Source organism: Scyliorhinus torazame, chromosome 4 (assembly GCF_047496885.1).
Source record: "Scyliorhinus torazame isolate Kashiwa2021f chromosome 4, sScyTor2.1, whole genome shotgun sequence".
NCBI classification, from domain to species: Eukaryota; Metazoa; Chordata; class Chondrichthyes; order Carcharhiniformes; family Scyliorhinidae; genus Scyliorhinus; species Scyliorhinus torazame.
In genome coordinates, this window is record NC_092710.1 from 369,992,723 (window position 1) to 370,136,901 (window position 144,179).

Consider the following 144,179-nt stretch of genomic DNA (forward strand, 5'->3'; position numbering starts at 1 on the left):
TCAACCAGCCCCTCCAACCTGCTCCATCGTTCCATTAGATCATGTCTGATCAAACTGTGGCCTTAACTCCACTTTGCTGCCTGTCCCCAAAACCCTCGACTTACTTTCCCACCAGAAACCTGTCTAACTCAGGCAGGGGGGTCAATGCTGAGTGTGTGAACTGGAATCAATAGTGAAATATCTGCCCCGGGCGGTTCACATTTCCTGTCTAACTCAGGCAGGGGGGTCAATGCTGAGTGTGTGAACTGGAATCAATAGTGAAATATCTGCCCCGGGCGGTTCACATTTCCTGTCTAACTCAGGCAGGGGGGGACAATGCTGAGTGTGTGAACTGGAATCAATAGTGAAATATCTGCCCCGGGCGGTTCACATTTCCTGTCTAACTCAGGCAGGGGGTCAATGCTGAGTGTGTGAACTGGAATCAATAGTGAAATATCTGCCCCGGGCGGTTCACATTTCCTGTCTAACTCAGGCAGGGGGTCAATGCAGAGTGTGTGAACTGGAATCAATAGTGAAATATCTGCCCCGGGCGGTTCACATTTCCTGTCTAACTCAGGCAGCGGGGACAATGCTGAGTGTGTGAACTGGAATCAATAGTGAAATATCTGCCCCGGGCGGTTCACATTTCCTGTCTGACTCAGGCAGGGGAACGATGCTGAGTGTGTGAACTGGAATCAATATTGAAATTTCTGCGCCGGGCGGTTCACATTTCCTGTCTAACTCAGGCAGGGGGGTCAATGCTGAGTGTGTGAACTGGAATCAATAGTGAAATATCTGCCCCGGGCGAGTCACATTTCCTGTCTAACTCAGGCAGAGGGGTCAATGCTGAGTGTGTGAACTGGAATCAATAGTGAAATATCTGCCCCGGGCGGTTCACATTTCCTGTCTCACTCAGGCAGGCGGGGTCAATGCTGAGTGTGTGAACTGGATTCAATAGTGAAATATCTGCCCCGGGCGGTTCACATTTCCTGTCCAACTCAGGCAGGGGGGTTAATGCTGAGTGTGTGAACTGTAATCAATAGTGAAATATCTGTCCCTGGCGGTTCACATTACCTGTCTAACTCAGGCAGGGGGGGACAATGCTGAGTGTGTGAACTGGAATCAAGAGTGAAATATCTGCCCCGGACGGTTCACATTTCCTGTCTAACTCAGGCAGGGTGATCAATGCTGAGTGCGTGAACTGGAATCAATAGTGAAATATCTGCCCCGGGCGGTTCACATTTCCTGTCTAACTCAGGCAGGGGGGTCAATGCTGAGTGTGTGAACTGGATTCAATAGTGAAATATCTGCCCCGGGCGGTTCACATTTCCTGTCTAACTCAGGCAGGGGGGTCAATGCTGAGTGTGTGTACTGGAATCAATAGTGAAATATCTGCCCCGGGCGGTTCACATTTCCTGTCTAACTCAGGCAGGGGGGTCAATGCTGAGTGTGTGAACTGGAATCAACAGTGAAATATCTACCCCGGGCGGTTCAATTTCCTGTCTAACTCAGACAGGGTGATCAATGCTGAGTGTGTGAACTGGAATCAATAGTGAAATATCTGCCCCGGGCGGTTCACATTTCCTGTCTAACTCAGACAGGGTGATCAATGCTGAGTGTGTGAACTGGAATGAATAGTGAAATATCTGCCCCGGGCGGTTCACATTTCCTGTCTAACTCAGGCAGGGGGGTCAATGCTGAGTGTGTGAACTGGAATCAATAGTGAAATATCTGCCCCGGGCGGTTCACATTTCCTGTCTAACTCAGGCAGGGGGATCAATGCTGAGTGTATGAACTGGAATCAATAGTGAAATATCTGCCCCGGGCGGTTCACATTTCCTGTCTAACTCAGGCAGGGGGGTCAATGCTGAGTGTGTGAACTGGAATCAATAGTGAAATATCTGCCCCGGGCGGTTCACATTTCCTGTCTAACTCAGGCAGGGGGGTCAATGCTGAGTGTGTGAACTGGAATCAATAGTGAAATATCTGCCCCGTGCGGTTCACATTTCCTGTCTAACTCAGGCAGGGGGGTCAATGCTGAGTGTGTGAACTGGAATCAATAGTGAAATATCTGCCCCGTGCGGTTCACATTTCCTGTCTAACTCAGGCAGGGGGGTCAATGCTGAGTGTGTGAACTGGAATCAATAGTGAAATATCTGCCCCGGGCGGTTCACATTTCCTGTCTAACTCAGGCAGGTGGGTCAATGCTGAGTGTGTGAACAGGAATCAATAGTGAAATATCTGCCCCGGGCGGTTCACATTTTCTGTCCAACTCAGGCAGGGGGGTCAATGCTGAGTGTGTGAACTGGATTCAATAGTGAAATATCTGCCCGGGCGGTTCACATTTCCAGTCTAACTCAGGCAGGGGGGTCAATGCTGAGTGTGTGAACTGGAATCAATAGTGAAATATCTGCCCCGGGAGGTTCACATTTCCTGTCTAACTCAGGCAGGCGGGTCAATGCTGAGTGTGTGAACTGGAATCAATAGTGAAATATCTGCCCCGGGCGGTTCACATTTCCTGTCTAACTCAGGCAGGGGTGTCAATGCTGAGTGTGTGAACTGGAATCAATACTGAAATATCTGCCCCGGGCGGTTCACATTTCCTGTCTAACTCAGGCAGCGGGGACAATGCTGAGTGTGTGAACTGGAATTAATCGTGAAATATCTGCCCCGGGCGGTTCACATTACCTGTCTCACTCAGGCAGTGGGGGTCAATGCTGAGTGTGTGAACTGGATTCAATAGTGAAATATCTGCCCCGGGCGGTTCACATTTCCTGTCCAACTCAGGCAGGGGGGTTAATGCTGAGTGTGTGAACTGGAATCAATAGTGAAATATCTGTCCCTGGCGGTTCACATTACCTGTCTAACTCAGGCAGGGGGGGACAATGCTGAGTGTGTGAACAGGAATCAATAGTGAAATATCTGCCCCGGACGGTTCACATTTCCTGTCTAACTCAGGCAGGGGGGTCAATGCAGAGTGTGTGAACTGGAATCAATAGTGAAATATCTGCCCCGGGCGGTTCACATTTCCTGTCTGACTCAGGCAGGGGGAACGATGCTGCGTGTGTGAACTGGAATCAATAGTGAAATATCTGCTCCGGGCGGTTCACATTTCCTGTCTAACTCAGGCAGGGGGGTCAATGCTGAGTGTGTGAACTGGATTCAATAGTGAAATATCTGCCCCGGGCGGTTCACATTTCCTGTCTAACTCAGGCAGGGGGGTCAATGCTGAGTGTGTGAACTGGAATCAATAGTGAAATATCTGAACCGGGCGGTTCACATTTCCTGTCGTACTGAGGCAGGGGGGTCAATGCTGAGTGTGTGAACTGGAATCAATAGTGAAATATCTGCCCCGGGCGGTTCACATTTCCTGTCTAACTCAGACAGGGTGATCAATGCTGAGTGTGTGAACTGGAATCAATAGTGAAATATCTGCCCCGGGCGGTTCACATTTCCTGTCTAAATCAGGCATGGGGGTCAATGCTGAGTGTGTGAACTGAAATCAATAGTGAAATATCTGCCCCGTGCGGTTCACATTTCCTGTCTAACTCAGGCAGGGGGGTCAATGCTGAGTGTGTGAACTGGAATCAATAGTGAAATATCTGCCCCGGGCGGTTCACATTTCCTGTCTAACTCAGGCAGCGGGGACAATGCTGAGTGTGTGAACTGGAATTAATAGTGAAATATCTGCCCCGGGCGGTTCACATTTCCTGTCTGACGCAGGCAGGGGGAACGATGCTGAGTGTGTGAACTGGAATCAATATTGAAATTTCTGCCCCGGGAGGTTCACATTTCCTGCCTAACTCAGGCAGGTGGGTCAAAGAACAAAGAACAAAGAACAAAGAAATGTACAGCACAGGAACAGGCCCTTCGGCCCTCCAAGCCCGTGCCGACCATACTGCCCGACTAAACTACAATCTTCTACACTTCCTGGGTCCGTATCCTTCTATTCCCATCCTATTCATATATTTGTCAAGATGCCCCTTAAATGTCCCTATCGTCCCTGCTTCCACTACCTCCTCCGGTAGCGAGTTCCAGGCACCCACTACCCTCTGCGTAAAAAACTTGCCTCGTACATCTACTCTAAACCTTGCCCCTCTCACCTTAAACCTATGCCCCCTAGTAATTGACCCCTCTACCCTGGGGAAAAGCCGCTGACTATCCACTCTGTCTATGCCCATCATAATTTTGTAGACCTCTATCAGGTCGCCCCTCAACCTCCTTCGTTCCAGAGAGAACAAACCGAGTTTATTCAATCGCTCCTCATAGCTTATGCCCTCCATACCAGGCAACATTCTGGTAAATCTCTTCTGCACCCTCTCTAAAGCCTCCACATCCTTCTGGTAGTGTGGCGACCAGAATTGAACACTATACTCCAAGTGTGGCCTAACTAAGGTTCTATACAGCTGCAACATGACTTGCCAATTCTTATACTCAATGCCCCGGCCAATGAAGGCAAGCATGCCGTATGCCTTCTTGACTACCTTCTCCACCTGTGTTGCCCCTTTCAATGACCTGTGGACCTGTACTCCTAGATCTCTTTGACTTTCAATACTCTTGAGGGTTCTACCATTCACTGTATATTCCCTACCTGCATTAGCCCTTCCAAAATGCATTACCTCACATTTGTCCGGATTAAACTCCATCTGCCATCTCTCCGCCCAAGTCTCCAGACAATCTAAATCCTGCTGTATCCTCAGACAGTCCTCATCGCTATCCGCAATTCCACCAACCTTTGTGTCGTCTGCAAACTTACTAATCAGACCAGTTACATTTTCCTCCAAATCATTTATATATACTACAAAGAGCAAAGGTCCCAGCACTGATCCCTGTGGAACACCACTGGTCACAGCCCTCCAATTAGAAAAGCATCCCTCCATTGCTACCCTCTGCCTTCTATGGCCTAGCCAGTTCTGTATCCACCTTGCCAGTTCACCCCTGATCCCGTGTGACTTCACTTTTTGTACTAGTCTACCATGAGGGACCTTGTCAAAGGCCTTACTGAAGTCCATATAGACAACATCTACTGCCCTACCTGCATCAATCATCTTAGTGACCTCCTCGAAAAACCCGATCAAGTTAGTGAGACACGACCTCCCCTTCACAAAACCGTGCTGCCTCTCACTAATACGTCCATTTGCTTCCAAATGGGAGTAGATCCTGTCTCGAAGAATTCTCTCCAGTAATTTCCCTACCACTGAAGTAAGGCTCACCGGCCTGTAGTTCCCGGGATTATCCTTGCTACCCTTCTTAAACAGAGGAACAACATTGGCTATTCTCCAGTCCTCCGGGACATCCCCTGAAGACAGCGAGGATCCAAAGATTTCTGTCAAGGCCTCAGCAATTTCCTCTCCAGCCTCCTTCAGTATTCTGGGGTAGATCCCATCAGGCCCTGGGGACTTATCTACCTTAATATTTTTTAAGACACCCAACACCTCGTCTTTTTGGATCACAATGTGACCCAGGCTATCTACACCCCCTTCTCCAGACTCAACATCTACCAATTCCTTCTCTTTGGTGAATACTGATGCAAAGTATTCATTTAGTACCTCGCCCATTTCCTCTGGCTCCACACATAGATTCCCTTGCCTATCCTTCAGTGGGCCAACCCTTTCCCTGGCTACCCTCTTGCTTTTTATGTACGTGTAAAAAGCCTTGGGATTTTCCTTAACCCTATTTGCCAATGACTTTTCATGACCCCTTCTAGCCCTCCTGACTCCTTGCTTAAGTTCCTTCCTACTTTCCTTATATGCCACACAGGCTTCGTCTGTTCCCAGCCTTTTAGCCCTGACAAATGCCTCCTTTTTCTTTTTGACGAGGCCTACAATATCACTCGTCATCCAAGGTTCCCGAAAATTGCCGTATTTATCTTTCTTCCTCACAGGAACATGCCTGTCCTGTATTCCCTTCAACTGACACTTGAAAGCCTCCCACATGTCAGATGTTGATTTGCCCTCAAACATCCGCCCCCAATCTATGCTCTTCAGTTCCCGCCTAATATTGTCATAATTAGCCTTCCCCCAATTTAGCACATTCATCCTCGGACCACTCTTATCCTTGTCCACCAGTACTTTAAAACTTACTGAATTGTGGTCACTGTTACCGAAATGCTCCCCTACTGAAACATCTACCACCTGGCCGGGCTCATTCCCCAATACCAGGTCCAGTACTGCCCCATCCCTAGTTGGACTGTTTACATATTGTTTTAAGAAGCCCTCCTGGATGCTCCTTACAAACTCCGCCCCGTCTAAGCCCCTGGCACTAAGTGAGTCCCAGTCAATATTGGGGAAGTTGAAGTCTCCCATCACCACAACCCTGTTGTTTTTACTCTTTTCCAAAATCTGTCTACCTATCTGCTCCTCTATCTCCCGCTGGCTGTTGGGAGGCCTGTAGTATACCCGCAACATTGTGACTGCACCCTTCTTATTCCTGATCTCTACCCATATAGCCTCACTGCCCTCTGAGGTGTCCTCTCGCAGTATAGCTGTGATATTCTCAATGCTGAGTGTGTGAACTGGAATCAATAGTGAAATATCTGCCCCGGGCGGTTCACATTTCCTGTCTCACTCAGGCAGGGGGGGTCAATGCTGAGTGTGTGAACTGGATTCAATAGTGAAATATCTGCCCCGGGCGGTTCACATTTCCTGTCCAACTCAGGCAGGGGGGTTAATGCTGAGTGTGTGAACTGGAATCAATAGTGAAATATCTGTCCCTGGCGGTTCACATTACCTGTCTAACTCAGGCAGGGGGGGACAATGCTGAGTGTGTGAACTGGAATCAATAGTGAAATATCTGCCCCGGACGGTTCACATTTCCTGTCTAACTCAGGAAGGGGGATCAATGCTGAGTGTGTGAACTGGAATCAATAGTGAAATATCTGCCCCGGGCGGTTCACATTTCCTGTCTCACTCAGGCAGGGGGGTCAATGCAGAGTGTTTGAACTGGAATCAATAGTGAAATATCTGCCCCGGGCGGTTCACATTTCCTGTCTGACTCAGGCAGGGGGAACGATGCTGAGTGTGTGATCTGGAATCAATATTGAAATATCTGCCCTGGGCGGTTCACATTTCCTATCTAACTCAGGCAGGGGGGTCAATGCTGAGTGTGTGAACTGGAATAAATAGTGAAATAACTGCCCCGGGCGGTTCACATTTCCTGTCTAACTCAGGCAAGGGGATCAATGCTGAGTGTGTGAACTAGAATCAATAGTGAAATATCTGCCCCGGGCGGTTCACATTTCCTGTCTAACTCTGGCAGGGGGGTCAATGCTGAGTGTGTGAACTGGAATAAATAGTGAAATATCTGCCCCGGGCGGTTCACATTTCCTGTCTTACTCAGGCAGGGGGGACAATGCTGAGTGTGTGAACTGGATTCAATAGTGAAATATCTGCCCCGGGCGGTTCACATTTCCTGTCTAACTCAGGCAGGGGGGTCAATGCTGAGTGTGTGAACTGGAATCAATACTGAAATATCTGCCCCGGGCGGTTCACATTTCCTGTCTAACTCAGGCAGGGAGATCAATGCTGAGTGTGTGAACTGGAATCAATATTGAAATATCTGCCCCGGGCGGTTCACATTTCCTGTCTAACTCAGGCAGGGGGATCAATGCTGAGTGTGTGAACTGGAATCAATAGTGAAATATCTGCCCCGGGCGGTTCACATTTCCTGTCTAACTCAGGCAGGGGGGTCAATGCTGAGTGTGTGAACTGGATTCAATAGTGAAATATCTGCCCCGGGCGGTTCACATTTCCTGTCTAACTCAGGCAGGGGGATCAATGCTGAGTGTGTGAACTGGAATCAATAGTGAAATATCTGCCCCGGGCGGTTCACATTTCCTGTCTAACTCAGGCAGGGGGGTCAATGCTGAGTGTGTGAACTGGATTCAATAGTGAAATATCTGCCCCGGGCGGTTCACATTTCCTGTCTAACTCAGGCAGGGGGTCAATGCTGAGTGTGTGAACTGGAATCAATAGTGAAATATCTGAACCGGGCGGTTCACATTTCCTGTCGAACTCAGGCAGGGGGGTCAATGCTGAGTGTGTGAACTGGAATCAATAGTGAAATATCTGCCCCGGGCGGTTCACATTTCCTGTCTAACTCAGACAGGGTGATCAATGCTGAGTGTGTGAACTGGAATCAATAGTGAAATATCTGCCCTGGGAGGTTCACATTTCCTGTCTAACTCAGGCATGGGGGTCAATGCTGAGTGTGTGAACTGGAATCAATAGTGAAATATCTGCCCCGTGCGGTTCACATTTCCTGTCTAACTCAGGCAGGGGGGTCAATGCTGAGTGTGTGAACTGGAATCAATAGTGAAATATCTGCCCCGTGCGGTTCACATTTCCTGTCTAACTCAGGCAGGGAGATCAATGCTGAGTGTGTGAACTGGAATCAATATTGAAATATCTGCCCCGGGCGGTTCACATTTCCTGTCTAACTCAGGCAGGGGGGTCAATGCTGAGTGTGTGAACTGGAATCAATAGTGAAATATCTGCCCCGTGCGGTTCACATTTCCTGTCTAACTCAGGCAGGGAGATCAATGCTGAGTGTGTGAACTGGAATCAATATTGAAATATCTGCCCCGGGCGGTTCACATTTCCTGTCGAACTCAGGCAGGGGGTCAATGCTGAGTGTGTGAACTGGATTCAATAGTGAAATATCTGCCCCGGGCGGTTCACATTTCCTGCCTAACTCAGGCAGGGGGGTCAATGCTGAGTGTGTGAACTGGAATCAATAGTGAAATATCTGCCCCGGGCGGTTCACATTTCCTGTCTAACTCAGGCAGGCGGGTCAATGCTGAGTGTGTGAACTGGAATCAATAGTGAAATATCTGCCCCGGGCGGTTCACATTTCCTGTCTAACTCAGGCATGGGGGTCTATGCTGAGTGTGTGAACTGGATTCAATAGTGAAATATCTGCCCCGGGCCGTTCACATTTCCTGTCCAACTCAGGCAGGGGGGTTAATGCTGAGTGTGTGAACTGGAATCAATAGTGAAATATCTGTCCCTGGCGGTTCACATTACCTGTCTAACTCAGGCAGGGGGGGACAATGCTGAGTGTGTGAACTGGAATCAATAGTGAAATATCTGCCCCGGACGGTTCACATTTCCTGTCTAACTCAGGAAGGGGGATCAATGCTGAGTGTGTGAACTGGAATCAATAGTGAAATATCTGCCCCGGGCGGTTCACATTTCCTGTCTCACTCAGGCAGGGGGGTCAATGCAGAGTGTTTGAACTGGAATCAATAGTGAAATATCTGCCCCGGGCGGTTCACATTTCCTGTCTGACTCAGGCAGGGGGAACGATGCTGAGTGTGTGATCTGGAATCAATATTGAAATATCTGCCCTGGGCGGTTCACATTTCCTATCTAACTCAGGCAGGGGGGTCAATGCTGAGTGTGTGAACTGGAATAAATAGTGAAATAACTGCCCCGGGCGGTTCACATTTCCTGTCTAACTCAGGCAAGGGGATCAATGCTGAGTGTGTGAACTAGAATCAATAGTGAAATATCTGCCCCGGGCGGTTCACATTTCCTGTCTAACTCTGGCAGGGGGGTCAATGCTGAGTGTGTGAACTGGAATAAATAGTGAAATATCTGCCCCGGGCGGTTCACATTTCCTGTCTTACTCAGGCAGGGGGGACAATGCTGAGTGTGTGAACTGGATTCAATAGTGAAATATCTGCCCCGGGCGGTTCACATTTCCTGTCTAACTCAGGCAGGGGGGTCAATGCTGAGTGTGTGAACTGGAATCAATACTGAAATATCTGCCCCGGGCGGTTCACATTTCCTGTCTAACTCAGGCAGGGAGATCAATGCTGAGTGTGTGAACTGGAATCAATATTGAAATATCTGCCCCGGGCGGTTCACATTTCCTGTCTAACTCAGGCAGGGGGATCAATGCTGAGTGTGTGAACTGGAATCAATAGTGAAATATCTGCCCCGGGCGGTTCACATTTCCTGTCTAACTCAGGCAGGGGGGTCAATGCTGAGTGTGTGAACTGGATTCAATAGTGAAATATCTGCCCCGGGCGGTTCACATTTCCTGTCTAACTCAGGCAGGGGGATCAATGCTGAGTGTGTGAACTGGAATCAATAGTGAAATATCTGCCCCGGGCGGTTCACATTTCCTGTCTAACTCAGGCAGGGGGGTCAATGCTGAGTGTGTGAACTGGATTCAATAGTGAAATATCTGCCCCGGGCGGTTCACATTTCCTGTCTAACTCAGGCAGGGGGTCAATGCTGAGTGTGTGAACTGGAATCAATAGTGAAATATCTGAACCGGGCGGTTCACATTTCCTGTCGAACTCAGGCAGGGGGGTCAATGCTGAGTGTGTGAACTGGAATCAATAGTGAAATATCTGCCCCGGGCGGTTCACATTTCCTGTCTAACTCAGACAGGGTGATCAATGCTGAGTGTGTGAACTGGAATCAATAGTGAAATATCTGCCCTGGGAGGTTCACATTTCCTGTCTAACTCAGGCATGGGGGTCAATGCTGAGTGTGTGAACTGGAATCAATAGTGAAATATCTGCCCCGTGCGGTTCACATTTCCTGTCTAACTCAGGCAGGGGGGTCAATGCTGAGTGTGTGAACTGGAATCAATAGTGAAATATCTGCCCCGTGCGGTTCACATTTCCTGTCTAACTCAGGCAGGGAGATCAATGCTGAGTGTGTGAACTGGAATCAATATTGAAATATCTGCCCCGGGCGGTTCACATTTCCTGTCTAACTCAGGCAGGGGGGTCAATGCTGAGTGTGTGAACTGGAATCAATAGTGAAATATCTGCCCCGTGCGGTTCACATTTCCTGTCTAACTCAGGCAGGGAGATCAATGCTGAGTGTGTGAACTGGAATCAATATTGAAATATCTGCCCCGGGCGGTTCACATTTCCTGTCGAACTCAGGCAGGGGGTCAATGCTGAGTGTGTGAACTGGATTCAATAGTGAAATATCTGCCCCGGGCGGTTCACATTTCCTGCCTAACTCAGGCAGGGGGGTCAATGCTGAGTGTGTGAACTGGAATCAATAGTGAAATATCTGCCCCGGGCGGTTCACATTTCCTGTCTAACTCAGGCAGGCGGGTCAATGCTGAGTGTGTGAACTGGAATCAATAGTGAAATATCTGCCCCGGGCGGTTCACATTTCCTGTCTAACTCAGGCATGGGGGTCTATGCTGAGTGTGTGAACTGGATTCAATAGTGAAATATCTGCCCCGGGCGGTTCACACTTCCTGTCTAACTCAGGCAGGTGGATCAATGCTGAGTGTGTGAACTGGAATCAATAGTGAAATATCTGCCCCGGGCGGTTCACATATCCTGTCTAACTCAGGCAGGGGGTCAATGCTGAGTGTGTGACCTGGAATCAATAGTGAAATATCTGCCCCGGGCGGTTCACATTTCCTGTCTAACTCAGGCAGGGGGGGGTCAATGCTGAGTGTGTGAACTGGAATCAATAGTGAAATATCTGCCCCGGGCGGTTCACATTTCCTGTCTAACTCAGGCAAGGGGGTCAATGCTGAGTGTGTGAACTGGAATCAATAGTGAAATATCTGCCCCGGGCGGTTCACATTTCCTGTCTAACTCAGGCAGCGGGGACAATGCTGAGTGTGTGAACTAGAATCAATAGTGAAATATCTGCCCCGGGTGGTTCACATTTCCTGTCTAACTCAGGCAGGCGGGTCAATGCTGAGTGTGTGAACTGGAATCAATAGTGAAATATCTGCCGCGTGCGGTTCACATTTCCTGTCTAACTCAGGCAAGGGGGTCAATGCTGAGTGTGTGAACTGGAATCAATAGTGAAATATCTGCCCCGGGCGGTTCACATTTCCTGTCTAACTCAGGCAGCGGGGACAATGCTGAGTGTGTGAACTAGAATCAATAGTGAAATATCTGCCCCGGGCGGTTCACATTTCCTGTCTAACTCAGGCAGGGGGGTCAATGCTGAGTGTGTGAACTGGAATCAATAGTGAAATATCTGCCCCGGGCGGTTCACATTTCCTGTCTAACTCAGGCAGGGGGATCAATGCTTAGTGTGTGAACTGGAATCAAGAGTGAAATATCTGCCCCGGGCGGTTCACATTTCCTGTCTAACTCAGGCATGGGGGTCTATGCTGAGTGTGTGAACTGGATTCAAGAGTGAAATATCTGCCCCGGGCGGTTCACATTTCCTGTCTAACTCAGGCATGGGGGTCTATGCTGAGTGTGTGAACTGGATTCAATAGTGAAATATCTGCCCCGGGCGGTTCACACTTCCTGTCTATCTCAGGCAGGGGGATCAATGCTGAGTGTGTGAACTGGAATCAATAGTGAAATATCTGCCCCGGGCGGTTCACATTTCCTGTCTAACTCAGGCATGGGGGTCTATGCTGAGTGTGTGAACTGGATTCAATAGTGAAATATCTGCCGCGTGCGGTTCACATTTCCTGTCCAACTCAGGCAGGGGGGTCAATGCTGAGTGTGTGAACTAGAATCAATAGTGAAATATCTGCCCCGGGCGGTTCACATTTCCTGTCGAACTCAGGCAGGGGGTCAATGCTGAGTGTGTGAACTGGATTCAATAGTGAAATATCTGCCCCGGGCGGTTCACATTTCCTGCCTAACTCAGGCAGGGGGGTCAATGCTGAGTGTGTGAACTGGAATCAATAGTGAAATATCTGCCCCGGGCGGTTCACATTTCCTGTCTAACTCAGGCAGGCGGGTCAATACTGAGTGTGTGAACTGGAATCAATAGTGAAATATCTGCCCCGGGCGGTTCACATTTCCTGTCTAACTCAGGCATGGGGGTCTATGCTGAGTGTGTGAACTGGATTCAATAGTGAAATATCTGCCCCGGGCGGTTCACACTTCCTGTCTAACTCAGGCAGGGGGATCAATGCTGAGTGTGTGAACTGGAATCAATAGTGAAATATCTGCCCCGGGCGGTTCACATTTCCTGTCTAACTCAGGCAGGGGGGTTAATGCTGAGTGTGTGAACTGGAATCAATAGTGAAATATCTGTCCCGAGCGGTTCACATTACCTGTCTAACTCAGGCAGGGGGGGACAATGCTGAGTTTGTGAACTGGAATCAATAGTGAAATATCTGCTCCGGACGGTACACATTTCCTGTCTAACTCAGGCAGGGGGATCAATGCTGAGTGTGTGAACTGGAATCAATATTGAAATATTTGCCCCGGGCGGTTCACATTTCCTGTCTAACTCAGGCAGGGGGGTCAATGCTGAGTGTGTGAACTGGAATCAATAGTGAAATATCTGCCCCGGGCGGTTCACATTTCCTGTCTAACTCAGGCAGTGGGGTCAATGCTGAGTGTGTGAACTGGAATCAATAGTGAAATATCTGCCCCGGGCGGTTCACATTTCCTGTCTAACTCAGGCAGGGGGGTCAATGCAGAGTGTGTGAACTGGAATCAATAGTGAAATATCTGAACCGGGCGGTTCACATATCCTGTCGAACTCAGGCAGGGGGGTCAATGCTGAGTGTGTGAACTGGAATCAATAGTGAAATATCTGCCCCGGGCGGTTCAATTTCCTGTCTAACTCAGACAGGGTGATCAATGCTGAGTGTGTGAACTGGAATCAATAGTGAAATATCTGCCACGGGCGGTTCACATTTCCTGTCTAACTCAGGCAGGGGGGTCAATGCTGAGTGTGTGAACTGGAATCAATAGTGAAATATCTGCCCCGGGCGGTTCACATTTCCTGTATAACTCAGGCAGGGGGGTCAATGCTGAGTGTGTGAACTGGAATCAATAGTGAAATATCTGCCCAGGGCGGTTCACAATTCCTGTCTAACTCAGGCAGGGGGGTCAATGCTGAGTGTGTGAACTGGAATCAATATTGAAATATCTGCCCCGGGCGGTTCACATTTCCTGTCTAACTCAGGCAGGGGGGTCAATGCTGAGTGTGTGAACAGGAATCAATAGTGAAATATCTGCCCCGGGCGGTTCACATTTCCTGTCTAACTCATGCAGGGGGGTCAATGCTGAGTGTGTGAACTGGATTCAATAGTGAAATATCTGCCCCGGGCGGTTCACATTTCCAGTCTAACTCAGGCAGGGGGGTCAATGCTGAGTGTGTGAACTGGAATCAATAGTGAAATATCTGTCCCGGGCGTTTCACATTTCCTGTCTAACTCAGGCAGGGGGTCAATGCTGAGTGTGTGAACTGGAATCAATAGTGAAATATCTGCCCCGGGCGGTTCACAATTCCAGTCTAACTCAGGCAGGCGGGTCAATGCTGAGTGTGTGAACTGGAATCAATAGTGAAATATCTGCCCCGGGCGGTTCACATTTCCTGTCTAACTCAGGCAGGGGGGTCAATGCTGAGTGTGTGAACTGGAATCAATAGTGAAATATCTGCCCCGGGCGGTTCACATTTCCTGTCTAATGCAGGCAGGGGGGACAATGCTGAGTGTGTGAACTGGAATCAAAAGTGAAATATCTGCCCCGGGCGGTTCACATTTCCTGTCTGACTCAGGCAGTGGGAACGATGCTGAGTGTGTGAACTGGAATCAATATTGAAATTTCTGCCCCGGGCGGTTCACATTTCCTGTCTAACTCAGGCAGGGGGGTCAATGCTGAGTGTGTGAACTGGAATCAATAGTGAAATATCTGCCCCGGGCTGTTCACATTTCCTGTCTAACTCAGGCAGGGGGGGGTCAATGCTGAGTGTGTGAACTGGATTCAATAGTGAAATATCTGTCCCTGGCGGTTCACATTACCTGTCTAAAACAGGCAGCGGGGGACAATGCTGAGTGTGTGAACTGGAATCAATAGTGAAATATCTGCCCCGGACGGTTCACATTTCCTGTCTAACTCAGGCAGGGGGATCAATGCTGAGTGTGTGAACTGGAATCAATAGTGAAATATCTGCCCCGGGCGGTTCACATTTCCTGTCTAACTCAGGCAGGGGGGGTCAATGCAGAGTGTGTGAACTGGAATCAATAGTGAAATATCTGCCCCGGGCGGTTCACATTTCCTGTCTGACTCAGGCAGGGGGAACGATGCTGAGTGTGTGAACTGGAATCAATATTGAAATATCTGCCCTGGGCGGTTCACATTTCCTGTCTAACTCAGGCAGGGGGGTCAATGCTGAGTGTGTGAACTGGAATCAATAGTGAAATATCTGCCCCGGGCGGTTCACATTTCCTGTCTAACTCAGGCAGGGGGGTCAATGCTGAGTGTGTGAACTGGATTCAATAGTGAAATATCTGCCCCGGGCGGTTCACATTTCCTGTCTAACTCAGGCAGGGGGTCAATGCTGAGTGTGTGAACTGGAATCAATAGTGAAATATCTGAACCGGGCGGTTCACATTTCCTGTCGAACTCAGGCAGGGGGGTCAATGCTGAGTGTGTGAACTGGAATCAAGAGTGAAATATCTGCCCCGGGCGGTTCACATTTCCTGTCTAACTCAGGCAGGGGGGGGTCAATGCTGAGTGTGTGAACTGGATTCAATTGTGAAATATCTGCCCCGGGCGGTTCACATTTCCTGTCTAACTCAGGCAGGGGGGTCAATGCTGAGTGTGTGAACAGGAATCAATAGTGAAATATCTGCCCCGGGCGGTTCACATTTCCTGTCTAACTCAGGCAGGGGGGGTCAATGCTGAGTGTGTGAACTGGAATCAATAGTGAAATATCTGCCCCGGGCGGTTCACATTTCCTGTCTAACTCAGGCAGCGGGGACAATGCTGAGTGTGTGAACTGGAATTAATAGTGGAATATCTGTCCCTGGCGGTTCACATTACCTGTCTAAAACAGGCAGCGGGGGACAATGCTGAGTGTGTGAACTGGAATCAATAGTGAAATATCTGCCCCGGGCGGTTCACATTTCCTGTCTAACTCAGGCAGGGGGATCAATGCTGAGTGTGTGAACTGGAATCAATAGTGAAATATCTGCCCCGGGCGGTTCACATTTCCTGTCTAACTCAGGCAGGGGGGCTCAATGCAGAGTGTGTGAACTGGAATCAATAGTGAAATATCTGCCCCGGGCGGTTCACATTTCCTGTCTAACTCAGGCAGGGGGGTCAATGCTGAGTGTGTGAACTGGAATCAATAGTGAAATATCTGCCCCGGGCGGTTCACATTTCCTGTCTGACTCAGGCAGGCGGGTCAATGCTGAGTGTGTGAACTGGAATCAATAGTGAAATATCTGCCCCGGGCGGTTCACATTTCCTGTCTAACTCAGGCAGGGTGATCAATGCTGAGTGTGTGAACTGGAATCAATAGTGAAATATCTGCCCCGGGCGGTTCACATTTCCTGTCTATCTCAGGCAGGGTGATCAATGCTGAGTGTGTGAACTGGAATCAATAGTGAAATATCTGCCCCGGGCGGTTCACATTTCCTGTCTAACTCAGGCAGGGGGAACGATGCTGAGTGTGTGAACTGGAATCAATATTGAAATATCTGCCCCGGGCGGTTCACATTTCCTGTCTAACTCAGGCAGGGGGATCAATGCTGAGTGTGTGAACTGGAATCAATAGTGAAATATCTGCCCCGGGCGGTTCACATTTCCTGTCTGACTCAGGCAGGCGGGTCAATGCTGAGTGTGTGAACTGGAATCAATAGTGAAATATCTGCCCCGGGCGGTTCACATTTCCTGTCTAACTCAGGCAGGGGGGTCAATGCTGAGTGTGTGAACTGGATTCAATAGTGAAATATCTGCCCCGGGCGTTTCACATTTCCTGTATAACTCAGGCAGGGGGGTCAATGCTGAGTGTGTGAACTGGATTCAATCGTGAAATATCTGCCCCGGGCGGTTCACATTTCCTGTCTAACTCAGGCAGGAGGGGGTCAATGCTGAGTGTGTGAACTGGATTCAATTGTGAAATATCTGCCCCGGGCGGTTCACATTTCCTGTCTAACTCAGGCAGGGGGGTCAATGCTGAGTGTGTGAACAGGAATCAATAGTGAAATATCTGCCCCGGGCGGTTCACATTTCCTGTCTAACTCAGGCAGGGGGGGTCAATGCTGAGTGTGTGAACTGGAATCAATAGTGAAATATCTGCCCCGGGCGGTTCACATTTCCTGTCTAACTCAGGCAGCGGGGACAATGCTGAGTGTGTGAACTGGAATTAATAGTGAAATATCTGTCCCTGGCGGTTCACATTACCTGTCTAAAACAGGCAGCGGGGGACAATGCTGAGTGTGTGAACTGGAATCAATAGTGAAATATCTGCCCCGGGCGGTTCACATTTCCTGTCTAACTCAGGCAGGGGGGTCAATGCTGAGTGTGTGAACTGGAATCAATAGTGAAATATCTGCCCCGGGCGGTTCACATTTCCTGTCTGACTCAGGCAGGCGGGTCAATGCTGAGTGTGTGAACTGGAATCAATTGTGAAATATCTGCCCCGGGCGGTTCACATTTCCTGTCTAACTCAGGCAGGGGGGTCAATGCTGAGTGTGTGAACTGGATTCAATAGTGAAATATCTGCCCCGGGCGTTTCACATTTCCTGTATAACTCAGGCAGGGGGGTCAATGCTGAGTGTGTGAACTGGATTCAATAGTGAAATATCTGCCCCGGGCGGTTCACATTTCCTGTCTAACTCAGGCAGGAGGGGGTCAATGCTGAGTGTGTGAACTGGATTCAATTGTGAAATATCTGCCCCGGGCGGTTCACATTTCCTGTCTAACTCAGGCAGGGGGGTCAATGCTGAGTGTGTGAACAGGAATCAATAGTGAAATATCTGCCCCGGGCGGTTCACATTTCCTGTCTAACTCAGGCAGGGGGGGTCAATGCTGAGTGTGTGAACTGGAATCAATAGTGAAATATCTGCCCCGGGCGGTTCACATTTCCTGTCTAACTCAGGCAGCGGGGACAATGCTGAGTGTGTGAACTGGAATTAATAGTGAAATATCTGTCCCTGGCGGTTCACATTACCTGTCTAAAACAGGCAGCGGGGGACAATGCTGAGTGTGTGAACTGGAATCAATAGTGAAATATCTGCCCCGGGCGGTTCACATTTCCTGTCTAACTCAGGCAGGGGGATCAATGCTGAGTGTGTGAACTGGAATCAATAGTGAAATATCTGCCCCGGGCGGTTCACATTTCCTGTCTAACTCAGGCAGGGGGGCTCAATGCAGAGTGTGTGAACTGGAATCAATAGTGAAATATCTGCCCCGGGCGGTTCACATTTCCTGTCTAACTCAGGCAGGGGGGTCAATGCTGAGTGTGTGAACTGGAATCAATAGTGAAATATCTGCCCCGGGCGGTTCACATTTCCTGTCTGACTCAGGCAGGGGGGTCAATGCTGAGTGTGTGAACTGGAATCAATCGTGAAATATCTGCCCCGGGCGGTTCACATTTCCTGTCTAACTCAGGCAGGGTGATCAATGCTGAGTGTGTGAACTGGAATCAATAGTGAAATATCTGCCCCGGGCGGTTCACATTTCCTGTCTATCTCAGGCAGGGTGATCAGTGCTGAGTGTGTGAACTGGAATCAATAGTGAAATATCTGCCCCGGGCGGTTCACATTTCCTGTCTAACTCAGGCAGGGGGAACGATGCTGAGTGTGTGAACTGGAATCAATATTGAAATATCTGCCCCGGGCGGTTCACATTTCCTGTCTAACTCAGGCAGGGGGATCAATGCTGAGTGTGTGAACTGGAATCAATAGTGAAATATCTGCCCCGGGCGGTTCACATTTCCTGTCTGACTCAGGCAGGCGGGTCAATGCTGAGTGTGTGAACTGGAATCAATAGTGAAATATCTGCCCCGGGCGGTTCACATTTACTGTCTAACTCAGGCAGGGGGGTCAATGCTGAGTGTGTGAACTGGATTCAATAGTGAAATATCTGCCCCGGGCGTTTCACATTTCCTGTATAACTCAGGCAGGGGGGTCAATGCTGAGTGTGTGAACTGGATTCAATAGTGAAATATCTGCCCCGGGCGGTTCACATTTCCTGTCTAACTCAGGCAGGGGGTTCAATGCTGAGTGTGTGAACTGGAATCAATAGTGAAATATCTGAACCGGGCGGTTCACATTTCCTGTCGAACTCAGGCAGGGGGGTCAATGCTGAGTGTGTGAACTGGAATCAATAGTGAAATATCTGCCCCGGGCGGTTCACATTTCCTGTCTAACTCAGACAGGGTGATCAATGCTGAGTGTGTGAACTGGAATCAATAGTGAAATATCTGCCCCGGGCGGTTCACATTTCCTGTCTAACTCAGGCATGGGGGTCAATGCTGAGTGTGTGAACTGGAATCAATAGTGAAATATCTGCCCCGGGCGGTTCACATTTCCTGTCTAACTCAGGCAGGGGGGTCAATGCTGAGTGTGTGAACTGGAATCAATCCTGAAACATCTGCCCCGGGCGGTTCACATTTCCTGTCTAACTCAGGCAGGGGGATCTATGCTGAGTGTGTGAACTGGATTCAATAGTGAAATATCTGCCCCGGGCGGTTCACATTTCCTGTCTAACTCAGGCAGGGGGATCAATGCTGAGTGTGTGAACTGGAATCAATAGTGAAATATCTGCCCCGGGCGGTTCACATTTCCTGTCTAACTCAGGCAGGGGGTCAATGCTGAATGTGTGAACTGGAATCAATAGTGAAATATCTGCCCCGGGCGGTTCACATTTCCTGCCTAACTCAGGCAGGGGGGTCAATGCTGAGTGTGTGAACTGGAATCAATAATGAAATATCTGCCCCGGGCGGTTCACATTTCCTGTCTAACTCAGGCAGGCGGGTCAATGCTGAGTGTGTGAACTGGAATCAATAGTGAAATATCTGTCCCGGGCGGTTCACATTACCTGTCTAACTCAGGCAGGGGGGTCAATGCTGAGTGTGTGAACTGGAATCAGTAGTGAAATATCTGCCCCGGGCGGTTCACATTTCCTGTCTAACTCAGGCAGGGGGGTCAATGCTGAGTGTGTGAACTGGAATCAATAGTGAAATATCTGCCCCGGGCGGTTCACATTTCCTGTCTAACTCAGGCAGGGGGATCAATGCTGAGTGTGTGAACTGGAATCAATAGTGAAATATCTGCCCCGGGAGGTTCACATTTCCTGTCTAACTCAGGCAGGGGGGTCAATGCTGAGTGTGTGAACTGGAATCAATAGTGAAATATCTGCCCCGGGCGGTTCACATTTCCTGTCTAACTCAGGCAGGGGGGTCAATGCTGAGTGTGTGAACTGGAATCAATCGTGAAATATCTGCCCCGGGCGGTTCACATTTCCCGGTAAACGGCATCACAGAGATAATAATAACCTTTATTATTGTTACATACAGGCGAACATTAACACTGCAATGAAGTTACTGTGAAAAGCCCCTGGTCGCCACATTCCTGCGCCTGTTTAGGTACACAGAGGGAGAATTCAGAATGTCCAATTCACCAACTGCACATGTTTCTGGACTTGTGGGAGGAAACCGGAGCACCCGGAGGAAACCCACGCAGACACGGGGAGAACGTGCAGACTCCACACAGACAGTGACCCAAGCCGGGAATCGAACCATTGACCCTGGAGCAATGAAGCAACAGTGCCAACCATTGTGCTACCGTGCTGCCCGTGATTTCTAAATGGTTTCTAAATTCCAGGCTGTGATCAAAACACCAAAAAACATTTCCATAGTTAATCAGCTGGGGCGTTTCTTCAACATCTGATGTTCCCGTAGCTGAACTTTATTCAAAATCGTCCCCTTAAAACTGTATAAAAATCCTTGAGCTCTCTGCTCAAACTGCAGATCGAGCTGAAGGTGCTGAGGGTCATTCAGTGAATTCACCAGTGACCTGTACCGACACCAAGATGCTGAGAATCTTCTTAACCGTGTCTGTCCTCTTCTGGAACCAACTCGCTGCACAGGATGCGGTAGCCGAGGGGCTCGGCCTCTGTGAAAAAGATGACTGCCTTACACCCGCAGTAATCATTGAGGACAAGGTAAGTATAATTAGAAAAAGAATAATCTTTATTGTTGTCACAAGTAGGCTTACATTAACACTGCAATGATGTTCCTGTGAAAAGCCCCTAGTCGCCACATTCCGGCGCCTGTTTGGGTCACAGAGGGAGAATTCAGAATGGCCAGTTCATCTAACAGCATGTCTTTCGGGACTTGTGGGAGGTAACCGGAGCACCCGGAGACCCAAGCCGGGAATTGAACCCAGGACCCTGGAGCAGTAAAGCCACAGTGCTAACCACTGTGATACCGTGCTGCCCTTCAGAGTTTACTGCATTGTGTAACGTTCGTACCAGTGGAAATTATTTAATGCCTGTGTTTTTGGGTCGAGTCCCCTTTACTCTCTTTACTGTCAAACATCTGTCTCACTCAGGCAGGGAGGCTTGTCAATGCTGAGTGTGTGAACTGGAATAAACAGTGAAATATCTGCCCCGGGCGGTTCACACATCCCGGGACCCGGCACTCACACAGTTAATGATTTCTAAATTCAAGGCTGGGATCAGGAAAGTATTCTGAGGAGCAGAAACTATCTGTACTTTAGACACGGATTAATCAGGGATAGTCAGCGTGGAAGGTCTTTCTTGACAAACATATTTGAATTATTTGAGGCGGTGAGCAGGAGTGTTGATGAGGGGAATGCGTTTGGAGTGGTCGATATGGGCTTTAGCCAGGCTTTTGATAGGGTCCCTTGTGGCAGACTGATCCAGTCAGGGCCCATGGCACCCAAGGCAAAGAGACACATTGGACCCACAATTGGCTGAGAGGCAGGAAGCTGAGGGTGGTGGAGGGATGATTCTGTGACTGGAAGGGCTGGATTCTGCGGCCCGGGATATCCGGGATGTGTTCCCCAATGGGACGGAGAATTGGGGTAACATTGGGATTGGTGACAACGGGAACGCGATGCTCTGACCCCTCAGTGACGGCGGGAACGGGTTCCATGTCGCACGCCAGCGGGAGTATAAATAAATGGGAATGGATGGGAATGACCCCTTTGCTCTGCACTCCCGGGATTCTCTCTCCCCGGGAGTCACATCGGAGTGTTTGCCCCATTGGTGAGGCCCACCACACCTGGGCCGAGATAGTAGTGACCAGCTGAGCCCATCCACAGCCCAACCCACCCCCCAGACCACACGTCAGCCCTTACCCCTCCCTCCCCACCATACCACACAGCCCCCACCCCCATCCTCGCCCACCCCCCCCGGACCACAAATCAGCCCTGACCACTCCCTCCCCACCATACCACACAGCCCCCACCCCCATCCTCGCCCACCCCCCCGGACCACAAATCAGCCCTGACCCCTCCCTCCCGACCACACCACACAGCCCCCACCCCCATTCCCGCCCACCCCCCAGACCACAAATCAGCCCTGACCCCTCCCTCCCCACCACACCACACAGCCCCCACCCCCATTCCCGCCCACCCCCCGGACCGCAAATCAGCCCTGACCCCCTCCCTCCCCACCACACCACACAGCCCCCACCCCCATTCCCGCCCACCCCCCGGACCGCAAATCAGCCCTGACCCCTCCCTCCCCACCACACCACACAGCCCCCACCCCCATTCCCACCCACCCCCCGGACCGCAAATCAGCCCTGACCCCTCTCAACCACCACACCACACAGCCCCCACCCCCATTCCCGCCCACCCCCCGGACCGCAAATCAGCACTGACCCCTCTCAACCACCACACCGCACAGCAGCCCCCAACCACCTGGGTTGAATCCGGACTCTCCTGACCCACACGTACAGGGTTGACCCAATCCTTGGACACTTGTAATAGGAGGAATCCCCAACAGGGGGCAAAGTAATACGGGAACCACCCACAGAGACCCGTGTGATAGGGACCCCCCCCCCCCCCACAGCGACCCCTGTGATAGGGAGACCCCCACAGAGACCCCTGTGATAGTGAGACCTTCCCCACAGCGACCCCTGTGATAGGGAGCCCCCCTCCCCCCCACAGAGACCCCTGTGATAGTGAGACTCTCCCCACAGAGATTCCTGTGATAGGGAGACCCCCACAGTGACCCTGTGTGATAGGGAGATCCTTCCCCACAGAGACCCCTGTGATAGGGAGACCCCGCCCCACAGAGGCCCCTGTGAAAGAGAGACCCCCCACAGAGACCCCTGTGTTAGGGAGACCCCTCCCAGAGAGACCCCTGTGATAGGGAGACCCCCCCCCCCATAGAGACCCCTGTGATAGGGAGACCCCCCCACAGAGACCACTCTGATAAGGAGACCCCTCCCCATAGAGACCCCTGTGATAGGGAGACCCACCCCCCCACAGAGACACCTGTGATAGGGAGATCCCCCCACCCACAGAGACCCATCTGATAGCACCCCCCCTGCACAGAGACCCCTGGGTTAGGGAGACCCCTCCCCACAGAGACCCTGTGATAGGAAACCCCTCCCCACAGGGACCCGTGTGATAGGGAGACCCCCCCCCCCCCACAGAGGGCCCCCTGATAGCTCCGCCCCGCACAGAGACCCCTGTGATACGGAACCCCTCCCCACAGGGACCCCTGTAATAGGTGGCACTAACTGACCCTGTCTGGACTGCTCTAAGCTTCCAGGTAGGGGTGGTTCATCTTCTGGGAAGGCTCTGTGTTTGTATGTGGGGGGGGCCTTTGTGTGGGCAGTCGCCTGTGGAGGGGGTTCCTGCAGGAAGGGGGTCGTTCGGGGGGTTCACCTATCACAGGGGTCTCTGTGGGGGGGGTGTCCCTATCACAGGGGTCTCTGTGGGGGGGGTGTCCCTATCACAGGGGTTTCTGTGGGGGTTCACCTATCACAGGGGTCTCTGTGGGGGTCTCCCTATCACTGGGGTCACTGTGGGGGTCTCCCTATCACAGGGGTCTCCGTGGGGGTCTCCCTATCACAGGGGTCTCTGTGGGGGTCTCCCTATCACAGGGGTCTCTGTGGGGGTCTCCCTATCACAGGGGTCTCTGTGAGGGGGGGTCTCCCTGTCACAGGGGTCTCTGTGGGGGTCTCCCTGTCACAGGGGTCTCTGTGAGGGGGGGTCTCCCTATCACAGGACATGAATACTGCTCCCACACCTGGGAACCGAGGACAGTCCCCTCAACACTGATGTGTTTTGGTGCGAGTTCAGTTGTGCCACATGGTGATGGATTTTATTTTCTTGTTTTAGAATTACCTTGAGGCACAATTCAAAGAACGCCGGAGGATTGAAACTGACGTTGATGCCGTGGATATTAAAAGTGCGCTGGCGATCGGTCTGGACAAACTATTCAGTTATGCACGTTGTGGGAATGTTGCAGGTATGTCAGATGTTCCTTCAAAGTAACAACAGATTCTAAAACAGCCACTCACTCTTTAACCTGTCACGTTTGAAACTTTCTGTACAGACTGACACACTGAGCAAAGAATTGTCAATCCCAGAGCGTTCCGCGGTCACATGTGACCAGTGGGTTGAGGCGCTGTTTGGGCTACTTACACACATAGAAACAAACCGAGAAAATAGAAGCAGGAGGAGGCCATTCGGCCCTTCGAGCCTGCCCCGCCATTCATTGTGATCATGGCTGATCATCAAGTTCCCACCTTCCCCCATCTCCCTCGATCCCTTTCACCCCAAGATCAAATCTAATTCCTTCTTCAAATTCCACAGACTCCCCCCTCTCTGGGGCGAGGGTGAGACCCTCTCTTGTCGGAGATGGCCATTGCCGGGCACTTGTGTGGCGCGAATGTAACATCTTTGGAAAACCCTCTCCAAATCCAACTCTGGGGAGGCCGGAAGTCACGGGAATGAACTGGAAACAAATGCAAGGCTAAAATTCAACAGAGAAATGTTTAACGAATGGGGAAAGTGAAGAGAGGGTCCGTGCAATTAAATGGATCAGTCCAATAGAGCAATGAGACCGACCTCACTCACAGCTCTGTTAAACCAGGGACCCCATTCTCCCAATTCTCTTAGTGCCGGCTGGATGCGGTGAATCTGGTGGGAGCCAGACCGTCGAATACCCGCTGGTGTAAAATTCCGTTACAAGTCTCCCAATGGCGGGTTAATGGCGATGAAGGCTGGCGTGAACAGGGGGCTCTCGGTTCACCCGATATTTGAGGTGAATGCAACACTGCCACAGTGCTGCGCCGCTCCTGATGCATCGTTCACCACACTTCCTGCCCTCCGTCTCCATGCCCAGCTAGTCTTCATGGGCAGCACCGTGCTGCTGGACCCATGGACACGCCTGTGCCACCGTTTCCCGTTCAGTATTGTGCCAGGGCTGCGAGTACAGGAGTCTCCGTCTCCCCCTCCAGCAGCGACACACACCAGTGTCTAGCTGGACAGCTCTGTGCTGTCTGTCCCTTCCAGCAGCGACACACACCAGTATCTATCTGGACAGCTCTGTGCTGTCTGTCCCTGCCAGCAGTGACACACACCAGTGCCTATCTGGACAGCTCTGTGCTGCCTGTCCCTTCCAGCAGTGACACACACCAGTGTCTATCTGGACAGCTCTGTGCTGTCTGCCCCTTCCAGCAGTGACACACACCAGTGTCTATCTGGACAGCTCTGTGCTGTCTCCCCCTCCAGCAGTGACACACACCAGTGTCTATCTGGACAGCTCTGTGCTGTCTGTCCCTTCCAGCAGTGACACACACCAGTGTCTATCTGGACAGCTCTGTGCTGTCTGTCCCTTCCAGCAGTGACACACACCAATGTCTATCTGGACAGCTCTGTGCTGTCTGCCCCTTCCAGCAGTGACACACACCAGTGTCTATCTGGACAGCTCTGTGCTGTCTGTCCCTTCCAGCAGTGACACACACCAGTGTCTATCTGGACAGCTCTGTGCTGTCTGTCCCTTCCAGCAGTGACACACACCAATGTCTATCTGGACAGCTCTGTGCTGTCTGCCCCTTCCAGCAGTGACACACACCAGTGTCTATCTGGACAGCTCTGTGCTGTCTGTCCCTTCCAGCAGTGACACACACCAGTGTCTATCTGGACAGCTCTGTGCTGTCTGCCCCTTCCAGCAGTGACACACACCAGTGCCTATCTGGACAGCTCTGTGCTGCCTGTCCCTTCCAGCAGTGACACACACCAGTGTCTATCTGGACAGCTCTGTGCTGTCTCCCCCTTCCAGCAGTGACACACACCAGTGTCTATCTGGACAGCTCTGTGCTGTCTCCCCCTTCCAGCAGTGACACACACCAGTGTCTATCTGGACAGCTCTGTGCTGTCTGTCCCTTCCAGCAGTGACACACACCAGTGCCTATCTGGACAGCTCTGTGCTGTCTGTCCCTTCCAGCAGTGACACACACCAGTGTCTATCTGGACAGCTTGTGCTGTCTGTCACTTCCAGCAGTGACACACACCAGTGTCTATCTGGACAGCTCTGTGCTGTCTGTCCCTTCCAGCAGTGACACACACCAGTGTCTATCTGGACAGCTCTGTGCTGTCAGTCCCTTCCAGCAGTGACACACACCAGTTTCTATCTGGACAGCTCTGTGCTGTGTCCCCCTTCCAGCAGCGACACACACCAGTGTCTATCTGGACAGCTCTGTGCTGTCTGTCCCTTCCAGCAGTGACACACACCAGTGTCTATCTGGACAGCTTGTGCTGTCTGTCACTTCCAGCAGTGACACACACCAGTGTCTATCTGGACAGCTCTGTGCTGTCTGTCCCTTCCAGCAGTGACACACACCAGTGTCTATCTGGACAGCTCTGTGCTGTCAGTCCCTTCCAGCAGTGACACACACCAGTGTCTATCTGGACAGCTCTGTGCTGTCTGTCACTTCCAGCAGTGACACACACCAGTGTCTATCTGGACAGCTCTGTGCTGTCTGTCCCTTCCAGCAGTGACACACACCAGTGTCTATCTGGACAGCTCTGTGCTGTCAGTCCCTTCCAGCAGTGACACACACCAGTGTCTATCTGGACAGCTCTGTGCTGTCTGTCCCTTCCAGCAGTGACACACACCAGTGTCTATCTGGACAGCTCTGTGCTGTCTGTCCCTTCCAGCAGTGACACACACCAGTGTCTATCTGGACAGCTCTGTGCTGTCTCTCCCTTCCAGCAGTGACACACACCAGTGTCTATCTGGACAGCTCTGTGCTGTCTCTCCCTTCCAGCAGTGACACACACCAGTGTCTATCTGGACAGCTCTGTGCTGTCTCTCCCTTCCAGCAGTGACACACACCAGTGACTATCTGGACAGCTCTGTGCTGTCTGTCACTTCCAGCAGTGACACACACCAGTGTCTATCTGGACAGCTCTGTGCTGTCTGTCCCTTCCAGCAGTGACACACACCAGTGTCTATATGGACAGCTCTGTGCTGTCTCTCCCTTCCAGCAGTGACACACACCAGTGTCTATCTGGACAGCTCTGTGCTGTCTGTCCCTTCCAGCAGTGACACACACCAGTGTCTATCTGGACAGCTCTGTGCTGTCTCCCCCTTCCAGCAGTGACACACTCCAGTGCCTATCTGGACAGCTCTGTGCTGTCTCTCCCTTCCAGCAGCGACACACACCAGTGCCTATCTGGACAGCTCTGTGATCTCTGTCCCTTCCAGCAGTGACACACACCAGTGTCTATCTGGACAGCTCTGTGCTGTCTCTCCCTTCCAGCAGTGACACACACCAGTGTCTATCTGGACAGCTCTGTGCTGTCTCTCCCTTCCAGCAGCGACACACACCAGTGCCTATCTGGACAGCTCTGTGATCTCTGTCCCTTCCAGCAGTGACACACACCAGTGTCTATCTGGACAGCTCTGTGCTGTCTGTCCCTTCCAGCAGTGACACACACCAGTGTCTATCTGGACAGCTCTGTGCTGTCTGTCCCTTCCAGCAGTGACACACACCAGTGTCCATCTGGACAGCTCTGTGCTGTCTGTCCCTTCCAGCAGTGTCACACACCAGTGTCTATCTGGACAGCTCTGAGCTGTCTGTCCCTTCCAGCAGTGACACACACCAGTGTCTATCTGGACAGCTCTGTGCTCTGTCCCTTCCAGCAGTGACACACACCAGTGTCTATCTGGACAGCTCTGTGCTGTCTGTCCCTTCCAGCAGTGACACACACCAGTGTCTATCTGGACAGCTCTGTGCTGTCTCCCCCTTCCAGCAGTGACACACACCAGTGTCTATCTGGACAGCTCTGTGCTGTCTCTCCCTTCCAGCAGTGACACACACCAGTGTCTATCTGGACAGCTCTGTGCTGCCTGTCCCTTCCAGCAGCGACACACACCAGTGTCTATCTGGACAGCTCTGTGCTGTCTGTCCCTTCCAGCAGTGACACACACCAGTGTCTATCTGGACAGCTCTGTGACCCTCAGCATCCACCACAATAAAGGTACAAAGTTTGACAAGGGGCGGAGTGTGAGGTGAGCTGTGGGGTCAGGGGGAGGGGGGTTACTGATGGGTTGACGTAGACGAGAGGGTCAATGTGGATGGAGGGTTGTGCAACGTGTGTAGGGGGGTAGGTTGAGGGGGTCACGATTCCAGGCAGAGGGGAAGGAGGTGGATGAGGAAAGTGAAGACTGGCAGGCAGAGGGGAGCCAATGGGAGGGAGGCTGGAGCTCGATAACGATGGTGAAATGTTCACAAACAATGGGGTCAAAGGGCAAGCACACAATTCACGGGAAGGCCAAGGACAAAAACACCAGAGGCTGTGGGTGGAGATCCATGTGGGGCATCAGCGTCTGACAGGAGATGGGCTCGGGGGGCAGGGAAAGGGGTATGTGGGTGGGTAGGGATAGGGGGTGTGGGGGAGTAGGGCTCGGGGGGCAGAGAGGGTGGTGTGGGGGGTAGGGAGAGGGGGGCAGGAAGGGGAGCGTGGGGGGTAGGGCTTGGGGGACAGGGAGGGGGGGTAGGGCTCGGAGGGCAGTGAGGGTGGTGTGGGGGGTAGGCTCGGGTGGCAGGGAGGGGGTAGGGCTCGGGGGGGCAGGGAGGGGGGTAGTGATCAGGGGGCAGGGAGGGTGGTGTGGGGGGTAGGCTCGGGGGCAGGGAGGGGGTGTAGACTCGGGGGGCAGGGAGGGGGGATAGGGCTCGGGGGGACAGGGAGGGGGGTAGTGATCGGGGGAAGGGGGAGTGGTCTGCGGGTAGGGCTCGGGGGGCAGGGAGGGGGGTAGGGCTCGGGGGGGCAGGGAGGGGGGTAGTGATCGGGGGGCAGGGAGGGGGGTGTAGGGGGTAGGGCTCGGGGGGGCAGGGAGGGGGGTAGTGATCGGGGGCAGGGAGGGTGGTGTGGGGGTGTAGGGCTCGGGGGCAGGGAGGGGTGCTTGAGGGGTAGGGCTCGGGGGACAGGGAGGTGGGTAGTGATCGGGGAGCAGGGAGGGGGGAGTGATCGGGGGGCAGGGAGGGTGGTGTGGGGGGGTAGGGTTCAGGGGGGCAGGGAGGGGTGTGTGGGGAGGTAGGGCTCGGGGGGAAGGGAGGGGGGTGTACGGCTCGGGGCAGGGAGGGGGGTGTAGGGCTCGGGGCAGGGACGGGGGTTTGGGGGGTAGGTCTCGGGGGGGCAGGGAGGGGGGTTTGGGGGGTAGGTCTCGGGAAGGGGGCAGGGAGGGGGGTGTGGGGGTAGGGCTCGGGGGGTAGGGAGGGGGGTGTGGGGGGTAGGGCTCGGGGGTCAGGGAGGGGGGTGTGGGGGTAGGGCTCGGGGGGCAGGGAGGGGGGTGTGGGGGTAGGGCTCGGGGGGCAGCAGGGGGTAGATTGAGGAACAGACTGTCCCTCGAGGCTGTGAGACTTTCCCAGCTGGGTGTTAATGTGCTGCACAGTCTGGTGAAGGGAGGGGGCTGCACAGAGTGATATGAGTGAGCGGGACGGACATTTCAATGTGGTGTCGGTGTGGTGATGTGCATCACTGTAAATACACAAGGGGTTAATGTAAACACACTGCAACTAAATAAACACTAGAGGGAGCACCAGAGACATCATGACACACAGACATTCAACCGATAGGTCAGTAAGATCGGACACGTCCAATGAGCAGTCAAGACACCCAGAGGTGGCACTACCACAAGGTACCCGTATAAAAGGACACTCAGAGAGACAGGGGCAGATCAGGAAGCATCACACTCACCGCATGGCTGAGAGCAGACTGGTTAGTTAGACTGAGTTACTATAGCAAGATTAGCAGGAGAGTCGAACTCAAGTAGGAGAATTGTTAACTGTTCAATAAATGTGTTAAACCATCTCCAAGTCTGAACCTTCCTTTGTCAGAGCCGACATCAAGGAAGCAGCTTATGCTACATGAAGAAGCAGAACACAACAGTCGGCACTCACACTGCGAGTGGGACCATGCTGGTCACATGCTGCTCTCCATCCTGGCGACTTGGGCATTTGCATATTCCCTTAAAGTGATATCACAACATTTTCCACATGTCACCAAAGTGACCCTGCCCCCTGACCTGTAACCTCTGACTATCTATCAGCTGATCACCCAGTTAAATGCTGTAACAGTGTCTCTGTCCACAGGTACTATTGTTCCTCTCTCTGCACCTTGGGGAGTTTTTGGATACGTGAAAAATGGCGAAATACAGCAGAGATTCCGGGTATTTCTTGAGATAGTTCCTCAAGTCACCAACCCGCCTCAACCAACAGATCCAACAGTTGAAATAGTGACAGCCCCTCCTGTTTGGTACTATGGCAGGTGAGTTTAGTGACTGATATATTGTGATTGATGTTCCTTTCTGTCAGCTCTTGTATCAACATCAGCCGGGGAGCAATTCTCCCATTTTGAGACTAAGTGCTGTGGTGTGGACGGGAACGTGGGCAGGAATGCGGGCAAAAGCATGGTCAGGAACGTGGCAGGAGCGTGGGGAGGAACGAGGGCAGGAACGTGGGGAGGAATGTGGGCAGGAACAGGGGCAGGAACGTGGGCAGGAACGTGGGCAGGAACGTGGGCAGGAACGAGGGCAGGAACGAGGGCAGAAACGTGGGCAGTAATGTGGGCAGGAGTGTTGGCAGGAATGTGGGCAGGAGTGTGGGCAGGGACGTGGTCAGGAGCGTGGGCAGGAATGTGGGCAGGAAAGTGGGCAGGAACGTGGGCAGGAACGTGGCCGCTTGCCGGAAAACACTCTGAATCTCCCCACCCATCATTAATTATTCACCTGGGTGTTTTCCGCTGTTTTCAGCAGTGGGTCAGGCCTGGATGGTGTGTAGTCCGCCCTCCTGCCCGGGTGTCATATTGAAAAGATGTCCAACAACACTGAGCCATGTTGACAAAAGAAGGTGGACCTCCTGAAAATGCAGATCGATTTCCAGCAACATTGATCACCCAGAAACAGGCCAGCAGAAGGACCCCCTCCAGAACACATATTACATAAGATAACATAAGATAAAAACTAGGAACAGGAGTAGGCCATCTGGCCCCTCGAGCCTGCTCCACCATTCAATGAGATCATGGCTGATCTTTGTGGACTCAGTTCCACTCTCCGGCCCGTACACCATATCCCCGAATCCCATTATTCTTTAGAAAGGCATCTATCTTTTTCTTAAAAACGTTTAAAGAAGGAGCCTCAACTACTTCACTGGGCAAGGAATTCCAGAGATTCACAACCCTTTGGGTGAAGAAGTTCCTCCTAAACTCTGTCCTAAATCTACCTCCCCTTATTTTGAGGCTATGCCCCCTAGTTCTGCTTTCCCCGACCAGTGGAAACAACCTGCCCGCATCTATCCTATCTATTCCCTTCATAATTTTATATGTCTCAATAAGATTCCCCCGCATCCTTCTAAACTCCAATGAGTACAGTCCCACTCTACTCAAACTCTCGTCATAATCTAATCCCCTCAATTCTGGGATCAACCTAGTGAATCTCCTCTGCACTCCCTCCAGTGCCAATATGTCCTTTCTCAGGTAAGGAGACCAAAACTGAACACAAAGTCCAGATGCGGCCTCACCAACACCCTATACAATTGCAGCATAACCTCACTAGTCTTGAACTCCATCCCTCTAGCAACGAAAGACAAAACTCGATTATCCTTCTTAATCACCTGTTGCACCTGCACACCAACTTTTTGCGACTCGTGCACCAGCACACCCAGGTCCCTCTGCACAGCAGCATGTTTTAACATCTTACCGTTTAAATAATAATCCATTCTGCTGTTATTCCTCCCAAAATGGATAGCCCCACACTTGGCAACGTTGAATTCCATCTGCCAGACCCTAGCCCATTCACCTAACCTAGCCAAATCCTTCTGCAGACTTCCGGAAGATCCAAGGGTCCAATCTCCCCCAACCTACTGCTGTGGTGCTCCAGGGTCCAGGGTTGTGGGCGCTCTCCATCCTCAACTCTGTGGGCAGCGCCACGCATCCTGACTTTGGTACACTACATTGTGAAGAATGTTTCTCACACTGGCGTTTTTCCCACCGGAATGGCAGAGAATCTATCCTGGGGGGGCACCCTGAGGTCCCTCTGCTACTGCACTCTCTTTAGAACTGAGCCATTAAGTCTGGATAGACTCTCTCCACCCTTTCTGTAAAATGCATCACCTCACATTTCTCTGTGTTAAACTCTATCTGCCACTTGTCTGCCCATTTGGCCAGCTTCTCGATGGTCTTACTCCAGCTGTGGACTAACTGACTGGTGCAGGCGCCTCAATGGGCTGAATGGTCAACTCCTGTCCCTGTTGTCCTGGCAACCGACTTTCCAAACAGGATTTGTCAGGGGGATAAAAATTAAATCCTCTGTTCTTAATTTTGTTGCAGGGGTTTTAACAAGAAAGTTGATGAACAACAAACTGAAGAACTTGTGATTCAATTCCTGAAGGATTTGGAACAAGACAACCAGCCCTTCAATAGCACATTTTTTGACATCGCTTATTTTGACACACAAGGGTTAATGGCAATGGGTTTTCTGAAGACAGAAGAATGAAGGTCTTCTGGAAGGCTCTGTACCTTTCATGGCATCAAACAGTGAGATGTGCTGAACTCTATTCTAAAACTGTTTAACTTTCCATTGGGTTTAATCTGGAATACTGAGCATAGTTTTAATCTCCTTACCACAAGAAGGACCTTTTGAGGGAACGCAATGTCTGTTGTGAAAATTAAATAAAAACAGAGACTCTTCAAGTCCGCTCACCATTCAGGAAGATCATGGCTGATCTTCGACCTTAACTCCACCTTCCCACACTGTCCCTCGAGTGTGTAATCTGTCTGATAAACAGGGAATGCACTCCCACTAAACTCGGTTCATCCACCCTTAACAAAGGAGCCCAAACATCACCACATCATATTCTACCTGCCATGTTCTTAACCACTCACTTAACCAACCAAATGTGGAGCAAACACGTGATCGTCCACCCACACGTTAACCGTACATGTGACTCCAGCCCTGATATATTTGACTGTCTCTGAGTCCCGCCTGCTCTATTTCCCGTTAATATTATTTATAATTAGGTCTCCCTTCAACGTCTGAAATTCATTGCTGAACACGTCTCCACACTGCACAGATACAGGGCAAAACTCAATTGTACCGGGTGGTGAGCCCTCTATTGGGGAACGGAGATTAATCACTGCACTAATTTGCTTTTTCTGTAATCTTGCTTTCAATAAATTATGAGAGTGAGACTGAGATGGTCCTAGTGTCAGATATAGTTCCAGAATTTTCTATCTTCACACAGCCATGGAATATATTCATATTTATCCATCATACTGACCAGAATGTTTCAAGTTGATGTGAAAAGAGTTGGGATTTGTTACAGAGCACAGAGTATTGAAGCTGTTAAATGTGAAATCATGGAGTGATCAGATGTGGGACTGTTCCTGGGCTCTCTCAGTCGGAGTTAGTTCCAGATGGAATTATTTAATTACGAGGGAATGTTTAAACTGTAAAGAGACAGTGTGTTCACCATTTGTAAAATAATGAGATTTTCATCACATCATCGGGAAGATTTTGCTTCAATGTTTGAATAGTTCTGTGTCCTGTGCTCTGAAATATAATGGGAATGGAACATATAACAGACTGTGTGGAATAGACACTGGACACTGTAGGAAGAACACGTCACTCAAGGAGAAACCTGCTAATGGAGACCACACCCTGTGTGGGCAGTAAAATATTCCCTTTTCCTGCCAGTCCTGAGAATCAAACACTGGACATTGTGGTGGGGATGATTAAAAAGGTTGTTTCTCAACCCGGTTTGGTCTGACTCAGATCAGTCCAAGTTCAGGAAACAGATGGGCCCAGGTCAGGAAAGTGAAAGTGGGAGTTTTGTGACCCAGGTGTGAAGCAGCTTAAAACTGGTCCTTAAACCGGAGAAAGAATCCCAGTTTAAAATTAGAATCCAGAGACTGAAGGTGGAATAAAGTTTCCATTCAGATCTCCTCAAACCCACACTGGGAGCTGACTTTGGGAATATCGACAGACTGAATCTGTGACTGAGAAAATGATCGATTCAGATCTGACTCCCGTTAACAGGTGACCCATTCACAGGTTTGTCTGGTGCAGTAAATAATCCATCGTCTTCGAGTCTTTGTTTGTCTTTTCTTTTTCAAACTGCTGGGAATGGATTCTCACTGTGAAATAAAGAGGGTGATGCATTTACACATTTGGTCTCGTGTTAGATTCTTCCTCACAAATAAATCTGGGTCACTGATCACATCACTAGTTTCATATCAGATAAACTCTGCACATTTCAGTGAAATGATTCTGTTAAGATGTTGAGGTGTAAAGTTAAAGAATGAGAAAGAATGAAGAGACAGAGAGTAATTTATTGGGAGATGTGACACTTGGCGAGCGAGCTCCATATTGGTCAGGTGACAGCTCACACCGCGTGCAGTCCGACACTTCAATCTGTCACACTCCACTCTGAGCAGTCTTTCTAACTCTGTCAATGGGATATTACTGGAGAGATAGTGATAACATAATGGGAGTTATGTACAGGCCTCCTAACAGTGGTCAGGACCAGGGGCACAAAATGGACCACGAAATAGAAAGTGCATGTCAGAAAAACAAGGTCACAGTGATCATGGGGGACTTCAATATGCAGGTGGACTGGGTAAATATTGCTGCCAGTGGGCCCAAGGAAAGGGAATTCATTGAATGTTTACAGGAGGGCTTTTTGGAAAAGCTTGTGATGGAGCCCACGAGGGAATAGGCCATTCTGGACTTAGTGTTATGTAATGAGCCAGACTTGATTAAAGATCTTAAAGTAAGGGAGCACTTAGGAGGCAGTGATCATAATATGGTCGAATTCAATCTCCAATTTGAAAGAAAGAAGGTAGAATCAGATGTAAAGGAGTTACAGTTAAATAAAGGTAACTACAGGGGCATGAGGGAGGAACTGACAAAAATCGACTGGGAGCAGACCCTAGTGGGAAAGACAGTAGAACAGCAATGGCAGGAGTTTCTGGGAGTAATTGAGGACACAGTACAGAGGTTCATCCCAAAGAAAAGAAAGGTTATCAGAGGGGGGATTAGGCAGCCATGGCTGACAAAGGAAGTTAGGGAATGCATCAAAGCAAAAGAGAAAGCCTATAATGTGGCAAAGAGTAGTGGGAAGTCAGAAGATTGGGAAGGCTACAAAAACAAACAGAGGATAACAAAGAGAGAAATAAGGAAAGGGAGGATCAAATATGAAGGTAGGCTAGCCAGTAACATTAGGAATGATAGTAAACGTTTCTTTAAATACATTAAAAACAAACGGGAGGCAAAAGTTGACATTGGGCCGCTCCAAAATGACGCTGGTAATTTTGTGATGGGAGACAAGGAAATAGCTGAGGAACTAAAAAAGTACTTTGCGTCAGTCTTCACAGTAGAAGACATGAGTAATATCCCAACAATTCAGGAGAGTCAGGGGGCAGAGTTGAATATGGTAGCCATCACAAAGGAGAAAGTGCTAGAGAAACTAAAAGGTCTAAAAATTGATAAATCTCCAGGCCCAGATGGGCTACAACCTAGAGTTCTAAAGGAGATAGCTGAAGAAATAGTGGAGGCGTTTGTTATGATCTTTCAAAAGTCACTGGAGTCAGTGAAAGTCCCAGAGGATTGGAAAATCGCTGTTGTAACCCCCCTGTTCAAGAAGGGAACAAGGAAAAAGATGGAAAATTATAGGCCAATTAGCCTAACCTCAGTTGTTGGCAAGATTCTAGAATCCATTGTTAAGGATGAGGTTTCTAAATTCTTGGAAGTGCAGGGTCAGATTAGGACAAGTCAGCATGGATTTAGTAAGGGGAGGTCGTGCCTGACAAACCTGTTAGAGTTCTTTGAAGAGATAACAAATAGGTTAGACCAAGGAGAGTCAATGGATGTTATCTATCTTGACATCCAAAAGGCCTTTGATAAGGTGCCTCACGGGAGACTGCTGAGTAAAATAAGGGCCCATGGTATTCGAGGCAAGGTACTAACATGGATTGACGATTGGCTGTCAGGCAGAAGGCAGAGAGTTGGGATAAAAGGTTATTTTTTGGAATGGCAACCGGTGACGAGTGGTGTCCCGCAGGGTTCAGTGTTGGGGCCACAGCTGTTCTCTTTATATATTAACGATCAAGATGACGGGACTGGGGGCATTCTGGCTAAGTTTGCCGATGATACAAAGATAGGTGGAGGAGCAGGTAGTATGGAGGGGGTGGGGAGGCTGCAGAAAGATTTAGACAGTTTAGGAGAGTGGTCCAAGAAATGGCTGATGAAATTCAACGTGGGCAAGTGCGAGGTCTTGCACTTTGGAAAAAAGAATAGAGGCATGGACTATTTTCTAAACGGTGACAAAATTCATAATGCTGAAGTGCAAAGGGACTTGGGAGTCCTAGTCCAGGATTCTCTAAAGGTAAACTTGCAGGTTGAGTCCGTAATTAAGAAAGCAAATGCAATGTTGTCATTCATCTCAAGAGGCTTGGAATCTAAAAGCAGGGATGTACTTCTGAAGCTTTACAAAGCATTAGTTAGGCCCCATTTAGAATACGGTGTGCAATTTTGGGCCCCACACCTCAGAAAGGATATACTGGCACTGGAGCGGGTCCAGCGGAGATTCACACGGATGATCCCAGGAATGGTAGGCCTAACATACGATGAACGTCTGAGGATCCTGGGATTATATTCATTGGAGTTTAGGAGGTTGAGGGGAGATCTAATAGAAACTTACAAGATAATGAATGGCTTAGATAGGGTGGCTGTAGGGAAGTTGTTTCCATTAGCAGGGGAGACTAGGACCCGGGGGCACAGCCTTAGAATAAAAGGGAGTCACTTTAGATCAGAGATGAGGAGAAATTTCTTCAGCCAGAGAGTGGTGGGTCTGTGGAATTCATTGCCACAGAGGGCGGTGGAGGCCGGGACGTTGAGTGTCTTTAAGACAGAAGTTGATAAATTCTTGATTTCTCGAGGAATTAAGGGCTATGGAGAGAGAGCGGGTAAATGGAGTTGAAATCAGCCATGATTGAATGGTGGAGTGGACTCGATGGGCCGAATGGCCTTACTTCCGCTCCTATGTCTTATGGTCTTATGGATTGCCTGGGAGGCTCTAAAGGCGGTGGTGAGGAGGGAGGTGATTTTGTTTAAGGCCAGGGTGGACAAAGAGGAGCGGTTGGAGCGGCAGAGGGTAATAGATGAGATGTTGGAGGTAGATAGGAGTTATGCAGAAGATGGAGACCCAGCAAAGCTGGAAAAGAGGAAGGAACTGCAGGCGAGCTTTGACCGACTATCTACCAGGAAGGCGGTGCACCAACTGAGACGAGCAAGGGGGGCAGTTTACGAACATGGAATTAAGGCAGGGCGTATGTTAGCAGGTCAGCTCCGGAGGGAAGCAGCGGCAAGGGAAATTGTTCAGGTGAGGGATAGGGCAGGGAAGTTGGTGGTGGCTCCGGATCTGATTAACAAGGTTTTTGAGGAATTTTATGAGAGGTTGTACAGGTCAGAGCCACCTGGGGGAGAGACCGTGAGATGCAGGAATTGGAGTACCCGAGGTTAGGGGAGGGGGACAGGCCTACATTAGAAGGAGCGATAGTGGAGCAGGAGATAAAGGATGCGACAGGGAGGATGCAGTCGGGGAAGGTGGCAGGGCCGGATGGGTTTCCGGTGGAATATTATAACAAATTCAAGGATAAGCTGGCACCCCTGATGGTGGGGATGTTTGAAGAGGCGATAGGGAAGGGGGTGTTGCCACAAACCTTGGGGCAGGCATCGATTTCTCTGTAGCTAAAAAAAGATAAGGATCCGACGGAGTGTGGGTCGTATCGGCCCATATCACTTCTGAATGTGGACGCAAAAGTATTGGCGAAGGTCCTGGCGGGTAGGCTGGAGGAGTGCCTCCCCAAGGTGATAGGTGAAGATCAGACGGGGTTCGTGAGTGGGAGGCAGCTCTTTTCAAACATTAGAAGGGTATTTAACATCGTTATGGCACCGGCAGAGGGGAAGGAAACAGAGGTGGTGGTGACATTGGAGCTGAGAAAGTGTTTGACCGGGTAGAATGGGGGGACTTGACGGCAGTTCTGAAGCAGTTTGGGATTGGACTAAGTTTTGTGGACTGGGTAAAGCTACTAGATAAGGAGCCGAGGGTGAGTGTCTGCACAAACAACATCAGCTCGAGATACTTTTCTCTCCACCGTGGGACTAGGCAGGGATGTCCTATGTCCCCCCTGCTTTTTGCACTCGCAATTGAGCCGTTGGCCATCGCATTAAGAAGTTCGGGGGTATGGAGGGGAATAGTGCAGGGGGGGATAGAGCATAGGGTGTCCTTATATGCCGATGACTTGCTATTATACGTGTCGGAACCGAGTGTGTCGACAGGGGGAATATTGGAGCTACTGCGGGTATTTGGGTTTTTCTCAGGGTACAAACTAAATCTGGACAAGAATTTTGTGGTGGCTCGGCCGGGGGTGGGGGCAGGGGTGGGGGGTTGCCATTCCGTCGGGCAGGGACTCACTTTAGGTACCTGGGGGTGCAGGATGCCCGGGAGTGGGGGGGGGGGGGCTCCGCAGGTACAACATTTCTAGTTTGGTGGGGAGAGTGAAAGCCGATCTGGCAAGGTGGGATGGTCTCCCTCTGTCACTGGCGGTCGGGTACAGGCGGTTAAAATGAACGTGTTGCCGCGATTCCTGTTTATCTGTCAATGCCTGCCGATTTTCCTGCCAAAGGCTTTATTCAGAGAGATTGAGGGAAGGATTACGTCGTTCATATGGGGAGGGAAGGTGGCCAGAGTTAGAAAGGTGCTGCTACAGAGGGGAAGGCAGGCAGGGGGTTTGGGTCTTCCGAACCTGATGTATTACTACTGGGCGGCGAATGTGGAGAAGGTGCGGAGCTGGGTCAGAGGGTTTGATTCCCAGTGGGTCAGAATGGAGGAGAGTTTGTGCAGGGAGTCGGGATTGAAAGCACCAGCAACAGCGCCGCTCCCGATAGCCCCGGGGAAATACTCGGAGTCCGGTAATAATAGCTTCATTGAGAATTTGGAGGCAGTTTCGCCAACACTTCGGGTTGGGGTAGGGTCAAGGGAAATGCCGATTCGGGGAACCACAGATCTGAGCCAGGGAAGTGGGATGGGAGTTTTCGGAAAAGGAGGAGAAGGGGATTAAGACACTAAAAGATTTGTTTCTTAGGGGTTGATTTGCAGGATTGAAGGAGCTGGAAGTGAAGTATGGGCGGGAGCGGGGGGAAATGTTTAGATACATGCAGGTTCGAGATTTTGCCAGAAAGGAGATACAGAGCTTCCCGGGGGAGCCGGCCTCCACATTGCTGGAGAAGGTGCTGACGACAGGGGGACTGGAGAAGGGGGTAGTGTCAGCGGTTTACGGAGCTATTCTGGAAGAGGAGAAGGCACCACTGGAAGGGATCAAAGCAAAGTGGGAGGAAGAGCTGGGAGAGGATATGGAGGAGGGGTTCTGGTGTGAGGTGCTCCGGAGAGTGAAAGCCTCCACCTCGTGCGCGAGGTTGGGACTGATACAGCTGAAGGTGGTATAGAGAGCGAGGGCGAGGATGAGCCGATTATTCGAGGGAGTGGAAGATGTGTGTGAACGTTGCGGGGGTGGGGGGGGGGGGGGGGGGCGCTAATCACATTCATATGTTTTGGTCCTGTCCAAAGCTAGAGGATTACTGGAAGGAGGTTTTTAGGGTAATTTCTAAAGTGGTGCCTGTGAAACTGGACCCGGGTCCCCGGGAGGCCATATTCGGGGTGTCGGACCAGCCGGGGTTGGAAACGGGGGCGGAGGCAGATGTTGTAGCCTTCGCCTCGTTGATCGCCTGAAGGCTGATCCTGATGGGTTGGAGAGCAACCTCTCCACCCTGTACCCTGGCGTGGCGGGGGGACCTGCTGGAATTCTTTACTCTTGAGAAGGTTAAGTTTGAACTGAGGGGAAGGATGGAGGAGTTCTACAATTCATGGGCATTATTCATTATGCACTTTCAAGAACTGGATAACATCGAACATTAGTTGGGGGGGGGGGGGGCACGGGGGGGGGGGGGCGGTTGGGGGAGGGGACCGTTGTGTGTTAAAGGTGTCTATGGGTGATCACTGATTCCTTTTTGTCACTATCCTCATCACTATCATCCAACTGTACATTTCCCTTTACGTCTGCCAATTTTAACTGACTGTTATGTTTCAGAGCCAGTTTCTGAAGCTCAAACTCTCTCTCTTTTTCCCTTTCCTCTCGATCTCTTTCTCTTTGTTCTGCTACGGCTACACTTTCTTTGTTTCCTTCTTCTCTCTCCTTTTCTTTTTCCCTGATCTGTACCACACTCTCTCTTTCTTTTTCTCTCATTGCGTATTCATGCTGCTTGAATTCTTTCTCATGTTCAAGTTGCTTCATCTGCAACTGGATCTTTGCCATTTCCAGTTAGTCAGACTGTATCTCGGGCAACTTTAAATGCTTAGCCACCGCCATAATTACCTCAACTTTCCGCATTTTGTCAGGTAATGTTAACTGCAATGTTTTTGCCAAATCTAACCGTCTGCTTTTAGTCTCTGTCCGTAAGGTACTGCGTGTGACCGTCTCCACCCCCAAAAACTTCAGAGCCTCTGAAAGAACCATTGTCCACAACAAATTCCCTACTTAAATTGAAATACCACACCTGAAAAGCAACCACAACATGCTCACCCCTCACTGTCTTTAAGTTCACTAAGCCAATCCAATAGATAGACTTTTATCCCCCCCGAGCCCCCAATTTGTTATGGGCCAGAGTTTAGAGAACCTCAAAGTGTATCATGGAGTTCACCTGACCCACAACTTTTCATAGATTGTGGTATGGGGAGCACACGGCCCACTCTACAGGTGTGGTACAGCAGAAATGGAAAAGTATTTTTTTAAACAAAACAATGTTTATTCTATGAACTCAAGTTAACCTTTCTAAAACAAACTGTGAACATCTTTGCAACCAGTAAATCAAATACACCCCCCAAAGAATACAACACTAAGTAATCTGTATGCTGTCCAGTTACACCCAAAAGACTTAACAAACCTTTAAACAGAAGCACATCAGAGTTTACATTCAATACGGAAAACATTTATAATTCTGAATTCACCCAATGATTAAGAGATAGTCCTTCATGGTAGAGAGACCAGCAGTACAGCTGCTTTGTCTGACTTCAGCTGCAACACACTGAAAAACAAAACCAAAAAGACAGACACACCCAAGCCTTTCTCAAAGTGAAACTAAAAAGCAGAACCAGAGCTCAGCTCCACCCACACTCTGACATCACTGCAGTAACATGAGCAGCCAAACATTACTTAAAGTGATATTCTCATGATACCTCCCCCCAAGAAAAAAATAAACCATCAACTTCAAGATGGGCTGTGTGGGCAGCACGGTAGCATTGTGGATAGCACAATTGCTTCACAGATCCAGGGTCCCAGGTTCGATTCCAGCTTGGGTCACTGTCTGTGCGGAGTCTGCACATCCTCCCCGTGTGTTCGTGGGTTTCCTCCGGGTGCTCCGGTTTCCTCCCACAGTCCAAAGATGTGCAGGTTAGGTGGAATGGCCATGATAAATTGCCCTTAGTGTCCAAAATTGCCCTTCGTGTTGGGTGGGGTTACTGGGTTATGGGTATAGGGTGGAGGTGTTGACCTTGAGTAGGGTGCTCTTTCCAAGAGCCGGTGTAGACTTGATGGGCCGAATGGCCTCCTTCTGCACTGTAAATTCTATGATAATCTATGGTTTCATTTTTCACCTTTTCACTATCCTTTAAGAAATGCACACAGTAAATGTACTTTAGCGTTTCAAAAAACAACACGCAAACAGGTATAATAATATAGTCCATTTTCTTTTCGTTCTTCTTCCTCCAACTGAATTTACTTCCGTTCATCACATTCGTGACAAAGCATCGGCTGTCACGTTTTCTCGACCTGCCACATGTACTATTTCTAAATGAAATGGCTGTAACAGTAAACTCCAGCGAAGTTATTGCATTGTTATTCCGGAATCGCTCCAAAAACGTCAGCGGGTGACGATCAGTATGTGTAACGGTGTCAGACGGATTGCTGGTTACATGAATGTGAAAATGTTGCAAAGCCAGCACCAAACTCCAAGTCTCCTTCTCAATCGTGGAATACGTTCTCTGGTGAGAATTCAATTTCTTTGAACAATACCCAGCAGGCCGCTCTATCCCTTCGTCGTCGTCTTGTAGAAGCACCGCACCTACAACCACATCACTCGCATCAACCGCCACTTTGAAGGGTTTGGAATAATTTGGGCTGACTAACACAGGAGCAGTGGTTAACACAGCCTTCAGGACGTCAAATGCCTGTCGACGCTCCGCTGTCCACTGGAATTTGTTACGCTTCTTGAGCAAGTCCGTCAGTGGAGCGACCACACTGCTAAAATTGGGTACAAATTTCTGGTAAAATCCACTCATACCAAGGAATCGCATTACTTCCCGTTGTGTCGAGGGTATCAGGAACTCCACAATAACTTTTGTTTTCACATCCCGCGTGACCATTCGACCCTGTCCGATTGTATGGCCAAGGAAAGTGACTTGGGCCTTTCCAAATTCACTTTTGGCTAGGTTTATCACCAAACCCACCTCCTGAAGTCGCTCGAATAACTCCATCAGATGTTTCAAATGTTGTGTCCATGTCTGGCTGAAAATTACCAGACTGTCGATGTATACCGCACAATTGGGTAATCCTGAAACAACTTTGTTAGTTAACCGTTGAAATGTGGCTAGGGCGTTTTTCATGCCAAATGGCATAATTTTGAATTGGTATATACCATCTGGAGTCACAAAAGCTGAAATCTCCTTCATCCTTTTGGATAAAGGTACCTGCCAGTAACCTTTAAGTAAACCCAATTTAGAAATAAAAGCGGACTGCCCCACTTTCTCAATGCAATCCTCCGAACGTGGGATAGGATAAGAGTCCGTTCTTGTAACTGCATTAACCTTCCTATAGTTCACACACAACCGTTGGGTACTGTCTGGTTTAGGTACCATCACTATGGGTGAGCTCCATTGGCTGCAACCCACTTCAATTATGCCATTTTTCACCATACTCTCAATCTCTTTGTTAACCTGTGCCAATTTTAAAGGATTAAGTCTATATGGTGTTGTTTGATTGGAACAGCATTTCCCACATCTACATCATGTGTAGCAATTTTAGTACTTCCCAATTTATCTCTACAAACTTGCCCATGTGATATCAATAACTCTTTCAGGTCAGTTCATTTTTCCCCTGGAAGGTATCTCAACAATGTCTCCCAATTTTTAAGAACAACCTCATTTTTCAATTTAATTTGAGGTATGTCAAATTCACAGTCATCTGGATTTGGTTCGTCACTTTGAGTTAGAATCATTAAAACCTCCTTTTTCTCCCCATCCCTTTCAAAGTACCTTTTAAGTATATTCGCATGACACACTCGGTGAGTCTTCCTTCTGCCTGGTGTTTTTCCCACATAATTCACCTCACTTAATTTTCTTTCAATCTGATAAGGTCCACAAAACCGAGCTTTAATAGGTTCACCTACCAGTGGTAACAACACTAAAACTGTATCTCCACTGGCAAAACTACGAACTTTGGATCTCTTGTCTACCCGTTTCATCACATTTTGTGCAACTTTCAAATGTTGTCTTGCCAATTCACCTGCTCTATTTAATCGTTCCCTAAAATTTGACACATAATCCAATAATGTAATTTCCGATTTCTCACCCACCAATTTTTCCTTAATCAATTTAAGTGGTCCTCTTACCTCATGGCCAAAAATTAGTTCAAAAGGACTAAATTTGGTTGCCTCATTAGGTGCATCCCTAATTGCAAACAGTACGAATGGAATTCCTTTATCCCAATCCTCTGGATAATCTTGACAATAAACCCTCAACATTGTCTTTTATGTCTGATGCCACCTTTCTAATGCTTCCTGCGATTCTGGATGGTTCGCAGTTGATTTAAATTGTTTTATTCCTAAGTTATCTATAACTTCTTTTAATAACCTTGAGGTAAAATTTGATCCTTGATCCAATTGTATTTCTGTGGGGAGTCCATATCTAGTAAAGAATTGAAGTAACTCCTCCACAATCCTTTTAGCTGTAATATTACGTACTGGAATGGCCTCTAGAAACCTAGTAGACACATTCATTATAGTCAAAAGATACAGATTTGCACTTTTTGTTTTAGGAAGCGGTCCTACACAATCAATTAGGGCCCTTGTAAAAGGTTCCTCAAATGCTGGAATTGGTATTAAGGGCGCTAGTTTTATCACTGCTTGAGATTTCCCTATCACTTAACATGTGTGACATGATTGACAAAATTTAACTACATCTTTATGTAGTCCAGGCCAATCAAAATGTTTCTGGATTTTGGCTTGAGTTTTCCCTATTCCCAAATGACCTCCCACTGGTACCTCATGTGCAACTCGCACCACCTCCTTTCTATACCCTACCGGCAATACGACTTGATGAACGTCTGCCCACTTTTCATCCGCCTGCATATGTACAGGTTTCCATTTTCTGATCAAGACATCACTTTTACGGTAATAACACTCTGGTATACTCTCAGTTTCCTCTTCCGTATATGCTTTCTGATATATCCATTTTATTTCTACATCTTTCTGTTGTAACTCCGTCAATTTTCCTGAACTAAAAATATCTGCCTCATCCTCCACCTGTTCTTGTTCTTTTTCAACCACCTGATCAAAAACCGTTTCTGATAATTGCACTTCAACTTCATCTTCACTCTTTGATTTCTCCTCTTGTCTTCACCTGTGACTTTGCGACCTTGTTACTACACAATCCGGACAAATCCCAGGATATTCGTCCTTCAACCCTTCAGTTGTCTGATTTTCCAGTGGATAAATCTCCAGGGCCTGATAATCTTCATCCTGCAGTACTTCAGAAATGGCTCCAGAGATCGAGATTAATTGGTGGTCAGTTTGCTAAAATTCTTTCGATTCTGGAATGGTTCTTACAGATTGGAGGGTGGTGAATAGAACCCCGCTATTCATAAAGCCCATTCTCAAGGATTTCATAGCACAGCATTTGGAAAGCAGAGGTACAATCAGACAAAGTCAGCATGGATTTCTGAGAGGGAAATAAATCATGCTCGACAAATCTACTGGAATTCTTTGAAGATGTAACTAGCTGGTCTGATTAGCAAGTTTGCGGATGACACTAAGATTGCAGGAGTTGCGGATAGTGATGAAGATTGTCAGGGAATGCAGCAGGATATCGATAGGCTGCAAAATTGGGTGTTGAAATGGCAGATGGAATTTAACCCGGATAAATGCGAGGTGATGCATTTTGGGAGATCCAACTCAGGTGGGAGCTATAAAATAAATGGCAGAACCATCAGGAGTGTAGAGAGAGAAATCTGGGCGTGCAGGTCCACAGATCCTTAAAAGTGGCAGCACAGGTGGAAATGGTGGTAAAGAAAGCAGATGACATGCTTGCCTTCATCGGACAGGGTATCGAGTATAAAAGCTCGCAAATTATGTTACAGTTATATAGAACGTTGGTTTGGCCACATTTGGAATACTGTGTCCAATTCTGGTCACCGCACTACCACAAGGACGTGGAGGCTTTGGAGAGAGTCCAGAAAATGTTGACCAGGATGTTGCCTGGTATGGAGGGTATTAGCGAAGAGGGGAGATTGAATAAACTGGGATTGTTCTCCCTGGAGAGACAGTGGCTGAGAGGCGACCTGACAGAAGTTTATTAAATTATGAGGGGTATAGATGGGGTGAACAGTTGGAGACTTTTTCCCAGGGAGGAAATGACAATTAAAGGGGGCACAAGTTCAAGGTGAGGGGGGAAAGGTTCAGTGGAGATGTGTGGGGGGAGTTTTTTACACAGAGGGTGGCGGTGGCCTGGAATGCACGGCCAAGTGAGGTGGCTGAGGCAGATATGTTCGAGACCTTTAAGTCATATCTGGATGGGCACATGAACAGACGGGGTATAGAAAGATACAGGCGGTTGGTCGAGATAGGACACGTGACTGGTCCAGGCTTGGCGGGCCGAAGGGCCTGTTCCTGTGCTATACTGTTCTTTGTTCTTGTTTTTTGTTGGTAGAGCTGACCAGGGAGGACCGGTGGATGTGGTTTATTTAGACTTTCTGAAGGCTTTCCACAGTCTCACATAGCAGATTATTATGTCTAGTTAAAGTGTGTGGGATTGCGGGTAGTGTCCTGAGATGGATAGCAGTCTGGTTAGCAGACAGGAAGCAAAAGATTAGGATAAATGGGTCTTTTCCCAATTGGCAGACAGTGAATAGTGGGGTACCGCAGGGATCTGTGCTCGGACCCCAACTGTTCACATTATATATTAATGATTCAGACATTATCTCCAAATCTGAGGGCGGTATGGTAGCCTAGTGGTTAGCACTGTTGCTTCACAGCTCCAGTGTCCCAGGTTCAATTCCTGGCTTGGGTCACTGTCTGTGTGGAGTCTGCACCTTCTCCCCGTGTCTGCGTGGGTTTCCTCCGGGTGCTCCGGTTTCCTCCCACAAGTCCCGAAAGACGTGCTGTTAGGTGAATTGGACATTCTGAATTCTCCCTCTGTGACCCGAACAGGCGCCGGAATGTGGCGACTAGGGGCTTTTCACAGCAACTTCATTGCAGTGTTAGTGTAAGCCTGCTTGTGACACTATTAAAGATTATTATTATTACGATATAAAGTTGGCTGGGAGGTTGCAGAGACAGGCTGAGTGAGTGGGCAGATGCAGTATGATGTGGATAAATGTGATATCAGCCACTTCTGCAGCAAAAATAGGAAGGCAGATTATTATTTGAATGGGTGTAAATTGAGAGAGGTGGATACTCAGCGAGACCTGTTCTTTGTTCTAGCTAGTAATATTAAAGAAGACAGGAAGAGATTTTTTTCAATATATAAAAGGTAAGAGAGGCAAAAATAGACATTGGGCCACTGGAAAATGTGGCTGGAGAAGGAAAATAGGAAACAAAGAAATGGCAGAGGAACTGAATAGTTACTTTGCATCAGTCTTCACGGTGGAAGACACCAGTGGGATGCCAGAGCTCCAGAACCAGGGGGCAGAGGTGATGCAGTGACCATTACTAAGGAGAAGGTTTGGGGAAACTGAAAGGTCTGAAGGTGGATAAGTCACCTGGACCGGATGGACAACACCAAAAGAGATAGCTGAGGAGATAATAATAATAATATAAGAAGCGCTTATTGTCACAAGTAGGCTTCAATGACGTTACTGTGAAAAGCCCCTAGTTGCCACATTCTCAGCCTGTTCGGGGAGGCTGGTACGGGAATTGAACCTATGCTGCTGCCCTTGTTCTGCATTACAAGCCAGCTGTTTAGCCCACTGTGCTAAACCTGACCCTTGTGGAGGCATTGGTGGTGATCTTTCAGGAATCACTGGAGGCAGGAAGGGTCCCAGAGGACTGGAAGGTGGTTAATGTAACACCGTGTTTAAGAAGGGAGGGAGACAGGCGACGGGAAATTATAGGCCGGTTAGCCTGACTTCGGCCATTGGTAAGATTGGTCTGTTATTAAAGATGAGATTGCGGAGTACTTGGAAGTGCATGGTAAAATAGGACTGACTCAGCACGGCTTCGTCAAGGGAAGGTCATGTCTGACAAATCTGTTAGAGTTCTTTGAGGAGTTAACAAGCAAGTTAGACAAAGGAGAACCAGTGGATGTGATTTATTTAGATTTCCAGAAGGCCTTTGACAAGGTGCCGCATAGGAGACTTCCAAATAAATTAAGAGCCCATGGTGTTCAGGGTAAGATTCTGGCATGGACAGAGGATTGGCTGACTGGCAGAAGGCAGAGAGTGGGGATAAAGGGGTCTTTTTCAGGATGGCAGCCGGTGACTAGTGGTGTGCCTCAGGGGTCTGTGCTGGGACCACAACTTTTCACAATATGCATTAATGATCTGGAAGAAGGAACTGAAGGCTCTGTTGCTAAGTTTGCAGATGATATAAAGATCTGTCGAGGGACAGGTAGTATTGAGGAAGCAGGGGGCTGCAGAAGGACTTGGACGAGCTAGGAGAGCGGGCAATGAAGTGGCAGATGGAATACAATGTGGAAAAGTGTGAGGTTATGCATCTTGGAAGGAGGAATGGAGGCATAGACTATTTTCTAAATGGGGAGATGCTTAGGAAATCAGAAGCACAAAGGGACTCGGGAGTCCTTGTTCATGATTCTCTTAAGGTTCAGTCGGCAGTTAAGAAGGCAAATGCGAGACTTCCGGGTGCGGCGATGACCAGCTAAGTCGCACGTTTCAGCAGCTCCCGGTGGAACGGACTTTTGGGCTCTTAATAAGAGCCCCAACGGCAATTTTAACGGCTAAAAGCACTGTGCGGTGAACCAGAAGGGAATCCCCCCTGGATACGGATGGAAAAAGGAGAGGAAAGTGGCCGGATTGCGGTGGATCCTTTAGAGCAGCGGCAAGGAAGGCAAGCAAAAACCAAGATGGCGTCGGAAGGTGGCAGTTTAAGATGGGGCCCTGAACAACACGAGTTTTTGAAACGCTGCGTGGAAGAGCTTAAAAAGGAGATGAAGAACGAGCTGTTGGCCCCGATATTACAGGCGATTGAAGGGCTAAAAGATGAGCAAAAGACCCAGGAGCGGGAGCTTCGGGTCGTGAAGGCAAAGGCTGCCGAGAACGAGGACGATATACAGGGCCTGGTGGTGAAGACGGAGATGCACGAGGCACACCATAAACGATGTGTGGAAAGGCTGGAGGTGCTGGAGAATAATGCGAGGAGGAAGAATTTAAGGATTCTTGGTCTTCCTGAAGGTGCAGAAGGGGCGGACGTCGGGGCATATGTGAGCACGATGCTGCACTCGTTGATGGGATCGGAGGCCCCGACAGGTCCGCTGGAGGTGGAGGGAGCCTACCGAGTTATGGCGCGAAGACCGAGGGCTGGAGAAATTCCTCGAGCCATAGTGGTGAGATTTCTCCGATATAAGGACAGAGAGATGGTCCTAAGATGGGCAAAGAAAACTCGGAGCAGTAGATGGGAGAACGCGGTGATCCGCGTATATCAAGACTGGAGTGCGGAGGTGGCGAGAAGGAGGGCGAGCTTTAATCGGGCCAAGGCGGTGCTTCATAAAAAGAAGATCAAATTTGGAATGCTGCAGCCGGCAAGACTGTGGGTCACATATCAAGGGAAGCACCACTACTTTGAAACGGCGGATGAGGCGTGGACATTTATTGTTGAAGAGAAATTGGAATGAGTGGGTTATTAAAAAAGAACGTTTGAGACAAAGTGGTGGGGCGAATATGGGGGGCGAAGAGGGGGGAAAAAAGGGGGGAGAGATGATTTTTATGTTGTTAATCCTGAGACCCGGTAACTTTTCTCTCTTCCACAGGTTGTGGGGGAGGGAGGAAGGGAGGTGGAGGAGTTGGGGACGTTGGCCATTGGGGGCGGGGCCAAAAGGGAAGCGCGGGCTTTGTTCCCGCGCTATGATAATTATGGCGGGAATAGGGAAGCAGGAAGGAGGGGGCATCGCACGGTGCGAGCCGAGGTCACGGGGGGAAGCCGAGGTCGGCCAGAGTTTGCTGACTTCTAGGAGCAACATGGGGGGTGTAACTACGCTAGTGGGGGATCTAGCGGGGGGGGGGGGGTGGGAGGGGGGGATTTACTGGGTTGCTGCTGCTGGGGAGAAGGGGGAGCTGGTATGGGGTGGGGTGGGCGGGGCGGGGGGGCACCGCCCTGGGGGGGACACAGCTGCGTGGGATCCGGGTGAGGAGCTGGGTAAAAGGGGATGTCGAATCGACAAGGGGGGGGGGGTGGTAAAGAGCCCCCCAACCCGGCTGATCACGTGGAATGTGAGAGGGCTGAACGGGCCGATAAAGAGGGCACGGATACTCGCACACCTAAAGAAACTTAAGGCAGATGTGGTTATGTTACAGGAGACGCATTTGAAACTGATAGACCAGGTTAGACTACTCAAAGGATGGGTGGGGCAGGTGTTTCATTCGGATGCGAAAAACAGGGGGGTGGCTATATTAGTGGGGAAGCGGGTAATGTTTGAGGCAAAGACCATAGTGGCGGATAGTGGGGGCAGATACGTGATGGTGAGTGGCAAATTACAGGGGGAGGCGGTGGTCTTAGTGAACGTATATGCCCCGAACTGGGATGATGCCAACTTTATGAGGCGCATGTTAGGACGTATCCCGGACCTAGAGGTGGGGAAGTTGGTAATGGGTGGAGATTTCAACACGGTGCTGGAACCAGGGCTGGACAGATCGAGGTCCAGGACCGGAAGGAGGCCGGCAGCAGCCAAGGTGCTTAAAGACTTTATGGAGCAGATGGGAGGAGTAGACCCATGGAGATTTAGCAGACCTAGGAGTAAGGAGTTTTCGTTTTTCTCCTATGTCCACAAAGTTTATTCGCGAATAGACTTTTTTGTTTTGGGAAGGGCGTTGATCCCGAAGGTGAGGGGGACGGAGTATACGGCTATAGCTATCTCGGATCACGCTCCACATTGGGTGGACTTGGAGATAGGGGAGGAAAAAGAACGGCGTCCACCCTGGAGAATGGACATGGGACTAATGTCGGATGAGGGGGTGTGTCTAAGGGTGAGGGGGTGTATTGAAAAGTACTTGGAACTCAATGATAATGGGGAGGTCCAGGTGGGAGTGGTCTGGGAGGCGTTGAAGGCGGTGGTTAGAGGGGAGCTGATATCAATCAGGGCACATAAAGGAAAGCAGGAGAGTAGGGGATGGGAGTGGTTGCTGCAAGAACTTCTGAGGGTGGATAGGCTATATGCGGAGGCACCGGAGGAGGGACTGTACAGGGAAAGGCAAAGGCTACACGTAGAATTTGATTTGCTGACTACGGGTACTGCAGAGGCACAGTGGAGGAAGGCACAGGGTGTACAGTACGAATATGGGGAGAAGGCGAGCAGGTTGCTGGCCCACCAATTGAGGAAAAGGGGAGCAGCGAGGGAAATAGGGGGAGTGAGGGATGAGGAGGGAGAGATGGAGCGGGGAGCGGAGAGAGTGAATGGAGTGTTCAAGGCATTCGATGAAAGATTATATGAAGCTCAGTCCCCGGATGGGAAGGAGAGAATGATGTGCTTTCTGGATCAGCTGGAATTTCCTAAGGTGGAGGAGCAGGAGAGGGTGGGACTGGGAGCACAGATTGAAATAGAGGAAGTAGTGAAAGGAATTAGGAGCATGCAGGCGGGGAAGGCTCCGGGACCGGATGGATTCCCAGTTGAATTTTACAGGAAATATGTGGACTTGCTCGCCCCGCTACTGATGAGAACCTTTAATGAGGCGAGGGAAAGGGGGCAGCTGCCCCCGACTATGTCGGATGCAACGATATCGCTTCTCCTAAAGAAAGAAAAAGACCCGCTGCAATGCGTGTCCTATAGACCTATTTCCCTCCTAAATGTAGACGCTAAGAGTCTGGCCAAGGTAATGGCAATGAGGATAGAGGATTGTGTCCCGGGGTGGTCCATGAGGACCAAACTGGGTTTGTGAAGGGGAGACAGCTGAATACGAATATACGGAGGCTGCTAGGGGTAATGATGATGCCCCCACCAGAGGGGGATGCGGAGATAGTGGTGGCGATGGATGCCGAGAAAGCATTTGATAGAGTGGAGTGGGATTATTTGTGGGAGGTGTTGAGGAGATTTGGCTTTGGAGATGAGTATATTAGATGGGTACAGCTGCTGTATAGGGCCCTGATGGCGAGCTTCGTCACGAATGGACGGGGGTCTGCATATTTTCGGCTCCATAGAGGGACGAGGCAGGGATGTCCTCTGTCCCCATTATTGTTTGCACTGGCGATTGATCCCCTGGCAATAGCATTGAGGGGTTCCAGGAAGTGGAGGGGAGTACTCAGGGGAGGAGAAGAACACCGGGTATCTCTGTATGCGGACGATTTGTTGTTGTATGTGGCGGACCCGGCGGAGGGGATGCCAGAGATAATGCGGATACTTGGGGAGTTTGGAGAATTTTCAGGATATAAACTGAACATGGGGAAAAGTGAGTTGTTTGTGGTGCATCCAGGGGGGCAGAGCAGAGAAATAGAGGACTTTCCGCTGAGGAAGGTAACAAGGGACTTTCGCTACTTGGGGATCCAGATAGCCAAGAATTGGGGTACATTGAATAGGTTAAATTTAACGCGGTTGGTGGAACAGATGGAGGAGGACTTCAAGAGATGGGACATGGTATCCCTGTCACTGGCAGGGAGGGTGCAGGCGGTTAAAATGGTAGTCCTCCCGAGATTCCTTTTTGTGTTTCAGTGCCTCCCGGTGGTGATCACGAAGGCTTTTTTCAAAAGGATTGAGAAGAATATCATGAGTTTTGTGTGGGCCGGGAAGACCCCGAGAGTGAGAATGGGATTTTTGCAGCATAGTAGGGATAGGGGGGGGGGCTGGCACTACCGAGCCTAAGTGAGTACTACTGGGCCGCCAATATCTCAATGGTATGTAAGTGGATGGGAGAAGAGGAGGGAGCGGCGTGGAAGAGATTGGAGAGGGCGTCCTGCAGGGGGACTAGCCTACAAGCTATGGTGACGGCGCCGTTGCCGTTCTCACTGAAGAAATACACCACAAGCCCGGTGGTGGTGGCGACTTTGAAAATTTGGGGGCAGTGGAGACGGCATAGGGGTAAGACGGGAGCCTCGGTGTGGTCCCCGATAAGAAATAAGCATAGGGTTGCTCCGGGGAGAATGGATGGGGAATTTGGAACATGGCAAAGAGCAGGAGTAACACAATTGAGAGATCTGTTTGTAGATGGGACGTTTGCAAGTCTGGGAGCGCTGACCGAAAAATATGGGTTGCCCCAAGGGAATGCATTCCGGTATATGCAACTGAGGGCTTTTGCGAGGCAACAGGTGAGGGAATTCCCGCAGCTCCCGACGCTGGAGGTGCAGGACAGAGTGATCTCAAAGACATGGGTGGGGGATGGTAAGGTATCAGACATATATAGGGAAATGAGGGACGAGGGGGAGATTATGGTAGATGAGCTGAAAGGGAAATGGGAAGAAGAGCTGGGGGAGGAGATTGAGGAGGGGCTGTGGGCGGATGCCCTAAGTAGGGTAAACTCATCGTCCTCGTGTGCCAGTCTAAGCCTGATTCAATTTAAGGTGTTACACAGGGCGCATATGACTGGAGCACGGCTCAGTACATTTTTTGGAGTAGAGGATAGGTGTGGGAGATGCTCGAGAAGCCCAGCGAATCACACCCACATGTTCTGGTCATGCCCGGCACTACAGGGGTTCTGGGTGGGGGTGGCAAAGGTGCTTTCGAAGGTGGTGGGGGTCCAGGTCGAACCAAGCTGGGGGTTGGCTATATTCGGGGTTGCAGAAGAGCCGGGAGTGCAGGAGGCGAAAGAGGCCGATGTTTTGGCCTTTGCGTCCCTAGTAGCCCGGCGCAGGATACTGTTGATGTGGAAGGAAGCCAAGCCCCCGGGTGTGGAGACCTGGATAAATGACATGGCAGGGTTTATAAAGTTGGAACGGATTAAGTTCGTCCTAAGGGGATCGGCTCAAGGGTTCACCAGGCGGTGGTAACCGTTCGTCGAATACCTCACAGAAAGATAGAGGGAATGGAAAAGAAGAAGACAGCAACAGCAACCCGGGGGGGTGGGGGGGGGGGGGGGCGGCGGGGGAGGAACCAGAAGGACTTTCAGGGATGTTAGTGTATATGTATAATATGTATAGGTTGCTGTTATAGGTAATTGTACATTGGACTGCTGAATTGTATTTTTGGAGAGTATTTATTTGGGGCAAGGCAGTTGCCACTTAGTTTTGTTTTTTAATTTTGATGTTGTTTATATATTATTTATTTCTTGCTTAAAACTGGCCATTGTTATTTATATTGTTATATTACTGTGTAAAGGATACACAATGTACTGTCATGGTTGGCCAAAAATTTTGCATAAAATATATTTTTTTAAAAAGAAGGCAAATGCAATGTTAGCATTCATGTCAAGAGGGCTAGAATACAAGACCAGGGATGTACTTCTGAGGCTGTATAAGGCTCCGGTCAGACCCCATTTGGAGTATTGTGAGCAGTTTTGGGCCCCGTATCTAAGGAAGGATGTGCTGGCCTTGGAAAGGGTCCAGAGGAGATTCACAAGAATGATCCCTGGAATGAAGAGCTTGTCATATGAGGAACGGTTGAGGACTCTGGGTCTGTACTTGATGGAGTTTAGAAGGATGAGGGGGGATCTTATTGAAACTTACAGGACACTGCGAGGCCTGGATAGAGTGGACGTGGAGAGAATGTTTCCACTCTCCAATTGTCACATCTCCCAATAAATTACTCTCTGTCTCTTCATTCTTTAACTTTACACCTCAACATCTTCACAGAATCATTTCACTGAAATGTGCAGAGTTTATCTGATATGAAACTAGTGATGTGATCAGTGACCCAGATTTATTTGTGAGGAAGAATCTAACACAAGACCAAATGTGTAAATGCATCACCCTCTTTATTTCACAGTGAGAATCCATTCCCAGCAGTTTGAAAAACAAAAGACAAACAAAGACTAGAAGACGATGGATTATTTACTGCACCAGACAAACCTGTGAATGGGTCACCTGTTAACGGGAGTCAGATCTGAATCGATCATTTTCTCAGTCACAGATTCAGTCTGTCGATATTCCCAAAGTCAGCTCCCAGTGTGGGTTTGAGGAGATCTGAATGGAAACTTTATTCCACCTTCAGTCTCTGGATTCTAATTTTAAACTGGGATTCTTTCTCCGGTTTAAGGACCAGTTTTAAGCTGCTTCACACCTGGGTCACAAAACTCCCACTTTCACTTTCCTGACCTGGGCCCATCTGTTTCCTGAACTTGGACTGATCTGAGTCAGACCAAACCGGGTTGAGAAATAACCTTTGTAATCATCCCCACCACAATGTCCAGTGTTTGATTCTCAGGACTGGCAGGAAAAGGGAATATTTTACTGCCCACACAGGATGTTGTCTCCATTAGCAGGTTTCTCCAGTGAGTGACGTGTTCTTCCTACAGTGCCCAGTGTTTATTCCACACAGTCTGTTATATGGTCCATTCCCATTATATTTCAGAGCACAGGACACAGAACTATTCAAACATTGAAGGAAAATCTTCCAGATGATGTGATGAAAATCTCATTATTTTACAAATGGTGAACACACTGTCTCTTTACAGTTTAAACATTCCCTCGTAATTAAATAATTCCATCTGGAACTAACTCCGAGTGAGAGAGCCCAGGAACAGTCCCACATCTGATCACTCCATGATTTCACATTTAGCAGCTTCAATACTCTGTGCTCTGTCACAAATCCCAACTCTTTTCACATCAACTTGAAACATTCTGGTCAGTATGATGGATAAATATGAATATATTCCATGGCTGTGTGAAGATGGAAAATTCTGGAACTATATCTCTCACTAGGACCATCTCAGTCTCAGTCTCACAATTCATTGAAAGCAAGATTACAGAAAAAGCAAATTAGTGCAGTGATTAATCTCCGTTCCCCAATAGAGGGCCCACCACCCGGTACAATTGAGTTTTGCCCTGTATCTGTGCAGTGTGGAGACGTGTTCAGCAATGAATTTGAGACATTGAAGGGAAACCTAATTATAAATAATATTAACGGGAAATAGAGCAGGCGGGACTCAGAGACAGTCAAATATATCAGGGCTGGAGTCACATGTACGGTTAACGTGTGGGTGGACGATCACGTGTTTGCTCCACATTTGGTTGGTTAAGTGAGTGGTTAAGAACATGGCAGGTAGAATATGATGTGGTGATGTTTGGGCTCCTTAGTTAAGGGTGGATGAGCCGAGTTTACTGGGAGTGCATTCCCTGTTTATCAGACAGATTACACACTCGAGGGACAGTGTGGGAAGGTGGAGTTCAGGTCGAAGATCAGCCATGATCTTCCTGAATGGTGGAGCGGATTGAAGAGTCTCTGTTGTTATTTAATTTTCACAACAGACATTGCGTTCCCTCAAAAGGTCCTTCTTGAGGTAAGGAGATTAAACTATGCTCAGTATTCCACATTAAACCCAATGGAAAGTTAAACAGTTTTAGAATAGAGTTAAGCACATTTCACTGTTTGATGCCATGAAAGGTACAGAACCTTCCAGAAGACCTTCATTCTCCAGTCTTCATAACACCTATTTCCATGAACCCTTGTGTGTTCAAATAAGCGATGGCAAAAAATGTGCTATTGAAGGGCTGGTTGTCTTGTTCCAAATCCTTCAGGAATTGAATCACACGTTCTTCAGTTTGTTGTTCATCAACTTTCTTGTCAAAAACCCTGCAACAGGATTAAGAACAGAGGATTTAATTTTTATACTCCTGACAAATCCTGTTTGGAAAGTCGGTTGCCAGGACAACAGGGACAGGAGTTGACCATTCAGCCCATTGAGTCGCCTGCACCAGTCAGTTAGTCCACAGCTGGAGTAAGACCATCGAGAAGCTGGCCAAATGGGCAGACAAGTGGCAGATAGAGTTTAACACAGAGAAATGTGAGGTGATGCATTTTACAGAGAGGGTGGAGAGAGTCTATCCAGACTTAATGGCTCAGTTCTAAAGAGAGTGCAGTAGCAGAGGGACCTCGGGGTGCCCTCCCCTGCCCCCCCCAGGATAGATTCTCTACCCTCTGTTCCCCGCCCGTTCATATATCTGTCTGGATGCATCTTAAATGATGCTCTCGTGCCTGCCTCTACAACCTCCGCTGGCAAAGAATTCCAGGCACCCATCACCCTCTGCGTAAAAACCTTTCCACGCACATATCCCTTAAACTTTCCCCCTCTCACCTTGAAATCGTGACCCCTTGTAATTGACACCCCCACTCTTGGAAAAAGCTTGTGCCTATCCACCTTGTCCATACATCTCATAATTTTGTAGACCTCAATCAGGTCCCCCCTCAACCTCCGTCTTTCCAACGAAAACAATCCTAATCTACTCAATCTTTCTTCATAGCTAGCACCCTCCATACCAGGCAACATCCTGGTGAACCTCCTCTGCACCCTCTCTAAAGCATCCACATCCTTCTGGTAATGTGTCGACCAGAACTGCACGCAGTATTCCAAATGTGGCCTAACCAAAGTTCTATACAACTGTAACATGACCTGCCGACTCTTGTACTCAATACCCCTTCCGATGAAGGAAAGCATGCTGTATGCCTTCTTGACCACTCTATCGACCTGCGCAGCCACCTTCAGGGTACAATGGACCTGAACTCCCAGATCTCTCAGTACATTAATTTTCCCCAGGGCTTTCTCATTTACCGTATAGTCCGCTCTTGAATTGGATCTTGCAAAATGCATCACCTCGCATTTGCCCGGATTGAAATCCATCTGCCATTTCTCCGCCCAACTCTCCAATCTAGCTATATTCTGCTGTATTCTCTGACAGTCCTCCTCGCTATCTGCTACTCCACCAATCTTAGTGTCATCTGCAAACTTGCTAATCAGACCACCTATACCTTCGTCCAGATCATTTATGTATATCACAAACAACAGTGGTCCCAGCACGGATCCCTGTGGAACACCACTAGTCACCTTTCTCCATTTTTAGACACTCCCTTCCACCACTACTCTGTCTCCTGTTGCCCAGCCAGTTCTTTATCCATCTAGCTAGTACACCCTGAACCCCATACGACTTCACTTTTCCCATCAACCTGCCATGGGAAACTTTATCAAACGCCTTACTGAAGTCCATGTATATGACATCTACAGCCCTTCCCTCATCAATTAACATTGTCACTTCCTCAAAGAATTCTATTAGGTTTGTAAGACATGACCTTCCCTGCACAAAACTTGCTGCCTATCACTGATAAGTCTATTTTCTTCCAAATGAGAATAGCTCCTATCCCTCAGTATCTTCTCCAACAGTTTGCCTACCACTGACGTCAAGCTCACAGGTCTATAATTCCCTGGATTACCCCTGCTACCCTTCTTAAACAAAGGGACAACATTAGTAATTCCCCAGTCCTCCGGTACCTCACCCGTGTGCAAAGATATCTGTTAAGGCCCCAGCTATTTTGTTCCTCGCTTCCCTCAGTTACCTGGGATAGATCCCATCCGGACCTGGGAACTTGTCCACCTTAATGCCTTTCAGAATACCCAAAACTTCCCCCTTCCTTATGCCGACTTGACCTAGAGTATTTAAACATCCATCCCTAGCCTCAACATCCGTCATGTCGTCATTCCTGTACCAGCCTCCCTGAACAGGTGCCGGAATGTGACGACTAGGGGCTTTTCACAGTAACTTCATTGAAGCCTACTTGTGACAATAAGCTATTTTCATTTCATTTCATTTCATGTCCCTCTCGTTGGTGAATACCTATGCAAAGTACTCATTAAGAATCTCACCCATTTCCTCTGACTCCACGCATAAATTCCCTCTTTTGTCTTTGAGTGGGCCAATCCTTTGTCTAGTTACCCTCTTGCTCCTTATATATGAATAAAAGGCTTTGGGATTTTCCTCAACCCTATTAGCCACAGATATTTGATGATCCCTTTTAGCCCTCTTTATTGCGGGTTTGAGATTTGTCCTACTTTCCCGATATTCCTCCAAAGCTTCGTCAGTTTTAAGTCGCCGAGATCTTATGTATGCTTCCTTTTTCATTTTAGCTCGTCTCACAATTCCACCCGTCATCCATGGTTCCCTAATCTTGCCATTTCTATCCCTCATTTTCACAGGGACATGTCTGTCCTGCACTCTATTCAACCTGTCCTTAAAAGACTCCCACATTTCAAATGTGGAATTACCCTTAAACAGCTGGTCCCAATCCACATTCCCTAACTCCTGCCGAATTTTGTTATACTTGGCTTTTCCCCAATTTAGCACTCTTCATTTAGGACCACTCTCGTCTTTGTCCATGAGTATTCTAAAACTTACGGAATTGTGATCGCTATTCCCAAAGTAATCACTGACTGAAACTTCAACCACCTGGCCAGGATCATTCCCCAATACCAGGTCCAGTATGGCACCTTCCCGAGTTGGACTATTTACGTACTGCTCTAAAAAACTCTCCTGGATGCTCCTTACAAATTCTGCTCCATCTGCGCCTCCAACACTACTTGAGTCCCATTCAATGTTGGGGAAGTTAAAATCTCCCATCACGACCACCCTATTGCTCCTACATTTTATCTATAATCTGTCTCCATATTTGTACCTCTACTTCACGCTGGCTTTTGGGAGGCCTGTAGTAAAGATGGGCAGCATGGTAGCATTGTAGACAGAACAATTGTTTCACAGCTTGTTGTGAAAACTCGGAAGAATATGACATTTGAAACATGAAAGTAACACTGAGAATGCCTGAGGCTTTTAAATGAAAGGGAGAAGTCCCACAAGGGGTTAACAGCAGCAGCCTGTTTTGAGAGCAGACAACTTCACAGAGGGAAGAAAACAGATAGGAGCTTCATTTTAATTTACAAGTTAGAAAAGACATTTGATTGACTAAAAAACTCTTAAGGTTATATGAAAGGGAACAGTATCTCACAAATCTTTAAGTAATGAATTATTTTATTGAACAATTAGGAAAAGCAGCCAGAATCTAAAGTATAAGATAAGGAACAACTGTTAAGTGTGAAAAGTTGCTGACACTGGTAATAAAGTGAAACAACTGATTTACAAATTAAGAAAACTAGAAGGTGACAAGGTTACATTATAACGTACATCACATTTGAAGTTAAAACCCTTTGGAAGATGGCCAAAGCAGATAAAGTTAGAGTCAGGGGGGATAGCCCGAACAAGACATTAGCTTCACCTGAAGATGACCCGGGTCGAATCGGAGAAAACTCATTGAAAAAGACATAAAACCAAAAGAGTGCGAACTAAGGCACAGACAAATTTATGACATGTCGAGCAAAGCGAGAAAGGTCCAGTCACGGATGGCGAGCTGCTGAGGAATAAAGCTGCACTCGCGCTGTTGAAGCAGCACCACGCGGCTAAACTGCTAAAACTTAGCCTTCGGACTGTCAGGCAGACAATCTGAAGGGTGCCAGGTTCAGAGGTTAAGGGGCCCAAAATGGCTATAAAAACTGGGGAAAATGAGCCGATAATCAGAGAATCTTCCTCGGTGATGGGACAAGCAGGATCGACAGACCGAGCAGCCCAGAGAAGTCAGCAGAAGACCAAAAGCTAAAGAAAACTGATTGTCAAGAGAGACTTGAAAGTCTGCAACTGGACCGAACAAGAAAAGATCCTTTTACCTTTCTGTAAAAGTAGTTATTCTCTTTTAACTTGAAAATAAAGTGAAGTTGAAATTGATAACCTGAAAGAGTGGTTATTATTATTTTCCTGACAAAGTTTACTTTACTTCACTTAGCAAGCTGGACCCGTGTGTAAGTTACGAAGTGGTAAGTGAATAAAATTCTTCTACGAAGATACGGGTTATACCGGGGGATAACTTGAAACACTAGTTTGACCCAAATAGCACCCGCCAAAGTCTGTGTAGGAGTCGGGGAGTGAGAATCCCTGCTCACCATTTAGAATAAATCGACCCTTTTTGGTATAGGGGGAATTCTAAGAATAGTGGGGAGGTAAAAACTATAAGCTCCAGGGTCCCAGGTTCGATTCCGGGTTGGGTCACTGTCTGTGAGGAGTCTGCACATCCTCCCCGTGTGTGCGTGGGTTTCCTCCGGGTGCTACGGTTTCCTCCCACAGTCCAAAGATGTGCAGGTTAGGTGGATTGGCCATGATAAATTGCCCTTAGTGTCCAAAATTGCCCTTAGTGTTGGGTGGGGTTACTGGGTTATGGGGATAGGGTGGAGATGTGGACCTTGGGTAGGGTGCTCTTTCCAAGAGCCGGTGCAGACTCGATGGGCCGAATGGCCTCCTTCTGCACTGTAAATTCTATGATCTATGATAAAAGTCCCAACAATGTTACTGCATCCTTCCTATTTCTTAGCTCTACCCATATTGCCTCAGTGCTCGAATCCTCCATTGTGCCCTCCTTAAACACAGCTGTGATATCTTCTCTGACCAGTAATGCAACTCCTCCACCCCTTTTACTTCCCTCTCTATCCCTCCTGAAGCATCTATACCCTGGGATATTTAGTTGCCAGTCTTGCTCTTCCCTCAACCAAGTCTCAGTAATACCAATAACATCATACTCCCAGGTACTAATCCAAACCCTACGTTCATCTGCCTTACCTGCTACACTTCTTGCATTAAAACAAATGCACCTCAGACCACCAGTCCCTTTGCGTTCATCATCTCTTCCCTGTCTACTCTTCCCCTTAATCACATTGAGTTTATTATCTAGTACTCTAGTACTTTTAGTGTTCAATTCTGGTCGCCACACTACCAGAAGGATGTGGAGGCTTTAGAGAGGGTGCAGAAGAGATTTACCAGAATGTTGCCTGGTATGGAGGGCATTAGCTATGAGGAGCGGTTGAATAAACTCGGTTTATTCTCACTGGAACGAAGGAGGTTGAGGGGCGACCTGATAGAGGTCTACAAAATTATGAGGAGCATAGACAGAGTGGATAGTCAGAGGCTTTTCCCCGGGGTAGAGGAGTCAATTACTAGGGGGCATAGGTTTAAGGTGAGAGGGGCAAGGTTTAGAGTAGATGTATGAGGCAAGTTTTTTACACAGAGGGTAGTGGGTGCCTGGAACTCGCTACCGGAGGAGGTGGTGGAAGCAGGGACGATAGTGACGTTTAAGGGGCATCTTGACAAATATATGAATAGGATTGGAGTAGAGGGATACGGACCCAGGAAGTGTCGAAGATTGTAGTTTAGTCGGGCAGCATGGTCGGCATGGGCTTGGAGGCCCGAAGGGCCTGTTCCCGGGCTGTACATTTCTTTGTTCTTTGTTGTTCTTTGTACCTTACTGGCTTTAGTTGCTGCCTCTTTACTGACCTCTAACTTCCTAATCTGGTTCCCATCCCCCTGCCACATTAGTTTAAAACCTCCCCAACAGTGTTAGCAAAAGCTAACATTGATTCCAGTCCTGCCCAGGTGCCGACCATCCGATTTGTAATGGTCCCACCACCCCCAGAACCGGTTCCAATGTCCCAAAATTCTGAACCCCTCTCTCCTGCACCATCTCTCAAGCCACGTATTCATTCTGACTATTCTTGAATTTCTACTCTGACTGTCTCGTGGCACTGGTAGCAATCCTGAGATTATTACCTTTGTGGTTTGTAACTACTTTTTAAACTTATCTCCCAACTCCCTAAATTCTGATTGTAGGATCTCATCCCGTTTTGACCTATATAGTTGGTGCCTATATGCACCACGACAACTGGCTGTTCACCCTCCCCCTTCAGTATGTCCTGCAGCCGATCTGAGACATCCCCGACCTGTGCACCCGGGAGGCAACATACCATTCGGGAGTCTCGTTTTCGACCGCAGAAACACCTGTTTACTCACCTTACGATTGAATCCCCTATGACTATAGCCCTGCCAGTCTTTCTCCCGCCCTTCTGTGCAGCAGAGCCAGCCACGGTGCCATGAGCCTGGCTACTCCTGCCTTCCCCTGGTGAGTCATCTCCCCCAACAGTATCCAAAACGAAATACCTGTTTTGGAGGGAGATGACCGCAGGGGACACCTGCACTGCCTTTCTGCTCTTTCTCTGCCTTTTGGTCACCCATTCCCTGTCTCCTTCACCAATCCTAATCTGCGGTATGACCAACTGACTGAATGTGCTATCCACGACCTCCTCAGCATCGCGGATGCTCCAAAGTTAGTCCACCTGCAGCTCCAGAGCCGTCATGCGGTCTAACAGGAGCTGCAGCTGGACACACTTCCCGCACATGAAGGAGTCAGGGGGCATCGGCCGAGTCCCTGAACTCCCACATTGAGCACGAGGAGTTGGGAGAGATTGGGCCCTTGGATCTTCCGTATTATGTGTTCTGGAGGGGGTCCTTCTGCTGGCCTGTTTCTGGGTGACCAATGTTGCTGGAAATCGATCTGCATTTTCAGGAGGTCCACCTTCTTTTGTCAACATGGCTCAGTGTTGTTGGACATCTTTTCAATATGACACCAGGGCAGGAGGGCGGACTAAACACCATCCAGGCCTGACCCACTGCTGAAAACAGCGGAAAACACCCAGGTGAATAATTAATGATGGGTGGGAAGATTCGGAGTGTTTTCCGGCAAGAAGCCACAGCAGGAACATTCCACATTCCCACCCACACCACAGCACTTAGTCTCAAAACGGGAGAATCCCGCCCCAGGCTGATGTTGATACAAGAGCTGACAGAAAGGAACATCAATCACAATATATCAGTCACTAAACCCACCTGCTATAGTACCAAACAGGAGGTCCAGTTTGTAATGTAACTGCTGGATCTGTTGGTTCCGGTGGATTGATGACTTCGGGAACTATCAGGACAAATACACTGAATCTTTGTTGTATTTTGCCATTTTTCAAGTATCCAAAAACTCCCCAAGGTGCAGCGAGAGGAATAACGGTACCTGTAGACAGAGAGACACAGCATTTAACTGGGTGATCAGCTTACGGGGAGTAAAAAGTTACAGGTGAGGGGGTAGGGTGACTTTGTTGAAATGTGGAAAATGTTGTGATATCACTTTAAGGGAATATGCAAATGAACAAGTAGCCAGGATGTAGAGCAGCACGTGACAAACTAACTCCACCATCAACAACCAAGAAACAAATCACCCCGAAGCCCTGACAATCGTGGCTGGAGACTTCAACCAGGCCCACCTCAGGAAGGTTCCACCCAAACTCCATCAACATATCTCCTGCTCCACCAGAGGTGCAAACAGCCTGGACACTGCTACACGAGCATCAAAGGAGCCTCAAGAATGATGCATAGAAACAGCTTCTTCCCCACAGCTACTAGACTCCTCAACGACTCCCCCTCGGACTGACTGTTCCCTGTAAGAACACTATTCACGACGCCCTATGCTGCCCTTGCTCGTGTATTTGCTTTGTTCGGCCCCTTGTTCCGCACTGTAACCAATCACTGTTTGTGATTGTAGCATTTGTCAATGTTCTCTGTTGATTATTCTTTGGTCTACTCTGTAAATACTGCGTGCGTTCCCTCGGCCGCAGGAAAATACTTTTCACTGTACATCGGTACAAGTGACAATCAATCAAATCGAATCAATCAATCAGTCAGCCTGTGACCAGCCTGGGCCCACTCGCAGTGTGAGAGCCGACACCATATTGAAATGTCCGTCCCGCTCACTCATATCACTCTGTGCAGCCCCCTCCCTTCACCAGACTGTGCAGCAGGTTAACACCCAGCTGGGAAAGTCTCACAGCCTCGAGGGACAGTCTGTTCCTCAATCTACCCCCTGCCCCCCTCCCGAGACCTACCCCCACACCACCCTCCCTGCCCCCCCGAGCCTCAACCCCCCACCCCCTCTCCCTGCCCCCCCGAGCCCTACCCCCCACACCCACCTCCCTGCCCCCAAACCCTACCCCCCACATCCCCCTCCCTGCCCCCGAGCCCTACCCCCCAAACCCCCCTCCCTGCCCCCCCGAGCCTACCCCCCACACCCCCCTTGCTGCCCACCGAGCCCTACCCCCGCGCACCCCCCTCCTCCCAGAGCCCGACTCCCCACACCCTCCTCCCTGCCCCCCCAAGCCCTACTCCCCCACACCCCTCTCCCCCAAGCCCTACCCCCCCACATCCCCTCGCTGCCCCCCCCGAACCCAAACCCCCCACCCCCCCTGAGCCCTGCCCCCCGAGCCCATCTCCTGTCAGGCGCTGATGCCCCACATGGATCTCCACCCACAGCCTCTGGTGTTTTTGTCCTCGGCCTTCCCGTGAATTGTGTGCTTGCCCTTTGACCCCATTGTTTGTGAACATTTCACCATCGTTATCGAGCTCCAGCCTCCCTCCCATTGGCTCCCCTCTGCCTGCCAGTCTTCACTTTCCTCATCCACCTCCTTCCCCTCTTGATTTACGCTAAAAGCAATGATTCACAACTTCACTGAAGTAAAATCAGCAGATAGAAAAGAATGACCAGGGGGCCAAATATAGAGATGTGAAGCTGTGCAGGAATCAGGTAAATTAAAGAAAAGTAGAGACAACATGTCTACAAGAACACAAATTAGACCCAAAGCAAAGTCAGAATTATGAGCTGGTGACACAATTTGATAATAAAACTATAGAAATGACAGGAACCAAAGTTCACACCCCTATTGAAACCAAATCATTTTTGAATATCACAAAGGAACTTTGAACATCACAAAGGAAACAATGTAATCAGAGACCTGAGAGCTGAGGTCATGTCAAAATGAATACTAAATTGTATTAGAATGTTTAGATCACAGATACTTTTTATAATCCAAGTGAAACAAAAGTTACTTTACAATAAAGCCATAAAAACTTAATAACTGTTAGAAAGAGATTATAAACCCAGAGACCAGAGCAAGGACTACCAGAACTCAGAGAGAGAAGGAGAGAGGGGGAGAGAAGCAGAGAAGCAGAGAAGGAACAAGAAAAGCAAGCAGAGTCAGCTTAAAGTCAGCTCGGTCTTGGGACATAGCGAAGTAGCCGAGCTAAAACAGCTAATACATCTAAGGAAGACCAGAAAGAGGAGGCAGAGTCAGCTCAGAGTCAGCTCAGAGACAGCCAGCAGAGCCAGCTCTCACAGCTCGGTACATGGGAAAGATAGGACACAGCAACCGAGCTCACCAGCGAATATATCTAAATAAGGCCAGATTTTAAAAAGAAGATTGATTGTCAAGTTGGGCCTGAAGGTCCCTTCAACCAACCAGAAGGATCGAGAAGCAAGATCTTTTAACTTTTCTGTAAAGACAGTGATTGTATCTTTAAATGAAAAAAATATATAATAATAAAATAACTTAAAAGTTTTAACCTGAAACAGTGGTTATTCCAAAGTCTACTTTACTTACTTAGCAATGCAGGACCCAGGATCGATGCTACTAAGTGGTCAGTAGATGAAATCTTCGGTGAAGGTATGGGTTATACCGGGGGATATACCTGAATAGCACCAACTGAAGCCTGCATAGGAGTCAGGGAGTGAGAATCCCTATTCACCACTTAGAATGTCGGCCCTTTTTGGTATTGGGGGAATTCTAAGAATAGTGGTGAGTTTTCAACAACACACTGTTGCTTCACAGCACCAGGGACCCGGGTTCGATTCCCGGCTTGGGTCACTGTCGGTGCAGAGTGCCATGGGAGTGTCCCTTTAAGACATGTTTTGTCTTATCACATGGCTTCAGTGATGTCATTGTGTGGGTGGAGCTGGGCTGTGGCTCTGAGTTTTACTTTCATTTTCACTTTTGGCTGCTGTCTTCTGAAAGAGAAGTATCTTGGAGTCTCTCTCTCTACCTTCAGTTTAAAAGATGTTTCCAGTCTGCTTGGTAACTTGAAAATAAATAATTACTTCCTGGAATTCAAACCTGCTGTTTTGGGAAGCAAACAGGAGCATGAAATGAAAATGGCTTATTGTCACAAGTAGGCTTCAAATGAAGTTACTGTGAAAAGCCCCTAGTTGCCACATTCCGGCGCCTGTTCGGGGAGGCTGGTATGGGAATTGAACCGTGCTGCTGGCCTGCCTTGGTCTGCTTTCAAAGCCAGCTCTTTAGCCCTGTGCTAAACCAGCCAGCCCTAGGGGCTTTTCACAATAACTTACTTGCGGTGTTAATGTTAGTCTATTTGTGACAATAATAAAGAATATAATAAAGAGTGATTATTTGGCCACTTTCCAGCAGTATGTAATTCAAACTGGTTACACTATCGCAGGAGGCTCCACAACTGAAGGGGCTGGTTTAGCACAGTGGGCTAAACAGCTGGCTTGTAATGCAAAACAATGTCACCAGCGCAGGTTCAATTCCCGTACCGACCTCCCCGAACAGGCGCCGGAATGTGGCAACTAGGGGCTTTTCACAGTAACTTCATTGAAGCCAACTTGTGACAATACGTGATTATTATTATTATTATTATGTGGTGGGCTTCTCGGGTATCGGCTGCTCATTCAACCTCAACCGCCATTAACTATTAAACATTCACCCTCAACCGCCATTAACCATTAAACATTCACCCTCAACCACCATTAACCATTAAACATTCGCCCTCAACCACCATAAACAAAAAAACATTCACCATTAACCGTGAAACATTCACCCTCAACCACCATTAACCATTAAACATTCACCCTCAACCACCATTAACCATTAAACATTCACCCTCAACCACCATTAACCATTAAACATTCACCATCAACCACCATTAACTATTAAATATTCACCCTCAACCACCATTAACCATTAAACATTCACCCTCAACCACCATTAACCATTAAACATTCACCCTCAACCACCATTAACTATTAAACATTCACCCTCAACCACCATTAACAATTAAACATTCACCCTCAACCACCATTAACCATTAAACATTCACCCTCAACCACCATTAATCACTAAACATTCACCCTCAACCACCATTAACCATCAAACATTCACCCTCTACCACCATCTGGGGCTGGTTTAGCACACTGGGCTAGATAGCCGGCTTTTAAAGCAGACCCAGGCAGACTAGCAGCATGGTTCTATTCCCGTACCCGCCTCCCCGAACAGGCGCCGGAATGTATCAACTAGGGGCTTTTCACAGTAACTTAATTGAAGCCTACTTGTGACAATAAGCGATTTTAATTTCATTCATTAAACATTCACCCTCAACCACCATTAACCAATAAACATTCACCCTCAACCACCATTAACCATTAAACATTCACCCTCAACCACCATTAACCATTAAACATTCACCCTCAATCACCAAAAACCATTAAATATTCACCCTCAACCACCATTAATCATTAAACATTCACCCTCAATCACCATTAACCATTAAACATTCACCCTCAACCACCATTAACCATTAAATATTCACCTTCAACCACCATTAACCATTAAACATTCACCCTCACCCACGATAAACCATTAAATATTCACCCTCAACCACCATTAACCATTAAACATTCACCCTCAATCACCAAAAACCATTAAACATTCACCCTCAACCACCATTAACCATTAAACATTCACCCTCAATCACCAAAAACCATTAAACATTCACCCTCAACCACCATTAACCATTAAACATTCACCCTCAATCACCAAAAACCATTAAATATACACCCTCAACCACCATGAACTATTAAACATTCACCTCAACCACCATTAACCATTAAACATTCACGCTCAACCACCATTAACCAATAAACATTCACCCTCAACCACCATAAACCATTAAACATTCACCCTCAACCACCATTAACCATTAAGCTTCACCCTCAACCACCATTAACCATTAAACATTCACCCTCAACCGCCATTAACCGTTAAATATTCACCCTCAACCACCATTAACCAATAAACATTCACCCTCAGCCACCATTAACCATTAAACATTCACCCTCAACCAACATTAACCGTTAAATATTCACCCTCAACCACCATTAACCGTTAAATATTCACCCTCAACCACCATTAACCGTTAAATATTCACCCTCAACCGCCATTAACCATTAAATATTCACCCTCAACCACCATTAACCGTTAAATATTCACCCTCAACCACCATTAACCAATAAACATTCACTCTCAACCACCATTAACTATTAAACATTCACCCTCAACCACCATTAACCGTTAAATATTCACCCTCAACCGCCATTAACCATTAAATATTCACCCTCAACCACCATTAACCGTTAAATATTCACCCTCAACCACCATTAACCATTAAACATTCACTCTCAACCACCATTAACTATTAAACATTCACCCTCAACCACCATTAACCATTAAACATTCGCCCTCAACCACCATTAACCATGAAACATTCACCCTCAACCACCATTAACCATTTAGTGTGAGGTGATTCATTTTGGAAGGAATAACAGGAAGACAGAGTACTGGGCTAATGGTAAGATTCTTGGCAGTGTAGATGAGCAGAGAGATCTCGGTGTCCATGTACACAGATCCCTGAAAGTTGCCACCTAGGCTGAGAGGGTTGTTAAGAAGGCGTACGGTGTGTTAGCTTTTGGTGGTAGAGGGATTGCGTTTCAGAGCCATGAGGTCATGTTGCAGCTGTACAAAACTCTGGTGCGGCCGCATTTGGAGTATTGTGTGTAATTCTGGTCGCCGCATTATAGGAAGGACGTGGAAGCATTGGAAAGGGTGCAGAGGAGATTTACCAGAATGTTGCCTGGTATGGAGGGAAGACCTTATGAGGAAAGGCTGAGGGACTTGAGGCTGTTTTCGTTAGAGAGAAGAAGGTTAAGAGGTGACTTAATTGAGGCATACAAGATGATCAGAGGATTAGATAGGGTGGACAGTGAGAGCCTTTTTCCTCAGATGGTGATGTCTAGCACGAGGGGATTGAGGGGAGATAGATATAAGACAGATGTCCGAGGTAGGTTCTTTACTCAGAGAGTAGTAAGGGCGTGGAATGCCCTGCCTGCAACAGTAGTGGACTTGCCAACACTAAGGGCATTCAAATGGTCATTGGATAGACATATGGACGATAAGGGAATAGTGTAGTTGGGCTTGAGAGTGGATTCACAGGTCGGCGCATCATCGAGGGCCGAAGGGCCTGTACTGCGCTGTAATGTTCTATGTTCTATATTCTATAAACATTCACCCTCAACCACCATATACCATTAAACATTTACCCTCAACCACCATTAACCATTAAATAACTGGACGCAGTTAGTTCCACAGGATTTCTCTTTAACAAGGTAGAATTTCCTGTCACTGAGTCTCAGACAGGAGCCAGCATTCCCACAGCATCCACTGAGCTGAGAGAGATGCAGTTTCTCAGCTTCCACAAGGGTTCATGTCGTCTCCAATCGCGGGTTCATGCCTGAGAAAGAGCCTTTATTACACTCGGGAAATTCAGCAACCACATCTGGAATCTCACTCCCAGTGCATGTGGGAAACCTTCCCGTTTTCTGGGAACATAAAGCCGGCAGGTATCAAAGAAGTATATAATAGGGTGGGAGTAGTTGGGGACTATAACTTTCCCAACATTAACTGGGACAGCCATAGCACTCGGGGTTTTGATGGAGAGAACTTTGTCGAGAGTATTCAGGAAGAATTCCTCATTTAATATGTGGATAGCCCGACCAGAGAGGGGGGGGAAACTTGACACCCTCTTGGGGAATAACGAAGGTCAGGTGACAGACGTGTGAGTGAGGGATCACTTTGGGACCAGTGACCAGAATTCCATTAGTTTTAAGATAGCTCCGGAGAATGATAGTTCTGGCCCAAAAGTTAAAATTCTAAATTGGGGCAAGGCCAATTTCGGGGGTATTAGGCAGGAACTTTCAAAAGTTGATTGCGGGGGAGCCTATTTACAGGCAAGGGGACAGCTGGGAAATGGGAATCTTTCAAAAAGGTGTTAACTAGGGTTCAGGGTGAGCACATTCCTCTTAGAGTGAAGGGTAAGGCTGGGAGAAGTGGGGAACCCTGGATGACTCGGGATATTGAAGCCATGGTCAAAAGGAAGACGGAGGCATATGACGTGCTGAGGCAGCTGGGATCAAGTGGATCCCTTGAAGAGTACAAGGCTTGTGGGTGTAGAGTTAAGAGAGAAATCAGGAGGGCAAAAAGGGGACATGAGATTGTCTTGGCAGATAAGGCAAAGGAAAATCCAAAGAGCTTTTCCAGATGCATACTGGGTAAAAGGGTGACTGGGGAGAGGGTGGGGCCTCTTCAGGATAAACAAGGTCATCTATGTGCAGATCCACAAGGGATGGGAGAGGTCCTAAATGAATATTCCTCGTCAGTATTTACTGTTGAGAAAGGCACGAATGTTAGGGAAATTGGGGAAATAAAAAGTGATGTCTTGAGGAGTGTCCATATTACAGAGAAGGAGGTGCTGGAGGTATTAAAGCACATCAAGATAGACAAATCCCCGGGACCTGATGAAATGTATCCCAGGACGTTGTGGGAGGCTCGGGAGGAAATTGCCGGCCCCCTGGCTGAGATATTTAATTCATCGACAGTCACAGGAGAAGTGCCTGAAGATTGGAGGGTTGCAAATGTTGTGCCCTTGTTTAAGAAGAGCTGTAGGGATAAGCCTGGGAATTACAGACCGGGTAGCCTGACTTCTGCAGTGGGTAAGTTGTTAAAGGTATTCTGAGGGACAGGATCTACAGGCATTTAGACAGGCAAGGGCTAATTAGGGAAGGTCAGCGTGGCTTTGTAAGGGGAAAGTCATGCCTCACCAATTTGAGTTTTTTGAAGGGGTTACCAAGAAGGTAGATGAGGGCAGTGTGGTCGACGTTGTCCAAATGGACTTTAGCAAGGCCTTTGACAAGGTACCGCATGGTAGGTTGTTGCAAAAGGTTAAATCTCACAGTATCCAGGGCGCGGTAGCCAATTGGATACAAAATTGTCTTGGCGACCGAAGCTAAAGGGTGGTTGTGAAGGGTTATTTTTCAAACTGGAGGCCTGTGAGCAGCGGTGTGGCTCGGGGATCGGGGCTGGGTCCACTGTTATCTGTTGTATATACTATTGATTTGGATGAGAATGTAGGAGGCATGGTTAGTAACTTTGCAGATAACACCAAGATTGGTGTCATAGTGGACAGTGAAGAAGGTTCTATAAGATTGCAACAGGGTCTTGACCAATTGGGCCAGTGAGCCGATGAATGGCAGATGGAGTTTAATTTGGATAAATGTGAGGTGATGCATTTTGGTCGATCGAATCGGGGCAGGACCTACTCAGTTAAGAACAAAGAACAAAGAACAAAGAAATGTACAGCACAGGAACAGGCCCTTCGGCCCTCCAAGCCCGTGCCGACCATGCTGCCCGACTAAACTACAATCTTCTACACTTCCTGGGTCCGTATCCCTCTATTCCCATCCTATTCATGTATTTGTCAAGATGCCCCTTAAATGTCACTATCGTCCCTGCTTCCACCACCTCCTCCGGTAGCGAGTTCCAGGCACCCACTACCCTCTGCGTAGAAAACTTGCCTCGTACATCTACTCTAAACCTTGCCCCTATCACCTTAAACCTATGCCCCCTAGTAAGTGACCCCTCTACCCTGGGGAAAAGCCTCTGACTATCCACTCTGTCTATGCCCCTCATAATTTTGTAGACCTCTATCAGGTCTCCCCTCAACCTCCTTCGTTCCAGTGAGAACAAACCGAGTTTATTCAACCGCTCCTCATAGCTCATGCCCTCCATACCAGGCAACATTCTGGTAAATCTCTTCTGCACCCTCTCTAAAGCCTCCACATCCTTCTGGTAGTGTGGCGACCAGAATTGAACACTAGACTCCAAGTGTGGCCTAACTAAGGTTCTATACAGCTGCAACATGACTTGCCAATTCTTATACTCAATGCCCCGGCCAATGAAGGCAAGCATGCCGTATGCCTTCTTGACTACCTTCTCCACCTGTGTTGCCCCTTTCAATGATCTGTGGACCTGTACTCCTAGATCTCTTTGACTTTCAATACTCTTGAGGGTTCTACCATTCACTGTATATTCCCTACCTGCATTAGACCTTCCAAAATGCATTACCTCACATTTGTCCGGATTAAACTCCATCTGCCATCTCTCCGCCCAAGTCTCCAAGCAATCTAAATCCTGCTGTATCCTCTGACAGTCCTCATCACTATCCGCAATTCCACCAACCTTTGTGTCGTCTGCAAACTTACTAATCAGACCAGTTACATTTTCCTCCAAATCATTTATATATACTACAAAGAGCAAAGGTCCCAGCACTGATCCCTGTGGAACACCACTGGTCACAGCCCTCCAATTAGAAATGCATCCTTCCATTGCTACTCTCTGCCTTCTATGACCTAGCCAGTTCTGTATCCACCTTGCCAGCTCACCCCTGATCCCGTGTGACTTCACCTTTTGTACTAGTCTACCATGAGGGACTTTGTCAAAGGCCTTACTGAAGTCCATATAGACAACATCCACTGCCCTACCTGCATCAATCATCTTAGTGACCTCCTCGAAAAACTCTATCAAGTTAGTGAGACACGACCTCCCCTTCACAAAACCATGCTGCCTCTCACTAATACGTCCATTTGCTTCCAAATGGGAGTGGATCCTGTCTCGAAGAATTCTCTCCAGTAATTTCCCTACCACTGAAGTAAGGCTCACCGGCCTGTAGTTCCCTGGATTATCCTTGCTACCCTTCTTAAACAGAGGAACAACATTGGCTATTCTCCAGTCCTCCGGGACATCCCCTGAAGACTGTGAGGATGAGAACGAGTTAATGGTAGGGAGTTGGGGAGAGTTACAGAACAAAGAGATCGAGGGGTACAGGCTCCATAGCTCCTTGGAGGTGGAGTCACAGGCGGACAGGGTGGTGAAGGAGGCATTCAGCAGGCTAGTTTTTATTGGTCAGAGTATTGAATACAGGAGTTGGGACGTCTTGTTGAAGTTGTACAAGACATTAGTGAGACCATCCATGGAATAATGTGTTCAGTTCTGGTCACCCTATGAGAGGAAGGATATTGTTAACCTAGAAAGAGTGAGAAGAGATTTACGAGGATGCTACCAGGACTTGATGGTCTGAGTTATAAGGAGAGGCTGGATAGGCTGGGACTTTTTCCCCTGGAGTGTAGGAGGCTTAGGGGTGATCTTATTGAGGTCTATAAAATGATGAGGGACACAGATAAGGGAGATAGTCAACATCTTTTCCCAAAGGTAGAGGAATCTAGAACAAGAGGGCATAGGTTCAAGTTGAGAGGGGAGAGATACAAGAGAGACCAGACAGGACATTTCTTCGCACAGAGGGTGGTGAGCATCTGGAACGAGCTGCCAGAGGCAGTGGTAGAGGCGGGTACAATTTTGTCCTTTAAAAAGCAGACAGTTCCATGGGCAGGGTGGGTACAGAGGGATATGGGCCAAATGCGGGCAAGTGAGACCAGCTTAGTGATAGAAACTGGGCGGCATCGACAAGTTGGGCTGAAGGGTCTGTTACCGTGCTGTAAACATCTGTGACTCTTAGAGCTCAGGGGATCATGGGATATGGGGGGAAGGTGGGATCAGGGTATGGAACTTGATGATCAGCCATGATCAGCATGAATGGCGGGGCAGTCTCGAAGGGCCGAATGGCCTCCTCCTGCTTCTATTTTCCCGGTTTGTTTCTCTGTGTGTAAGTAGCCCAAACAGCACCTCAACCCACTGGTCACATGTGACCGCGGAACGCTCTGGGATTGACAATTCTTTGCTCAGTGTGTCAGTCTGTACAGAAAGTTTCAAGCGTGACAGGTTAAAGAGTGAGTGGCTGTTTTAGAATCTGTTGTTACTTTGAAGGAACATCTGACATACCTGCAACATTCCCACAACGTGCATAACTGAATAGTTTGTCCAGACCGATCGGCAGCGCACTTTTAATATCCACGGCATCAACTTCAGTGTGAACCCATTGCCGATATTCTAATTCCGCCTCATCATAATTCTAAAACAAGAAAATAAAATCCATCACCATGTGACACAACTGAACTCGCACCAAAACACATCAGTGTTAGAACATAGAACATAGAACCGTATAGCACAATACAGGCCCTTCGGCCCACAATGTTGTGCCGACCATTTATCCGAATCTAAGATCAACCTAACCTTCTCCTTTCAATTTACTGCTGTCCATGTGCCTGTCCAAGAGCCGCTTAAATGTCCCGAATGACTCTGACTCCACCACCTCTGCTGGCAGTGCATTCCACACACCCACCACTCTCTGTGTAAAGAACCGACCCTCTGACATCTCCCCTATACCTTCCTCCAATCACCTTATAATTATGTCCCCTCGTGACAGCCTTTCCGCCCTGGGGAAAAATCTCTGGCTATCCACTCTATCCATGCCTCTCATCACCTTGTACACCTCTATCAAGTCACCTCTCTTCCTTCTTCGCTCCAGTGAGAAAAGCCCTAGCTCCCTAAACATTTCTTCATAAGAAATGACCTCCAGTCCAGGCAGCATCCTGGTAAATCTCCTCTGCACCCTCTCCAAAGCATCCACATCCTTCCTATAATGAGGTGACCAGAACTGGACACAATATTCCAAGTGTGAGCAGAACTAGGGGGCATAGCCTCAAAATAAGGGGAGGTAGATTTAGGCCGGAGTGTAGGAGGAACTTCTTCACCCAAAGGGTTGTGAATCTCTGGAATTCCTTGCCCAGTGAAGCAGTTGAGGCTCCTTCTTTAAACGTTTTTAAGAAAAAGATAGATGCCTTTCTGAAGAATAATGGGATTCGGGGATATGGTGTACGGACCGGAGAGTGGAGCTGAGTCCACAAAGATCAGCCATGATCTCATTGAATGGCGGAGCAGGCTCGAGGGGCCAGATGGCCTACTCCTGCTCCTAGTTCTTATGTTCTAACCAGGGTTTTATAAAGCTGCAGTAAAACCTCGTAGCTCTTAAACTCAATCCCCCTGTTAATGAAAGCTAACACACCATACGCCTTCTTAACAACCCTATCAACCTGGGTGGCAACTTTGAGGAATTTATGTCCGTGGATCCCAAGATCCCTCTGTCCTTCCACACTTCCAAGAATCCTGCCTTTAACCCTGTATTCAGCATTCACATTCGACCCTCCAAAATGAATCACTTCACATTTATCTAGGTTGAACTCCATCTGCCACTTCTCAGCCCAGCTCTGCATCCTGTCAATGCCCTCTAGTAACCTGCAAGATGCCTCGACACTATCTCCAACTCCACCAACCTTCGTGTCATCGGCAAACTTACTAACCCACCCTTCCACTTCCTCATCCAAGTCATTTATAAAAAACACAAAGAGCAGAGGTCCCAGAACAGATCTCTGCGGGACACCACTGCTCACCGACCTCCAGGCAGAATACTTTCCATCCACTACCACTCGCTGTCTTCTTTCGGCCAGCCAATTCTGTATCCAGACAGCCGAATTTCCCTGTATCCCATGCTCCCTAACTTTCTGAATGAGCCTACCATGGGGAACCTTATCAAATGCCTTACTGAAATCCATATACACCACATCCACTGCCCGACCTTCATCAATGTGTCTCGTCGCATCCTCAAAGAATTCAATGAGGCTTGTGAGGCATGACCTGCCCCTCTCAAAGCCATGCTGACGATCTTTAATCAAACTATGTTTGTCAAATTATCATAAATCCTATCTCTCAGAATCCTTGCCAATATTTTGCTCACCACAGACGTAAGACTGATGGGTCTGTAATTCCCAGGGATTTCCCTATTCCCTTTTTTGAATAGGGGAACAACATTCGCCTCCCTCCAATCATTTAGTACTACTCCAGTGGAGAGTGAGGACACAAAGATCATCGCCAACTGCGCAGCAATCTCCTCCCTCGCTTCCCGTAGTAACCTTGGGTATATCCCGTCAGTCCCAGGTGACCTATCTATCCTGATGCTTTTCAAAATGCCCAGCAAATCCTGCTTCTTAATATCAACCTGTTTGAGCCTATTAAACAACCTTAAACAATCCCCACATTACTGCTGCACATTTCCCCAAGAACAATTGTTCTCACTTTATGCTCCTTAACTCCTGTCTAATATTAGTATAATTTCCCATCCCCCAATGAAATACCCCCCCATACTGTGTGTTCCTGTCCCTCTCCGTGACTATGATAAAGGTCAAGGAGTTGTGGTCACTGTCACCAAAATGCTCTCCCACCGAGACATCTGACACCTGGCCTGGTTCGTTACCAAGCACCAAATCCAATATGGCCTCCCCCCTAGTCGGCCTATCTGCATATTGAGTCAGGAATCCTTCCTGTACACACCTGACAAAATCTGCTCCATCCAAACCATTTGCAGAAAGGAGGTTCCAGTCAATATTAGGGAAGTTGAAGTCACCCATGACAACAACTCTGTTACTTCTGCGCCTTTCCAGAATCTGCCGCCCAATCTGTTCCTCCATCTCTCTGCTGCTATTGGGGGGTCTATAGGAAACTCCCAATAAAGTGACTGCTCCTTTCTTGTTTCTGACTTCCACCCATACTGACTCAGTAGACAAAACCTCCTCGACTACCTCCTTTTGCACAGCTGTGGTGTACTCCCTAATTAACGGTGCCGCTCCCCCTCCTCTTTTACCTCCCTCCCTATTCTTCTTAAAACATCTAATCCCCGGAACGTCTAACAACCATTCCTGCCCCTGTGAAATCCATGTCTCCGTGATGGCCATAACATCATAGTTCCAAGTACTGATCCATGTTCTAAGTTCATCTCCCTTATTTCTGACACTCCTTACATTGAAACAGACACACTTTAACCCATTCCACTGAGTGCAACTTTGCCCTATCAACTGTCTATCCTTCCTCACAGACTTGCTGCAGACTATTTCCGCCTGTTCAACAGCTACCCTGTCCTCTGATCCATCGCTCTGGTTCCCAACCCCCTGCCCAACTAGTTTAAACCCTCCCGAAGAGCTCGAGCAAACCTCCCACCCAGGATATTAGTTCCCCTCCAGTTTAGGTGCAACCCGTCCTTCATGTACAGGACTGTCCTCGGTTCCCAGGTGTGGGAGCAGTATTCATGTCCTGCATGGACTGACCTGGTAAAAGAGTTTGGAATTTTTGATGGGAGTCTTGGCATCACCACTTCCAGATTGATTTTCCTGACCCCCTCATGCACTCTTTCAGCTTTAGAGTTATCCTGCCCATTGGGCCTCACACCTTCCCCTTGGGCTTTCAATGAAAACAAATATAGAGAATGTTCTGGAAGGCCATCGACACTGAATCATGTCCAGTAATTGTGTTTCCCTTTGGCTGTTTTACCACATTATTGAAACAGAAAGGTTTCAATGGGTTAGAAATTGGTCCTCGTATCCAGGCACTAATCCAGGATGAAAAGAAAACAATGTCATTGGACCGTAAGAAATAGGAGCTGGAATAGGCCCAATAACTCCTCAAGCCTGTTCCACCAATCAACAAGATCATGCCTCACCTTTAACCCCAACTCTACTTGCCCCACGCACTCCCCACCTGTTCCATTGTGTTGTTGTGTTGGAGAAGTTTCCGTAACTCCCAGAGACTGCAGACATTCTAACTGTATTGGAACACATTTACCGTTTGGAGAATATTTCCCGACACGAGCTTCTTTTCGTGCTGCTTTCTGCGAGACTCTCAGATCACGAGTAGATGTCACTTCCTGCCAGTGACATCACAGGGTTAACCCTTCACAGGACCTGTCCGAATATACTCCATTATACTACACCCCGAGCAACCTGGAATCCTAAATTGTACCTTGTCACCTTGTCTGTTTCAATGAGATCCTCTCATTCTCCTAAATTCCAGAGAGTTCCCGACAATATGATTCCTTTCAGTATTGGACATCTCTGTAACCCAGGAATCAATCCAGTGAATCTTCACTGCGTCATCTCCAAGGAATGGACATCCTGTTTTGGATCCGGTGCGAGCGTGCATACCCTGGTCGAGACCAGAGTGGGCCTCCAGGACTGGCAGCGCCAGGTGGCGGGGTTGTCTCAGGGATTACCCGCACCCTAGCCACATGGAGATGCCTGGGGGCCACCGGGCACCCCGAGGGAGGAGGAGGTGCTGGGCCCGTGCCGGTGACTCCCGCAGGGGAGGTGCCGGAACACCGCAGCCCCTCAGACTCCACCCCTCCTGTCCCTGGAGCCTCCAGTGGGCAGCAGGCAGAACAGGGCAGCACCACACCACCTGGGACACATGGGCAGGAGCCGGGCCCATCCAGGCCCGATCGCCCCAGAAGGCACCCACCGACCGGGACCCAGGTGGCAGGGCGGGAATCACAGCAGGGCCGCCTCCACTCCTGCTGGACCGTCTGGGGAACTACCTAGACGCAAAGTTAGGGCTGGAAGGCCAGAACGTTAGACACCAGTTAAGTTGGCAGGGGTGCAGGGCACAGTTTCGGGTTAGGGTCTCGGGTTTTCACATTAAACACCTGTTCACACCGTTCCAACCTGCCTCGGTGCTCTGTCAGGGTGTGAGGGGTGGGCTGGGCTGGGCTGGCCATAGAGGAGGTGGGGGGGGGAATGGGCGGATGTTGTGGGTGGCGTGGGCTCCCCACCGTACACCCCCCCCCCCCCCCCCCACCCCACCGACCGTGTGATGGACTGGCCAGCTGGCATGCAGGGTTCACCCAGGTGGAAGGTGCGACCGTGGGCATGAGGCAGACATTGTCAAACGATGTGGAGCACGGAGCTCATGGCAGAGCGGGCTGTCATCACCCTCCATCCCATGGCTCCGACCCGCTGTTACTGCCAACCCAGGGCCCCCAGCTCGGAGCGCCGCAGGTATGTATCACCGAGCTGCAGGCGGGGGATGTGGGGGCCTGGTGGTGGGAGGCGGTGTCCGTGCCCCAGGCCAAGTTCCCCCCCCCCCGTCTAGTTGGTGAACCTGGAGACGATCAGAGCGTCCCGTGCCCATTGGCCCCGGTGCACATGTTGTGCGGCCCCCTGAGCTGCCCATTGCAGGGGACCCCGGGGGTCTCACTGTCACAGGGGTCCTTGGGGGTGTCTCACTGTCACAGGGGTCTCTGTTGGGAGGTCTCCCTATCACAGGGGTCTCTGTTGGGAGGTCTCCCTCTCAGAGGGGTCTCTGTCGGCAAATCTCCCTATCACAAGGATCTCTGTTGGGGGGTCTCCCTCTCACAGGGGTCTCTGTGGGGGGGGGGGGTCTCCCTATCACAGGGGTCTCTGTGGGGTGTCTCCCTATCACAGGGGTCCCTGGGGGTGTCTCCCTATCACAGGGGTCTCTGTGGGGGGGTCTCCCTCTCACAGGGGTCTCTGTGGGGGGGGGGGTCTCCCTATCACAGGGGTCTCTGTGGGGGGGTCTCCCTATCACAGGGGTCCCTGGGGGGGGTCTCACTGTCACAGGGGTCTCTGTGGGGGTCTCGCTGTCACAGGGGTCTCTGGGGAGGGGGGGTTCTTCCTATCACAGGGGTCTCTTTGTGGGGGAGGTCTCCCTATCACAGGGGTCTATGTGGGGGTCTCACTGTCACAGGGTATCTGAGGGGGTTCTCCCTATCACAGGGGTCTCTGTGGGGGGGGGTCTCCCTATCACAGGGGTATCTGGGGGGTGTCTCCCTATCACAGGGGTCTCTGTGTGTGGGCGGTCTCCCTATCACAGGGGTCCCTGGGGGTGGGGTCTCCCTATCACAGCGTGTCTGTGGGGAGGGTCTCTCTATCACAGGGTCTCTGTGGGTGGGTCTCCCTATCACAGGGGTCTCTGTGTGGGGGGGTCTCCCTGTCACAGGGTTCTCTTTGTGGGGGGGGGTGTCCCTATCACAGGGGTCTCTGTGGGTGGGTCTCCCTATCACTGGTCTCTCTGGGAGGGGCTCCCACTTTCACAGCGGTCTTTGTGGGGGGGGTCTCCCTATCACAGGGCTCTCTGTGGGAAGGGGCAGCACGGTAGCCTTGTGGATAGCACAATTGCTTCACAGCTCCAGGGTCCCAGGTTCGATTCCGGCTTGGGTCACTGTCTGTGTGGAGTCTGCACATCCTCCCCGTGTGTGCGTGGGTTTCCTCCGGGTGCTCCGGTTTCCTCCCACAGTCCAAAGATGTGCAGGTTAGGTGGATTGGCCGTGCTAAATTGCCCTTCGTGTTGGGTGGGGTTACTGGGTTATGGGGATAGGGTGGCGGTGTGGACCTTGGGTAGGGTGCTCTTTCCAAGAGCCGGTGCAGACTCGATGGGCCGAATGGCCTCCTTCTGCACTGTAATTTCTATGTAAATCAATCACAGGGGTCTCTGTGTGGGGGGTCTCCCTATCACAGGGGTCTCTGTGTGGGGGGGGGCTCCCTATCACAGGGGTCTCTGTGGGGCGGGGGGGTCTCGCTATCACAGGGGTCTACTGTGGGGGGGGGTCTCCCTATCACAGGGGTCTCTGTGGGGGGTCTCCCTATCACAGGGGTCTCTGTGGGGCGGGGGGGGTCTCCCTATCACAGGGGTCTCTGTGGGGGTGGGCCTCCCTATCATAGGGGTCTCTGTGTGGGGGAGGTCTCCTTATTACAGGGGTCTCTGTGGGGGCAGGGTCTCCCTATCACAGGGGTCTCTGTGGGGGGGGGGCTCTCTCTTTCACAGCGGTCTCTGTGGGAGGGGGGTTTCCATATCACAGGGGTCTCTGTGGGAGGGGGGTCTCCCTATCACATGGGTCTCTGTGTCGGGGGGTCTCCCTATCACACGGGTCTTTGTGGGGGGTCTCCCTATCACAGGGGTCTCTGTGGGGTGGGTCTCCCTATCACAGGGGTCTCTGTGGGGGTGTCTCCCTATCACAGGGGTCTCTGTGGGGGGGGGTCTCCCTATCACAGGGGTCTCTGTGTGGGGGGGGTCTCCCTATCACAGGGGTCACTGTGGGGGTCTCACTGTCACAGGGGTCTGTGGGGGGGGGGGTCTCCCTATCACAGGGGTCTCTGTGGGGGGGGTCTCCCTATCACAGGGGTCTCTGGGGGGGGGTCTCCCTATCACACGGGTCTCTGTTGGGGGGTCTCCCTCTCACAGGGGTCTCTGTCGGGGTGTCTCCCTCTCACAGGGGTCTCTGTCGGGGGGGTCTCCCTATCACAAGGATCTCTGTTGGGGGGTCTCCCTATCACAGGGGTCTCTGGGGGGGGTCTCCCTATCACACGGGTCTCTGTTGGGGGGTCTCCCTCTCACAGGGGTCTCTGTCGGGGTGTCTCCCTATCACAGGGGTCTCTGTTGGGAGGTCTTCCTCTCACAGGGGTCTCTGTGGGGGGGGTCTCCCTATCACAGGGGTCTCTGTGGGGGGGGTCTCCCTATCACAGGGGTCCCTGGGGTGGTCTCACTGTCACATGGGTCTCTGTGGGGGTCTCACTGTCACAGGGGTCTCTGTGGGGGGGGGGGTTCTCCCTATCACAGGGGTCTCTTTGGGGGGGTCTCCCTATCACAGGGGTCTCTGTGGGGGTCTCACTGTCACAGGGTCTCTGAGGGGGGGGTCTCCCTATCACAGCGGTCTCTGTGGGGGTTCTCCCTATCACAGGGGTCTCTGGGGGGGGTGTCTCCCTATCACAGGGGTCTCTGTTGGGAGGTCTCCCTCTCACAGGGGTCTATGTGGGGGGGGTCTCGCTATCACAGGGGTCTCTGTGAGGGGTTTCTCACTGTCACAGGGTCTCTGAGGGGGGGGTCTCCCTATCACAGCGGTCTCTGTGGGGGGTCTCCCTATCACAGGGGTCTCAGTGGGGGGGGTCTCCCTATCACAGGGGTCTCTGTGGGTGGGGTCTCTCTATCGCAGGGGTCTCTGTGGGGGGGTCTCTCTATCACAGGGGTCTCTGTGGGGTGGTCTCCCTATCACAGGGGTCCCTGGGGGGGGTCTCACTGTCACAGGGGTCTCTGTGGGGGTCTCGCTGTCACAGGGGTCTCTGGGGAGGGGGGGTTCTTCCTATCACGGGGTCTCTTTGTGGGGGGGGTCTCCCTATCACAGGGGTCTATGTGGGGGTCTCACTGTCACAGGGTATCTGAGGGGGGTCTCCCTATCACAGGGGTCTCTGTGGGGGGATCTCCCTATCACAGGGGTATCTGGGGGGTGTCTCCCTATCACAGGGGTCTATGTGGGGGGGGAGTCTCCCTATCACAGGGGTCTCTGTGAGGGGGGTCTCACTGTCACAGGTGTCTCTGTGTGAGGGTCTCCCTATCACAGGGGTCTCTGTTGGGGGGTCTCCCTATCACCGGGGTCTCTGTGAGGGGGGTCTCACTGTCACAGGGGTCTCTGTGGGGGGGTCTCCCTATCACAGGGGTCTCTGTGGGGGGGTCTCCCTATCACAGGGGTCTCTGTGGGTGGGGTCTCACTGTCACAGGTGTCTCTGTGGGGGGGTCTCTCTATCGCAGGGGTCTCTGTGGGGGGTGTCTCTCTATCACAGGGGTCTCTGTGTGGGGGTCTCCCTATCACAGGGGTCCCTGGGGGTGGGGTCTCCCTATCACAGCGTGTCTGTGGGGAGGGTCTCTCTATCACAGGGTCTCTGTGGGGGGTCTCTCCATCACAGGGGTCTCTGTGGGAGGGTCTCTCTATCACAGAGGTCTCTGTGTGGGGGTCACCCTATCGCAGGGGACCCGGGGGTGGGGTCTCCCTGTCACAGAGGTCTCTGTGGGGGGGGTCTCCATATCACAGGGGTCTCTGTGTGGTGGGTCTCCCTATAACAGGGGTCTCTGTGTGGGGGGGTCTCCCTATCTCAGGAGTCTCTGTGGGGAGGGGCGGTCTCCCTGTCACAGGGTTCTCTTTGTGGGGGGGGGTGTCCCTATCACAGGGGTCTCTGTGGGTGGGTCTCCCTATCACTGGTCTCTCTGGGAGGGGCTCCCACTTTCACAGCGGTCTTTGTGGGGGGGGTCTCCCTATCACAGGGGTCTCTGTGGGAAGGGGCAGCACGGTAGCCTTGTGGATAGCACAATTGCTTCACAGCTCCAGGGTCCCAGGTTCGATTCCGGCTTGGGTCACTGTCTGTGTGAAGTCTGCACATCCTCCCCGTGTGTGCGTGGGTTTCCTCCGGGTTCTCCGGTTTCCTCCCACAGTCCAAAGATGTGCAGGTTAGGTGGATTGGCCGTGCTAAATTGCCCTTCGTGTTGAGTGGGGTTACTGGGTTATGGGGATAGGGTGGCGGTGTGGACCTTGGGTAGGGTGCTCTTTCCAAGAGCCGGTGCAGACTCGATGGGCCGAATGGCCTCCTTCTGCACTGTAATTTCTATGTAAATCAATCACAGGGGTCTCTGTGTGGGGAGGGGCTCCCTATCACAGGGGTCTCTGTGGGGCGGGGGGGTCTCGCTATCACAGGGGTCTACTGTGGGGGGGGGTCTCCCTATCACAGGGGTCTCTGTGGGGGGTCTCCCTATCACAGGGGTCTCTGTGGGGCGGGGGGGTCTCCCTACCACAGGGGTCTCTGTGGGGGTGGGCCTCCCTATCATAGGGGTCTCTGTGTGGGGGAGGTCTCCTTATTACAGGGGTCTCTGTGGGGGCAGGGTCTCCCTATCACAGGGGTCTCTGTGGGGGGGGGCTCTCTCTTTCACAGCGGTCTCTGTGGGAGGGGGGTTTCCATATCACAGGGGTCTCTGTGGGAGGGGGGTCTCCCTATCACATGGGTCTCTGTGTCGGGGGGTCTCCCTATCACAGGGTTCTCTGTGTGGGGGGGGTCTCCCTATCACACGGGTCTTTGTGGGGGGTCTCCCTATCACAGGGGTCACTGTGGGGTGGGTCTCCCTATCACAGGGGTCTCTGTGGGGGTGTCTCCCTATCACAGGGGTCTCTGTGTGGGGGGGGGGTCTCCCTATCACAGGGGTCTCTGTGTGGGGGGGGGTCTCCCTATCACAGGGGTCTCTGTGGGGGTCTCACTGTCACAGGGGTCTGTGGGGGGGGTTTCCCTATCACAGGGATCTCTGAGGGGGGGGTCTCCCTATCACAGGGGTCTCTGTGGGGTGGGTCTACCTATCACAGGGGTCTCTGTGGGGGGGGTCTCCCTATCACAGGGGTCTCTGTGTGGGGGGGGTCTCCCTATCACAGGGGTCTCTGTGGGGGTCTCACTGTCACAGGGGTCTGTGGGGGGGGGGGTCTCCCTATCACAGGGGTCTCTGTGGGGGGGGTCTCCCTATCACATGGGTCTCTGGGGGGGTCTCCCTATCACACGGGTCTCTGTTGGGGGGTCTCCCTCTCACAGGGGTCTCTGTCGGGGTGTCTCCCTCTCACAGGGGTCTCTGTCGGGGGGGTCTCCCTATCACAAGGATCTCTGTTGGGGCGTCTCCCTATCACAGGGGTCTCTGGGGGGGGTCTCCCTATCACACGGGTCTCTGTTGGGGGGTCTCCCTCTCACAGGGGTCTCTGTCGGGGTGTCTCCCTATCACAGGGGTCTCTGTTGGGAGGTCTTCCTCTCACAGGGGTCTCTGTGGGGGGGGGTCTCCCTATCACAGGGGTCTCTGTGGGGGGGGTCTCCCTATCACAGGGGTCCCTGGGGTGGTCTCACTGTCACATGGGTCTCTGTGGGGGGGGGGGTTCTCCCTATCACAGGGGTCTCTTTGGGGGGGTCTCCCTATCACAGGGGTCTCTGTGGGGGTCTCACTGTCACAGGGTCTCTGAGGGGGGGGTCTCCCTATCACAGGGGTCTCTGTGGGGGTTCTCCCTATCACAGGGGTCTCTGGGGGGGGTGTCTCCCTATCACAGGGGTCTCTGTTGGGAGGTCTCCCTCTCACAGGGGTCTATGTGGGGGGGGGTCTCGCTATCACAGGGGTCTCTGTGAGGGGTCTCCCTATCACAGGGGTCTCAGTGGGGGGGGTCTCCCTATCACAGGGGTCTCTGGGGGGGGTGTCTCCCTATCACAGGGGTCTCAGTGGGGGGGGTCTCCCTATCACAGGGGTCTCTGTTGGGAGGTCTCCCTCTCACAGGGGTCTATGTGGGGGGGGGTCTCCCTATCACAGGGGTCTCTGTGAGGGGTTTCTCACTGTCACAGGGGTCTCTGTGGGGGGTCTCCCTATCACAGGGGTCTCTGTGGGTGGGGTCTCTCTATCGCAGGGGTCTCTGTGGGGGGGTCTCTCTATCACAGGGGTCTCTGTGTGGGGGTCTTCCTATCACAGGGGACCCTGGGGGGGGTCTCCCTCTCACAGGGGTCTCTGTTGGGAGGTCTCCCTATCACAGGGGTCTCTGTGAGGGGGGTCACTGTCACAGGTGTCTCTGTGGGGGGGTCTCCCTATCACAGGGGTCTCTGTGGGGGGGTGGTCTCCCTATCACAGTGGTCTCTGTGAGGGGGGTCACTGTCACAGGTGTCTCTGTGGGAGGGTCTCCCTATCACAGGGGTCTCTGTTGGGGGGTCACCCTATCACCGGGGTCTCTGTGAGGGGGGTCTCACTGTCACAGGGGTCTCTGTGGGGGGGTCTCCCTATCACAGGGGTCTCTGTGGGGGCGGTCTCTCTATCGCAGGCGTCTCTGTGGGGGGGTCTCTCTATCACAGGGGTCTCTGTGTGGGGGTGTCCCTATCACAGGGGACCCTGGGGGTGGGGTCTCCCAATCACAGGCGTGTCTGTGGGGGGGTCTCTCTATCACAGGGTCTCTGTGGGGGGTCTCTCTATCACAGGGGTCACTGTGGGGGGGTCTTTCTATCACAGGGGTCTCTGTGCGGGGGTCACCCTATCACAGGGGACCCTGGGGGTGGGGTCTCCCTATCACAGAGGTCTCTGTGGGGGGTCTCCCTATCACAGGGGTCTCTGTGTGGGGGGGTCTCCCTATCACAGGGGTCTCTGTGTGGGGGGGTCTCCCTATCACAGGGGTCTCTGTGGGGGGGTGTCCCTATCACAGTGGTCTCTGTCGGGGAGTCTCCCGATCACAGGGGTCTCAGTGGGGAGGGGGGTCTCCCTGTCACATGGTTCTCTTTGTGGGGGGGTGTCCCTATCACAGGGGTCTCTGAGGGGTGGTCTCCTGATCACAGGGGTCTCTGTGGGTGGGTCTCCCTATCACTGGTCTCTCTGGGAGGGGCTCCCACTTTCACAGCGGTCTTTGTGGGGGGGGTCTCCCTATCACAGGGGTCTCTGTGGGAAGGGGGTCTCCCTATCACAGGGGTCTCTGTGTGGGGGGGTCTCCCTATAACAGGGGTCTCTGAGTGGGGGGGGCTCCCTATCACAGGGGTCTCTGTGGGGGGGTGTCCCTATCACAGTCGTCTCTGTCGGGGAGTCTCCCTATCACAGGGGTCTCAGTGGGGAGGGGGGTCTCCCTGTCACATGGTTCTCTTTGTGGGGGGGTGTGTCCCTATCACAGGGGTCTCTGAGGGGTGGTCTCCTGATCACAGGGGTCTCTGTGGGTGGGTCTCCCTGTCACTGGTCTCTCTGGGAGAGGCTCCCACTTTCACAGCGGTCTTTGTGGGGGGGGTCTCCCTATCACAGTGGTCTCTGTGGGAAGGGGGTCTCCCTATCACAGGGGTCTCTGTGTGGGGGGGTCTCCCTATAACAGGGGTCTCTGTGTGGGGGGGCTCCCTATCACAGGGGTCTCTGTGGGGCGGGGGGGTCTCGCTATCACAGGGGTCTACTGTGTGTGGGTCTCCCTATCACAGGGGTCTCTGTGGGGGGGGGTCTCCCTATCACAGGGGTCTCTGTGTGGGGGGGGGCTCCCTATCACAGGGGTCTCTGTGGGGCGGGAGGGTCTCCCTATCACAGGGGTCTCTGTGGGGGGTGGGCCTCCCTATCACAGGGGTCTCTGTGTGGGGGGGTCTCCTTATCACAGGGGTCTCTGTGGGGGCAGGGTCTCCCTATCACAGGGGTCTCTGTGGGGGGGGCTCTCTCTTTCACAGCGGTCTCTGTGGGAGGGGGTCTCCCTATCACAGGGGTCTCTGTGGGAGGGGGTCACCCTATCACATGGGTCTCTGTGTCGGGGGGTCTCCCTATCACACGGGTCTCTGTGGGGGGTCTCCCTATCACAGGGGTCTCTGTGGGGGGGTGGGTCTCCCTATCACAGGGGTCTCTGTGGGGGTCTCCTTATCACAGGGGTCTCTGTGTGGGGGTGGTCTCCCTATCACAGGGGTCTCTGTGGGGGAGGGTCTCTCGATCACAGTGGTCTCTGTGGGGGGGGGGGTTCTCCTTATCACAGGGTTCTGTGGGGGTGTCTCTGTATAACAGGGGTCTGTGTGGGGGGTGTCTCCCTTTAACAGGTGTCTCTGTGGGGGTCTCCCTTTCACAGGGGTCTCTGTGGGGGTCTTCCTATCACAGGGATCTCTGTGGGTGGGGTCTCACTGTCACAGGTGTCTCTGTGGGGGGGGTATCTCTATCGCAGGGGTCTCTGTGTGGGGGTCTCCCTATCACAGGGGACCCTGGGGGTGGGTTCTCCCTATCACAGGTGTCTCTGTGGGGGGGGGTCTCTCTATCACAGGGTCTCTGTGGGGGTCTCTCTATCACAGGGATCTCTGTGGGGGGGTCTCTCTATCACAGGGGTCTCTGTGGGGGGGTCTCCCTATCACAGGGGTCTCTGTGGGTGGGTCTCACTATCACGGGTCTCTCTGGGGGTGGCTCCCACTTTCACAGCGGTCCCTGTGGGGGGGGGGTCTCCCTATCACAGGGGTCTCTGTGGGGGGTCTCTCTATAACAGGGGTCTCTGTGGGGGGTTCTCCCTTTCACAGGGGTCTCTGTGGGGGTCTCCCTATCACACGTGTCTCTGGGGGGGTCTCCCTATCACAGGGTCTCTGTGGGGGGGGTCTCCCTATCACAGGGTCTCTGGGGGGGGTCCCTATCACAGGGGTCCATGGGCGGTGGAGGCGATGTATCTCCCCTGTATTTGTGGGTTGGGGGGGGTCGCACACAATCCGGTGGACGGGGGCTGCTTTCTGGGGTGTAGGGTGGAGGTTTGGTATGAGGGGAGTGGGGATGGGCTCAGATGTCATGGTAGCACAGTGGTTAGCCCTGTTGCTTCACTGCTCCAGGGTCGCAGGTTCGATTCCCTGCTTGGGTCACTGTCTGTGCGGAGTCTGCACATCCTCCCCGTGTGTGCGAGGGTTTCTCCGGGTGCTCCGGTTTCCTCCCACAAGTTCCGAAAGACGTGCTGTTAGGTGGATTGGAAATTTTGAATTCTCCCTCTGTGACCTGAACAGGCGCTGGAATGTGGCGACTAGGGGCTTTTCACAGTAACTTCATTGCAGTGTTAATGTAAACCTCCTTGTGACAGTAAAGATTATTATTATCCTGACCATGCCCCTCATAATCTTCTAGCCATCGATCAGATCGCCCCTCAGTCTTCTCTACTCCAGCGAAAACAGCCCAAGCCCCAACCTCTCTTCATAACTGAAATGTTCCGTCCCAGGCACCATCCTGGTGAATCTCCTCTGCACCCCCTCCAGTACAGTCACATCATTCCTATAATGTGGTGCCCAGAATTACACACAGTACTCCAGCTGTGTCCTCACCAATGTTCTGTACAACTCCAACATCACCTCCCTGCTTTTGTAATCTATGTCCCGATTGATAAACGCCAGTGTCCCATTTGCCTTTTCCACCCCCCTATTAACCTGCCTTCAGAGACCACCATCAGCTTCCTGCCTCTCAGCCAATTGTGGGTCCAATGTGTCTCTTTGCCTTGGGTGCCATGGGCCCTGACTGGATCAGTCTGCCACGAGGGACCCTATCAAAAGCCTGGCTAAAGCCCATATCGACCACTCCAAATGCATTCCCCTCATCAACACTCCTGCTCACCGCCTCAAATAATTCAATTGTGTTTGTCAAGAAAGACCTTCCACGCTGACTATTCCTGATTAATCCGTGTCTAAAGTACAGATAGATTCTGTCCCTCAGAATACTTTCCTGATCCCAGCCTTCAATTTAGAAATCATTAACTGTGTGAGTGCCGGGTCCCGGGATGTGTGAACCGCCCGGGGCAGATATTTCACTGTTTATTCCAGTTCACACACTCAGCATTGACCCCCCTGCCTGAGTCAGACAGATGTTTGACAGTAAAGAGAGTAAAGGGGACTCGACCCAAAAACAAAGGCATTAAATAATTTCCACTGGTACGAACGTTACACAATGCAGTAAACTCTGAACGATACTCACCTTGTCCTGAATGATGACTGCGGCTTTAAGGCAGTCCACTTGATCACAGAGTTCGATCTCCTCATCTAACGCATCCTGTGCAGCGAGTTGGTTCCAGAAGAGGACAGACACGGTTAAGAAGATTCTCAGCATCTTGGTGTCGGTACAGGTCACTGGTGAATTCACTGAATGACCCTCAGCACCTTCAGCTCGATCTGCAGTTTGAGCAGAGAGCTCAGGGATTTTTATACAGTTTTAAGGGGATGATTTTGAATAAAGTTTAGCTACGGGAACATCAGACGTTGAAGAACCGCCCAGCTTATTAACTATGGAAATGTTTTTTGGGCCCAACCTTGAATTTAGAAATAATTTGGAAATCATGATCTCTGTGATGCCGGTTGCCGGGAAATGTGAACCCCCCGGGGCAGATATTTCACTATTGATTCCAGTTCACACACTCAGCATCGACCCCCCTGCCTGAGTGAGACAGGAAATGTGAACCGCCCGGGGCAGACATTTCACTATTGATTCCAGTTCACACACTCAGCATTGACCCCCCCCTGCCTGAGTTAGACAGGAGATGTGAACCGCCCGGGGCAGATATTTCACTATTGATTCCAGTTCACACACTCAGCATTGACTCCCCCTGCCTGAGTTAGACAGGAAATGTGAACCGCCCAGGGCAGATATTTCACTATTGATTCCAGTTCACACACTCAGCACTGACACCCCTGCCTGAGTTAGACAGGAAATGTGAACCGCCCAGGGCAGATATTTCACTATTGATTCCAGTTCACACACTCAGCACTGACACCCCTGCCTGAGTTAGACAGGAAATGTGAACCGCCCGGGGCAGATATTTCAATATTGATTCCAGTTCACACACTCAGCATTGACCCCCCTGCCTGAGTTAGACAGGAACTGTGAACCGCCCGGGGCAGATATTTCACTATTGATTCCAGTTCACACACTCAGCATTGACCCCCCTGCCTGAGTTAGGCAGGAAATGTGAACCGCCCGGGGCAGATATTTCACTATTGATTCCAGTTCACACACTCAGCATTGACCCCCCTGCCTGAGTTAGACAGGAACTGTGAACCGCCAGGGGCAGATATTTCACGATTGATTCCAGTTCACACACTCCGCAGTGACACCCCTGCCTGAGTTAGACAGGAAATGTAACTCCCCCGGGGCAGATAGTTCACTATTGATTCCAGTTCACACACTCAGCATTGACCCCCCTGCCTGAGATAGACAGGAAATGTGAACCGCGCGGGGCAGATATTTCACTATTGATTCCAGTTCACACACTCAGCATTGATCCCCCTGCCTGAGTTAGACAGGAAATGTGAACCGCACGGGGCAGATATTTCACTATTGATTCCAGTTCACACACTCAGCATCGTTCCCTCTGCCTGAGTTAGACAGGAAATGTGAACCGCCCGGGGCAGATAGTTCACTATTGATTCCAGTTCACACACTCAGCATTGACCCCCCTGCCTGAGTTAGACAGGAAATGTGAACCGCCCGGGGCAGATATTTCACTATTGATTCCAGTTCACACAATCAGCATTGACCCCCCTGCCTGAGTAAGACAGGAAATGTGAACCGCCCGGGGCAGATAGTTCACTATTGATTCCAGTTCACACACTCAGCATTGACCCCCCTGCCTGAGGTAGACAGGAAATGTGAACCGCCCGGGGAAGATATTTCACTATTGATTCCAGTTCACACACTCAGCATTGACCCCCCTGCCTGAGTTAGACAGGAAATGTGAACCGCCCGGGGCAGATATTTCACTGTTGATTCCAGTTCACACACTCACCATCGATCCCCCTGCCTGTGTTAGACAGGAAATGTGAACCGCCCGGGGCAGATATTTCACTATTCATTCCAGTTCACACACACAGCATTGATCCCCCTGCCTGAGTGAGACAGGAAATGTGACTCCCCCGGGGCAGATATTTCACTATTGATTCCAGTTCACACACTCAGCATTGAATCCCCTGCCTGAGTTAGACAGGAAATGTGAAGCGCCCGGGGCAGATATTTCACTATTGATTCCAGTTCACACACTCAGCATTGTATCCCCTGCCTGAGTTAGACAGGAAATGTGAACCGCCCGGGGCAGATATTTCACTATTGATTCCAATTCACACACTCAGCATTGATCCCCCTGCCTGAGTTAGACAGGAAATGTGAACCGCCCGGAGCAGATAGTTCACTATTGATTCCAGTTCACACACTCAGCATTGATCCCCCTGCCTGAGTTAGACAGGAAATGTGAACCGCCCGGTGCAGATATTTCACTATTAATTCCAGTTCACACACTCAGCATTGACCCCCCCTGCCTGAGTTAGACAGGAAATGTGAACCGCCCGGGGCAGATATTTCACTATTGATTCCAGTTCACACACTCAGCATCGATCTCCCTGCCTGTGTTAGAGAGGAAATGTGAACCGCCCGGGGCAGATATTTCACTATTGATTCCAGTTCACACACTCAGCATTGATCCCCCTGCCTGAGTTAGACAGGAAATGTGAATCGCCCGGGGCAGATATTTCACTATTGATTCCAGTTCACACACTCAGCATTGAACCCCCTGCCTGAGTTAGACAGGAAATGTGAACCGCCCGGGGCAGATATTTCACTATTGATTCCAGTTCACACACTCAGCATTGACCCCCCTGCCTGAGTTAGACAGGAAATGTGAACCGCCCGGGGCAGATATTTCAATATTGATTCCAGTTCACACACTCAGCATTGACCCCAGCTGCCTGAGTTAGACAGGAAATGTGAACCGACCGGGGCAGATGTTTCACTATTGATTCCAGTTCACACACTCAGCATGACCCCCCTGCCCGAGTTAGACAGGAAATATGAACCGCCCGGGGCAGATATTCACTATTGATTCCAGTTCACACACTCAGCATTGACCCCCCTGGCTGAGGTAGACAGGAAATGTGAACCGCCCGGGGCAGATATTTCACTATTGATTCCAGTTCACACACTCAGCATTGACCCCCCTGCCTGAGTTAGACAGGAAATGTGAACCGCCCGAGGCAGATATTTTAATGTTGATTCCAGTTCACACATTCAGCATTGACCCCCCTGCCTGAGTTAGACAGGAAATGTGAACCGCCCGGGGCAGATAGTTCACAATTGATTCCAGTTCACACACTCAGGATTGACCCCCCTGCCTGAGTTAGACAGGAAATGTGAACCGCTCGGGGCAGATATTTCACTATTGATTCCAGTTCACACACTCAGCATTGAACCCCCTGCCTGAGCTAGACAGGAAATGTGAACCGCCCGGGGCAGATATTTCACGATTGATTCCAGTTCACACACTCAGCATTGACCCCCCTGCCTGAGTTAGACAGGAAATGTGAACCGCCCGAGGCAGATATTTCACTGTTGATTCCAGTTCACACATTCAGCATTGACCCCACTGCCTGAGTTAGACAGGAAATGTGAACCGCCCGGGGCAGATATTTCACTATTGATTCCAGTTCACACACTCAGCATTGACCCCCCTGCCTGAGTTAGACAGGAAATGTGAACCGCCCGGGGCAGATATTTCACTATTGATTCCAGTTCACACACTCAGCATTGATCCCCCTGCCTGAGTTAGACAGGAAATGTGAACCTCCCGGGGCAGATATTTCACTATTGAATCCAGTTCACACACTCAGCATTGACCCCCCTGCCTGAGTTAGACAGGAAATGTGACTCCCCCGGGGCAGATAGTTCACTACTGATTCCAGATCACACACTCAGCATTGACCCCAGCTGCCTGAGTTAGACAGGAAATGTGAACCGACCGGGGCAGATGTTTCACTATTGATTCCAGTTCACACACTCAGCATGACCCCCCTGCCCGAGTTAGACAGGAAATATGAACCGCCCGGGGCAGATATTCACTATTGATTCCAGTTCACACACTCAGGATTGACCCCCCTGCCTGAGTTAGACTGGAAATGTGAACCGCTCGGGGCAGATATTTCACTATTGATTCCAGTTCACACACTCAGCATTGACCCCCCTGGCTGAGGTAGACAGGAAATGTGAACCGCCCGGGGCAGATATTTCACTATTGATTCCAGTTCACACACTCAGCATTGACCCCCCTGCCTGAGTTAGACAGGAAATGTGAACCGCCCGAGGCAGATATTTTACTGTTGATTCCAGTTCACACATTCAGCATTGACCCCCCTGCCTGAGTTAGACAGGAAATGTGAACCGCCCGGGGCAGATAGTTCACAATTGATTCCAGTTCACACACTCAGGATTGACCCCCCTGCCTGAGTTAGACAGGAAATGTGAACCGCTCGGGGCAGATATTTCACTATTGATTCCAGTTCACACACTCAGCATTGAACCCCCTGCCTGAGCTAGACAGGAAATGTGAACCGCCCGGGGCAGATATTTCACGATTGATTCCAGTTCACACACTCAGCATTGACCCCCCTGCCTGAGTTAGACAGGAAATGTGAACCGCCCGAGGCAGATATTTCACTGTTGATTCCAGTTCACACATTCAGCATTGACCCCCCTGCCTGAGTTAGACAGGAAATGTGAACCGCCCGGGGCAGATAGTTCACAATTGATTCCAGTTCACACACTCAGCATTACCCTCCTGCCTGAGCTAGACAGGAAATGTGAACCGACCGGGGCAGATATTTCACTATTTATTCCAGTTCACACACTCAGCATTGATCCCCCTGCCTGAGTTAGACAGGAAATGTGAACCTCCCGGGGCAGATATTTCACTATTGAATCCAGTTCACACACTCAGCATTGACCCCCCTGCCTGAGTTAGACAGGAAATGTGACTCCCCCGGGGCAGATAGTTCACTATTGATTCCAGTTCACACACTCAGCATTGACCCCCGCTGCCAGAGTTAGACAGGAAATGTGAACCCCCCGGGGCAGATATTTCACTATTGATTCCAGTTCACACACTCAGCATTGACCCCCCTGCCTGAGTTAGACAGGAGATGTGAACCGCACGGGGCAGATATTTCACTATTGATTCCAGTTCACACACTCAGCATTGACCCCCCTGCCTGAGTTGGACAGGAAATGTGAACCGCCCGGGGCAGATATTTCACTATTGATTCCAGTTCACACACTCAGCATTGAACCCCCTGCCTGAGTTAGACAGGAAATGTGAACCTCCCAGGGCAGATATTTCACTATTGATTCCAGTTCACACACTCAGCATTGACCCCCCTGCCTGAGTTAGACAGGAAATGTGAACCGCCCGGGGCAGATATTTCACTATTGATTCCAGTTCACACATTCAGCCCTAACCCCCCTGCCTGAGTTAGACAGGAAATGTGACTCCCCCGGGGCAGATATTTCACTGTTGATTCCAGTTCACACACTCAGCATCGATCTCCCTGCCTGTGTTAGAGAGGAAATGTGAACCGCCCGGGGCAGATATTTCACTATTGATTCCAGTTCACACACTCAGCATTGATCCCCCTGCCTGAGTTAGACAGGAAATGTGAACCGCCCGGGGCAGATATTTCACTATTGATTCCAGTTCACACACTCAGCATTGACCCCCCTACCTGAGTTAGACAGGAAATGTGAACCGCCCGGGGCAGATATTTCACTATTGATTCCAGTTCACACACTCAGCATTGACCTCCCTGCCTGAGTTAGACAGGAAATGTGAACCGCCCGGGGCAGATATTTCACTATTGATTCCAGTTCACACACTCAGCATTGATCCCCCTGCCTGAGTTAGACAGGAAATGTGAACCTCCCGGGGCAGATATTTCACTATTGATTCCAGTTCACACACTCAGCATTGACCCCCCTGCCTGAGTTAGACAGAAAATGTGAACCGCCCGGGGCAGATATTTCACTATTGATTCCAGTTCACACACTCAGCATTGACCCCCCTGCCTGAGTTAGACAGGAAATGTGAACCGCCCGGGGCAGATATTTCACTATTGATTCCAGTTCACACACTCAGCATTGACCTCCCTGCCTGAGTTAGACAGGAAATGTGAACCGCCCGGGGCAGATAGTTCACTATTGATTCTAGTTCACACACTCAGCATTGACCCCCGCTGCCTGAGTTAGACAGGAAATGTGAACCGACCGGGGCAGATGTTTCACTATTGATTCCAGTTCACACACTCAGCATGACCCCCCTGCCCGAGTTAGACAGGAAATATGAACCGCCCGGGGCAGATATTCACTATTGATTCCAGTTCGCACACTCAGGATTGACCCCCCTGCCTGAGTTAGACAGGAAATGTGAACCGCCCGGGGCAGATATTTCACTATTGATTCCAGTTCACACACTCAGCATTGACCCCCCTGCCTGAGTTAGACAGGAAATGTGAACCTCCCGGCGCAGATATTTCACTATTGATTCCAGTTCGCACACTCAGGATTGACCCCCCTGCCTGAGTTAGACAGGAAATGTGAACCGTCCAGGGCAGATATTTCACTATTGATTCCAGTTCACACACTCAGCATTAACCCCCCTGCCTGAGTTAGACTGGAAATGTGAACCGCTCGGGGCAGATATTTCACTATTGATTCCAGTTCACACACTCAGCATTGACCCCCCTGGCTGAGGTAGACAGGAAATGTGAACCGCCCGGGGCAGATATTTCACTATTGATTCCAGTTCACACACTCAGCATTGACCCCTCTGCCTGAGTTAGACAGGAAATGTGAACCGCCCGAGGCAGATATTTTACTGTTGATTCCAGTTCACACATTCAGCATTGACACCCTGCCTGAGTTAGACAGGAAATGTGAACCGCCCGGGGCAGATATTTCACTATTGATTCCAGTTCACACACTCAGCATTGATCCCCCTGCCTGAGTTAGAGAGGAAATGTGAACCGCCCGGAGCAGATATTTCACTATTGATTCCAATTCACACACTCAGCTTTTACCCCCCTGCCTGAGTTAGACAGGAAATGTGAACCGCCCGGGGCAGATATTTCACTATTGATTCCAGTTCACACACTCAGCATTGAGCCCCTGCTGAGTTAGACAGGAAATGTGAACCGCCCGGGGCAGATATTTCACTATTGATTCCAGTTCACACACTCAGCATTGACCCCCCTGCCTGAGTTAGACAGGAAATGTGAACCGCCCGGGGCAGATATTTCACTATTGAATCCAGTTCACACACTCAGCATTGACCCCCCTGCCTGAGTTAGACAGGAAATGTGAACCGCCCGGTGCAGATAGTTCACAATTGATTCCAGTTCACACACTCAGCATTGACCCCCCTGCCTGAGTTAGACAGGAAATGTGAACCGCCCGAGGCAGATATTTCACTGTTGATTCCAGTTCACACATTCAGCATTGACCCCCCTGCCTGAGTTAGACAGGAAATGTGAACCGCACGGGGCAGATAGTTCACAATTGATTCCAGTTCACACACTCAGCATTGACCCTCCTGCCTGAGCTAGACAGGAAATGTGAACCGACCGGGGCAGATATTTCACTATTTATTCCAGTTCACACACTCAGCATTGATCCCCCTGCCTGAGTTAGACAGGAAATGTGAACCTCCCGGGGCAGATATTTCACTATTGAATCCAGTTCACACACTCAGCATTGACCCCCCTGCCTGAGTTAGACAGGAAATGTGACTCCCCCGGGGCAGATAGTTCACTATTGATTCCAGTTCACACACTCAGCATTGACCCCCGCTGCCTGAGTTAGACAGGAAATGTGAACCCCCCGGGTCAGATATTTCACTATTGATTCCAGTTCACACACTCAGCATTGACCCCCCTGCCTGAGTTAGACAGGAGATGTGAACCGCACGGGGCAGATATTTCACTATTGATTCCAGTTCACACACTCAGCATTGACCCCCCTGCCTGAGTTGGTCAGGAAATGTGAACCGCCCGGGGCAGATATTTCACTATTGATTCCAGTTCACACACTCAGCATTGAACCCCCTGCCTGAGTTAGACAGGAAATGTGAACCTCCCAGGGCAGATATTTCACTATTGATTCCAGTTCACACACTCAGCATTGACCCCCCTGCCTGAGTTAGACAGGAAATGTTAACCGCCCGGGGCAGATATTTCACTATTGATTCCAGTTCACACACTCAGCATTGACCCCCCTGCCTGAGTTAGACAGGAAATGTGAACCGCCCGGGGCAGATATTTCACTATTGATTCCAGTTCACACACTCAGCATTGACCCCCCTGCCTGAGTTAGGCAGGAAATGTGAACCGCCCGGGGCAGATATTTCACTATTGATTCCAGTTCACACACTCAGCATTGACCCCCCTGCCTGAGTTAGACAGGAAATGTGAACCGCCCGGGGCAGATATTTCACTATTGATTCCAGTTCACACACTCAGCATTGATCCCCCTGCCTGAGTGAGACAGGAAATGTGAACCGCCCGGGGCAGATATTTCACTATTGATTCCAGTTCACACACTCAGCATTGATCCCCCTGCCTGAGTTCGACAGGATATGTGAACCGCCCGGGGCAGATATTTCACTATTGATTCCAGTTCACACACTCAGCATTGACCCCCCTGCCCGAGTTAGACAGGAAATGTGAACCGCCCGGGGCAGATAGTTCACTATTGATTCCAGTTCACACACTCAGCATTGACCCCCCTGCCTGAGTTAGACAGGAAATGTGAACCGACCGGGGCAGATATTTCACTATTGATTCCAGCTCACACACTCAGCATTGACCCCCCTGCCTGAGTTAGACAGGAAATGTGAACCTCCCAGGGCAGATATTTCACTATTGATTCCAGTTCACACACTCAGCATTGACCCTCCTGCCTGAGTTAGACAGGAAATGTGAACCGCCCGGGGCAGATATTTCACTATTGATTCCAGTTCACACACTCAGCATTGATCCCCCTGCCTGAGTTAGTTGGGAAATGTGAACCTCCCAGGGCAGATATTTCACTATTGATTCCAGTTCACACACTCAGCATTGACCCCCCTGCCTGAGTTAGACAGGAAATGTGAACCGCTCGGGGCAGATATTTCACTATTGATTCCAGTTCACACACTCAGCATTGACCCTCCTGCCTGAGTTAGACAGGAAATGTGAACCGCCCGGGGCAGATATTTCACTGTTGATTCCAGTTCACACACTCAGCATTGACCCTCCTGCCTGAGTTAGACAGGAAATGTGAACCGCTCGGGGCAGATATTTCACTATTGATTCCAGTTCACACACTCTGCATTGACCCCCCTGCCTGAGGTAGATAGGAAATGTGAACCGCCCGGGGCAGATATTTCACTATTGATTCCAGTTCACACACTCAGCATTGACCCTCCTGCCTGAGTTAGACAGGAAATGTGACTCCCCCGGGGCAGATAGTTCACTATTGATTCCAGTTCACACACTCAGCATTGACCCCCCTGCCTGAGTTAGACAGGAAATGTGACCGCCCGAGGCAGATATTTCACTGTTGATTCCAGTTCACACATTCAGCATTGACCCCCCTGCCTGAGTTAGACAGGAAATGTGAACCGCCCGGGGCAGATATTTCACTATTGATTCCAGTTCACACACTCAGCATTGACCCCCCTGCCTGAGTTAGACAGGAAATGTGAACCGCCCGGGGCAGATATTTCACTATTGATTCCAGTTCACACATTCAGCATTGACCCCCCTGCCTGAGTTAGACAGGAAATGTGAACCGCCCGGGGCAGATATTTCACTATTGATTCCAGTTCACACACTCAGCATTGACCCCCCTGCCTGAGTTAGACAGGAAATGTGAACCGCTCGGGGCAGATATTTCACTATTGATTCCAGTTCACACACTCAGCATTGACCCTCCTGCCTGAGTTAGACAGGAAATGTGAACCGCCCGGGGCAGATATTTCACTGTTGATTCCAGTTCACACACTCAGCATTGACCCTCCTGCCTGAGTTAGACAGGAAATGTGAACCGCTCGGGGCAGATATTTCACTATTGATTCCAGTTCACACACTCTGCATTGACCCCCCTGCCTGAGGTAGATAGGAAATGTGAACCGCCCGGGGCAGATATTTCACTATTGATTCCAGTTCACACACTCAGCATTGACCCTCCTGCCTGAGTTAGACAGGAAATGTGACTCCCCCGGGGCAGATAGTTCACTATTGATTCCAATTCACACACTCAGCATTGACCCCCCTGCCTGAGTTAGACAGGAAATGTGACCGCCCGAGGCAGATATTTCACTGTTGATTCCAGTTCACACATTCAGCATTGACCCCCCTGCCTGAGTTAGACAGGAAATGTGAACCGCCCGGGGCAGATATTTCACTATTGATTCCAGTTCACACACTCAGCATTGACCCCCCTGCCTGAGTTAGACAGGAAATGTGAACCGCCCGGGGCAGATATTTCACTATTGATTCCAGTTCACACACTCAGCATTGATCCCCCTGCCTGAGTGAGACAGGAAATGTGAACCGCCCGGGGCAGATATTTCACTATTGATTCCAGTTCACACACTCAGCATTGACCCACCGGCCTGAGTTAGACAGGAAATGTGAACCGCCCGGGGCAGATATTTCACTATTGATTCCAGTTCACACATTCAGCATTGACCCCCCTGCCTGAGTTAGACAGGAAATGTGAACCGCCCGGGGCAGATATTTCACTATTGATTCCAGTTCACACACTCAGCATTGACCCCCCTGCCTGAGTTGAACAGGAAATGTGAACCGCCCGGGGCAGATATTTCACTATTGATTCCAGTTCACACACTCAGCATTGACCCCGCTGCCTGAGTTAGACAGGAAATGTGAACCGCCCGGGGCAGATATTTCACTATTGATTCCAGTTCACACACTCAGCATTGATCCCACTACCTGAGTTAGACAGGAAATGTGAACCGCCCGCGGCAGATATTTCACTATTGATTCCAGTTCACACACTCAGCATTGACCCCCCTGCCTGAGTTAGACAGGAAATGTGAACCGCCCGGGGCAGATATTTCACGATTGATTCCAGTTCACACACTCAGCATTGATCCCCCTGCCTGAGTTAGACAGGAAATGTGAATCGCCCGGGCAGATATTTCACTATTGATTCCAGTTCACACACTCAGCATTGGTCCCCCTGCCTGTGTTAGACAGCAAATGTGAACCGCCCGGAGCAGATATTTCACTATTGATTCCAGTTCACACACTCAGCATTGACCCCCCTGCCTGAGTTAGACAGGAAATGTGAACCGCCCGGGGCAGATATTTCACTATTGATTCCAGTTCACACACTCAGCATTGATCCCCCCTGCCTGAGTTAGACAGGAAATGTGAACCGCCCGGGGCAGATATTTCACTATTGATTCCAGTTCACACACTCAGCATTGACCCCCCTGCCTGTGTCAGGCAGGAAATGTGACTCGACAGGGGCAGGTAGTTCACTATTGATTCCAGTTCACACACTCAGCATTGACCCCCCTGCCTGAGTTAGACAGGAAATGTGACTCGCCCGGGGCAGATATTTCACTATTGATTCCAGTTCACACACTCAGCATTGACCCCCCTGCCTGAGTTAGACAGGAAATGTGAACCGCCCGTGGCAGATATTTCAATATTGATTCCAGTTCACACACTCAGCATTGACCCCCCTGCCTGAGTTAGACAGGAAATGTGAACCGCCCGGGGCAGATATTTCACTATTGATTCCAGTTCACACACTCAGCATTGATCCCCCTGCCTGAGTTAGACAGGAAATGTGAACCGCCCGGGGCAGATATTTCACTATTGATTCCAGTTCACACACTCAGCATTGACCCCCCCTGCCTGAGTTAGGCAGGAAATGTGAACCGCCCGGGGCAGATATTTCACTATTGATTTCAGTTCACACACTCAGCACTGACACCCCTGCCTGAGTTAGACAGGAAATGTGAACCGCCCTGGGCAGATATTTCACTATTGATTCCAGTTCACACACTCAGCATTGACCCCCCTGCCTGAGTTAGACAGGAAATGTGAACCGCCCGGGGCAGACATTTCACTATTGATTCCAGTTCACACACTCAGCATTGACCCCCCCTGCCTGAGTTAGACAGGAAATGTGAACCGCCCAGGGCAGATATTTCACTATTGATTCCAGTTCACACACTCAGCATCGATCACCCTGCCTGAGTTAGACAGGAAATGTGAACTGCCCGGGGCAGATATTTCACCATTGATTCCGGTTCAGACACTCAGCATTGACCCCCCTGCCTGAGTTAGACAGGAACTGTGAACCGCCTGGGGCAGATATTTCACTATTGATTCCAGTTCACACACTCCGCAGTGACACCCCTGCCTGAGTTAGACAGGAAATGTAACTCCCCCGGGGCAGATAGTTCACTATTGATTCCAGTTCACACACTCAGCATTGACCCACCTGCCTGAGTTAGACAGGAAATGTGAACCGCGCGGGGCAGATACTTCACTATTGATTCCAGTTCACACACTCAGCATTGATCCCCCTGCCTGAGTTAGACAGGAAATGTGAACCGCACGGGGCAGATATTTCACTCTTGATTCCAGTTCACACACTCAGCATTGATCCCGCTGCCTGAGTTAGACAGGAAATGTGAACCGCCCAGAGCAGATAATTCACTATTGATTCCAGTTCACACACTCAGCATTGACCCCCCTGCCTGAGTTAGACAGTAAATGTGAACCGCCCGGGGCAGATATTTCACTATTGATTCCAGTTCACACACTCAGCATTGACCCCCCTGCCTGAGTGAGACAGGAAATGTGAACCGCCCGGGGCAGACATTTCACTATTGATTCCAGTTCACACAATCAGCATTGACCCCCCTGCCTGAGTTAGACAGGAAATGTGAACCGCCGGGGCAGATATTTGACTATTGATTCCAGTTCACACACTCAGCATTGACCCCCCTGCCTGAGTTAGACAGGAAATGTGAACCGCCCGGGGCAGATATTTCACTATTGATTCCAGTTCACACACTCAGCATTGATCCCCCTGCCTGAGTGAGACAGGAAATGTGAACCGCCCGGGGCAGATATTTCACTATTGATTCCAGTTCACACACTCAGCATTGACCCACCGGCCTGAGTTAGACAGGAAATGTGAACCGCCCGGGGCAGATATTTCACTATTGATTCCAGTTCACACATTCAGCATTGACCCCCCTGCCTGAGTTAGACAGGAAATGTGAACCGCCCGGGGCAGACATTTCACTATTGATTCCAGTTCACACACTCAGCATTGACCCCCCTGCCTGAGTTGAACAGGAAATGTGAACCGCCCGGGGCAGATATTTCACTATTGATTCCAGTTCACACACTCAGCATTGACCCCGCTGCCTGAGTTAGACAGGAAATGTGAACCGCCCGGGGCAGATATTTCACTATTGATTCCAGTTCACACACTCAGCATTGATCCCACTACCTGAGTTAGACAGGAAATGTGAACCGCCCGCGGCAGATATTTCACTATTGATTCCAGTTCACACACTCAGCATTGACCCCCCTGCCTGAGTTAGACAGGAAATGTGAACCGCCCGGGGCAGATATTTCACGATTGATTCCAGTTCACACACTCAGCATTGATCCCCCTGCCTGAGTTAGACAGGAAATGTGAATCGCCCGGGCAGATATTTCACTATTGATTCCAGTTCACACACTCAGCATTGGTCCCCCTGCCTGTGTTAGACAGCAAATGTGAACCGCCCGGAGCAGATATTTCACTATTGATTCCAGTTCACACACTCAGCATTGACCCCCCTGCCTGAGTTAGACAGGAAATGTGAACCGCCCGGGGCAGATATTTCACTATTGATTCCAGTTCACACACTCAGCATTGATCCCCCCTGCCTGAGTTAGACAGGAAATGTGAACCGCCCGGGGCAGATATTTCACTATTGATTCCAGTTCACACACTCAGCATTGACCCCCCTGCCTGTGTCAGGCAGGAAATGTGACTCGACAGGGGCAGGTAGTTCACTATTGATTCCAGTTCACACACTCAGCATTGACCCCCCTGCCTGAGTTAGACAGGAAATGTGACTCGCCCGGGGCAGATATTTCACTATTGATTCCAGTTCACACACTCAGCATTGACCCCCCTGCCTGAGTTAGACAGGAAATGTGAACCGCCCGTGGCAGATATTTCAATATTGATTCCAGTTCACACACTCAGCATTGACCCCCCTGCCTGAGTTAGACAGGAAATGTGAACCGCCCGGGGCAGATATTTCACTATTGATTCCAGTTCACACACTCAGCATTGATCCCCCTGCCTGAGTTAGACAGGAAATGTGAACCGCCCGGGGCAGATATTTCACTCTTGATTCCAGTTCACACACTCAGCATTGACCCCCCCTGCCTGAGTTAGGCAGGAAATGTGAACCGCCCGGGGCAGACATTTCACTATTGATTCCAGTTCACACACTCAGCATTGACCCCCCCTGCCTGAGTTAGACAGGAAATGTGAACCGCCCAGGGCAGATATTTCACTATTGATTCCAGTTCACACACTCAGCATCGATCACCCTGCCTGAGTTAGACAGGAAATGTGAACTGCCCGGGGCAGATATTTCACCATTGATTCCGGTTCAGACACTCAGCATTGACCCCCCTGCCTGAGTTAGACAGGAACTGTGAACCGCCTGGGGCAGATATTTCACTATTGATTCCAGTTCACACACTCCGCAGTGACACCCCTGCCTGAGTTAGACAGGAAATGTAACTCCCCCGGGGCAGATAGTTCACTATTGATTCCAGTTCACACACTCAGCATTGACCCACCTGCCTGAGTTAGACAGGAAATGTGAACCGCGCGGGGCAGATACTTCACTATTGATTCCAGTTCACACACTCAGCATTGATCCCCCTGCCTGAGTTAGACAGGAAATGTGAACCGCACGGGGCAGATATTTCACTCTTGATTCCAGTTCACACACTCAGCATTGATCCCGCTGCCTGAGTTAGACAGGAAATGTGAACCGCCCAGAGCAGATAATTCACTATTGATTCCAGTTCACACACTCAGCATTGACCCCCCTGCCTGAGTTAGACAGTAAATGTGAACCGCCCGGGGCAGATATTTCACTATTGATTCCAGTTCACACACTCAGCATTGACCCCCCTGCCTGAGTGAGACAGGAAATGTGAACCGCCCGGGGCAGACATTTCACTATTGATTCCAGTTCACACAATCAGCATTGACCCCCCTGCCTGAGTTAGACAGGAAATGTGAACCGCCGGGGCAGATATTTGACTATTGATTCCAGTTCACACACTCAGCATTGACCCCCCTGCCTGAGTTAGACAGGAAATGTGAACCGCCCGGGGCAGATATTTCACTATTGATTCCAGTTCACACACTCAGCATTGATCCCCCTGCCTGAGTGAGACAGGAAATGTGAACCGCCCGGGGCAGATATTTCACTATTGATTCCAGTTCACACACTCAGCATTGACCCACCGGCCTGAGTTAGACAGGAAATGTGAACCGCCCGGGGCAGATATTTCACTATTGATTCCAGTTCACACATTCAGCATTGACCCCCCTGCCTGAGTTAGACAGGAAATGTGAACCGCCCGGGGCAGATATTTCACTATTGATTCCAGTTCACACACTCAGCATTGACCCCCCTGCCTGAGTTGAACAGGAAATGTGAACCGCCCGGGGCAGATATTTCACTATTGATTCCAGTTCACACACTCAGCATTGACCCCGCTGCCTGAGTTAGACAGGAAATGTGAACCGCCCGGGGCAGATATTTCACTATTGATTCCAGTTCACACACTCAGCATTGATCCCACTACCTGAGTTAGACAGGAAATGTGAACCGCCCGCGGCAGATATTTCACTATTGATTCCAGTTCACACACTCAGCATTGACCCCCCTGCCTGAGTTAGACAGGAAATGTGAACCGCCCGGGGCAGATATTTCACGATTGATTCCAGTTCACACACTCAGCATTGATCCCCCTGCCTGAGTTAGACAGGAAATGTGAATCGCCCGGGCAGATATTTCACTATTGATTCCAGTTCACACACTCAGCATTGGTCCCCCTGCCTGTGTTAGACAGCAAATGTGAACCGCCCGGAGCAGATATTTCACTATTGATTCCAGTTCACACACTCAGCATTGACCCCCCTGCCTGAGTTAGACAGGAAATGTGAACCGCCCGGGGCAGATATTTCACTATTGATTCCAGTTCACACACTCAGCATTGATCCCCCCTGCCTGAGTTAGACAGGAAATGTGAACCGCCCGGGGCAGATATTTCACTATTGATTCCAGTTCACACACTCAGCATTGACCCCCCTGCCTGTGTCAGGCAGGAAATGTGACTCGACAGGGGCAGGTAGTTCACTATTGATTCCAGTTCACACACTCAGCATTGACCCCCCTGCCTGAGTTAGACAGGAAATGTGACTCGCCCGGGGCAGATATTTCACTATTGATTCCAGTTCACACACTCAGCATTGACCCCCCTGCCTGAGTTAGACAGGAAATGTGAACCGCCCGTGGCAGATATTTCAATATTGATTCCAGTTCACACACTCAGCATTGACCCCCCTGCCTGAGTTAGACAGGAAATGTGAACCGCCCGGGGCAGATATTTCACTATTGATTCCAGTTCACACACTCAGCATTGATCCCCCTGCCTGAGTTAGACAGGAAATGTGAACCGCCCGGGGCAGATATTTCACTATTGATTCCAGTTCACACACTCAGCATTGACCCCCCCTGCCTGAGTTAGGCAGGAAATGTGAACCGCCCGGGGCAGATATTTCACTATTGATTTCAGTTCACACACTCAGCACTGACACCCCTGCCTGAGTTAGACAGGAAATGTGAACCGCCCTGGGCAGATATTTCACTATTGATTCCAGTTCACACACTCAGCATTGACCCCCCTGCCTGAGTTAGACAGGAAATGTGAACCGCCCGGGGCAGACATTTCACTATTGATTCCAGTTCACACACTCAGCATTGACCCCCCCTGCCTGAGTTAGACAGGAAATGTGAACCGCCCAGGGCAGATATTTCACTATTGATTCCAGTTCACACACTCAGCATCGATCACCCTGCCTGAGTTAGACAGGAAATGTGAACTGCCCGGGGCAGGTATTTCACCATTGATTCCGGTTCAGACACTCAGCATTGACCCCCCTGCCTGAGTTAGACAGGAACTGTGAACCGCCTGGGGCAGATATTTCACTATTGATTCCAGTTCACACACTCCGCAGTGACACCCCTGCCTGAGTTAGACAGGAAATGTAACTCCCCCGGGGCAGATAGTTCACTATTGATTCCAGTTCACACACTCAGCATTGACCCACCTGCCTGAGTTAGACAGGAAATGTGAACCGCGCGGGGCAGATATTTCACTATTGATTCCAGTTCACACACTCAGCATTGATCCCCCTGCCTGAGTTAGACAGGAAATGTGAACCGCACGGGGCAGATATTTCACTCTTGATTCCAGTTCACACACTCAGCATTGATCCCGCTGCCTGAGTTAGACAGGAAATGTGAACCGCCCAGAGCAGATAATTCACTATTGATTCCAGTTCACACACTCAGCATTGACCCCCCTGCCTGAGTTAGACAGTAAATGTGAACCGCCCGGGGCAGATATTTCACTATTGATTCCAGTTCACACACTCAGCATTGACCCCCCTGCCTGAGTGAGACAGGAAATGTGAACCGCCCGGGGCAGACATTTCACTATTGATTCCAGTTCACACAATCAGCATTGACCCCCCTGCCTGAGTTAGACAGGAAATGTGAACCGCCGGGGCAGATATTTCACTATTGATTCCAGTTCACACACTCAGCATTGACCCCCCTGCCTGAGTTAGACAGGAAATGTGAACCACCCGGGGCAGACATTTCACTATTGATTCCAGTTCACACACTCAGCATTGATCCCCCTGCCTGAGTTAGACCGGAAATGTGAATCGCCCGGGGCAGATATTTCACTATTGATTCCAGTTCACACACTCAGCATTGACCCCCCTGCCTGAGTTAGACAGGAAATGTGAACCGCCCGGGGCAGATATTTCACTATTGATTCCAGTTCACACACTCAGCATTGACCCCCCTGCCTGAGTTAGACAGGAAATGTGAACCGCACAGGGCAGATATTTCACTATTGATTCCAGTTCACACACTCAGCATTTACTCCCCCTGCCTGAGTTAGACAGGAAATGTGACTCGCCCGGGGCAGATATTTCACTATTGATTCCAGTTCACACACTCAGCATTGACCCCCCTGCCTGAGTTAGACAGGAAATGTGAACCGCCCGGGGAAGATATTTCACTATTGATTCCAGTTCACACACTCAGCATTGACCCCCCTGCCTGAGTTAGTCAGAAAATGTGACCCGCCCGGGGCAGATATTTCACTATTGATTCCAATTCACACACTCAGCATTAACCCCCCTGCCTGAGTGAGACAGGAAATGTGAACCGCCCGGGGCAGACATTTCACTATTGATTCCAGTTCACACACTCAGCATCGATCACACTGCCTGAGTTAGACAGGAAATGTGAACCGCCCGGGGCAGATATTTCACCATTGATTCCGGTTTAGACACTCAGCATTGACCCCCCTGCCTGAGTTAGACAGGAACTGTGAACCGCCTGGGGCAGATATTTCACTATTGATTCCAGTTCACACACTCCGCAGTAACACCCCTGCCTGAGTTAGACAGGAAATGTAACTCCCCCGGGGCAGATAGTTCTCTATTGATTCCAGTTCACACACTCAGCATTGACCCACCTGCCTGAGTTAGACAGGAAATGTGAACCGCGCGGGGCAGATATTTCACTATTGTTTCCAGTTCACACACTCAGCATTAATCCCCCTGCCTGAGTTAGACAGGAAATGTGAACCGCACGGGGCAGATATTTCACTATTGATTCCAGTTCACACACTCAGCATTGATCCCGCTGCCTGAGTTAGACAGGAAATGTGAACCGCCCAGGGCAGATAATTCACTATTCATTCCAGTTCACACACTCAGCATTGACCCCCCTGCCTGAGTTAGACAGTAAATGTGAACCGCCCGGGGCAGATATTTCACTATTGATTCCAGTTCACACACTCAGCATTGACCCCCCTGCCTGAGTTAGACAGGAAATGTGAACCGCCCGGGGCAGATATTTCACTATTGATTCCAGTTCACACAATCAGCATTGACCCCCCTGCCTGAGTTAGACAGGAAATGTGAACCGCCCGGGGCAGATATTTCACTATTGATTCCAGTTCACACACTCAGCATTGATCCCCCTGCCTGAGTTAGACCGGAAATGTGAATCGCCCGGGGCAGATATTTCACTATTGATTCCAGTTCACACACTCAGCATTGACCCCCCTGCCTGAGTTAGACAGGAAATGTGAACCGCCTGGGGCAGATATTTCACTATTGATTCCAGTTCACACACTCCGCAGTGACACCCCTGCCTGAGTTAGACAGGAAATGTAACTCCCCCGGGGCAGATAGTTCACTATTGATTCCAGTTCACACACTCAGCATTGACCCACCTGCCTGAGTTAGACAGGAAATGTGAACCGCGCGGGGCAGATATTTCACTATTGATTCCAGTTCACACACTCAGCATTGATCCCCCTGCCTGAGTTAGACAGGAAATGTGAACCGCACGGGGCAGTTTTTCACTCTTGATTCCAGTTCACACACTCAGCATTGATCCCGCTGCCTGAGTTAGACAGGAAATGTGAACCGCCCAGAGCAGATAATTCACTATTGATTCCAGTTCACACACTCAGCATTGACCCCCCTGCCTGAGTTAGACAGTAAATGTGAACCGCCCGGGGCAGATATTTCACTATTGATTCCAGTTCACACACTCAGCATTGACCCCCCTGCCTGAGTGAGACAGGAAATGTGAACCGCCCGGGGCAGACATTTCACTATTGATTCCAGTTCACACAATCAGCATTGACCCCCCTGCCTGAGTTAGACAGGAAATGTGAACCGCCGGGGCAGATATTTCACTATTGATTCCAGTTCACACACTCAGCATTGACCCCCCTGCCTGAGTTAGACAGGAAATGTGAACCACCCGGGGCAGACATTTCACTATTGATTCCAGTTCACACACTCAGCATTGATCCCCCTGCCTGAGTTAGACCGGAAATGTGAATCGCCCGGGGCAGATATTTCACTATTGATTCCAGTTCACACACTCAGCATTGACCCCCCTGCCTGAGTTAGATAGGAAATGTGAACCGCCCGGGGCATATATTTCACTATTGATTCCAGTTCACACACTCAGCATTGATCCCCCTGCCTGAGTTAGACAGGAAATGTGAACCGCCCGGGGAAGATATTTCACTATTGATTCCAGTTCACACACTCAGCATTGACCCCCCTGCCTGAGTTAGACAGGAAATGTGACTCGCCCGGGGCAGATATTTCACTATTGATTCCAGTTCACACACTCAGCATTGACCCCCCTGCCTGAGTTAGACAGGAAATGTGAACCGCCCGGGGAAGATATTTCACTATTGATTCCAGTTCACACACTCAGCATTGACCCCCCTGCCTGAGTTAGTCAGAAAATGTGACCCGCCCGGGGCAGATATTTCACTATTGATTCCAATTCACACACTCAGCATTAACCCCCCTGCCTGAGTGAGACAGGAAATGTGAACCGCCCGGGGCAGACATTTCACTATTGATTCCAGTTCACACACTCAGCATCGATCACACTGCCTGAGTTAGACAGGAAATGTGAACCGCCCGGGGCAGATATTTCACCATTGATTCCGGTTTAGACACTCAGCATTGACCCCCCTACCTGAGTTAGACAGGAACTGTGAACCGCCTGGGGCAGATATTTCACTATTGATTCCAGTTCACACACTCCGCAGTAACACCTCTGCCTGAGTTAGACAGGAAATGTAACTCCCCCGGGGCAGATAGTTCTCTATTGATTCCAGTTCACACACTCAGCATTGACCCACCTGCCTGAGTTAGACAGGAAATGTGAACCGCGCGGGGCAGATATTTCACTATTGTTTCCAGTTCACACACTCAGCATTAATCCCCCTGCCTGAGTTAGACAGGAAATGTGAACCGCACGGGGCAGATATTTCACTATTGATTCCAGTTCACACACTCAGCATTGATCCCGCTGCCTGAGTTAGACAGGAAATGTGAACCGCCCAGGGCAGATAATTCACTATTCATTCCAGTTCACACACTCAGCATTGACCCCCCTGCCTGAGTTAGACAGTAAATGTGAACCGCCCGGGGCAGATATTTCACTATTGATTCCAGTTCACACACTCAGCATTGACCCCCCTGCCTGAGTTAGACAGGAAATGTGAACCGCCCGGGGCAGATATTTCACTATTGATTCCAGTTCACACAATCAGCATTGACCCCCCTGCCTGAGTTAGACAGGAAATGTGAACCGCCCGGGGCAGATATTTCACTATTGATTCCAGTTCACACACTCAGCATTGATCCCCCTGCCTGAGTTAGACCGGAAATGTGAATCGCCCGGGGCAGATATTTCACTATTGATTCCAGTTCACACACTCAGCATTGACCCCCCTGCCTGAGTTAGACAGGAAATGTGAACCGCCTGGGGCAGATATTTCACTATTGATTCCAGTTCACACACTCAGCATTGATCCCCCTGCCTGAGTTGTACCGGAAATGTGAACCGCCCGGGGCAGATATTTCACTATTGATTCCAGTTCACACACTCAGCATTGACCCCCCTGCCTGAGTTAGACAGGAAATGTGAACCGCCCGGGGCAGATATTTCACTATTGATTCCAGTTCACACACTCAGTATTGACCCCCTGCCTGAGTTAGACAGGAAATGTGAACCGCCCGGGGCAGATATTTCACTATTGATTCCAGTTCACACACTCAGCATTGACCCCCCTGCCTGAGTTAGACAGGAAATGTGAACCGCCCGGGGCAGATGTTTCTCTATTGATTCCAGTTCACACACTCAGCATTGACCCCCCTGCCAGAGAAAGACAGGAAATGTGAACCGCCCGGGGCAGATATTTCAATATTGATTCCAGTTCACACACTCAGCATTGACCCCCCTGCCTGAGTTTGACAGGAAATGTGAACCGCCCGGGGCAGATATTTCACTATTGATTCCAGTACACACACTCAGCATTGACCCCCCTGCCTGAGTTAGACAGGAAATGTGAACCGCCCGGGGCAGATATTTCACTATTGATTCCAGTTCACACACTCAGCACTGACCCCCCTGCCTGAGTTAGACAGGAAATGTGAACCGCCCGGGGCAGATATTTCACTATTGATTCCAGTTCACACATTCAGCATTGACCCCCCTGCCTGAGGTAGACAGTAAATGTGAACCGCCCGGGGCAGATATTTCACTATTGATTCCAGTTCACACACTCAGCATTGATCCCCCTGCCTGAGTTGTACCGGAAATATGAACCGCCCGGGGCAGATATTTCACTATTGATTCCAGTTCACACACTCAGCATTGACCCCCCTGCCTGAGTAAGACAGGAAATATGAACCGCCCGGGGCAGATATTTCACTATTGATTCCAGTTCACACACTCAGCATTGACCCCCCTGCCTGAGTAAGACAGGAAATGTGAACGGCCCGGGGCAGATATTTCACTATTGATTCTAGTTCACACACTCAGCATTGACCCCCCTGCCTGAGTAAGACAGGAAATGTGAACGGCCCGGGGCAGATATTTCACTATTGATTCCAGTTCACACACTCAGCATTGACCCCCCTGCCTGAGTAAGACAGGAAATGTGAACGGCCCGGGGCAGATATTTCACTATTGATTCCAGTTCACACACTCAGCATTGACCCCCCTGCCTGAGTAAGACAGGAAATGTGAACCGCACGGGGCAGATATTTCACTATTGATTCCAGCTCACACACTCAGCATTGACCCCCCTGCCTGAGTTAGACAGGAAATGTGAACCGCCCGGGGCAGATTTTTCACTATTCATTCCAGTTCACACACACAGCATTGATCCCCCTGCCTGAGTTAGACAGGAAATGTGAACCGCCCGGGGCAGATATTTCACTATTGATTCCAGTTCACACACTCAGCATTGATCCCCCTGCCTGAGTTAGACAGGAAATGTGAACCGCCCGGGGCAGATAGTTCACTATTGATTCCAGATTACACACTCAGCATTGACCCCCGCTGCTTGAGTTAGACAGGAAATGTGAACCGACCGGGGCAGATGTTTCACTATTGATTCCAGTTCACACACTCAGCATGACCCCCCTGCCCGAGTTAGACAGGAAATGTGAACCGCCCGGGGTAGATATTTCACTATTGATTCCCGTTCACACACTCAGGATGGACCCCCCTGCCTGAGTTAGACTGGAAATGTGAACCGCTCGGGACAGATATTTCACTATTGATTCCAGTTCACACACTCAGCATTGACCCCCCTGCCTGAGGTAGACAGGAAATGTGAACCGCCCGGGGCAGATGTTTCTCTATTGATTCCAGTTCACACACTCAGCATTGACCCCCCTGCCTGAGTAAGACAGGAAATGTGAACGGCCCGGGGCAGATATTTCACTATTGATTCTAGTTCACACACTCAGCATTGACCCCCCTGCCTGAGTAAGACAGGAAATGTGAACCGCCCGGGACAGATATTTCACTATTGATTCCTGTTCACACACTCAGCATTGCCCCCCTGCCTGAGTTAGACAGGAAATGTGAACCGCCCGGGGCAGATTTTTCACTATTCATTCCAGTTCACACACACAGCATTGATCCCCCTGCCTGAGTTAGACAGGAAATGTGAACCGTGCGGGGCAGATACTTCACTATTGATTCCAGTTCACACACTCAGCATTGATCCCCCTGCCTGAGTTAGACAGGAAATGTGAACCGCACGGGGCAGATATTTCACTCTTGATTCCAGTTCACACACTCAGCATTGATCCCGCTGCCTGAGTTAGACAGGAAATGTGAACCGCCCAGAGCAGATAATTCACTATTGATTCCAGTTCACACACTCAGCATTGACCCCCCTGCCTGAGTTAGACAGGAAATGTGAACCGCCCGGGGCAGATATTTCACTATTGATTCCAGTTCACACACTCAGCATTGACCCCCCTGCCTGAGTGAGACAGGAAATGTGAACCGCCCGGGGCAGACATTTCACTATTGATTCCAGTTCACACAATCAGCATTGACCCCCCTGCCTGAGTTAGACAGGAAATGTGAACCGCCGGGGCAGATATTTGACTATTGATTCCAGTTCACACACTCAGCATTGACCCCCCTGCCTGAGTTAGACAGGAAATGTGAACCGCCCGGGGCAGATATTTCACTATTGATTCCAGTTCACACACTCAGCATTGATCCCCCTGCCTGAGTGAGACAGGAAATGTGAACCGCCCGGGGCAGATATTTCACTATTGATTCCAGTTCACACACTCAGCATTGACCCACCGGCCTGAGTTAGACAGGAAATGTGAACCGCCCGGGGCAGATATTTCACTATTGATTCCAGTTCACACATTCAGCATTGACCCCCCTGCCTGAGTTAGACAGGAAATGTGAACCGCCCGGGGCAGATATTTCACTATTGATTCCAGTTCACACACTCAGCATTGACCCCCCTGCCTGAGTTGAACAGGAAATGTGAACCGCCCGGGGCAGATATTTCACTATTGATTTCAGTTCACACACTCAGCATTGACCCCGCTGCCTGAGTTAGACAGGAAATGTGAACCGCCCGGGGCAGATATTTCACTATTGATTCCAGTTCACACACTCAGCATTGATCCCACTACCTGAGTTAGACAGGAAATGTGAACCGCCCGCGGCAGATATTTCACTATTGATTCCAGTTCACACACTCAGCATTGACCCCCCTGCCTGAGTTAGACAGGAAATGTGAACCGCCCGGGGCAGATATTTCACGATTGATTCCAGTTCACACACTCAGCATTGATCCCCCTGCCTGAGTTAGACAGGAAATGTGAATCGCCCGGGCAGATATTTCACTATTGATTCCAGTTCACACACTCAGCATTGGTCCCCCTGCCTGTGTTAGACAGCAAATGTGAACCGCCCGGAGCAGATATTTCACTATTGATTCCAGTTCACACACTCAGCATTGACCCCCCTGCCTGAGTTAGACAGGAAATGTGAACCGCCCGGGGCAGATATTTCACTATTGATTCCAGTTCACACACTCAGCATTGATCCCCCCTGCCTGAGTTAGACAGGAAATGTGAACCGCCCGGGGCAGATATTTCACTATTGATTCCAGTTCACACACTCAGCATTGACCCCCCTGCCTGTGTCAGGCAGGAAATGTGACTCGACAGGGGCAGGTAGTTCACTATTGATTCCAGTTCACACACTCAGCATTGACCCCCCTGCCTGAGTTAGACAGGAAATGTGACTCGCCCGGGGCAGATATTTCACTATTGATTCCAGTTCACACACTCAGCATTGACCCCCCTGCCTGAGTTAGACAGGAAATGTGAACCGCCCGTGGCAGATATTTCAATATTGATTCCAGTTCACACACTCAGCATTGACCCCCCTGCCTGAGTTAGACAGGAAATGTGAACCGCCCGGGGCAGATATTTCACTATTGATTCCAGTTCACACACTCAGCATTGATCCCCCTGCCTGAGTTAGACAGGAAATGTGAACCGCCCGGGGCAGATATTTCACTATTGATTCCAGTTCACACACTCAGCATTGACCCCCCCTGCCTGAGTTAGGCAGGAAATGTGAACCGCCCGGGGCAGATATTTCACTATTGATTTCAGTTCACACACTCAGCACTGACACCCCTGCCTGAGTTAGACAGGAAATGTGAACCGCCCTGGGCAGATATTTCACTATTGATTCCAGTTCACACACTCAGCATTGACCCCCCTGCCTGAGTTAGACAGGAAATGTGAACCGCCCGGGGCAGACATTTCACTATTGATTCCAGTTCACACACTCAGCATTGACCCCCCCTGCCTGAGTTAGACAGGAAATGTGAACCGCCCAGGGCAGATATTTCACTATTGATTCCAGTTCACACACTCAGCATCGATCACCCTGCCTGAGTTAGACAGGAAATGTGAACTGCCCGGGGCAGGTATTTCACCATTGATTCCGATTCAGACACTCAGCATTGACCCCCCTGCCTGAGTTAGACAGGAACTGTGAACCGCCTGGGGCAGATATTTCACTATTGATTCCAGTTCACACACTCCGCAGTGACACCCCTGCCTGAGTTAGACAGGAAATGTAACTCCCCCGGGGCAGATAGTTCACTATTGATTCCAGTTCACACACTCAGCATTGACCCACCTGCCTGAGTTAGACAGGAAATGTGAACCGCGCGGGGCAGATATTTCACTATTGATTCCAGTTCACACACTCAGCATTGATCCCCCTGCCTGAGTTAGACAGGAAATGTGAACCGCACGGGGCAGATATTTCACTCTTGATTCCAGTTCACACACTCAGCATTGATCCCGCTGCCTGAGTTAGACAGGAAATGTGAACCGCCCAGAGCAGATAATTCACTATTGATTCCAGTTCACACACTCAGCATTGACCCCCCTGCCTGAGTTAGACAGTAAATGTGAACCGCCCGGGGCAGATATTTCACTATTGATTCCAGTTCACACACTCAGCATTGACCCCCCTGCCTGAGTGAGACAGGAAATGTGAACCGCCCGGGGCAGACATTTCACTATTGATTCCAGTTCACACAATCAGCATTGACCCCCCTGCCTGAGTTAGACAGGAAATGTGAACCGCCGGGGCAGATATTTCACTATTGATTCCAGTTCACACACTCAGCATTGACCCCCCTGCCTGAGTTAGACAGGAAATGTGAACCACCCGGGGCAGACATTTCACTATTGATTCCAGTTCACACACTCAGCATTGATCCCCCTGCCTGAGTTAGACCGGAAATGTGAATCGCCCGGGGCAGATATTTCACTATTGATTCCAGTTCACACACTCAGCATTGACCCCCCTGCCTGAGTTAGACAGGAAATGTGAACCGCCCGGGGCATATATTTCACTATTGATTCCAGTTCACACACTCAGCATTGATCCCCCTGCCTGAGTTAGAGAGGAAATGTGAACCGCCCGGGGCAGATATTTCACTATTGATTCCAGTTCACACACTCAGCATTGATCCCCCTGCCTGAGTTAGACAGGTAATGTGAACCGCCCGGGGCAGATATTTCACTATTGATTCCAGTTCACACACTCAGCATTTACTCCCCCTGCCTGAGTTAGACAGGAAATGTGACTCGCCCGGGGCAGATATTTCACTATTGATTCCAGTTCACACACTCAGCATTGACCCCCCTGCCTGAGTTAGACAGGAAATGTGAACCGCCCGGGGAAGATATTTCACTATTGATTCCAGTTCACACACTCAGCATTGACCCCCCTGCCTGAGTTAGTCAGAAAATGTGACCCGCCCGGGGCAGATATTTCACTATTGATTCCAATTCACACACTCAGCATTAACCCCCCTGCCTGAGTGAGACAGGAAATGTGAACCGCCCGGGGCAGACATTTCACTATTGATTCCAGTTCACACACTCAGCATCGATCACACTGCCTGAGTTAGACAGGAAATGTGAACCGCCCGGGGCAGATATTTCACCATTGATTCCGGTTTAGACACTCAGCATTGACCCCCCTGCCTGAGTTAGACAGGAACTGTGAACCGCCTGGGGCAGATATTTCACTATTGATTCCAGTTCACACACTCCGCAGTAACACCCCTGCCTGAGTTAGACAGGAAATGTAACTCCCCCGGGGCAGATAGTTCTCTATTGATTCCAGTTCACACACTCAGCATTGACCCACCTGCCTGAGTTAGACAGGAAATGTGAACCGCGCGGGGCAGATATTTCACTATTGTTTCCAGTTCACACACTCAGCATTAATCCCCCTGCCTGAGTTAGACAGGAAATGTGAACCGCACGGGGCAGATATTTCACTATTGATTCCAGTTCACACACTCAGCATTGATCCCGCTGCCTGAGTTAGACAGGAAATGTGAACCGCCCAGGGCAGATAATTCACTATTCATTCCAGTTCACACACTCAGCATTGACCCCCCTGCCTGAGTTAGACAGTAAATGTGAACCGCCCGGGGCAGATATTTCACTATTGATTCCAGTTCACACACTCAGCATTGACCCCCCTGCCTGAGTTAGACAGGAAATGTGAACCGCCCGGGGCAGGTATTTCACTATTGATTCCAGTTCACACAATCAGCATTGACCCCCCTGCCTGAGTTAGACAGGAAATGTGAACCGCCCGGGGCAGATATTTCACTATTGATTCCAGTTCACACACTCAGCATTGATCCCCCTGCCTGAGTTAGACCGGAAATGTGAATCGCCCGGGGCAGATATTTCACTATTGATTCCAGTTCACACACTCAGCATTGACCCCCCTGCCTGAGTTAGACAGGAAATGTGAACCGCCTGGGGCAGATATTTCACTATTGATTCCAGTTCACACACTCCGCAGTGACACCCCTGCCTGAGTTAGACAGGAAATGTGAACCGCCTGGGGCAGATATTTCACTATTGATTCCAGTTCACACACTCAGCATTGATCCCCCTGCCTGAGTTAGACAGGAAATGTGAACCGCACGGGGCAGTTTTTCACTCTTGATTCCAGTTCACACACTCAGCATTGATCCCGCTGCCTGAGTTAGACAGGAAATGTGAACCGCCCAGAGCAGATAATTCACTATTGATTCCAGTTCACACACTCAGCATTGACCCCCCTGCCTGAGTTAGACAGTAAATGTGAACCGCCCGGGGCAGATATTTCACTATTGATTCCAGTTCACACACTCAGCATTGACCCCCCTGCCTGAGTGAGACAGGAAATGTGAACCGCCCGGGGCAGACATTTCACTATTGATTCCAGTTCACACAATCAGCATTGACCCCCCTGCCTGAGTTAGACAGGAAATGTGAACCGCCGGGGCAGATATTTCACTATTGATTCCAGTTCACACACTCAGCATTGACCCCCCTGCCTGAGTTAGACAGGAAATGTGAACCACCCGGGGCAGACATTTCACTATTGATTCCAGTTCACACACTCAGCATTGATCCCCCTGCCTGAGTTAGACCGGAAATGTGAATCGCCCGGGGCAGATATTTCACTATTGATTCCAGTTCACACACTCAGCATTGACCCCCCTGCCTGAGTTAGATAGGAAATGTGAACCGCCCGGGGCATATATTTCACTATTGATTCCAGTTCACACACTCAGCATTGATCCCCCTGCCTGAGTTAGTCAGAAAATGTGAACCGCCCGGGGCAGATATTTCACTATTGATTCCAGTTCACACACTCAGTATTGACCCCCTGCCTGAGTTAGACAGGAAATGTGAACCGCCCGGGGCAGATATTTCACTATTGATTCCAGTTCACACACTCAGCATTGACCCCCCTGCCTGAGTTAGACAGGAAATGTGAACCGCCCGGGGCAGATATTTCTCTATTGATTCCAGTTCACACACTCAGTATTGACCCCCTGCCTGAGTTAGACAGGAAATGTGAACCGCCCGGGGCAGATATTTCACTATTGATTCCAGTTCACACACTCAGCATTGACCCCCCTGCCTGAGTTAGACAGGAAATGTGAACCGCCCGGGGCAGATATTTCTCTATTGATTCCAGTTCACACACTCAGCATTGACCCCCCTGCCAGAGAAAGACAGGAAATGTGAACCGCCCGGGGCAGATATTTCAATATTGATTCCAGTTCACACACTCAGCATTGACCCCCCTGCCTGAGTTTGACAGGAAATGTGAACCGCCCGGGGCAGATATTTCACTATTGATTCCAGTACACACACTCAGCATTGACCCCCCTGCCTGAGTTAGACAGGAAATGTGAACCGCCCGGGGCAGATATTTCACTATTGATTCCAGTTCACACACTCAGCACTGACCCCCCTGCCTGAGTTAGACAGGAAATGTGAACCGCCCGGGGCAGATATTTCACTATTGATTCCAGTTCACACATTCAGCATTGACCCCCCTGCCTGAGGTAGACAGTAAATGTGAACCGCCCGGGGCAGATATTTCACTTTTGATTCCAGTTCACACACTCAGCATTGATCCCCCTGCCTGAGTTGTACCGGAAATATGAACCGCCCGGGGCAGATATTTCACTATTGATTCCAGTTCACACACTCAGCATTGACCCCCCTGCCTGAGTAAGACAGGAAATGTGAACGGCCCGGGGCAGATATTTCACTATTGATTCTAGTTCACACACTCAGCATTGACCCCCCTGCCTGAGTAAGACAGGAAATGTGAACCGCCCGGGACAGATATTTCACTATTGATTCCTGTTCACACACTCAGCATTGCCCCCCTGCCTGAGTTAGACAGGAAATGTGAACCACCCGGGGCAGATATTTCACTATTGATTCCAGTTCACACACTCAGCATTGATCCCCCTGCCTGAGTGAGACAGGAAATGTGAACCACCCGGAGCAGATATTTCACTATTGATTCCAGTTCACACACTCAGCATTGACCCCCCTGCCTGAGTGAGACAGGAAATGTGAACCGCCCGGGGCAGATATTTCACTATTGATTCCTGTTCACACACTCAGCATTGCCCCCCTGCCTGAGTTAGACAGGAAATGTGAACCACCCGGGGCAGATATTTCACTATTGATTCCAGTTCACACACTCAGCATTGATCCCCCTGCCTGAGTGAGACAGGAAATGTGAACCGCCCGGGGCAGATATTTCACTATTGATTCCAGTTCACACACTCAGCATTGACCCCCCTGCCTGAGTTAGACAGGAAATGTGAACCGACCGGGGCAGATGTTTCACTATTGATTCCAGTTCACACACTCATCATTGACCCCCCTGCCTGAGTTAGACTGGAAATGTGAACCGCCCGGGGCAGATATTTCACTATTGATTCCAGTTCACACACTCAGCATGACCCCCCTGCCCGAGTTAGACAGGAAATGTGAACCGCCCGGGGTAGATATTTCACTATTGATTCCCGTTCACACACTCAGGATGGACCCCCCTGCCTGAGTTAGACTGGAAATGTGAACCGCTCGGGACAGATATTTCACTATTGATTCCAGTTCACACACTCAGCATTGACCCCCCTGCCTGAGTTAGACAGGAAATGTGAAACGCCCGAGGCAGATATTTCACTGTTGATTCCAGTTCACACATTCAGCATTGACCCCCCTGCCTGAGTTAGACAGGAAATGTGAACCGCCCAGGGCAGATAGTTCACAATTGATTCCAGTTCACACACTCAGCATTGGTCCCCCTGCCTGAGTTAGACAGGAAATGTGAACCGCCCGGGGCAGATATTTCACTATTGATTCCAGTTCACACACTCAGCATTGACCCCCCTGCCTGAGGTAGACAGGAAATGTGAACCGCCCGGGGCAGATATTTCACTATTGATTCCAGTTCACACACTCAGCATTGACCCCCCTGCCTGAGTTAGACAGGAAATGTGAAACGCCCGAGGCAGATATTTCACTGTTGATTCCAGTTCACACATTCAGCATTGACCCCCCTGCCTGAGTTAGACAGGAAATGTGAACCGCCCAGGGCAGATAGTTCACAATTGATTCCAGTTCACACACTCAGCATTGGTCCCCCTGCCTGAGTTAGACAGGAAATGTGAACCGCCCGGGGCAGATTTTTCACTATTGATTCCAGTTCACACACTCAGGATTGACCCCCCTGCCTGAGTTAGACAGGAAATGTGAACCGCTCGGGGCAGATATTTCGCTATTGATTCCAGTTCACACACTCAGCACTGACCCCCCTGCCTGAGGTAGACAGGAAATGTGAACCGCCCGGGGCAGATATTTCACTATTGATTCCAGTTCACACACACAACATTGATCCCCTTGCCTGAGTGAGACAGGAAATGTGAATCGCCCGGGGCAGATATTTCACTATTGATTCCAGTTCACACACTCAGCATTGACCCCCCTGCCTAAGTTAGACAGGAAATGTGACTCCCCCGGGGCAGATAGTTCACTATTGATTCCAGTTCACACACTCAGCATTGACCCCCGCTGCCTGAGTTAGACAGGAAATGTGAACCGACCGGGGCAGATATTTCACTATTGATTCCAGCTCACACACTCAGCATTGACCCCCCTGCCTGAGTTAGACAGGAAATGAGAACCGCCCGGGGCAGGTATTTCACTATTGATTCCAGTTCACACACTCAGCATTGACCCCCCCTGCCTGAGTTAGACAGGAAATGTGAAACGGCCGGGGCAGATATTTCACTCTTGATTCCAGTTCACACACTCAGCATTGACCTCCCTGCCTGAATTAGACAGGAAATGTGAACAGCCCGGGGCAGATATTTCACTATTGATTCCTTTTCACACACTCAGCATTTACTCCCCTGCCTGAGTTAGACCGGAAATGTGAACCGCCCGGGGCAGATATTTCACTATTGATTCCAGTTCACACACTCAGCATTGACCCCCCTGCCTGAGTTAGACAGGAAATATGAACCGCCCGGGGCAGATATTTCACTATTGATTCCAGTTCACACACTGAGCATTGATTCCCGTGCCTGAGTTAGACAGAACATGTGTACCGCCCGGGGCAGATATTTCACTATTGATTCCAGTTCACACATTCAGCATTGATCTCCCTGCCTGAGTTAGACAGGAAATGTGAACCACCCAGGGCAGATATTTCACTATTGATTCCAGTTCACACATTCAGCATTGATCTCCCTGCCTGAGTTAGACAGGAAATGTGAACCGCCCGGGGCAGATATTTCACTATTGGTTCCAGTTCACACACTCAGCATTGACCCCCCTGCCTGAGTTAGACAGGAAATGTGAACCGCCCGGGGCAGATATTTCACTATTGATTCCAGTTCACACACTCAGCACTGATCCACCCTGCCTGAGTTGGACAGGAAATGTGAACCGCCCAGGGCAGATATTTCACTATTGATTCCAATTCACACACTCAGCATTGACCACCCTGCCTGAGTTAGACAGGAAATGTGAACCGCCCGGGGCAGATATTTCACTGTTGATTCCAGTTCACACATTCAGCATTGACCCCCCTGCCTGAGTTAGACAGGAAATGTGAACCGACCGAGGCAGATATTTCACTATTGATTCCAGTTCACACACTCAGCATTGACCCCGCTGACTGAGTTAGACAGGAAATGTGAACCGCCCGGGGCAGATATTTCACTATTGATTCCAGTTCACACACTCAGCATTGATCACCCTGTCTGAGTTAGACAGGAAATGTGAACCGCCCGGGGCAGATATTTCACTATTGATTCCAGTTCACACACTCAGCATTGATCCCCCTGCCTGAGTTAGACAGGAAATGTGAACCGTCCGGAGCAGATATTTCACTATTGATTCCAGTTCACACACTCAGCATTGTCCCCCCCTGCCTGAGTTAGACAGGTAATGTGAACCGCCCGGGACAGATATTTCACTATTGATTCCAGTTCACACACTCAGCATTAACCCCCCTGCCTGAGTTTGACAGGAAATGTGAACCGCCCGGGGCAGATATTTCACTATTGATTCCAGTTCACACACTCAGCATTGACCCCCCTGCCTGAGTTAGACAGGAAATGTGAACCGCCCGGGGCAGATATTTCACTATTGATTCCAGTTCACACACTCAGCATTGACCCCCCTGCCTGAGATAGACAGGAAATGTGAACCGCACGGGGCAGATATTTCACTATTGATTCCAGTTCACACACTCAGCATTGACCCCCCTGCCTGAGTTAGACAGGAAATGTGAACCGCCCGGGGCAGACATTTCACTATTGATTCCAGTTCACACACTCAGCATTGACCCCCCCCTGCCTGAGTTAGACAGGAAATGTGAACCGCCCAAGGCAGATATTTCACTATTGATTCCAGTTCACACACTCAGCATCGATCACCCTGCCTGAGTTAGACAGGAAATGTGAACTGCCCGGGGCAGATATTTCACCATTGATTCCGGTTCAGACACTCAGCATTGACCCCCCTGCCTGAGTTAGACAGGAACTGTGAACCGCCTGGGGCAGATATTTCACTATTGATTCCAGTTCACACACTCCGCAGTGACACCCCTGCCTGAGTTAGACAGGAAATGTAACTCCCCCGGGGCAGATAGTTCACTATTGATTCCAGTTCACACACTCAGCATTGACCCACCTGCCTGAGTTAGACAGGAAATGTGAACCGCGCGGGGCAGATATTTCACTATTGATTCCAGTTCACACACTCAGCATTGATCCCCCTGCCTGAGTTAGACAGGAAATGTGAACCGCACGGGGCAGATATTTCACTCTTGATTCCAGTTCACACACTCAGCATTGATCCCGCTGCCTGAGTTAGACAGGAAATGTGAACCGCCCAGAGCAGATAATTCACTATTGATTCCAGTTCACACACTCAGCATTGACCCCCCTGCCTGAGTTAGACAGTAAATGTGAACCGCCCGGGGCAGATATTTCACTATTGATTCCAGTTCACACACTCAGCATTGATCCCGCTGCCTGAGTTAGACAGGAAATGTGAACCGCCCAGAGCAGATAATTCACTATTGATTCCAGTTCACACACTCAGCATTGACCCCCCTGCCTGAGTTAGACAGTAAATGTGAACCGCCCGGGGCAGATATTTCACTATTGATTCCAGTTCACACACTCAGCATTGACCCCCCTGCCTGAGTTAGACAGGAAATGTGAACCGCCCGGGGCAGATATTTCACTATTGATTCCAGTTCACACACTCAGCACTGATCCACCCTGCCTGAGTTGGACAGGAAATGTGAACCGCCCAGGGCAGATATTTCACTATTGATTCCAATTCACAGACTCAGCATTGACCACCCTGCCTGAGTTAGACAGGAAATGTGAACCGCCCGGGGCAGATATTTCACTGTTGATTCCAGTTCACACATTCAGCATTGACCCCCCTGCCTGAGTTAGACAGGAAATGTGAACCGACCGAGGCAGATATTTCACTGTTGATTCCAGTTCACACACTCAGCATTGACCCCGCTGCCTGAGTTAGACAGGAAATGTGAACCGCCCGGGGCAGACATTTCACTATTGATTCCAGTTCACACACTCAGCATCGATCACCCTGCCTGAGTTAGACAGGAAATGTGAACTGCCCGGGGCAGATATTTCACCATTGATTCCGGTTCAGACACTCAGCATTGACCCCCCTGCCTGAGTTAGACAGGAACTGTGAACCGCCTGGGGCAGATATTTCACTATTGATTCCAGTTCACACACTCCGCAGTGACACCCCTGCCTGAGTTAGACAGGAAATGTAACTCCCCCGGGGCAGATAGTTCACTATTGATTCCAGTTCACACACTCAGCATTGACCCACCTGCCTGAGTTAGACAGGAAATGTGAACCGCGCGGGGCAGATATTTCACTATTGATTCCAGTTCACACACTCAGCATTGATTCCCCTGCCTAAGTTAGACAGGAAATGTGAACCGCACGGGGCAGATATTTCACTCTTGATTCCAGTTCACACACTCAGCATTGATCCCGCTGCCTGAGTTAGACAGGAAATGTGAACCGCCCAGAGCAGATAATTCACTATTGATTCCAGTTCACACACTCAGCATTGACCCCCCTGCCTGAGTTAGACAGTAAATGTGAACCGCCCGGGGCAGATATTTCACTATTGATTCCAGTTCACACACTCAGCATTGACCCCCCTGCCTGAGTGAGACAGGAAATGTGAACCGCCCGGGGCAGATATTTCACTATTGATTCCAGTTCACACAATCAGCATTGACCCCCCTGCCTGAGTTAGACAGGAAATGTGAACCGCCCGGGGCAGATATTTCACTATTGATTCCAATTCACACACTCAGCATTGACCCCCCTGCCTGAGTGAGACAGGAAATGTGAACCGCCCGGGGCAGATATTTCACTATTGATTCCAGTTCACACACTCAGCATTGACTCCCCCTGCCTGAGTTAGACAGGAAATGTGAACCGCCGGGGCAGATATTTCACTATTGATTCCAGTTCACACACTCAGCATTGACCCCCCTGCCTGAGTTAGACAGGAAATGTGAACCGCCCGGGGCAGACATTTCACTATTGATTCCAGTTCACACACTCAGCATTGATCCCCCTGCCTGAGTTAGACCGGAAATGTGAATCGCCCGGGGCAGATATTTCACTATTGATTCCAGTTCACACACTCAGCATTGACCCCCCTGCCTGAGTTAGATAGGAAATGTGAACCGCCCGGGGCATATATTTCACTATTGATTCCAGTTCACACACTCAGCATTGATCCCCCTGCCTGAGTTAGAGAGGAAATGTGAACCGCCCGGGGCAGATATTTCAATATTGATTCCAGTTCACACACTCAGCATTGACCCCCCTGCCTGAGTTAGACAGGAAATGTGAACCGCCCGGGGCAGATATTTCACTATTGATTCCAGTTCACACACTCAGCATTGACCCCCCTGCCTGAGTTAGGCAGGAAATGTGACTCGACAGGGGCAGGTAGTTCACTATTGATTCCAGTTCACACACTCAGCATTTGCTCCCCCTGCCTGAGTTAGACAGGAAATGTGACTCGCCCGGGGCAGATATTTCACTATTGATTCCAGTTCACACACTCAGCATTGACCCCCCTGCCTGAGTTAGACAGGAAATGTGAACCGCCCGGGGAAGATATTTCACTATTGATTCCAGTTCACACACTCAGCATTGACCCCCGCTGCCTGAGTTAGACAGGAAATGTGAACCGACCGGGGCAGATATTTCACTATTGATTCCAGCTCACACACTCAGCATTGACCCCCCTGCCTGAGTTAGACAGGAAATGAGAACCGCCCGGGGCAGGTATTTCACTATTGATTCCAGTTCACACACTCAGCATTGACCCCCCCTGCCTGAGTTAGACAGGAAATGTGAAACGGCCGGGGCAGATATTTCACTCTTGATTCCAGTTCACACACTCAGCATTGACCTCCCTGCCTGAATTAGACAGGAAATGTGAACAGCCCGGGGCAGATATTTCACTATTGATTCCTTTTCACACACTCAGCATTTACTCCCCTGCCTGAGTTAGACCGGAAATGTGAACCGCCCGGGGCAGATATTTCACTATTGATTCCAGTTCACACACTCAGCATTGACCCCCCTGCCTGAGTTAGACAGGAAATATGAACCGCCCGGGGCAGATATTTCACTATTGATTCCAGTTCACACACTGAGCATTGATTCCCGTGCCTGAGTTAGACAGAACATGTGTACCGCCCGGGGCAGATATTTCACTATTGATTCCAGTTCACACATTCAGCATTGATCTCCCTGCCTGAGTTAGACAGGAAATGTGAACCACCCAGGGCAGATATTTCACTATTGATTCCAGTTCACACATTCAGCATTGATCTCCCTGCCTGAGTTAGACAGGAAATGTGAACCGCCCGGGGCAGATATTTCACTATTGGTTCCAGTTCACACACTCAGCATTGACCCCCCTGCCTGAGTTAGACAGGAAATGTGAACCGCCCGGGGCAGATATTTCACTATTGATTCCAGTTCACACACTCAGCACTGATCCACCCTGCCTGAGTTGGACAGGAAATGTGAACCGCCCAGGGCAGATATTTCACTATTGATTCCAATTCACACACTCAGCATTGACCACCCTGCCTGAGTTAGACAGGAAATGTGAACCGCCCGGGGCAGATATTTCACTGTTGATTCCAGTTCACACATTCAGCATTGACCCCCCTGCCTGAGTTAGACAGGAAATGTGAACCGACCGAGGCAGATATTTCACTATTGATTCCAGTTCAAACACTCAGCATTGACCCCGCTGCCTGAGTTAGACAGGAAATGTGAACCGCCCGGGGCAGATATTTCACTATTGATTCCAGTTCACACACTCAGCATTGATCACCCTGTCTGAGTTAGACAGGAAATGTGAACCGCCCGGGGCAGATATTTCACTATTGATTCCAGTTCACACACTCAGCATTGATCCCCCTGCCTGAGTTAGACAGGAAATGTGAACCGTCCGGAGCAGATATTTCACTATTGATTCCAGTTCACACACTCAGCATTGTCCCCCCCTGCCTGAGTTAGACAGGTAATGTGAACCGCCCGGGACAGATATTTCACTATTGATTCCAGTTCACACACTCAGCATTGACCCCCCTGCCTGAGTTAGACAGGAAATGTGAACCGCCCGGGGCAGATATTTCACTATTGATTCCAGTTCACACACTCAGCATTGACCCCCCTGCCTGAGATAGACAGGAAATGTGAACCGCACGGGGCAGATATTTCACTATTGATTCCAGTTCACACACTCAGCATTGACCCCCCTGCCTGAGTTAGACAGGAAATGTGAACCGCCCGGGGCAGACATTTCACTATTGATTCCAGTTCACACACTCAGCATTGACCCCCCCTGCCTGAGTTAGACAGGAAATGTGAACCGCCCAAGGCAGATATTTCACTATTGATTCCAGTTCACACACTCAGCATCGATCACCCTGCCTGAGTTAGACAGGAAATGTGAACTGCCCGGGGCAGATATTTCACCATTGATTCCGGTTCAGACACTCAGCATTGACCCCCCTGCCTGAGTTAGACAGGAACTGTGAACCGCCTGGGGCAGATATTTCACTATTGATTCCAGTTCACACACTCCGCAGTGACACCCCTGCCTGAGTTAGACAGGAAATGTAACTCCCCCGGGGCAGATAGTTCACTATTGATTCCAGTTCACACACTCAGCATTGACCCACCTGCCTGAGTTAGACAGGAAATGTGAACCGCGCGGGGCAGATATTTCACTATTGATTCCAGTTCACACACTCAGCATTGATCCCCCTGCCTGAGTTAGACAGGAAATGTGAACCGCACGGGGCAGATATTTCACTCTTGATTCCAGTTCACACACTCAGCATTGATCCCGCTGCCTGAGTTAGACAGGAAATGTGAACCGCCCAGAGCAGATAATTCACTATTGATTCCAGTTCACACACTCAGCATTGACCCCCCTGCCTGAGTTAGACAGTAAATGTGAACCGCCCGGGGCAGATATTTCACTATTGATTCCAGTTCACACACTCAGCATTGACCCCCCTGCCTGAGTTAGACAGGAAATGTGAACCGCCCGGGGCAGATATTTCACTATTGATTCCAGTTCACACACTCAGCACTGATCCACCCTGCCTGAGTTGGACAGGAAATGTGAACCGCCCAGGGCAGATATTTCACTATTGATTCCAATTCACACACTCAGCATTGACCACCCTGCCTGAGTTAGACAGGAAATGTGAACCGCCCGGGGCAGATATTTCACTGTTGATTCCAGTTCACACATTCAGCATTGACCCCCCTGCCTGAGTTAGACAGGAAATGTGAACCGACCGAGGCAGATATTTCACTGTTGATTCCAGTTCACACACTCAGCATTGACCCCGCTGCCTGAGTTAGACAGGAAATGTGAACCGCCCGGGGCAGACATTTCACTATTGATTCCAGTTCACACACTCAGCATCGATCACCCTGCCTGAGTTAGACAGGAAATGTGAACTGCCCGGGGCAGATATTTCACCATTGATTCCGGTTCAGACACTCAGCATTGACCCCCCTGCCTGAGTTAGACAGGAACTGTGAACCGCCTGGGGCAGATATTTCACTATTGATTCCAGTTCACACACTCCGCAGTGACACCCCTGCCTGAGTTAGACAGGAAATGTAACTCCCCCGGGGCAGATAGTTCACTATTGATTCCAGTTCACACACTCAGCATTGACCCACCTGCCTGAGTTAGACAGGAAATGTGAACCGCGCGGGGCAGATATTTCACTATTGATTCCAGTTCACACACTCAGCATTGATCCCCCTGCCTGAGTTAGACAGGAAATGTGAACCGCACGGGGCAGATATTTCACTCTTGATTCCAGTTCACACACTCAGCATTGATCCCGCTGCCTGAGTTAGACAGGAAATGTGAACCGCCCAGAGCAGATAATTCACTATTGATTCCAGTTCACACACTCAGCATTGACCCCCCTGCCTGAGTTAGACAGTAAATGTGAACCGCCCGGGGCAGATATTTCACTATTGATTCCAGTTCACACACTCAGCATTGACCCCCCTGCCTGAGTGAGACAGGAAATGTGAACCGCCCGGGGCAGATATTTCACTATTGATTCCAGTTCACACAATCAGCATTGACCCCCCTGCCTGAGTTAGACAGGAAATGTGAACCGCCCGGGGCAGATATTTCACTATTGATTCCAATTCACACACTCAGCATTGACCCCCCTGCCTGAGTGAGACAGGAAATGTGAACCGCCCGGGGCAGATATTTCACTTTTGATTCCAGTTCACACACTCAGCATTGACTCCCCCTGCCTGAGTTAGACAGGAAATGTGAACCGCCGGGGCAGATATTTCACTATTGATTCCAGTTCACACACTCAGCATTGACCCCCCTGCCTGAGTTAGACAGGAAATGTGAACCGCCCGGGGCAGACATTTCACTATTGATTCCAGTTCACACACTCAGCATTGATCCCCCTGCCTGAGTTAGACCGGAAATGTGAATCGCCCGGGGCAGATATTTCACTATTGATTCCAGTTCACACACTCAGCATTGACCCCCCTGCCTGAGTTAGATAGGAAATGTGAACCGCCCGGGGCATATATTTCACTATTGATTCCAGTTCACACACTCAGCATTGACCCCCCTGCCTGAGTTAGACAGGAAATGTGAACCGCCCGGGGCAGATATTTCACTATTAATTCCAGTTCACACACTCAGCATTGATCCCCCTGCCTGAGTTAGACAGGAAATGTGAACCGCCCAGGGCAGATATTTCACTATTGATTCCAGTTCACACACTCAGCATTGACCCTCCTTCCTGAGTTAGACAGGAAATGTGAACCGCACAGGGCAGATATTTCACTATTGATTCCAGTTCACACACTCAGCATTGACCCTCCTTCCTGAGTTAGACAGGAAATGTGAACCGCCCGTGGCAGATATTTCACTATTGATTCCAGTTCACACACTCAGCATTGACCCGCCTGCCTGAGTTAGACAGGAAATGTGAACCGCCCGGGGCAGATATTTCACTATTGATTCCAGTTCACACACTCAGCATTGACCCCCCTGCCTGAGTTAGGCAGGAAATGTGACTCGACAGGGGCAGGTAGTTCACTATTGATTCCAGTTCACACACTCAGCATTTGCTCCCCCTGCCTGAGTTAGACAGGAAATGTGAACCGCCCGGGGCAGATATTTCACTATTGATTCCAGTTCACACACTCAGCATTGACCCCCCTGCCTGAGTTAGACAGGAAATGTGAACCGCCCGGGGAAGATATTTCACTATTAATTCCAGTTCACACACTCAGCATTGACCCCCCTGCCTGAGTTAGTCAGAAAATGTGACCCGCCCGGGGCAGATATTTCACTATTGATTCCAATTCACACACTCAGCATTAACCCCCCTGCCTGAGTGAGACAGGAAATGTGAACCGCCCGGGGCAGACATTTCACTATGTATTCCAGTTCACACACTCACCATTCACCCCCCCTGCCTGAGTTAGACAGGAAATGTGAACCGCCCAGGGCAGATATTTCACTATTGATTCCAGTTCACATACTCAGCATCGATCACACTGCCTGAGTTAGACAGGAAATGTGAACCGCCCGGGGCAGATATTTCACCATTGATTCCGGTTTAGACACTCAGCATTGACCCCCCTGCCTGAGTTAGACAGGAACTGTGAACCGCCTGGGGCAGATATTTCACTATTGATTCCAGTTCACACACTCCGCAGTAACACCCCTGCCTGAGTTAGACAGGAAATGTAACTCCCCCGGGGCAGATAGTTCTCTATTGATTCCAGTTCACACACTCAGCATTGACCCACCTGCCTGAGTTAGACAGGAAATGTGAACCGCGCGGGGCAGATATTTCACTATTGTTTCCAGTTCACACACTCAGCATTAATCCCCCTGCCTGAGTTAGACAGGAAATGTGAACTGCCCGGGGCAGATATTTCACCATTGATTCCGGTTCAGACACTCAGCATTGACCCCCCTGCCTGAGTTAGACAGGAACTGTGAACCGCCTGGGGCAGATATTTCACTATTGATTCCAGTTCACACACTCCGCAGTGACACCCCTGCCTGAGTTAGACAGGAAATGTAACTCCCCCGGGGCAGATAGTTCACTATTGATTCCAGTTCACACACTCAGCATTGACCCACCTGCCTGAGTTAGACAGGAAATGTGAACCGCGCGGGGCAGATATTTCACTATTGATTCCAGTTCACACACTCAGCATTGATCCCCCTGCCTGAGTTAGACAGGAAATGTGAACCGCACGGGGCAGATATTTCACTCTTGATTCCAGTTCACACACTCAGCATTGATCCCGCTGCCTGAGTTAGACAGGAAATGTGAACCGCCCAGAGCAGATAATTCACTATTGATTCCAGTTCACACACTCAGCATTGACCCCCCTGCCTGAGTTAGACAGTAAATGTGAACCGCCCGGGGCAGATATTTCACTATTGATTCCAGTTCACACACTCAGCATTGATCCCGCTGCCTGAGTTAGACAGGAAATGTGAACCGCCCAGAGCAGATAATTCACTATTGATTCCAGTTCACACACTCAGCATTGACCCCCCTGCCTGAGTTAGACAGTAAATGTGAACCGCCCGGGGCAGATATTTCACTATTGATTCCAGTTCACACACTCAGCATTGACCCCCCTGCCTGAGTTAGACAGGAAATGTGAACCGCCCGGGGCAGATATTTCACTATTGATTCCAGTTCACACACTCAGCACTGATCCACCCTGCCTGAGTTGGACAGGAAATGTGAACCGCCCAGGGCAGATATTTCACTATTGATTCCAATTCACACACTCAGCATTGACCACCCTGCCTGAGTTAGACAGGAAATGTGAACCGCCCGGGGCAGATATTTCACTGTTGATTCCAGTTCACACATTCAGCATTGACCCCCCTGCCTGAGTTAGACAGGAAATGTGAACCGACCGAGGCAGATATTTCACTGTTGATTCCAGTTCACACACTCAGCATTGACCCCGCTGCCTGAGTTAGACAGGAAATGTGAACCGCCCGGGGCAGACATTTCACTATTGATTCCAGTTCACACACTCAGCATCGATCACCCTGCCTGAGTTAGACAGGAAATGTGAACTGCCCGGGGCAGATATTTCACCATTGATTCCGGTTCAGACACTCAGCATTGACCCCCCTGCCTGAGTTAGACAGGAACTGTGAACCGCCTGGGGCAGATATTTCACTATTGATTCCAGTTCACACACTCCGCAGTGACACCCCTGCCTGAGTTAGACAGGAAATGTAACTCCCCCGGGGCAGATAGTTCACTATTGATTCCAGTTCACACACTCAGCATTGACCCACCTGCCTGAGTTAGACAGGAAATGTGAACCGCGCGGGGCAGATATTTCACTATTGATTCCAGTTCACACACTCAGCATTGATCCCCCTGCCTGAGTTAGACAGGAAATGTGAACCGCACGGGGCAGATATTTCACTCTTGATTCCAGTTCACACACTCAGCATTGATCCCGCTGCCTGAGTTAGACAGGAAATGTGAACCGCCCAGAGCAGATAATTCACTATTGATTCCAGTTCACACACTCAGCATTGACCCCCCTGCCTGAGTTAGACAGTAAATGTGAACCGCCCGGGGCAGATATTTCACTATTGATTCCAGTTCACACACTCAGCATTGACCCCCCTGCCTGAGTGAGACAGGAAATGTGAACCGCCCGGGGCAGATATTTCACTATTGATTCCAGTTCACACAATCAGCATTGACCCCCCTGCCTGAGTTAGACAGCAAATGTGAACCGCCCGGGGCAGATATTTCACTATTGATTCCAATTCACACACTCAGCATTGACCCCCCTGCCTGAGTGAGACAGGAAATGTGAACCGCCCGGGGCAGATATTTCACTATTGATTCCAGTTCACACACTCAGCATTGACCCCCCTGCCTGAGTTAGGCAGGAAATGTGACTCGACAGGGGCAGGTAGTTCACTATTGATTCCAGTTCACACACTCAGCATTTGCTCCCCCTGCCTGAGTTAGACAGGAAATGTGACTCGCCCGGGGCAGATATTTCACTATTGATTCCAGTTCACACACTCAGCATTGACCCCCCTGCCTGAGTTAGACAGGAAATGTGAACCGCCCGGGGAAGATATTTCACTATTGATTCCAGTTCACACACTCAGCATTGACCCCCCTGCCTGAGTTAGTCAGAAAATGTGACCCGCCCGGGGCAGATATTTCACTATTGATTCCAATTCACACACTCAGCATTAACCCCCCTGCCTGAGTGAGACAGGAAATGTGAACCGCCCGGGGCAGACATTTCACTATGTATTCCAGTTCACACACTCACCATTCACCCCCCCTGCCTGAGTTAGACAGGAAATGTGAACCGCCCAGGGCAGATATTTCACTATTGATTCCAGTTCACATACTCAGCATCGATCACACTGCCTGAGTTAGACAGGAAATGTGAACCGCCCGGGGCAGATATTTCACCATTGATTCCGGTTTAGACACTCAGCATTGACCCCCCTGCCTGAGTTAGACAGGAACTGTGAACCGCCTGGGGCAGATATTTCACTATTGATTCCAGTTCACACACTCCGCAGTAACACCCCTGCCTGAGTTAGACAGGAAATGTAACTCCCCCGGGGCAGATAGTTCTCTATTGATTCCAGTTCACACACTCAGCATTGACCCACTTGCCTGAGTTAGACAGGAAATGTGAACCGCGCGGGGCAGATATTTCACTATTGTTTCCAGTTCACACACTCAGCATTAATCCCCCTGCCTGAGTTAGACAGGAAATGTGAACCGCACGGGGCAGATATTTCACTATTGATTCCAGTTCACACACTCAGCATTGATCCCGCTGCCTGAGTTAGACAGGAAATGTGAACCGCCCAGGGCAGATAATTCACTATTCATTCCAGTTCACACACTCAGCATTGACCCCCCTGCCTGAGTTAGACAGTAAATGTGAACCGCCCGGGGCAGATATTTCACTATTGATTCCAGTTCACACACTCAGCATTGACCCCCCTGCCTGAGTTAGACAGGAAATGTGAACCGCCCGGGGCAGATATTTCACTATTGATTCCAGTTCACACAATCAGCATTGACCCCCCTGCCTGAGTTAGACAGGAAATGTGAACCGCCCGGGGCAGATATTTCACTATTGATTCCAGTTCACACACTCAGCATTGATCCCCCTGCCTGAGTTAGACCGGAAATGTGAATCGCCCGGGGCAGATATTTCACTATTGATTCCAGTTCACACACTCAGCATTGACCCCCCTGCCTGAGTTAGACAGGAAATGTGAACCGCCTGGGGCAGATATTTCACTATTGATTCCAGTTCACACACTCAGCATTGATCCACCTGCCTGAGTTGTACCGGAAATGTGAACCGCCCGGGGCAGATATTTCACTATTGATTCCAGTTCACACACTCAGCATTGACCCCCCTGCCTGAGTTAGACAGGAAATGTGAACCGCCCGGGGCAGATATTTCTCTATTGATTCCAGTTCACACACTCAGCATTGACCCCCCTGCCAGAGAAAGACAGGAAATGTGAATCGCCCGGGGCAGATATTTCAATATTGATTCCAGTTCACACACTCAGCATTGACCCCCCTGCCTGAGTTTGACAGGAAATGTGAACCGCCCGGGGCAGATGTTTCACTATTGATTCCAGTTCACACACTCAGCATTAACCCCCCTGCCTGAGTTAGACAGGAAATGTGAACCGCCCGGGGCAGATATTTCTCTATTGATTCCAGTTCACACACTCAGCATTGACCCCCCTGCCAGAGAAAGACAGGAAATGTGAATCGCCCGGGGCAGATATTTCAATATTGATTCCAGTTCACACACTCAGCATTGACCCCCCTGCCTGAGTTTGACAGGAAATGTGAACCGCCCGGGGCAGATATTTCACTATTGATTCCAGTTCACACACTCAGCATTGACCCCCCTGCCTGAGTTAGACAGGAAATGTGAACCGCCCGGGGCAGATATTTCACTATTGATTCCAGTTCACACACTCAGCACTGACCCCCCTGCCTGAGTTAGACAGGAAATGTGAACCGCCCGGGGCAGATATTTCACTATTGATTCCAGTTCACACATTCAGCATTGACCCCCCTGCCTGAGGTAGACAGTAAATGTGAACCGCCCGGGGCAGATATTTCACTATTGATTCCAGTTCACACACTATGCATTGATCCCCCTGCCTGAGTTGTACCGGAAATATGAACCGCCCGGGGCAGATATTTCACTATTGATTCCAGTTCACACACTCAGCATTGACCCCCCTGCCTGAGTTAGACAGGAAATGTGAACGGCCCGGGGCAGATATTTCACTATTGATTCCAGTTCACACACTCAGCATTGACCCCCCTGCCTGAGTAAGACAGGAAATGTGAACCGCCCGGGACAGATATTTCACTATTGATTCCTGTTCACACACTCAGCATTGCCCCCCTGCCTGAGTTAGACAGGAAATGTGAACCGCCCGGGGCAGATATTTCACTATTCATTCCAGTTCACACACACAGCATTGATCCCCCTGCCTGAGTGAGACAGGAAATGTGAACCGCCCGGGGCAGATATTCCACTATTGATTCCAGTTCACACACTCAGCATTGATCACCCTGTCTGAGTTAGACAGGAAATGTGAACCGCCCGGGGCAGATATTTCACTATTGATTCCAGTTCACACACTCAGCATTGACCCCCCTGCCTGAGTTAGACAGGAAATGTGAACCGCCCGGGGCAGATAGTTCACTATTGATTCCAGATTACACACTCAGCATTGACCCCCGCTGCCTGAGTTAGACAGGAAATGTGACTCCCCCGGGGCAGATATTTCACTATTGATTCCAGTTCACACACTCAGCATTGACCCCCCTGCCTGAGTTGGACAGGAAATGTGAACCGCCCGGGGCAGATAGTTCACTATTGATTCCAGATTACACACTCAGCATTGACCCCCGCTGCCTGAGTTAGACAGGAAATGTGAACCGACCGGGGCAGATGTTTCACTATTGATTCCAGTTCACACACTCAGCATGACCCCCCTGCCCGAGTTAGACAGTAAATGTGAACCGCCCGGGGCAGATATTTCACTATTGATTCCCGTTCACACACTCAGCAGTGACTCCCCTGCCTGAGTTAGACTGGAAATGTGAACCGCTCGGGGCAGATATTTCACTATTGATTCCAGTTCACACACTCAGCATGACCCCCCTGCCCGAGTTAGACAGGAAATGTGAACCGCCCGGGGCAGATATTTCACTATTGATTCCCGTTCACACACTCAGGATGGACCCCCCTGCCTGAGTTAGACTGGAAATGTGAACCGCTCGGGGCAGATATTTCACTATTGATTCCAGTTCACACACTCAGCATTGACCCCCCTGCCTGAGGTAGACAGGAAATGTGAACCGCCCGGGGCAGATATTTCACTATTGATTCCAGTTCACACACTCAGCATTGACCCCCCTGCCTGAGTTAGACAGGAAATGTGAAACGCCCGAGGCAGATATTTCACTGTTGATTCCAGTTCACACATTCAGCATTGACCCCCCTGCCTGAGTTAGACAGGAAATGTGAACCGCCCAGGGCAGATAGTTCACAATTGATTCCAGTTCACACACTCAGCATTGGTCCCCCTGCCTGAGTTAGACAGGAAATGTGAACCGCCCGGGGCAGATATTTCACTATTGATTCCAGTTCACACATTCAGCATTGACCCCCCTGCCTGAGTTAGACAGGAAAAGTGAACCGCTCGGGGCAGATATTTCGCAATTGATTCCAGTTCACACACTCAGCACTGACCCCCCTGCCTGAGGTAGACAGGAAATGTGAACCGCCCGGGGCAGATATTTCACTATTGATTCCAGTTCACACACACAACATTGATCCCCCTGCCTGAGTTAGACAGGAAATGAGAACCGCCCGGGGCAGATATTTCACTATTGATTCCAGTTCACACACTCAGCATTGACCCCCCTGCCTGAGTTAGACAGGAAATGTGAACCGCCCGTGGCAGATATTTCACTATTGATTCCAGTTCACACACTCAGCATTGACCCCCCTGCCTGAGTTAGACAGGAAATGTGAACCGCCCGGGGCAGATAATTCACTATTGATTCCAGTTCACATACTCAGCATTGACCCCCCTGCCTGAGTTAGACAGGAAATGTGAACCACCCGGGGCAGATATTTCACTATTGATTCCAGTTCACACACTCAGCATTGACCCCCCTGCCTGAGTTAGACAGGAAATGTGAACAGCCCGGGGCAGATATTTCACTATTGATTCCAATTCACACACTCAGCATTGACCCCCCTGCCTGAGTTAGACAGGAAATGTGAACAGCCCGGGGCAGATATTTCACGATTGATTCCTTTTCACACACTCAGCATTGATCCCCCTGCCTGAGTTAGACAGGAAATGTGAACCGCCCGGGGCAGATATTTCACTATTGATTCCACTTCACATACTCAGCATTGACCCCCCTGCCTGAGTTAGACAGGAAATGTGAACAGCCCGGGGCAGATATTTCACTATTGATTCCAATTCACACACTCAGCATTGACCCCCCTGCCTGAGTTAGACAGGAAATGTGAACAGCCCGGGGCAGATATTTCACTATTGATTCCTTTTCACACACTCAGCATTGATCCCCCTGCCTGAGTTAGACAGGAAATGTGAACCGCCCGGGGCAGATATTTCACTATTGATTCCAGTTCACACACTCAGCATTGACCCCCCTGCCTGAGTTAGACAGGAAATGTGAACCGCCCGGGGCAGATATTTCACCATTGATTCCAGTTCACACACTGAGCATTGATTCCCGTGCCTGAGTTAGACAGAACATGTGTACCGCCCGGGGCAGATATTTCACTATTGATTCCAGTTCACATACTCAGCATTGACCCCCCTGCCTGAGTTAGACAGGAAATGTGAACCACCCGGGGCAGATATTTCACTATTGATTCCAGTTCACACACTCAGCATTGACCCCCCTGCCTGAGTTAGACAGGAAATGTGAACAGCCCGGGGCAGATATTTCACTATTGATTCCAATTCACACACTCAGCATTGACCCCCCTGCCTGAGTTAGACAGGAAATGTGAACAGCCCGGGGCAGATATTTCACTATTGATTCCTTTTCACACACTCAGCATTGATCCCCCTGCCTGAGTTAGACAGGAAATGTGAACCGCCCGGGGCAGATATTTCACTATTGATTCCACTTCACATACTCAGCATTGACTCCCCTGCCTGAGTTAGACCGGAAATGTGAACCGCCCGGGGCAGATATTTCACTATTGATTCCAGTTCACACACTCAGCATTGACCCCCCTGCCTGAGTTAGACAGGAAATGTGAACCGCCCGGGGCAGATATTTCACCATTGATTCCAGTTCACACACTGAGCATTGATTCCCGTGCCTGAGTTAGACAGAACATGTGTACCGCCCGGGGCAGATATTTCACTATTGATTCCAGTTCACACATTCAGCATTGATCTCCCTGCCTGAGTTAGATAGGAAATGTGAACCACCCAGGGCAGATATTTCACTATTGATTCTAGTTCACACACTCAGCACTGATCCACCCTGCCTGAGTTGGACAGGAAATGTGAACCGCCCAGGGCAGATATTTCACTATTGATTCTAGTTCACACACTCAGCACTGATCAACCCTGCCTGAGTTAGACAGGAAATGTGAACCGCCCGGAGCAGATATTTCACTATTGATTCCAGTTCACACACTCAGCACTGATCCCCCCTGCCTGAGATAGACAGGACTTGTGAACCGCCCGGGGCAGATATTTCGCTATTGATTCCAGTTCACACACTCAGCATTTATCCCCCTTCCTGAGTGAGACAGGAAATGTGAATCGCCCGGGGTAGATATTTCACTATTGATTCCAGTTCCCACACTCAGCACTGACACCCCTGCCTGAGTTAGACAGGAAATGTTACTCGCCCGGGGCAGATATTTCACTATTGATTCCAGTTCACACACTCAGGATTGACCCCCCTGCCTGAGGTAGACAGGAAATGTGAACCGCCCGGGGCAGATATTTCACTATTGATTCCAGTTCACACACTCAGCATTGATCCCCCTGCCTGAGTTGTACCGGAAATGTGAGCCGCACGGGGCAGATATTTCACTATTGATTCCAGTTCACACACTCAGCATTGATCCCCCTGCCTGAGTTAGAAAGGAAATGTGAACCGCCTGGGGCAGATATTTCACTATTGATTCCAGTTCACACACTCAGCACTGACCCCCCTGCCTGAGTTAGACAGGAAATGTGAACCGCCCGGGGCAGATATTTCACTACTGATTCCAGTTCACACACTCAGCATTGATCCCCCTTCCTGAGTTAGACCGGAAATGTGAACCGCCCGGGGCAGATATTTCACTATTGATTCCAGTTCACACACTCAGCATTGACCCCCCTGCCTGAGTTAGACAGGAAATGTGAACCGCCCGGGGCAGATATTTCAATATTGATTCCAGTTCACACACTCAGCATTGACCCCCCTGCCTGAGTTAGACAGGAAATGTGAATCGCCCGGGGCAGATATTTCACTATTGATTCCAATTCACACACTCAGCATTGAACCCCCTGCCTGAGTTGTACCGGAAATGTGAACCGCCCGGGGCAGATATTTCACTATTGATTCCAGTTCACACACTCAGCATTGACCCCCTGCCTGAGTTAGACAGGAAATGTGAACCGCCCGGGGCAGATATTTCACTATTGATTCCAGTTCACACACTCAGCATTGACCCCCCTGCCTGAGTTAGACAGGAAATGTGAACCGCCCGGTGAAGATATTTCACTCTTGATTCCAGTTCACACACTCAGCATTGACCCCCCTGCCTGTGTTAGACATGAAATGTGAACCGCCCGGAGCAGATATTTCACTATTGATTCCAGTTCACACACTCAGCACTGATCCCCCCTGCCTGAGATAGACAGGACTTGTGAACCGCCCGGGGCAGATATTTCACTATTGATTCCAGTTCACACACTCAGCATTTATCCCCCTGCCTGAGTGAGACAGGAAATGTGAACCGCCCGGGGCAGATATTTCACTATTGATTCCAGTTCACACACTCAGCACTGACACCCCTGCCTGAGTTAGACAGGAAATGTTACTCGCCCGGGGCAGATATTTCACTATTGATTCCAGTTCACACACTCAGCAGTGACTCCCCCTGCCTGAGTTAGACCGGAAATGTGAACCGCCCGGGCCAGATATTTCACTATTGATTCCAGTTCACACACTCAGCATTGACCCCCCTGCCTGAGGTAGACAGGAAATGTGAACCGCCCGGGGCAGATATTTCACTATTGATTCCAGTTCACACACTCAGCATTGATCCCCCTGCCTGAGTTAGAAAGGAAATGTGAACCGCCCGGGGCAGATATTTCACTATTGATTCCAGTTCACACACTCAGCACTGACCCCCCTGCCTGAGTTAGACAGGAAATGTGAACCGCCCGGGGCAGATATTTCACTACTGATTCCAGTTCACACACTCAGCATTGATCCCCCTTCCTGAGTTAGACCGGAAATGTGAACCGCCCGGGGCAGATATTTCACTATTGATTCCAGTTCACACACTCAGCATTGACCCCCCTGCCTGAGTTAGACAGGAAATGTGAACCGCCCGGGGCAGATATTTCAATATTGATTCCAGTTCACACACTCAGCATTGATCCCCCTGCCTGAGTTAGACAGGAAATGTCAACCGCCCGGGGCAGATATTTCACTATTGATTCCAGTTCACACACGCAGCATTGACCCCCCTGCCTGAGTTAGAAAGGAAATGTGAACCGCCCGGGGCAGATATTTCACTATTGATTCCAATTCACACACTCAGCATTGAACCCCCTGCCTGAGTTGTACCGGAAATGTGAACCGCCCGGGGCAGATATTTCACTATTGATTCCAGTTCACACACTCAGCATTGACCCCCCTGCCTGAGTTAGACAGGAAATGTGAACCGCCCGGGGCAGATATTTCACTATTGATTCCAATTCACACACTCAGCATTGACCCCCCTGCCTGAGTTAGAAAGGAAATGTGAACCGCCCAAGGCAGATATTTCACTGTTGATTCCAGTTCACACACTCAGCATTGACCCCCCTGCCTGAGTTAGACAGGAAATGAGAACCGCCCGGGGCAGATATTTCACTATTGATTCCAGTTCACACACTCAGCATTGACCCCCCCTGCCTGAGTTAGACAGGAAATGTGAAACGGCCGGGGCAGATATTTCACTCTTGATTCCAGTTCACACACTCAGCATTGACCCCCCTGCCTGAGTTAGACAGGAAATGTGAACCGCCCGGGGCAGATATTTCACTATTGATTCCAGTTCACACACTCAGCATTGATCCACCTGCCTGAGTTAGACAGAAAATGTGTACCGCCCGGGGCAGATATTTCACTATTGATTCCAGTTCACACACTCAGCATTGACCTCCCTGCCCGAAATAGACAGGAAATGTGAACAGCCCGGGGCAGATATTTCACTATTGATTCCTTTTCACACACTCAGCATTGACTCCCCTGCCTGAGTTAGACCGGAAATGTGAACCGCCCGGGGCAGATATTTCACTATTGATTCCAGTTCACACACTCAGCATTGACCCCCCTGCCTGAGTTAGACAGGAAATGTGAACCGCCCGGGGCAGATATTTCACTATTGATTCCAGTTCACACACTGAGCATTGATTCCCGTGCCTGAGTTAGACAGAACATGTGTACCGCCCGGGGCAGATATTTCACTATTGATTCCAGTTCACACACTCAGCATTGATCTCCCTGCCTGAGTTAGATAGGAAATGTGAACCACCCAGGGCAGATATTTCACTATTGATTCTAGTTCACACACTCAGCACTGATCCACCCTGCCTGAGTTGGACAGGAAATGTGAACCGCCCAGGGCAGATATTTCACTATTGATTCCAATTCACACACTCAGCATTGACCACCCTGCCTGAGTTAGACAGGAAATGTGAACCGACCGAGGCAGATATTTCACTGTTGATTCCAGTTCACACACTCAGCATTGACCCCGCTGCCTGAGTTAGAGAGGAAATGTGAACCGCCCGGGGCAGATATTTCACTATTGATTCCAGTTCACACACTCAGCATTGACCCCCCTGCCTGAGTTAGACAGGAAATGTGAACCGCCCGGGGAAGAAATTTCACTCTTGATTCCAGTTCACACACTCAGCATTGACCCCCCTGCCTGAGTTAGACATGAAATGTGAACCGCCCGGAGCAGATATTTCACTATTGATTCCAGTTCACACGCTCAGCACTGATCCCCCCTGCCTGAGATAGACAGGACTTGTGAACCGCCCGGGACAGATATTTCACTATTGATTCCAGTTCACACACTCAGCATTTATCCCCCTGCCTGAGTGAGACAGGAAATGTGAATCGCCCGGGGTAGACATTTCACTATTGAATCCAGTTCACACACTCAGCACTGACACCCCTGCCTGAGTTAGACAGGAAATGTTACTCGCCCGGGGCAGATATTTCACTATTGATTCCAGTTCACACACTCAGCAGTGACTCCCCCTGCCTGAGTTAGACCGGAAATGTGAACCGCCCGGGCCAGATATTTCACTATTGATTCCAGTTCACACACTCAGCATTGACCCCACTGCCTGAGTTAGACAGGAAATGTGAAACGGCCGGAGCAGATATTTCACTATTGATTCCAATTCACACACTCAGCATTGATCCCCCTGCCTGAGTTAGACAGAAAATGTGTACCGCCCGGAGCAGATATTTCACTATTGATTCCAGTTCACACACTCAGCACTGATCCCCCTGCCTGAGTTAGACAGGAAATGTGAACCGCCCGGGGCAGATATTTCACTATTGATTCCAGTACCCACACTTAGCATTTATCCCCCTGCCTGAGTGAGACAGGAAATGTGAATCGCCAGGGGTAGATATTTCACTATTGATTCCAGTTCACACACTCAGCACTGACACCCCTGCCTGAGTTTGACAGGAAATGTGACTCGCCCGGGGAAGATATTTCACTATTGATTCCAGTTCACACACTCAGCAGTGACTCCCCCTGCCTGAGTTAGACCGGAAATGTGACCCGCCCGGGGCAGATATTTCACTATTGATTCCAGTTCACACACTCAGCATTGACCCCCCTGCCTGAGTTAGACAGGAAATGTGAAACGGCCGGGGCAGATATTTCACTATTGATTCCAGTTCAAACACTCAGCATTGATCCCCCTGCCTGAGTTAGACAGAAAATGTGTACCGCCCGGGGCAGATATTTCACTATTGGTTCCAGTTCACACACTCAGCATTGACTCCACCTGCCTGAGTTAGACCGGAAATGTGAAACGCCCGGGGCAGATATTTCACTATTGATTCCAGTTCACACACTCAGCATTGACCCCCCCTGCCTGAGTTAGACAGGAAATGTGAACCGCCCGGGGCAGATATTTCACTATTGATTCCAGTTCAC

General features: G+C 50.0%; 2 protein-coding genes across 2 annotated transcripts; one reads left to right on the forward strand and one right to left on the reverse strand.

The window, feature by feature from the left end:
- The first annotated feature begins 20,639 nt into the window (after positions 1–20,639).
- Positions 20,640–34,342, forward strand: LOC140411783 (uncharacterized). Its single transcript, XM_072500765.1, has 4 exons — positions 20,640–20,851; positions 24,010–24,139; positions 30,276–30,450; positions 32,509–34,342. Exons 1-4 carry the CDS (start codon positions 20,720–20,722, stop codon positions 32,672–32,674), a joined length of 603 nt encoding a protein of 200 aa, XP_072356866.1. The 5' UTR covers positions 20,640–20,719; the 3' UTR covers positions 32,675–34,342.
- A 20,259-nt stretch (positions 34,343–54,601) lies between these two features.
- LOC140411237 (heme-binding protein 2-like) lies at positions 54,602–89,726 on the reverse strand. Its single transcript, XM_072500350.1, has 4 exons — positions 89,497–89,726; positions 74,344–74,473; positions 63,335–63,509; positions 54,602–56,387 (listed from the first exon to the last, which is right to left on the reverse strand). The coding sequence occupies exons 1-4, from the start codon at positions 89,626–89,628 to the stop codon at positions 56,222–56,224; spliced, it is 603 nt and encodes a 200-aa protein (XP_072356451.1). The 5' UTR covers positions 89,629–89,726; the 3' UTR covers positions 54,602–56,221.
- Positions 89,727–144,179: the final 54,453 nt, after the last annotated feature.

What these genes read in the sequence shown, in the direction of transcription:
- LOC140411783 (XM_072500765.1), top strand. Translation starts at nt 20,720, where the DNA reads ATGCTGAGAATCTTCTTAACCGTGTCTGTCCTCTTCTGGAACCAACTC. An exon ending in ACGTTGTGGGAATGTTGCAG is followed by an intron (nt 24,140 to 30,275) that starts GTATGTCAGATG and finishes CTCTGTCCACAG; the next exon opens with GTACTATTGTTCCTCTCTCT. An exon ending in CCTGTTTGGTACTATGGCAG is followed by an intron (nt 30,451 to 32,508) that starts GTGAGTTTAGTG and finishes ATTTTGTTGCAG; the next exon opens with GGGTTTTAACAAGAAAGTTG.
- LOC140411237 (XM_072500350.1), bottom strand. Translation starts at nt 89,628, where the DNA reads ATGCTGAGAATCTTCTTAACCGTGTCTGTCCTCTTCTGGAACCAACTC. An exon ending in CAGTCATCATTCAGGACAAG is followed by an intron (nt 74,474 to 89,496) that starts GTGAGTATCGTT and finishes TTCTTGTTTTAG; the next exon opens with AATTATGATGAGGCGGAATT. An exon ending in ACGTTGTGGGAATGTTGCAG is followed by an intron (nt 63,510 to 74,343) that starts GTATGTCAGATG and finishes CTCTGTCTACAG; the next exon opens with GTACCGTTATTCCTCTCGCT.